Raw genomic sequence first — 144,179 nt, 5'->3', positions numbered from 1 at the left:
TCTACTATTTTTTTTTATTTGAATGACAAATATCAATTGTTATATTATTATCTTTAGTCGTCTCATAGGTTGTTAAAATAATACCTAGCATATTTATATATGACTCTTTCCTGAGTGTTTTGAACCGGCCAACATACATAAGAACATATCATTATAGTTAACTTTTTTTTTTTTGTATAATCAACAGTTAACAGTACATGCATTACAAATTTATTCTACCCAGTTAATCATGACCACAGAACCTTAAACTTCTTGACAACGAGTGTAATAGTGATGTGTTTCATCCTTAGAAGTTACGGTTAAAATAGGTCGTAGTTCAAAATGACCAAGAAGGGCAGTGTTTGAAGAGAGAAAATGATTGTAGATAATGGCGGTGGACAGTCAATTAATGACGAGATCAATGACACTGGTCTGTCACACTCATCAGTCATCACTATCACTTCCAAGCATTGTTCAAACTTTTTCCACCCAGAAAAGATTTTGTTCTCACATTTTCAAGGTCTATAGAAACATAAATACAAAAAGAATTAACAAATTCAGAGGGTACGTATATAAATATATGTCTCATTTAAAATCATTATAATATTTATTATTTTTCATAAAATATAGGAGTACTACTTTTATTAATATTATCAACTGTTATGATAAATGAAAAAGTACCTTAATTAATCAAAAGTACCTTATGGAAACAAATAACTGCAACTATACCCAACACATGAATGGAATTGAAAGCAACTTTGGTCCACCCAACTTGAGGAATTTCAACATGTGCTCTTTTGTACACAACCTTTTGGCCCTACTGCGTCCCCATGCATCACTAGCAACAGGATTTCAATCTTGTAGTCGGAATATATGTGGTCGTTCAATTAAGATTCGATGGTCTAGATCTCGATATATATTTATTAAATTTAAAGTTGATTTGAAAATTAGGATAGACCAATTTTAATCAATTAATTATTAATCCTTTTATTGCAGAAAAAGTAGTCTAATGGTTAGAATTTTAGAATTCACATTTTTCAAGGTAAATAAGTGGGGTGTTCGGGGTTCGAACCCCGACCCTTGCATATTATAATGCATGTCCGTGGCAACTGAGCTATGTTTACGGGAACGAAATGCATAAAGCTTTAATTATATACAATTTGGATTCCCTTATTGATATGTCACATATTCACTTTACTTTCTAAAGCTTTTGCTGTCAAAACATTTGAAGTTCAAATTCTATGAGTTACTTCAACTCATCTACATTAATGTAAGCTCCGTCCTTAAATATAGAAGTTCGTTGATTAAGTTATGCAACTCAAAAAATTGACAGTAGTGTTGAATTAATTGATAATCTATATTTATTTTTAATTTTACCATCTATGAGAGAAAATTAGTTTGGATTTTTTTCATGGCATTTATTATACATTGTAACAAGAAAATACAATGTAATTAGAAGTGTTAACAAATAATTAATACAGGTAAAAAATTTGAAATATGTCATAAAAATCTAAAGAGAATTATATTTTTTTTTGTATTGAAATAGAATTATATATATATATATATATATATATATATATATATATAGAGAGAGAGAGAGAGAGAGAGAGAGAGAGAGAGAGACGGTGGTAATAATAATAATAATAATAATATATTTTGAAATGGAATTGACATCCCCTCTATTTCATTTATTAAAAAAAATTATAATCAATTTCTAAAAATATAGAGGATTACATTATGAAAGAAATAGACACAAATGGAGATTAATAAGAGTCAAAATAAAAAACTGTATCTATTTATTTCATAAATGTTTTTTTTTAGAGGCTATAACATAAATGATGTCTCTTTCAAAAAAAAAAGCATAAATGATAACAATTTCAAAATAAGTGTCAAATTCATGGAAACCATCACAACTTATTATATATAAAGCCAGTTAAACCCATATCCACTCATCAACTCATAAACCAAACCATGGACACATATATGACTTGTTCCATTCCTACTAGTGGTATCAATGTCACCACAACTGATCAAAGCCCTAATAGTAGTAGTAATAAGATGTACAGAGGGGTGAGGAAGAGAAAATGGGGAAAATGGGTATCTGAAATTAGGCTTCCAAATAGCAGGGAGAGAATATGGTTAGGATCATATGACACACAAGAGAAAGCTGCTAGGGCATTTGATGCAGCCCTTTATTGTCTACGTGGTCCTCATGCAAGTTTCAATTTCCCTAACACACCTCTTACCATCAATGTAGCTGTGAATCATGGTGTTGGTCACCAATCTCTTACACCAGAAGAGATTCAAGAAGTTGCTGCTAAGTATGCAAATGAGTCACCAACAATTGAGCTCACTCAAGAAGAAGATCAACAAGTATCTTCAGAGTCACAAAATGATGCCAATTCCAATATTCATTCTTATTCATGCCAACTTAATGATAATGAAGGGATGGTGCAAGTAGATTATGGAGACTTGAGGAGAATGGATTGGAGATTTGAGGATATGTTTGATGACTTGAATGGGGTTGCTAATTGCTCTAATTTTTATGAGCTGCAAAATATGCAATACTCAACACAAGTTTTTGAAGAGGATAATGTGGACCAAATAGAATGTGAAGATACTTTTTCGGATCATTCAACCCTTTGGAATTGGAACTTTTGATTCACATGCATATATCATACGGGGACCAAACTGAAGCTCTCACTTGATGAGTTGGGATCCTTTGCCATACTAGAGACATATACAAATAAACAAAGTGGTGTATTGAATATCCAATACACCAATTTTTCATAATTTTATTTTTCCATCTCTAGATGGATCTCTCTATAGAAGCGGAGAGGATTCAAATTCCTCACCGGCCAATTACACTCAAACAACTTTACCTCTATTCAATAGTGATTATACTAATTACACCACCAAGAAAAAAACAGTGATTGTACTAGTTGAAATCTTGCATGTTTAAATTATTGAATTATTTTACTTTGAATTTCAGATTGGTCCATTACGCCCAATTAACTCTTACATTTTCTCCCTTCAAAAACTTTCATATTTTTTCTTTTTTTTTTTTTTTGTTCAATTTTTACTTTTAATTGTGAAAAGATTCTAAATACTAATAACAAAATGAAAAAACACTACTAAGATTCAAATATATTTTCATTTTTTCAAAAAAAAAAAATCTCATTCAATATTGAGAATATGAAGGATAATCAATTTTGTTTCTATTTTATTTGGAGGTCAAAGAGCAAGTAAATAGACTTTAATATTTTTTGTATTATTGATGACATGTCATCTTACGTTATTCTTAGCATCTTTTTCAGTAGGTTTTTCATCTAGAATATAGAAGTATTAGACCAATTGCTTATGATTTTGGTACATTTGTAATGTATTCTATATTTGAGTCATGTAATACTATTCTTTCCGAAACATAGCAATTTAGGGTGTTTTGATGTAATTCCCGAAGAAATCATGCAAATCGACAAAGCAAGATATCTGAAGACATGTGAAGACTTTGGGAAGATCAAGAATGAAGATTCAAGAGGCCTCATAAGATATTACAGGGGGAGGAATTGTGTTCCCAGGTCCAAAGACATCTTATATGGAAGCAAACACCCAAAAAGACAAAGAAACATACATTTCAGCACCGGACTACACTCACATGCGCCCCGAGCATGGCCATGCTCCTGGCGCATGATGTAGACGCCTGGAGGATGAAAATGCTCTCTCACATGCTCCATGAGCATGTGATGTGCACCTCGAGCATGGCTAAAAAGAGGCCAAAACTGATTTTTGCTACTTTTTAGTAGAAAAAGCCCGGTTTTTTAGCCCAACTTCAGGTGGAAAGGTCAGATAAAGGCACATTGTTGTTCCACTGAAAGCAGCACAATTATGAATTGTTGTAAATATCAGAGAATGACAAAAAATAACTGCAGCACATTAAATAATTTAAAAATTATTTTCATGAAGGAAATTCTCATAAAAATAATCATGTGATATGTTAGATTATTAAGAGTTTGATAGTTTAATAAAAAACTCTTTTAATGATATAATAACATAACATATAATCAAAATAATATGAGTACTTTTTTCTCTTTCAAATTTAATTAAATTACTAAATCCTTGAATCAGACATAACCAGTACCTTTCCTTAAAAAAAACAAAGAGAAATATGATAAGTGTATAACCTTAAATTTTCTACTTCTCAATATTTTCATTCTAAAACTTTATTAAATTAAAAAATCATAATTAAAGTTTAATGAAAATTTTCCTTTGTCTCTCAAATATAAAAAATTCTAAGTATAGGGTTTACATCTGACTCGCCGTTTGTTTAAGATCGTTGCTTCTTCATTTGTAACCTGACCCCCAAACACCGCCTAGTTGATCCCATACGCGAATTCACCAATCAATCATGGGAAAAATCATTAATTTTTCTAATATAAATTAACCCCTATAAAAAAATTCATAAATTTTTCAAATGTAAATCAACCCAGAAAAAATCAAAAAAATTTTAATTACCCGATGAGAACGAGTGGCGGAAGAAGGAGGAGTTGGAGAATCATTGATCTGAATTTCAAACCAAAAAGCAGATTTGTGGTTGATATGTGTGGAAAAATCATCACATAACATCACACTTAAATAATATTATACAAATAAGGAATCAATCAATTGAATTGAATTCGTAATCAATGGAAACAGATCTGACAACTCAAATAAGATAGCCTTTTCGACAACAGAGTCTCAAAGCCTCGTTCATATTCTCAAACTGATGATCAAATGAATAATTTTTATTGGTACGCTTGTTACCAATAAGATTCATTCCACCACTTCCATGACAAAGGAACCATCGACTCATCATGATATTTGCCATCAATGTAACCACAACAAGAACAACTAATTGAGCATCATGATTACTCTAGCCTGCAATACCAAAACATGGGGAAAATTAGCAGCACCCTGTGTTGCTCATTTTCCCCTGGGATTCCAGGCCAGAAGAATCATGGTGCTCAGTCTGTTGTTCTTTCTGGTGGTTATATTAATAACGCCGATCATGGTGAGTCAATGGTTCCTATTTGCTAGAAATTGGTGGAAGGGATCTTAGCGTTAGCAAGGGTAACAATAAAAAATTATCTCTTTGGTCAACAATTTGAGAAAATGAGTGAGGCTTTGGACTGGGGAAAAGGTTGTCTTGCTTGGGTTGTTAGGTTTCTTTCCATCGATTATGAATTCAACTCAATTGATTCATTCCTTATTTGTTTAGTTTCAAATTTCAATGTGATGTTATGTGGTAATATTTCCTCACCGGAATGTTCCTCTCCATATAGCTATATAACAAACTCAAATGTATGTCGCGGTAATGAAGAACAACAAAAGAGAGAAGTTTGGAAACCTGTTATTTCAATCTATTCTTTTAGTGGTTTTGTTCTGATAGAAAGATAGCGAAAGTTAAGGAGATTAAGAAAACATGGTTCTTTTGGCCAAACAACGCCGATCTTGATGGTGGTGGTGGAAGAAAAACTGGTGGCGGCGATTAAGGGGGAGGAGGATAGACTTCTAATTTTTAGGGTTTTAGAAGAATGTGAAATGAAAGTGAGAGAAGAAAGGTCGTTTTTAATGAGAGAAATTGGGCTTGACCCAATTGGTTTGTGTAAGGTGGTTTACGCCTAAAATGGTGGTGTGAATATCAATATAACCAAATTTGCATTTTTATTAAATTTAAAAACAATTTTTTGGTAGAATTTTTAAAAACAATTTCCAACATAAAGTTTATATGATTTAATTTTTAAAAGGCTTATTTATAGTCCCTATAAATATAGGTTGTTTGAATTTTGGTCCCTGAACTTGCTAATTATTTCAAACAGTCACTGCAATTATTAATCATTTAAAATTTAGTCTCTCAACCCATTTAATTACTGCCACGTCACTAATCTAATGAGGTGTCATTGTTGACTAGTGGCAGCCTAAGTTAGCGAATGTTGGTGTGAACGGACAAAAATACCCTGACTTCTCAGACACGCAAAAAGATGAAACTACCCCGTGTTTCAACACACTGGCCCATTTCTTATTCTTCTTCTTATCTCTCTACTACAGATCTATTCAACCTCTCCCTCTCTTTTTCAACAAACCTCATTTCATCTTTCTCTTTCACTTTCCTTCATTCTAACATAAAAAAACTACGATCCTGAACAAATTTCGAATCATAAATCAAATTCGCGATTCCAATCTCCACCACAACCACCACCACCACGCTGGTAGATTCATCGTTATATATCTATTATGTACCGTCTGCAGTCTCAGTGATTCGTCAACCACTGTCGAATCTCCGGCTAGCTCTTTCTTACAGATACAAGAATTTGAGCTTCAAATTTTAGTTTTCCTTCAGGATCAGATATAACAGAACTTTGATGCTTGATAAAACATTTGACAAACATGAAGCATATTCCAAAATGAGTTTCTTCTACATTGAAGATAACCAAGGAAGCAACTTGTTCTGCTACAGTGATTTTTTTCCTAAACAAAACATGAGATTTCTATTGAACAGCTTTAGGCTTATCGTTATTTTAAATTCTCATTTATGGGAAGAGCATTTTCGACATTGGCCACTTTGAAGCTTGAACAGTTTTTTCAAAACTTTAACCGATAATAGCTGGACTCTACAAGTTATTTACCTCCAAGGTTAGTGATGATTTCTATTCGTCCTTGCATTCCCAATTGAAATATTTTAATCCAGTATTTTAATCCAACATTTTTACTTCAAATCTACAAGTTATTTGACGATCAAGGCAGTGGACTTGATATGTGGATTTTTATTCGTCCGGGGGGCGAATTTACGGTGGCAGGTATTAAGGAGGTTACTGCCGACGAGATTGTTATCGGCGGCGAAGGTGTGTAAGGGAGACGGCGGGAAAAGGAGTGAAGGGATGAAGAAGGGCAAAAATGTAATTTCAGTGTTAGCTGATTTCTTTATGGGTAAAATTGTCCTTTCATGTCATTTTTGTTGAGCCAGCGTTGTCAGTACACGGTCAGCATGCGCCACATCAGCTAATCACATCCACATCATCGAGATTATTAGCCCAAAGACCAAAACTAGAATGATTAATAATTGCCTTGGTTGTTTGAAATAATTTTTTTTTTTTTGAGGGAATGGTTGTTTGAAATAATTAGTAAGTTGAGGAATCAAAATTCAAATGACTCTTATTTGCATGGACGAAAGGTTTTTTTTTTTTTTTTGGTTACGGACGAAAGGGATGGCAATGGGTACCCAATGGGTAGGGTACTATAGTACCCTTCCCCATACCCGCGTTTGCAAAAAATACCCGTACCCGAGCCCGTACCCTCGTGGGTAACAACTTTAGTGCCCTTCCCCATACCCTATGAACACCTAAGTGCCCATACCCGTACCCATTACCCGCACTTTAATTATAAAAAGACAATAAAGAACATCACAATTGAAATAAAACTATGATTAATTTTTTTTTTAAAGAAACTCATAAAATAGAAGAAATCGTGGTACTTAGCCAAATAAAAAAAACATCCAAAATATTCCTAAAAAATTAAAATAAAAACATTCAAAATACATATAAAAAAGTGCATGCTAAAATAAACATCAAATTGATTTAAATCATAAATTTATAGCTCGTGAGCTTATGAAGGCAAGGATGAAACGATTACCATATTAGTTTTTAGGTTTAGGTTTATGTTTAAATAGCTAAATAAAATAAATAATTGTACACCAAAAATAAATAAAATATTTATTATATTATATAAATATGTATATGCGGGTTGCGGGGCTGGGTAGTGTAGTGCCCTTACCCGCACCCATACCCATCTAAATTTACGGGTAATTACCCGGACCCAAGCCCATACCCATAAAAGCGGGGTTTTACCCTACCCATTGCGGGTATTTTTTGCGGGTGCCCATTGGATCTGGGTCCAATTGCCATCCCTACTATAGATAAGCCTTTTAAAAATACTCACACATTGAAATATATCTCACAAATTATTTTCTAATTCAAAATAATAAAAATATTTGAACACTGACATTTAAAAAAAATTGAACACTCCTTGTTATTGTTGAACTTGAATTTGTGTTTTAATTTTTAACTTAAACCTATATTATTCGGTTCGATGTTGGAGACAAACTTAAACCTGCCTTATGTGTCCCAATTCTATCTGATCGTATAGAAATGTAAATTTTAACATTAACATTGTTTTCCCATCTATTTATCTTACATATCACATTTCTTAATAGGTATATTTTTTTTCAAAGATAATAGGTATTATATGTGTGTATTAATTTTCTTAAAAAAAAAAATATTTATGTATGTCGGGGACTATATCTGAAAGCATCGCTTTAGTTATTACAATGTTGAGAAGTGATGTAAACACTCTCTTTCTAACACTATAAACACCCAAACTTCTATTGAGTGAAATCAATGTGGGTATCACACTTAGGAAATTGATCCCGCATAAAGTGGTGAGACACACATGGGTTTCATCCAATAGGAGAGTAAGAAATGTTTGGACACACACATAAAAAGATTGTCCTCAAAATATTCAATCATCTTTTTTATTAATTTCTCTGAAAAGATAGTGTTCCTATAGTTTCTCTTACAATATTATATTTTATTGCACAGGTATGAACAATGTATTTTCCTTAATATGGCTTAAGATTTGTTTCACATCTGGAGACCTCCTATGATAATTGTAGACATAAGTGTTTTCAGTTTTTGATAGACTTTTAACAAATGTGCTAAAATCATAAACTAATAACAAAATAATGATAAAATTTGGTAATGAATTTTTTGGGAAATATGATCGGATCCCTTGTTCTCACTATTGGGTAAATTTCACCAATTTGATAACGAAGTTTTAGGAAATATGATCGGGTCGTTCGAATCCCTTGTTTCACTGTTGGGTGAATTGCATCTATTCTCTATAAGTGTTCCTCTAATTCTACGACAAACTAACAAAATAGCTATGATCAATCTCTTGATCCAGAGACCTCTTTTACGGTTACAACCCTAATCTCTTACGTGAGCCCGTAATCGTCAAAGATTTTCCCTGAATGTTAATTTATGAGTCACAACCTAACAATCATTTATCTCTAAATTGATCCGTAAAATTGAACAGAATTTCTAGATCGAATTCAATAGCTAGGGCTAGTAGTCAGATGAGATTTAAATTCATTTTATATTTGATCAGGATACAAAAAACATTAAGCATAAGAAATTTTGAATAAAAAAATACAATTGCAATTGCATTGAATAGAGTTTATATATTCACATGGTTCCAACTGTTGGATACAAGTTCATCTAAGACCTAATCAATGGAAACTTAGATACTAATGTCAAACACACAAATAACTTGATTAAAAGAAAACAAAATTACATGAATTTGGGACTGACTATGAGTTGGATGGCAAACCACTACGAAATTTGTAATCCTTAACTCCAAATGTGTGTTCAATCTCCCAAAAATCATAACCATTTCTTCAAAAACGAGCTTGGTTTTTATAGTTCGGGTTCTGTAACTTTAAAATCGTGTCACGATGCCAAAAGTTGTATCATGATGCCTTCATTAAAATTTTCATTCATCACAGTTTAATGCAAAATTGTGTCATGGTAATTCATCACACTTTAGCGCTCACAAAATCGTGTCGCGTACTACAAACCGTGCCACGATTTGCTATGCAGTAGCAAATGCTCATTTAGACAAAAAAAATTGTGCAATAATGCTAAAAATCGTGTCACGATGCTGAATTATCATAACCAATGATTTTCTTCAACTCCAAGTTGTCTAAAATTGCACAAAAAAAAATCAACTAAAATGCATAAAAACTGACTAAAAACATCATATGACAACATGTCATTACAACCCCAAACTTGCATCATTCCTTGTTCTCAATGAATTCATTTGTAAATGACATTTGATAGTAAATTAACAACTTAACCCACCAATGGTAGTATCAAAAGTTCATCTTCTTAACTAGCAATTTGATGAGCTGGTTTGCTTGACCAAACATCCAATTACATGACTTATCATATAATATTGATAAGGATTCCCACAGTCGACGTGCAGGTCTGCCATATTACCATACATTTGAAAAAATTTTAACTTGTCAATTAAAGTCAATATTTGTACACACTTTTAAGAACTTTTCAGGTTATAATGGTGTTTAGATAAAGATGAATTGTTTTTGGAAAGTAGGTTTACTAGAACACAAATGGAGTAAAGCAAGTCCTACTGATTTAAGTAAGTGAAAACCCACAACCCATAAAGAAAATTATGATCACACTTAAAGGACTAGAGAATTAAATAATGATGCAGATCACTAATTAAACTTACAAACCTTTGTCTTAAACAATTTTTTTTCATCTTCTTCTGTTTTTTTTAAGCTGATATTTTTCATGGTTCATCATTTTAGTTCGTGTTCTCTAATTCAAACCGACTAAAAAACATCATATGACAGCGTGTCATCATTTCTCTATCAAAAAGACTTTGTAGATTCATGATATTAATTTGTAGCCAAAATCACTTCACTAATATGTTGATATTTATCTTAAGATCAAATACTTAGCCACTTGTACCAAATTGAATCATGTTGATAAACCTAAAATATTGTTTAAAAATTTGTAAGATAAGTTGCTGATCCATTTTTTGTGAAGGATGTGAATCTGCTATTACTTCCTGATGTTGCTCCTTACGAGAGAAAGTGTCAACTGATTTCTAATTATCAACATGATTCATATCAATTTTTTCTTCTTCAGATGGGTTTCTATTTTTTCGCTTCATATAGGTTTTGCTTATAAAATGTAAAAATATTTAATATAAACATTATATTAATGTTGATATTTTGAAAATAGTCCATGAGTTCTCAAAACTTTCTCATATCAGTACATAAAAAATTTGCATCCATAAATATAAGCACATAAAGTCTACAATGAGTACAGTGCAAATTTTTAATCGTGGTTTGCATATAAATTAAAATATATTTCATAGGAACATTACATTAATGTTAATACGTTGAAAATAATCCATGAATTTTCAAAACTTTCTCATATCGATGCATAAAAAAAAATCCGCAAATATAAGAACATAAAATCTGCAACAAGTGTGGTGCAAATATTTAACGATGTTTTGCATATAAAATGAAAAAACATTAAATAGAAACACTACATTAATGTTTATATTTTAAAATAATCATGAGTTTTCAAAACTTTATCATAACGACTTTCTCATATAGGTTGAAATATATAACGGTGTTTGCATATAAAATAACAAAATATTTAGGGTTATATATGTAAGAGAAGTTGTTTAAAATAACTTTTTGTTTTAGCCTCTCTAAAAAAATTATTTTGACTTTTAGTCCCCCAAAAGTTTCCTATCACCACTTTTGTTCCCTACTTTTAAGAAAACAAATGTCTAGTCTTTATATTTTTGAATGAAATTTTGCAAAATGTGTAGAATGTTATAACAATCTCTCCCAAAAGAAATTAGAATTTTTTAACAAAAACATGAATTAAATATGAATTTCTAAGCGCCAAAACCATAAAACTTCATATTTAGTTCATGTCTTGTCAAAAAATGCTAACTTTTTTTAGAAGATATTCTTATAATATTCTAAACATTCCTAAAAATTTCATTAAAAAATATGAAGGTTACACATTAGTTGACTTAAAAGTAGGGACCAAAATTGGTGGTGGAAAATTTTTGAAGGACTAAAAGTCGAAGAAAAATATTAGGGTGACTAAAACGAAAAATTGATATTTTATAGGGACTAAAAAAATGTATTTAACCAAAATATTTAATATAAACACTACATTAATGTTAAAATTTTGAAAACAATCATGAGTTTTTAAAATTTTACCATATCGACTTTCTCATATCAATACATTTTCTTTGACGCATCTCAGTACACAAAATTGCTTTCGCAAATAGAGACAAATAAAATCTACCACAAACGCGGTGTAAATATTTAACGGAACTTTGCATATAATTTTTTTATTAATAGAAACATTACATTAATATTTATAATTTTTATTTTCTATCTTTTAACATTTCACAATATTACTAAAGTAATTATTTTTTATATAATTACTGCAATGTTACGTGATCTTGGTCCGTACAAATACGCACTTTTGCTATTTTTTAAAAACAGAAATCTAAATTGGAGAGCAAGGTCCACACTGTTTTTGAAGTATGAAACCGACTTGTTTGTTGTTATTTTTGTGTGTGTGAAAGTGAAAGTACGAAGCTGAGTACTTTACTACTTAATTATTTCATGGTAAACAAGTACTAGATTTTTTTAGGGATATACAAGTACTAGATTTTTTCTTTTTTACAAGTACTAGATGGTATTATTTGTAAAAAATGAAGTACTAGATGCCTTTGAATATAACCTAAAGTGAATTTTATAGCTTTACTTGGCAAGACTGAAACATTCTATTGACGTGGTCATGGTATTTCCATTTTTGTTCTAATTTTATAATGTTTACTTTTAGTAGCCAGCATTTTTTTCAGCAACAAAAATATAAATAAACATAAGAGACAATTTTGCGATGAACATGTTTGTGAAAGCATATACCTTTTGAGTAAGAATAATATGTATGGTTCTGAATAAATTTGCAAAAATCTAGCATTGCAAAACTACACACATGCAAGATATTTTGAATGATTTTAGTTTGAACGTGTATGAGAGAGAAATGACACCACCCTTCACCCCGAATCTTTCTTCAGCAATTAACACACAATCAATCCGACCGTGAGGTGAGCCTCCATTGAAGAAAAGATGATGAATTAAGAACGAAGAAAGGTTCTAATCTAAAAATTTCAAATATGATTCAATAAACTACAAAGTAAACGTTTGTCAGAAATGAGTCGCAAAACTTTTCTGACAAAATAAGTACAAAACATAATGGTTGTCACAAATTTGACAGAATGATTAAGTGAATCTTTAGTATTACAGTAGATTTGCATTAGAATGAGTCATTGCGAATTTTGCAAAAACTACGAAGTGTAACATGCACCAACTGTTTCAGTTTGCTATTTTTTAGTGATTAGAAGTTTTAATTTTTCTCTTTAAAGCTTAACTAAACTTCTGGTTTTTTTCTCTGAAACCATAATGGATATTCACTTTAAGCATCAAAAACCAAGTTTATAAATTATGTCAAATTGCACTTCAAAATTGCATATAGAGCAAAAAAGTTATAGATACACGCTAAATCAGGCGCAATGCAGTCGTGACAATAAAATAACATAGACATCGGAGTCGCAGGTCTGTTTATAAACGTTTTATCAAAGCAATGATTAATGAAGATGAGAACCTGACCTTCTATAACATTTGTTCCGAGCTGGAAGATTGTTTGGCATTGAATCTAATTGGCATGGTGAATAGTTCTATCATGTAATTGAATTCTATCAGTTACATCTGAATAAAAAAAAAAGTAAAAATAAAGAACAACAAAAAAGGAATTTAACAAAATGAAAATTAGAGTACAAAATTAACAGAAGGAAAATGTTGACGTGGTGTTCCTGCTGACTATGCCTCATTGAGACCTTAATGGTACATTCTACTACAACCCTTCTCTTTGCTTCTAAATCTTTTCCATTTTTACCCTCTAAAGATTTTTTTTTCCATTTTTTTTTTCAGTTGGCCATTGCCATTTCTTCCCATATAATACAAGAATGACTACAACATCACTATGTTCATGGATTTTCACTGTCAAAAACTTGTATACGGTTTTCATATCATTGGCTCAATATAACACAACACGAATAAGGCCTGGCTGCGGTTCTGTGAAATCAAGACCCTCTTCTTCGAGTAGATAACGCTGTACAGCTATCGGAAGTCTCGCAGGAGTGCGGGAACCTCTGGTGTGATGACCGGTACCAACACAGATATAAACCTGCAAACGCTGCTCCGCAGCTCTGGCTGTGCTTCTTAGCACACCCAGTTCGTGTTTGAGCACGTGAATCGCTTCGCTTACATGGAGTCCATGCAAGTCTATCATTCTCTCATGTCCTCTTCCATTAACCATCTCTGGACCAACAGGATTCCTGAAAAATCAACACTCACAATGACTACAGCAGTATCCAACATAAGGTACCATTTGGCATGCAGACAGAAGGTAGCACAGGTAACATAAGGTAGCATTTGTCAATTCATAATATGCACCTGTTGAGATCTCACACTTGATGAGATATGCCCCAAAAATATATTTATAAGTGGGAGATATCTCTCACCTTAAAATCCAATTTTGTATTGTTCGGTTAAACCCAATCCAAATCTCACGAGCACCAAACATAAACAAAACGTGTGTCACATTTTAAGCCATTTTAACTCGCTTGTTAAATGTTACCTTCGAAAACCAACCTAAATAACAAATAAGCAAGTGTTTTTCAACTAAACATGCTTGGTTACATAGATCAATCGGCCATGAGCTAAAAATAGACCATTTACCCTTAAATTGTCGACCATTTACAACACTACGTTTACTTTCTCATGACTTTTTACCGCTGAACACCATACAACAATGGGTGTCTTATGTAAGTACGATAAAAAATTCCTTTAACCTAGGTTGGTATGTTTTATCGAGTTTTATTCCTCACTTTCATCCACCCTACTCAGATGTTGACGTATTTTATTTCCTAGTCACTCTGTGTGACAAACCCAAGGTCCTTAGAGCACCAACCTAGTAACAAGGGACTTCGGAACAATAACTATGCACATTCTAGCTCATACAACAATACCCTTACATGAAGCTGTTTGGCGACCTCTACAGGTGAGAAAAGGAAAAGCTACAGTATTTTGGGAAGTAGATTTTCTCAAATGTGTACTAGCACTCGAGTCACAAAAAAATACATGTGGGTACAGTATTGTCGATTTTGGATCCCAGAAAATAGCGATTTGATTAAATTCCACAACGCAATAGTGCTATATTTGACAATATTTTGTACTAAATAGCGCATGGCAGCGGTATGTTCAAATTCTGCTGTGTATAGTGCCACTATAGCCGCTATTTAACAACACTGAGTAGGAAGAACAAGTAAAACAAACAGTCTGACAGACTTAATGCATAATCGAGATAACTAAGTTGCTACAGTTCAATCTCGGCCATATTGATGGTCATGCCAGTATATGACCAATCAAAAACAATCTCACTCAAATTCTAGATGGACTAGCCGATTTGTCTGGTTGAGCAACCAACCATTATTGAAAAAATACTGTTTTTTCATATTTATATATGTTTTAAAATATTTTTTTATTTGATTTAAATTATTCACATGAAGTCATCCCAATCCGAGTATTCAACCAATCGGTTTAAATGGTCGAACTTCAACTGAAAGTTTTACCAGTTCATTTCTAATCTGGTTTTTAACAATGTTGGAAAATATACACAATTCTCATTGTAACCCCATACAGTTTTTTGTTTTGATCAAAAGTAACATTGATAGGAAGAGTGGATAGCAATGAGGAACAACAAACCTCTGGCGGTATATAGATTCTTGAGCTTTCCCATGAGCTTCTTTCATATGCATGTTATGCAGTTGCCCTTTAGCACTTAGCTCCTTTGCAAGGGCCTTATTACCAATAAGGTAGGCTTGTCGTGCCTGTTTGTAAATTATGAACAATTAAACAGAAGTTACAGAAATTAGGATAGGTCCTGCAAAACCCTCATGTTGCATTTCTTCTCAATCTAGTAGGTTGAGCTTCGTGATTGAAACTTAAGTTACAAAAACATAAGCTTCCGTTCCACTGGCAGTCTGGCACATGCAAAAATCTAAGATTGAAAAAATATAAAGGACTTGTTTGGATTGACTTATTTGAGGTTATCTAATGATTTAATTTTAACCACTTGTGAGACTGTTTGGAAGAGTTGATGAAAATAACTTATGACATGGCCATAAGCTATTTTCAGCTTTTTTCCATAAACTTTTCATGATAGCTTATATAAACAATTAATAGCTGATAAAATTCATTTTATCTTTTGTTAAGAAATAGTTTATATATAGGCATGTATGCTATGAGCGCTAATTAAGTTGCTTATCTGAACAGGACCATAGATGATGCATATTACGGACTAACTAGGAGAAAGAACATAACATATAGTCTAGAAATTTAGGGAAAACAGGTCGGTATGAGCCTGAGTCAACCATGATGTGTGTGGCAAATATCATCACACTATTCTCATTAAAATGCCCATTAACTTCTCGGCAGCATGAATCAGAGACCCACCTGCTCAAAATATGCATTACGTAAGCGTGCATGATCACGAGCCTCCTCCCGAAGTTCAGAATACATATTTGCTGCCATTCAGAATAGTTAAAGGGAACCGGTATAAAAGGGACTCATCTAAAAATGGAAACATATAAACATAAATATTTACCAACAGCGTCACCGGTTTCAAGCCAGACAGGCGCTGGCCGAGCAGATCCACGGTTTTGTAACCTATCACCAAAGTTATTTCTCCCCTGTCCGCCATTGTAGGCACTAGCTAGAACATTTAAATTCCTACTTGATCCAGTGGAAGCATCACCAGAACCATTTCTATCATACTTCCATATTCCAGAATCCTGAGAAGCTAATTTCCTGACAGCTGAAGCGAAGTCGGTAGCACCTCTAGATGGAATAGATGAGCTCGATTTGAACATGAGCAAGTCTTTGCCAGAGGGTAAGTAAGGACTGCCACTTTGTTGAACATTATCTGCAGCATATTTTGCAGTAGCAGTCTGGCCGTTTGTTGGAGCAAGTGCTGGAAAGTCCATTGGAGTCAGATTGGGAGATGACAGAGTCTTTGGGCTTGGGTTCTGGATGAAATTACTATCAACTTGAATCTACAAATGTGTAGGAAAAAGAAAACCAGTTAAGAAGTATGCACGAGAAATGAAAATATTCAGGAAAGGGACAATAACATCCATGGAATGAAAAAGAAAACCTTGAGACATGGTTAAATTACAATATTATATAAACAGGCAAAGATTATAAATTCAAATGAAATTTTAATAGTCCTGAACTCCTGATAAGTTCCTATCAGGTCCCTTGTGACTTGTGAGCATGACACAAAGGGTATAAGGATTCAGGAAACAGTGATTAGAGTCTGGAAGCTTCATTGCGTTGGAGTCATCTCACAACTTTATGGGATGCCGGAAACTTCCCTGCCAAAACAAGGCACAAGCATTGCTCTACACATTTAGCTTCCGTCTATTCAAATTTAATATTGTATCAAAACATATCGCAAGATGCGCATTTCCAACCAATAATTGCATCATGGCATGCTAGGAGAAAGATATAACTCATGAAAAGAGACTTTATTAAAAAAAACAAAATTTAACCGCAAATTAGTTGGTACGTGAAGATCAAACCACCTCTAACTGAGTGAGCATCTCAATGGTCAGATGTAAATCGCATCCATTGGCAAAGTACACTTCAGCAAGGCTTTCTGACGCAAAGCCAGGGAATAGAGAAGCTAAAAATTCCAAAGGGTTAAAATCAGTCTCATCCACAATAGCATTCTCGGTCAAAACATCATTTAAGAATCCATGCCTAGCATTGTCATCATAGGCAAGTGCCTCTTGACCACTGCCAACATGGAGGTTGTTATCGTTTAAGAATCCAAGCCTAGCATTGTCATCATAAGCAAGTGCCTCTTGACCACTGCTAATATGGAGGTTGTTATTCCCAACTGGTCTTTCCCAAGGCTTTGCTAATGAATTCAAAAAGCTTGCCGAAGATGGTTCCTCCCGGTATGTTGGATTGGAAAACCTTAACTTATCGGCAAATGTATTTCCATTAAGGTGATGCTGAGGTAATTCCTGCTGCTCGTTTAGTATATATCTGCTTCCCTTAGCAGAAGAAAACATTGATGATTCATTATCGTCGTTTATAGATAAGCCTGCAAATGAGAGGTTGCTAAGACCTTGGGGTTCTTCTTCTTCAATGACCTTGAAATCAGGAGTGATATCATCCGGAAGTTGACAACGCCAGTAATTGTGGGCCTCGTCATCAGAGTTATTTGAAATGGATGATTCTGATCGATCTAAAACTGCTTTCCCGAGAGAACCAGCAGTTGTAAGCCTTGTTGTCGCATCTACCGAGCTAGTACTTCCAGACGGCAGTGATCTGAGTGAAAAGGGAATAAACTCTGCTGCATTCGGATTCAAAGAGGTTGCCTTGTTTGGTGAGCTCAGTTTTGTGTCTGTCGGGGATCCTCCTTTCTTGGATAAACTCATTATTAACTAAAATAAGTACGTACAAAACGACTAAAACATGGATGAACTTCAAAGACAGTAAAATCAAGTTCCAAACAGCTTCATCCGAACCCTGCAAAACAAATCAATTCAATCATAGTCATTAATCAAATAGTATTCCATTACATGTCACAAAATACATGCATATGAACAAAATAAACTCATCATTGAACTCCATCTAATCCACCACTTTGAATTGCCAAATTAAAAAGCAGTTAAACATATATGAAAGGTACATAACTAAGTTGATTACCCCTGCAAGCAACTATATGCGGCCAATTTTAATATTGTAACTTGGAAGTAAGTAAATTCTATAAGCTTAATTGAATAATGAATCGAGGAACTGTGTATAACTTGGAATTGAATTGTATAAGCTTAATTAAACAATGAATCAAGGAACTATGAATAATTTGGAAGTGAATTATATAAGCTTAATTGAAAAATGAATCAAGGAACAGTGTATGAGCTACAACACAACTTTAAGCGGATCTAATAAATACAAAAATTGTACTTTGGAACACTATCCAATTTCAGAACTAGTACAAAACTTCAAGATAAGGTTAAAACCCTAAAATTTTCAGAACCAAATAATTGAAAGTATTCAAAACAGTATCAAAGATGAACTTAACAATTGAAATTATAGCTGAATAGTAACTACATAAAAAGCCAATTAACACCTAAACAAAATTTTCATAAAAACAACAAAAAAAAAGTAAAATCAAATAAAAAACAACAACAAGAAATGAAAATTAACAAGTCAAAGCATCCTTTAATTAAGAAAGCCACAAAATTTCCTAGATCTTAAGCAATTCAACACCTCAGAAAAAAACCCAAAAAGTCAAATTAACCAAATTGAACAAAATTAAATCAAAAACACAAGATTTAACAAGATGGGTCAGTGAAAGATCTAAAATTTATACAAAATTACAAATAAAAATTATACCTTTACGAATCAAATCAAAGGGATCCATAAGAAAAAATTGCATGAAATGAAGAAGTGAATAAAAAGATTAAATTTTTATATCTGGGAATTGGAACTAGCTTGTTCAGTATTGTTATCTGAGTTATCAAGTTTTTTTTTTTTTTCCTCTTTCTCTCTCTGTTGTTGTTTTTTGTTTGAAAATGAAAAAACCCTTTTAGGGTAATACTACTAACACCAGCACCACAAAAATTCTAAAGAAGACACCCAACCTTTCGCCACTAGATTTGACCTCTCTCTCTTTCTCTGTCTACAAACTTTCTCTCTCTATCTCTATTGTGTGTACTTATTAAATTAATTTAATTTGTATGATTGGGATTTGGGTCACTAACTTTTTTTTTTTACAATTTTAGTGCATTCAATTCAATAGTTTACTCTATGACTATGTTTCTGATTGGAATTAGTTTAGCAGAATTTTATTTTTATTTTTTATCATAATAATCATTTGGGTTTATGAATAAGTAACATGTAGCAATGATAATTTCTCAATATCAAAATTTTAAAATAACATTTGATTATATACTAAGTTATTTAAAATAGTCATGATGTAAGTTAACGACTTAATCTTGAAGGGAAGAGTAGCAAATTTCACCTTCAACCACTTGTAAGTTAACGACTTAATCTTGTCCACTACCTGCAAAATTGAGCATTCTTTTGCATTAAAAATTATGTTATTTCTTTCTTTCCATATTTCCCACATTGTTGCAAACCAAATAACCTGTAATATTGATCGCCTCGACTTAGCAGCACCACCAAAAAAATTGAATTGGTTAAAATGACCTGCTACATCAAAAGGCAAAACCGTAGAAACACCAAGCCATTGCAAAATGTGGATCCAAACAGAGCTAAAAAAATTAAAATGTAAAAATAAATGAGCTGATGTTTCGATCAACCCGCACCCTCCAACATAAATTTGAGCATCATCATCAAGGACACGACGACGATGAAGATTATCCTTGGTAGGAAACCGATCACGAAACAAGCGTCATGCAAACAGCACCACCTTCAAATAAACATCCTTATGCCAAGGAGAAGACACAGACACCGCATGATCTAGAGGAACCTGAACATTCAAGAAGTTGTATGCACTACGGACTGAATAAATGTTAGAAGGTTCCAAACTCCAAATCCATCTATCCTCCCTGAGAACCTGCAAAGTAACATTTTGAAGTAAGAACTTAAGTTCCCCTAACACCTCATCCTCCCATGCAAAAATATACATTTTAATTCCATTCAATTAATGATGTATATTGTCCGTATAATAGACCACATACATCATTTAATGAATAAATTTAAATTGTTGATTTTTGCTTATAATAATGACTGGAGCGTATATATTGAATGAGAAATATGACAATTTTAACAAAATATTTTAACATAAAAACTATTTTGACTAACATAATACATAATCAGAGACTATTTTAAAATTTTAATATATTAAAAACTATTGTGGTTATTCGTTACACGTTCAATAAGGATAATGACTATATCCAATTTATTTTAAATATAAACTTAAATGAACGAACAATGCTTCGGTACAGTATATCATAAAAATGTAAGTTATTCGAGGACTAAAAATTAAAATTAAATAACTTAAAGATCTAAGCGTTACGAAAATACTTAAAGGACTAACTTGTTACATTTAAATAACTTAAAAGATGTAAGTAGTATCGAAAAAACTTAAAAAAAACTAATTTGTTACAATTAAATAATTTTAAAAACTTATGGTGTAATTTAGGCTAAATTTAACGTCATTTGTTTTATCACTAGATTAAATCCTTAAAGTTTTAGAAGTAATTTTTTAATAGAAAGTAGTATATTATTTTATTTTGTATAAGATTGGAGTTAATATTGTATTGTTAACTATGGTCTATGCAGTACAACAACACGTATTAGTATATGGAGTACAACAATAAAAGAGAGTTGGATTATTGTTGTGAGCTTAATTTTAGTAGGGATATGGCATATAATATGCAGGAGTTAGAGTTCGAAGTTCAAACATCTTACTTTTCCATATTTAAAACATGCGAGCTCTAACCGCTGAATTATTTGACAAAAAAAATGGAGTGTGATTGGTTACGGTCAAGGAAAATGTGTGTGTCATGTAGTCGTGTAATAAATAATTGTTCCACTCAGATCAAACAGTCCTAAAAAAGTGTATTTTAATTTATTATAAATTTAAATTAAGGACTTTAAATTTTGAACCGTGTGATCTCAATCAAGGTCACAAATAAGTGATAGTGTGATTGCTTGTAATATGTTACTACATCGAAATGTGATCCCATATGAAAAAAATTTATATATTTTTCTTGGCTAAGGGCATGTAAGCCTACTTACGCCTTCAGTTATCATGACTGGTTGCGCCGTGGCGGCACCCTTTACCGTGTATGGGTGTTTTGCTGTAGCTTGGTTTTGGTTTTGTCTTTCTTCCGAAGTGCTCTTTTATTACACCAAACTTTTAGCTGTATCTTTTGGTGGATGGTTCTCTTTTGCACACCTTGTGCGAGATGAATCACCTTTGACGATCTAATATATTCCATTTTGGTTTGTTAAAAAAAAAAACAATTGTTTGGGAATTTGGATGGGAGGGTTTTGGGGTGGAAAATTTTGGAAAAAATAATAAATTTTTCATATTTTTTAAAGAATGGATTTAGAGAACAATAGATTAATGTTTAAGATTAATATATTTTTAATTTTAAGAATAATATAGAAACATAGATTAAATTTAAAAAATTCATATAACCCTCAAAAACACTTCTCCAATACAATTTTTGAGTTTTCAAAATTAGTATAATTATGTATAATGTATTCAGTGGCGGAGCCAGAAATTTTAGATTGTGGGGGCAATATAAAAATACTAGTTTACCAACAATATATAAATGAAAGAGTCCATAAATCCTATCTCAATTGACAAAAAAATATTAATGAACAAAAAAATTACTCTTATCAATGACCCCTTAATTTTTTTACTCTTATCAAATATTAATGTATTTACATTTCCATATATACAAAGTGGAAGTTATAGACTTAAGAATAATGTAAGTATTAGTGTACAATAAAAAAAAAGTAATTAAGATTGCATTGAAAGTTGAAAAGATCATTTTTTTTACACATCATTTTTTTTACACAAAAGATCATTTTATTTGGAACAAAATTTTATTACAAATGAACCACTCATTACACAAAAGAAATATATATTATGATTAATTGATCAACTTATCAATAAATAAGATATTAAATATATAATTAGACTAATTTTACTTTGGTAAAATGAATATGTTTTTACTAAGTATTGGGGGTATGTTGTTGGCAATTGGCCTAACACTATATATTAATATACTAGAATGAAAATAGTAGTGAAGGCACATGCCCACACAACTATATAAGTAGCTCCGCCACTAAATGTATTATGAAGAAAAAATATTCAACAAAGTCCTCCTCTATTTCTTCCGATTGCTCATTCTTTTTTCTAAAGTCTCTCCTATGTTTTTCTTCAAACTTGCATACCAAGGCTAAGTATATATTTTCATAAAAAAATGTAACTGTATATATTAGTGTAAAAACAAATCAATAATTGATGAATTCAAAAATTAAATTTAAATTCATTAAAGTGGTTTGATTTTTGTATGTTCGAGTTGAAACCGAACCAAACAAAATAAAATCGCATTTAAGTATTTCAGATCGATTCCATAATTTAAAATCAAACACCTGAGATTCATTTAACTTTTCACATTAAATTAATTATATTTTTTTTTTGTCAAGTAGTCTAGTAGTTAGAAATTCATCTTTTTAAGATGAATAAGTGAAGCATCCAGCGTTCGAACTCCGACATCTACATATATTGCGCAATGTCTCTATCAACTGAGTTACACTTACCAGAACATATATATTATCATCTTAAATGTACTAGTATATTCTAATTATATATTTTTCAATCATTATAAGTTATTTTAGCTTAGATACTAGCTTTAGTAGCATAAAAAATTATAATGTTGATTTTTTTATATTTTAGAAAATAAGTTTTTGATTTTTTTCATAATTTTATGCAGACATCTTTAAGACGTTAAAACATGGCTTTTCACGTAAAACTAGAATTTTTTGACAAGGGACAGATTAATTGAGAAATTTTAATGCACCAGAATTTTTTTTTTTGACCGAAACAAAATTAACTATTATCATTAATCAACCAATGTTCAATACAAGAAGGATAAGAATCAAAAATACGGTGACTAGCCCAAGAACAGGCCGCCCTAGCTAAAGTATGAGCAACCATGTTCGCTTGTCTCCTAATAAACTTCACCTCGAAGTTGGAATGTAAAGCTAATTGATAAATAATACTAGAAACAATAGAACAGAATTCTGAATCACCATGACCCTGAGACGATAAAGCATGCACTAGAGTAGATGAGTCGGACTCGAAGACAACCCGGTCCCATCTGTTTGCATCAGCAAAGTAAAGGGCCTCGAGTAAGGCTATTGCCTCCCCCTCCAAAACTGTCATATTTGCCCGCTGCCATTTCGTTTGAGCCCGAATAAATTGCCCGCGAGAGTCTCTAACACAACATGCAAAAGTTGTAATATGGTTACGATCATGGAACGCGACATCCACATTGCAACTCAGTTTGGGAGAAACCGAGCGAAATGCACCAGAAATTTAAAAAACAAAACAACTGAAATCCAATCTAAAAATCTTTAATGCACCAGAAATTTTAAAAACAAAACAACTGAAACCCAATCTAGAAATCAAACTTTGAGTTCGTTATTTTTTTTGCATAAACCTCTATAAAACGAACTCAATTTTGAGTTCATTTTTTGTTCATATATAAAATATTTTGAGAAATTATATACGAACATCTATTTTGCAACAATTATTTTGACAACCCTATCTATACAAGGGTACTTTCATAAAAGCAAAAGAAAAAACGGTTCAAAACACGATGATTTAACGGAAATACCCCTATATACATAGGATTGCCAAAATAGTTGTTGTAAAATAGATGTTTATATATCATTTCTCAAAATACATGGAGAGTATCTGCAAAGCATGGTAGCATTCCAACTGTTCCTCGATTTATTTTGATTTTTCAACCATAACGTGCAAAATTGCATTTTTGCTCTGAGTAAGCATATGTTCACGGGTCAAATTTTTTTCCCTAATTTTTCTAACATGTTTTTAACATCATAAGAACCTCCACTACTAAATTTTGAAGTTTTTAACGAGTGATGAATTACTTATCAATTATGATTCTCTATAATTATTAATTATTAACAAATAATTATTAATTTGTATTTCGTTTAAAAACTCTAAAATTTTGTGTGAAGGTTTTTATGATGTTATAACTATGCCTATAAAATTAGGGAACAAAATTTGATCCCAAAGTATATGCTTACTCGAAACAAAATTGCAACTTTGCATTTTTTGTTGAAAAATCAAAATAAATTGAGACGTAGTAGGAATGCTACGAAACTTTGCAGATCCTCTTTGTGTATTTTTATGCAAATGCCTACAAAAAAACCAGCTCAAAATTTGATTTCTAACTCAAAATTTCTTTTGTTTTGTTTTTTTAGTTTTTTGTGCTTTAAAAATTCACAATTAACCAGTCTCTTGTCGGAAAATTTAAATTTTATTGGAAAGTCATAGTTTAATGTACTAAACATGTCTACAAAAAATCATGAAAATATTCAACATCTAGATAATTTTTCTAGACTTTGTGTTTATAGGAAAAAATAAGAAGAATATCATATTACAAAGGTAGAATCTATTTTTTTATTACGCGATAATTTTTCAAACTCCATGTGTATTACAAGGGAAATGCTTGTTACACCAACAACAAACTTCCCGAATTCTTCACGACCGTTCAAAAATACCTTCTTAAATTTTGGTAACCGACAAGTGTGATAAATGTAGCCTTTTTTTTTTGTTATCACTGAAACTTGCATTCGGGATACATTCAAGATAGATTTTCTCGCTTGAAGTAGCTCTTTTTTTCCATATTACAAAGTCAATTTAAATGATTAACACTTTTTTTCCAATAATGATATTTGAACACCATTAATTCTTTGACACTCATTCAACAATATAATTCCTTTTTTCTCCATCTCTTTTATTACACATCCCTGGAGTACCACCTCCTAAAAAAAAACTAATGTATTACATAACTCTTTCTATTTCTTTATCTTTTCCTAAGGTGTTAAGTAAGTATATGGAACTAAAGAAATATGTTGTGACCGAAAAAAGAACTAAAGCAATGTTATGAATAACAATGTTGCTAGATGTCCATTATTGATCTTCCACATTCTTATAACTTTCATTAGTGAATGGATTGTTAGTGATGTTTAATTACATTTGATCATTCACTCACTATTTGTATCCTATAAATAAAGTTTTAGTGTAAAGATACACTTGAGAAGTAATACAATATACTCTCTTATTCTATATTTATCCCTTTCTCTCTACTCTTCTATGTTGTACAATATCTTGCAATACTTTTGATCAATTTCATAACACATTATGAGCACGAAGTTCCAACGAACTGAGGTAATATTGATTCTACATTGTATTTGATTTTGTTATTTCTTTAAGATACAAATTGTATGCCTGATACAAATTGTTTACCAACTAAGGTAATATTGATTCTCCATTGTATTTGATATTGTTGTTTTTTTAACGAGACATATTGTGACACAAAATGATGTTATACTCTTTTTCCTTCACAAGAATTTTTTTCATCGGGTTTTTCTCTAGCAAGGTTTTAATGAGGCATGTTATCGATGGACATCCAAATGGGAGTGTTAAAAATATTAGTGGATGTCCATCCTTGATCTTCCACATTCTTATAACACCCATTAATGAATGGATTGTTAGTGATGTTTAAGTACATTTGATCATTCACTTACTATTTGTATCCTATAGATAAAACTCAAATTTTAGTGTAAAGATCACTTGAGAAGTAATACAATATACTCTCTTGTTCTCTCTTTATCCTTTTCTACTCTTCTATGTTGTACAATATCTTGCAATACTTTGGATCAATTTCATAACAAGAAATATGTTTTGTATATGAACTTAAATCATAAGTTTTAATTATTGCTCATACTTATAGAATTTATTTGAGACACTAAAAAGTACTTTAGATCTTCCAAAGAAACTTAGAATCCAAAAAAGACTACATCATACATTTATTATTATTATTATTATTATTATTATTATTATTATTATTATTATTATTATTATTATTATTATATTATTATTATTATTATTATTATTTTACAAAATAAAATATATTTATTCATTCAAATTGAAAGAGTACATTGATATAATGCAAATTCGCTAAAAACAAAAAGGATGAATTTGTGAACAGGCTCACAACATCCATGTTAATAGCATAAAACGGCAAAGTACAAATGCCTATACATGTGACTATATTTAAATCTCCATAATAACTATGTTTCCGGATCTGCAATGTGGATGACGCCAAAGTCATTGATTGGATCTGCACTGGATCGAAGTTGATCTGACAATCTGAAGCGATCAAATACCTGAGAGAAACAAGAAAAACAACCAACGTCGCACAAAGACGACGAACAACCAACGTTGCACGAAGACGACAAAATCACAACATAAAACGAAATAGATGTAAAAATCACTTATTTCAATAAAAGGGAAATAGAAAAACGAGTTAGAGGGATGATTTTGGGTCAAAAATTGACCCTAAATCACCCCTCTTTGGTGGATGAAGAAGAAGAAACTAGGATTTTTGTGACGGCTCACAAGAGAGAAAGGAAAGAGAGAGAGCATTATCGGCACATTTATTATCGTTTTCTGTGTCTTTTGCAATAAACAAATGTATAACCACAAACAACGTAAGCCCTTCAATAATATTTTATATTTTTAATAATAATGAAGATAGTATTAAATTAGTCTCATATAAAAGATAATATTAGATTAATCTTTGATATTTTTATACTTGAACAAATTACTTCATTTGTTATAATGAGTCAATGACTAATTCGTCCTCTCTATAAAAATATTAGAGACTAATTTAGATTTTTTTATACGAGATTAAATTAAACTGCAAAAAATTGTGAGATATTTTTTTTTTGAATGGCAAAATATATTATATATAGTAGGGGATTAATCCCAAGTATTACACCAAAATGAAAATAAAAATACACCAAAACACCCATTGAAAAATCAACAACAATCGATTTTCAAACACCACCAACAGAGATCAAAAAAGCAGCTGACGAAGGTAAGATGCTTCAAACGATCAGATTCGACCACCACTCAACATCCGATAAGTCGGAGGAGACATCAACAAGCCTAAAGAAACCTGCAGAGTAGAAGCCACGAGGATGCAAACTTATTTGTCCCTATGTAAAAGTCCAACCACAGGTACTCAACAAAATTATAGAGTACCAAATAATTCCTCTTCTTTTTCCATTTGTTCATTGTCTTCTGAGATTTTATTCAAACAGTACTGGATATGAGTTTCCTTCATTCCTAATCAAACGTGAGACTAACCACTAACACTTGAATTCTAACAATCTTCATCTTTATTGTGAGTCGCCCACATCACTATCTTGATCCACACTAGGATCTCATTCCCGCTTCCCACCAAGTTGAATCATGAGTTTGATACCACTAGTTGAGAGTTTGAGGAGCGGAGCAAAAATTGGCTAAATTTAAAAGACCTCTAAGAGACCTTGAAATCACATTTCTGAGGAGCGGAGCAAAAATTGGCTAAATTTAAAAGACCTCTAAGAGACCTTGAAATCACATTTTTACCCAAAATCTTAAGATATTAAATATATATGTTTTATCACTTATATATCAAATGTTTTTTCCATTATTAGTCGATGTGGGACTAACCACTCACATTTGAATTTCAATAATTTCTCTCTCAAATGTGTCTCATCCACATCACTAGCTTGATCCACATTAGGATCTCACTCTCACTCCCTCAACGAGCCGAACCATGGCTCTGATACCATTTGTTTGGGAGTCTAGAGAGTGGCGCAATTGACTAAATGTTCAAGACCATTAATTAAGTGACATTGACACTACATCTTTACCTAAAACCTTAAGACATCAGTTATATAAGACATCACTCTTATATATCTAATATTTTCTCCATTTTTAGTCGGCGCGTAACTAATCACTGACACTTGAATTCTAACAAGTTAGATGTCCAATTCCTTACTTTGTAATTTTAAGATGAAGTAAATATATCATATTACTCTCTTTTTTTATTGAAATTGAGGTAGATATTGCAATTCCAAATGAATATAAAATTGAGTAAAAAAATGCAAATTCCAATCCAAATTCGAATCAAATGAGCAGCTTGATAAGATGTGGTTCCTCTTGCAAGAATATACATGTGTGTCATCATATTAGTCTGGTCTTTTATCGACTTCAAACTTTCAAAAGTTTATACTTATAAGTTAAGTTAAGTACCTCTATACTACTCAAGAATTATGATTCTAAACTCATATATGATACTATAACAGTTGGTTTTGAATATAATTTAAAGACAATATTATTGAGATGCAATTATTTTGTCCATTGAATAGCAAACCATAGGCCATAGCACAAGAGCTTTGACTTCTTTTAGCTCTAAAAATGTATCTTACTAATTTTTCCTTAGAAGGATATGCTGTAGTGTGTAATTTACATATGTCTATTAGCAAATGGAATAGACCATCAATTTTTTTTTTTAACTTATCACACACACTTCAATTTAATCCTTGAATTATATAAATACATTAAGTAGTCACTAAGACTTTGTTTGCGAGTTTGGAGGGAAAAGAAGGAGAGGGTTTTGGAAGAAAAAAAAGGAAGGAGCAAGGGAAGAAATAGAGGAAATTGAGAGGGGATGGATTTGGGGGTTTATTTTATTTTTCATAATATACAATCTTTCTGATTTGGGGTACTCAAAAATTGTATTGAAGGAGGATTTTTAGGGTTATAATATACAATCTTTCTGATTTGGGGTACTCAAAAATTGTATTGAAGGAGGATTTTTAGGGTTTTAGAGGGTTTATATAAATTATTCAAATTTAATGTATGTTACTATAATATTCTTAAAATAAAAAATATATTAATCATAAGCTTTAATTTATCATCATCTAAAAATGTGAAAGATTTCTCCATTTTTTTTTCTATATTTCACATTTCCTAAAGTCCTCCCTTCCCTTCCTCTTCAAACTTCCAAACAAAACTAAAGTGTATAAAATATGTCAATTTAATCTATGCCTTTAAGATATTAAAGACTAAAACAACAAATTTTCATATATTTTAATAATTAAATTGACGAGTTCTATATAATTTAGAAACTGCCTATTTTTTTGTTTGGGTATCGACTGACCTTTATTTTTTTAAATTATACAGCGACCGTTTGTTTTTTGGGGTGGCCTCTTTAGTACACCTTATACTTTAGAGGAACCATCGTTGTTATATTTGTTTAGAAAAAACTGCCTATTATATTTATGTGGTTTAGAAATTAAACTCTAGTTTAGAGAATAAATTGAATTTGTTTTTTTACATGAGCGAGTAAATTGATTATTTACTCTCAGCAAATCCATCATTTATATATAATATATTGTACTTTTGCTAAAAATATATATACTAGGCTTTTTTTTTTTTTGAGTAAATATATACTAAACTTAATAATCATCATTTTCTAAATCCCTAAAAAAAAAAATCCTTTTCTAAAGAGGTTTTTTCCATTTGACTACAACTACATTATTATTGCCACGTATGGTTATTGTCGGCACCAATTGGCACCTGTATTAATGTTGATTGTTGTCACTACCATCATAAAATATTCATTGAATTCACATGCTTTATCTATTTTAAGTCCAGATATCATGCACATGCTCTGATATATATTTTTTAGGGTTAAATATATTTTTGGTCCCTATAAATATATCAACTTTTCGTTTTAGTCCCTATAAAATTTTCCTTCAACTTTTAGTCCCTATAAAATTTTCAATCTTCATTTTTGGTCCCTCTTTTAAAGTAAATTCATATGTAGAATTCATATTTTTTAATAAAATTTTCCAGAAAAATTCAAAATATTATAAGAATCACTCTCAAAAAAATTTAGAATTTTTTAACAAAACATGAATTTAATATGAATTTTTATATTTTTTTACGGTTAAAAATTCATATTTAATTTGTGTTTTGTTAAAAAATTCTAATTTTTTTTAGGAATTTTTTTAAGAATATTTTACACATTTCTGAACAATTTCATTAAAAAATACAAAAATTAAATTAAAAATAGAGACCAAAAGTAGTGATTGAAAATTTTATAGGGGCTAAAAGTTGAAGGGAAATTTTAGAGGGACTAAAACGAAAAGTTGACATATTTATAGGGACCAAAAACATATTTAACCCTATTTTTTATGTAAAAATAATAATATCAATCTTAACAAAACAGAAAACAAACGCACCATTATTAACCAGACAAAGAGAAAACACCATTATTAGCACTTGTTTTATTTATTTAAGATCATACATTATTTTTATTGCTCCACCAAGTACTACGATTCATTTTATTTTATTATATATTAAAATGAAAATAAAATCCATGTTTGACTTTTCCCATTTCATTTTTATTATTTTCTCGTTATGTAACTATATTGTTATTCTTATGTGATCCTACATGTAAGACCATGTACAATGGCAAAACAAATTCAATAACCTTCAACACCCACTTTTTCAATTCCCAACACTCCACATCATTTTCTCTCTCTTAATTCAACACCCATTCAATTTTTATCACTCCAATGGTTTTCATTCAACACCCTACCCCACCACTTTTTATTTCTTATTCTTATTCTTATTTAATTTTTGGTTTGAAAATTGATTTGGGTGTTGATAATTGTTGTGATTTTGATAGCTAAATGAGTAATCAAAAGAATTTTGGGTGTTGAATTGATTATTATTGGGATCCATTTCACTAAATAAAGACTAAAACTTCAAAAAAAAGCTAATAATAAGATTAAGATAGTGAAAAACTTAGTTTTTTTTCTGTGTCCAAATCAAATGATCCAAGTCTCTATTTGTAGAGAAAAAAAAATCACGAATTTTAGTAAAAAAATAAAAAAATAAAAAAATTATTTGCAATGAAATAATTGAGTAAAAAGCATTAAGAAAATTAAAATCGAAACAGCCAATCAAATTGAAACATGTGTCCCAGCTTCCCACAGCTTTTTTCTCTCTCTCTGTGTTGTCTGACATTAACGCCCCCTGTCTGCGCGTGTAACGCACGCGCCATTTTTGAAGCAATGAAAACGTAACGCGTGGCACAGTGGGACCGCTTTAAACATGTTGAACGAGTTAATCAGCTCTCTCCTCCACCTCATCTTCAATAAGCACACTCCAATGGTTTCAATAGATGAAAATTGTCATTAAATAGGCCATTGGAGATGGTCTAAGAGACCTACATGCTTTTCCTTTGTAAACTTGGAGCTTTATAGTGAAAGTAAAATTCATAAAAAATTATAATGATCATAATATAGTGAATTTGTTGTTGAGAGTGGATGGAAGAAGTGACAGAGGTGTGAATTAATTTCCTTTCCACTTTTGATGGCTTTCCATAAATAGCAGAGAATGGCATAGGCCATGCGAAAGGTTGGTGGATCAAAGATCAATGGAAAAATGGCGGCGAAAAAGCGGCATCGAGAAGATCACAACCAGACTCTGATATCATATTAAGATTTTGAGCATAAGAAGAGAAAAGAGATAAAAAGCTTTATAGCTCAAGGGAAAGTAAGATTCGTAGAAAGTTATATTGATCAAAAGATAGTGAATGAGTACATGAGATGCTCTGTGTATAGAGCACTTGTGAGACATAAACAAACAAACTAGCCTAATAAGAAACTCTAACTAACTAACTAAATTTTAACTTGCTCTGATATATTTAATAATGTCCCATATCGAATGAAAAAGTAAATGTTGAACATTTTATAAGTGAGAGAACTCATTAACCTAATGTGTTAAGGTTTTGGGTAAAAGTGTGTTGTTTTTTCACTTGTATGATTGTTCAAAGCCCGATAGTGGCCTCAAAGTCGAGGTTTCGGCAAAGGTTCAACCAACTCCTCCTTATGTTGAAAGTCTTCGTGACTAAGAGAGTTCAGGTGGCGTGTCGCGTTGAAGAATGTAAGGATAAATTTAAGAATTTTGAAGAAATAATAGGTAAATTGGAGAGTTTGAGAAATCAAATTGATTTGATAAATGATGTTCTAACAACTTGATGGGGTTCAAATTGGGAGGAAAAATGCACTAAAAAATAGTTGTGGAAATGGATCAATATGAAGGAGCAATATTGGTGAAATCTCCCAAAAATCGATTAAGAAGCAAGTGGTTTGTTACTTCAAAAATGTATATTGGGAAAACAATTGGTGTGCTTTAAATTGCTAGATGGAAACATACCCAAGATTCCCGGACAACAATCGTGTCTAGAAAAATCACCTTCTAACGATGAAACCAAATTAGCAATGTGGCTGTGTTATCCTTCAAAAGCACCAGGATGGATAACACAAAGACATCAGTATACCGAAATAGAATTTAAATACAACCAATCCGACCAAATATTTGATTAGATTCCTAACTAATTACACATGATTGTATAACTTACGACACAAAGGCATCAACGACTTGATCTACAAGCCTCAAATATTTGCACCTTGTATAAGAATTATTATTTATCTCTCTATCTCTCTCTCTCTCTCACCTTCCAAACAATAGAATTCCTCGAAATCATGAGGTTGAAACTCTCTAATTATAGAGTTAGCAAAGAGTGAACCTTTACCGGGTGAGTGAGTCGTTTGTTGGGCGAGTGGACGTTATGTTTTAATCAACGTGTCCCCGACAACTCCATTTAAAATGGAAAGAGGGTTATGATAAGGAGACCCTTTGTCACCTTTATCACTTGAAATTTGCGGAAAACACACTTGTTTGCTTCCCAGTGAAGATGAAATGGTTAAACAACTTGCAGAGAATTCTAGACTGTTTTCAACTCTTATCAAAGCTAAAAATTAATTTTTCTAAATCTGGCCTAATTGTATTAGATAGGATGCATATCTATTGTTGAAGATTGTGAACAAACTGCATAATATGCTGACTTTATTAGCAATGGGGAAGCAAATTTTGTTGCGGATACATTAGCAAAGGAAGGACCAATTATGGAGGGTAGATGGATGGCTTGGTTATGAAGAGATAAATATAGTTGGATTGCACAACTAAGAGTAAAATGGATATCCTACTGTGATGTTGTTTTTGGTTAGTAACTTAGTATTTTTTTTCTTGCAAACTTGTTGTTTTATTTATGATTTTAATAAAACGTGCTTGCTATACAAGACTTAAAGCACTCAAACAACGGACTAACGGTCTTTGAAATAATTAAGGAACCCATAATTGAAGGACAATTTTTTTTTTGCTCAGTTTAATCACTTTAAGAAAAGAGAATTATTGTTGAGAGTCAGTAGCCAATGCCTCTACTAACTTTCAAGCTTAAAGAAATTTCGTTAGAAAGAGTAGTAAAAAATTAAAGAAATTTCCGTCATTTTTTTACGGGGGTGTGAGATTAGATGCGGAGTATAAACAAATCTTCCAAGTTGGTTTAGGCCCATTTAAAAAGCCCAATTATTTTCCGAGACTCAATCCCAATCTCTCAAATCCCAGAACACTTTGCTGTAGAAACTATTTTGTTTCTTCTCTTCTTCAAGCGTCACACCCCCACAAACAAACATTAGCATTCATTTCTTTCTTATCTTTTTTGCAGGTTTCACATGTTTTTCTTTTTCTTTTTTTTAATATAACTTTTACCACATTATATATCAACTCCTTCCTACTAGAGATTTATTATATGTAGATTTGAGTAGTCAAATGATGCTAGCAAAAAATTGCTAAAATAAAGTTATAAGCTTTTGATGATAGAACTGAATCCATCTTAGCAAGGGTTACTTTTACTCTTTTTTTTTTTTTTCTTTTTCTTTCCTTCTTTCTTTTTAAGTAGTCTAGCGGTTAGACTCACATATTATAAGCAAATTGATAATATTACTTTAACTGTGTAGTCAAATTGAGTGTCTATGAAAGGCAAATTGAGTAGTCATTATGTTTATACATCTTTCTTTTCAGTGTCTATGAAACTACCAACCGAACTACACTTACATAATTGTGTTACTTTAACTCTATGTCGAAGAAAATTGATATTGATTTAGTTTTGTCAAATTAATTTTAGTTATCAATGCAAATTTAAGGTGAAATATTTTATCATATTTACATAAGTTTGTATGAAAGCAGGTCAATGTAAATTATATTTTGAGGCAAAAACTTCACATTATAGTAAGTTAGAATCAATTTAAATAAATAAAAAAATTAATTAAAAACTTTAAGTTTGTTCTGACTTTTTGGGCAGGCTGCATCGCTTGTTTATGTACCCTGCATCTTTTTAAGCTTATCTTTCAGGATGAGAGATTCCATGTTAGAAGGAGGCAGTCCTAGTAAGCAGAGTATCTTGAATGTAATTCCTCTTTCGCCATAAAATTTGTACATATGTTTTGTTCTCTAAAAACATGTACCAATGTAGTGTTATCATTTCCATGTAAAATGTCTCTAATATGAAGGATGTCAAGGGTGGCAGCCCAGGGCACCGTTATTTTAGGGGCACCAAAATTATTATTTTTACTTAGTAGTTAATACTATATTGAGAATATATTTTTAGAAACCTTTGATTATAAATGAATCTTTTGCAACAAAAATTGTAAGAAAAACTATTGGAATAATTAAAAGGGCACAATTTTATTGTCTCGCCCAGGGCACCAAAAATCTTAGGACAGGCTCGGGTCAGTGACATAAGTATGCAAGGTATGATCACGACCAGCAACAAACAACCCAATCGCTTTCAAGCAACCACTCTCACAAATAATGTTGGAATTTTGCTCTCCACCCAGCACTTTTCGCTCGCGCCCTGCAACCATTCCGAAAATACCCCTGCGCTAGTTAACTAGCGCAAGTGTAAAAAAAAAAGACTTACTACAGGACTTAAATTTTACACTTGCGTGACTTAAGTCACGCTGCATGAGTTAACTCATGCAGAAATTAACACTTACGCGAGTTAACTCACGCAGAAATTAACACTTACGTGAGTTAACTCACGTAGGTATTGTTTTTCATAAAAATTATTGCCTTCTTCTCTATTCCTCTTCTCAGTTCCTCTTTTTCTTCTCAAGTACAACACACCATAAAAACAACAACACAACACAATCCATAGAGAAGAAGGCAATAATTTTTATGGTATGAGCTTTAGAGTTTAGACCTCATCATGACAGCTCCATAAACACTATTTCTTACGCACAATAAAAATATTCAAAACATAACAGTTGAAATTAGAGCCCTTCAAATATCCAGTAGCTGTTCTTCACTAAACAAACTCTTTTCAGAACAATCCATATTATTTTCAACAACCAACCCATTTCACTTCAATTTGAAAGAGTAAAGGCAAAGATAACAAGATAAACTAGATTCAAGAAAACATCCAGTGAAAGGTAAAGGTTGCACTTGAGATAACAAGATAAACCAGATTCAACACAATTTGAATTTGTGTTGTGTTGTTGTTTTTATGGTGTGTTGTACTTGAGAAGAAGATGAGGAACAGAGAAGAGGAATAGAGAAGAAGGCAATAATTTTTATGAAAAACAATACTTACGTGAGTTAACTCACGTAAGTGTTAATTTCTGCGTGAGTTAACTCATGCACCGTGACTTAAGTCACGCAAGTGTAAAATTTAAGTTCTGTAATAAGTCCTTTTTTTACACTTGCGCTCGTTAACTAGCGCAGGGGTATTTTCGGAATGGTTGCAAGACGCGAGCGAAAAGTGCTGGGTGGAGACCAAAATTCATAATGTTGTTATAGCCTTTGTTGCAACAAAAATCAAGATCCATCTGGATAGCACGCAACTCAGCCAACAACACATCACCTTCAACTTCAAAGAGAGAAAAACTAGCTATCCAATCTCCATCGTGGTCGGGAACACCAGCACCAGCACCAAAGCACCCAAAGCCTTCTAAAAAAACTACCATCAACATTAAGTTTAAGATACCTTTCCGAAGGGAGGCTCCAATGAGCTAAGAGACGTACATGATGAGTGTGGATCCATTCGAAGATTGATATAATAAGAAATATATTCAGACGTGATTAGTGTGGATCCATTCGAAGATTGAAATAATAGGAAATATATTCATCATGCAAAGAAAAGGCATTCCGCACACATCATGAATACGTCAATGTTGATCCTCAAAAATAGTATTATTTCTCCAACATCAAGCATACCATAAATAGATGAGATACCATATGTCATCCCATAAAGCCAAAGCTTGACATCAGTCTAGGAGAAAACGTTCCGGTAACACTCAATATACATACAAGTAGAGCCAAAGCTCCCTAAAATGCAGACAATCACGTAAACATGAAAGAATATCCTCTACGAATGAGGAACAATGGTGCAACTCTTTGCTTTGTTTGGGTATCTCCTATAAAGTTTGTCATCAAAACTGCCACAAAATATTCTTGAATTATTGTACCGACTCTTCAAATCAAAATTCAAGCTTATTGTATTATTGCATATATGAACTTGCACCGGCTGACTTCAATTTACTTGCTTCGTTACTAGATCTAGCTAGAGGTGGGTGCTTAGTAGGAGAAAATTGGGTTGAGATTTCAACCTTTGTGTTGTATTTTTAATAACTTTGTTTTTATATCTCTTTTAACTTAACTATCTCACTTGTCTAAATAATTTAGGTTAATCATAACATATCTATGAAATACACTAAAAACATCAAATAATAAAGGTAGAGAATCCTTAACAAAAAAATCATATATTAGATAATGCATATATGCATCGTTCCAATAATTGGCTATCCATCACTATCACCGTAAAAAAATCGAATTTGAACTCGTCACTTTTCCTCTTTTTTTTTGGACGGAAGTCACCTTTCCAATTATTTTGTGATATACTCCCTCCGGTCCTATTTACAAGAAACAATTTACTTTTTTGATACATTAAACAATTTATGCATCTAGACTAAAATTTAAACCAAATACATAATTTATCTCATGTATCTAAAAAGTCAATTGTTTCTTGTAAAAAGGACCGGAAGGAGTATAAGAAAAACCTATGACTATATGAGTGTTATGTTGGTCGCGTATAAAGTTATGAGAAATGATATTTTGAGTTTTGACAACCACTTTTTGACAACTTTCTCTCTCATATTCACATGATGTTGTTATCCTCTCTCTTCCTTTTTCTCTCTCCATTGTTTTTGACCAATAAGAAGTGAGAAAAACAAGGTTGTCAACAAAGTTGTCATCAAATGGATGTCAAAATATCATTACACTAAAGTTATATACAGCAGAAATCTTTATTATTTTATGCTTATTAGCGTATCTACAATAGAGATACTAATTTTTGGATACTTAACTGAGTACCATATGTACACGTTATTTATTTATAATTTTTTAATAGTAGTACTTAATAAGCATTCAATCCCTCAAACCCAACATCTCACATTTTTTAAATGGGAATAAACTATCAATAACTTTATATCATTATATTTCAATTTTTTAATATTAAAAAAGTGTGGGTTTCACTTAAGATTGATGGTCTTAAGTGAGACCTCGGGTCTTATAAGACCTGAAAAAGTTTCTCTCTAATGGGGTATCTAATTGGTATCGAGTCTTAAAAGTTTAAGACCCTCCCATTAAAAATGGTTTTAGATCTTTTTCGTCTATGTATAAGATCCTTTTATAAAATTTCATGTAAAATAACTTTTTATTGATTGATCAAAAGTTAGAATTTTAGTAGTCTTACCCTTTGGCCGATCATGTTTAACACAAAACGTTAACATTCGACAACCCATTAAAACTTTTTAACTTCGTTTTTTATTGATTTATTCTATTTCTTGCAAATAAATCTAACAGCTAGGTTGGTCTGGTAGTATTAACTTAAGACATGATAGTTTTCTCCTTTTCAAAGTCTCAGATTCGATTCTCCCTATCGCAGGCATCAAAACAGTTGAAATCAAATGGTGACAAATTCACGTTTAAATTCTAACCAAAACAATCACAAATCAGATTTTACTTAGCTCTAGATGAATTCCAAATTAACATTGGCATAGAAGAAGGCTAATACTACACGGTTTATGTATCCCTTATCAATTATCATCATACTCAAGCATCCTTATCACGAGGGTCTGGCACTTATCAACTTGTAGTTCTAGTGGGTCTTAGAAGTACGGTTCTTGTGATAATTCATTGTACGCAAATGGTCCCATTTTGTCATCTTTCATACCCTCAATAAAACTCAATTTTTCCATCACAAGCAATATGGACCCCCTTTCTTTTTGGTTTGTTAGAAAACAAATTATTTTACGGAGGACACACCTCATGCAGGATCAAAGAAAACCACAAATTTCGTTAAACATTCATAATAAAATTGACTTATAGCCTACCAAGAACATAATTTTATACTAAAACTGAAATTACATTCGGTGTGAGCAGAAGACGTAACCATATGTATCAATCCGCAATCGATAGCAATGGACCCCACTTCTTCTAGATATTTTTTTGGAACACCTGCCTTGTCAGCTATACCTCGTCAAAAAGATAAATTGTGTGGCTTAACATTTGTGAGCTTTATATATTGGGTCACACAATCTCCTCCAAAAAAATGTGCTCAGAAAACAACAAACTAGAAAACAGACTATGAAATTGACATGTTAACATGATTCATATCAACATAAATGTGACATTTTCATTTTGTTCTAGAATTTCGAATTCTAGTGTTTAATTCTAAATACTGGCTTAAAGGCTATAGTTTGGCATTATTAGCCATAGCTTTTGATTCTTCCATAAACAAGAGTTAACAAGCAACCTCATGATAGAGAATACTTGCCACTTAGCCTATGTTTGGACACACATTGCTAGTTTTTTTTTATCAGGCAAAAATAAATTCTAATAAATCAAGCAAATTCAAGATGTATAAAAGGTACAAGATGCACCATAAATAGGCAAATCTGCAAAATTACGCAGGTATCACGGTAACCAGCACCAGATCAATACTAATTCCTGCAATTTAACACGTTACGATATAATAACGAGAAGTATTAAGTCAAGAAATCTCTGTCGTTAGATGAAGATCAGATGTTGTATTTTGACTTTATTGCAACTGACAGAGGTTTTTAACTGTCTGCAGCTGTTTTAACGCAGAAACAGATTCTCTTCCGTTTCTGCAGTGGAAACTCAGCCAGCCGTCTATTCATACCGCATGCGGTCTGAGAAAACTCAAGGGTGGAGGTATCCAGTCGACACTCTCCAGTAAAAATCCCACTGGAGTGGATCTGTTTCTGTTTCAACTTTCAACACAATATGAATGACATAGTTATCCGATTTCAATCAAACAATTCGGATCAAACTATCGAAGGTAGAATGCAATGGTTTGTCTGCCAAACCAAACTAGACATTGTGTCCAAAACAAAAGCTTCAAATAAATTTCATAACCTGAATTTGGTCCAACCATATAAAAACTAAAATTCAATTGCTAGTAATCAAAATGAGATGGCAGCCAAGTGATTGAAGTCCGGGAAGGAAAACTTTTCTCCAACCATCATCCATTCAATCACTAACGCCAAAAAACAAAACATAAATCATCCATAATCTTCAAAACATAACAACCAAGACTAAAAACATAAACAAGAACACATGACACAACTAATTCTAAATAAACCTTGACACCACCAACCAACAATGCTTGCCTTGCAATAATCCAATGTTCACTTCATTCTTAATCACTCTGTATGTGTCTCTGTCGTCCTTGGCGGAGTTGTTTCCATTGTTGAGAAGCAACTATGAGATCTACCAAGAGGTCTGCACGCAGAATGTTCCTTACTCGGCTTGCTCCTAGGAGAATCCAAAGTCCTAAAAAGAATCTGTTTCACAGCAACTATGAAATCTTTGTTATGATCAGAAGCAGAAGATCTGAACTGCTGGCGAAATTTGGTGTGCCGCATTAAAGCTTCATCAATTGTGATCATCTTCTCATCACTCTCCGACCTCGCCCTTTCTTCCTTCACTGCCTCAGCACATAAACCGCATATCCATCTTCCACCGAATCTCTCCCTCACGCGCGCAATGTACGCGTGTGTGCACTCTTCCACCAACCCGCAACAGCTGCATTTTGCGGTCAAAACAGCTTCCATCTCTGTCGCTTCAGCTTCTTTCACAACATTCGCAGCCATATGCACACTTCTTTGATTCCTCTGAATTTAAGCACAAACAAGAAATTAATCACCGACATTTATAAAAAAACACAAACAATAATAAAACAACATCAATCATGCATCAAGGAAGAGAAAAAACCTCTAATAATAGGGCAATTATAGGTAACACAAATAATGACACAATATCAATGGCTATAATTACTTATATTTAACAAAGATCATAATGTAACTTCAATCATTAATTCAAAATTAAATGATCACTTTATAAGCCCTGCCACGGCATCAAATTATTTTGAAATTTCGCGCGTGTGACTATCATAATTCTAAATTGCGCCCTGCAACCACAATTTCAACCACGATGCAAACAGCTGTAGTTTTTTGTTTTTGCAACCTCATCGGATGCATGCATCAACATCGCCATGACAATTTAGAACCATATAACTACTCCTCCGTCTCTAATTATAATAAAAAAAAAAACAGATAAAAAAAGTTGATGTATTTGATCCAAATTTTAGACCAAATACCTATTTTTTTTTTTCTTCTTATAACCAGGGACGAAGAGAGTAATAATGTGGCACAATTAATATCAACTGAATCTAACTATGATTCTATGTTATATCAACAATTGCAATGTTAACACGATTGCGATTCAAAATATTAATAACAAGTTAACAACAACTTAAATTAAGCATATATTATTTATATTGACGATGAATTCAGCAAAATCATGGTGTCATCGTGATTTTACCGCGAAGCTCCAAAAGGCAGCTTTGAACAAAATCAATACGGTTCATCATGATTCTGTGAATCTTATCGTCAATCTAAACATAAATACATTAAATTAATTTTGCAAGGTTTGAAGTGAAAATTGAGAAGTAAAGTATATTATATTGGTTTTTTTACCGTATGTATTATCGTTCGTTCTTCTCCCACTGGATCTCTTGAATTTGAAGTATTTGGCCGCCAAAAAGTAAAAGTAAAGCAAATGACATTACAGAGCCGAATTGGCTCTACGATGGATGATTCTCTTTCTGTGTGTTGTTGAATTGAAGTGATACGATGATGAATGCGAAAACAGAGGCAGATAGATAGATATATAAACTAACCAACCTATACGCACGCAGCCACGATATAGATGCGGATCTTTGTTTCTTCCTTTTATCTATTCAACTCTTTTGGGGGTAAATCAATTATTTTGTTGACTCAATGTAACACATTAGTACAAAATAGTCTCGGAACGTCGTTTAGTCAAAATAGTCTCTGATATAAAAATATTTCCTTTTAACCCTATTACTTTGGAAGCATGGTTGGTTAAGTCGTGAGGGTTAAAACGGAGAGTAGGAGCGTTGTTCTTGACTGAAACTATTTTGATTTACATAGTGTATAATTTAAAACTATTTTGTGATTTTGTTGCAGTGAAGGACTATTGTGACAGGTCGTTACACATTAAAAAATACAAATGGTTGTTTGTCCATTTTTCAGTAGATAAACGAACTCACATAAATAAAGTAATCGGGGTTTAAATCGCGGTCACGGAATCTAATCTAGTAATTTCGACATTTTTGTTAATCAAGTTAAAACTTGTGGAAACCCACTTAGGTTGTCCTGGTGGTATTGGGTTGGGACCTGGAAGTGTGCTCCTCCTTGAGGTCCCAGGTTTGATTCTCTCCGGTGTCAATTTAAGTGGGCTAATTTAGCTTCTTCAAAAAAAAAAGTTAAAACTTGTGGACTTTATTTATTCTTTTTTTATTTATTCTATTTTATACGATACCAAATAAGAACAAAAACTGATGATCAAAATCGATGAATGTGGATCAAATTTTGGACCACATACATCTACTTTACCGATGCTTTTTTTAGGGTCTTACCGATGTATTTTTTTAGAGAGATAAACAATATATAAATGGAATATAAACTTTCTCTGTGATTTTTTTTCTTCCTTTTTCAGTATTACCTTTTATATTAATTAATTTTTTTACTATTTAACTATTTTTATTTAATTTCCTAAATAAAATATTTTTTATTTAATAAAATAAGAAAAAATTAAACTTTTTTTTTTAAAGAAGAAAAAATTAAACATTTTTTTTAAAGAAGAAAAAATTAAGCATTTTTTTTTACAAGAAGAAAAAATTAAACATGTATACCTTTATATATAATTTACTAAGTTTTGATGTAATTTTCTCTTTTAATTTTACACTTTTTTTTTTTACAATTTTATCCATCTTTACCAATCAAATAATTTAATTTTTCTACCATAAAAAATATAGCATAATTTTTAAATAATAGAGTTGTAGTTTAATTTTTTTTATTACTTTTAATGATAAAAGTGGAAAAGACGCACACATCCAATGCTAGATTCGAATCCTAGACTTCTAATTAAACGGGAAAAATTCTCTTACCATCTCATCAAAGTATTTTTGAAGTATCTTGACACTGGGTCTGATATAAATGGTAGCTAACATACTGTCAATGTTCAAATATAATACAAAAGAAAGCTGATAAAATTATTCCAATAGATTATTCCAATTTCATAGGCAAAAAAGAAAACCAAGTGAAATTCACATAAAGGTAGAAACATGAATGTTTGTAGAGCTTAAAGTATTAAAGTTAACCGTTAATTGTTTGCTTTTAATATCTTTTGAGTCAAAGATAAGAAAAAATATATAAACTTTCAAGTTCATGAGGTATTTTGCACATAAATGTAAAATTTCAGGAGGATAATTTTTTTTACCGCATGTGATGTGGCAGTGCCACGTAAATAGTCAAATGTCACGTCATGTTGACTAACAGAGAAATTTGACAGAGGAGGTAAATTGATAACTGATTAACGTTATGTAATTTCGGGGGTAATTGAAGTTTTGTTGATTTCAATGGAGCTTATTGATAGAACTTACAATTTCGAAAGGTGGAGTAATTGCCTATTTACTCGGTAGAAAAATACTCCCTCAAAATAATTTATTCTTTATGATACTCCTATATAAATGAAACTAGTATGGACACCCGTGCCAAGCACGGGCTAGAATTTCGTCATCCTCAATGTAGAGAATATTGTGGTGCATCAAGTGTCAGTTAAATCTCAACATTGGATAAAATATTGGAGGTTGAAGAACATATAAGTAAAAAATAAATCATATACTTAAGTCTTAAAATTTTGGATGAAGATGTAACATCATTTTCACTTGTGTGATTGCTTTTTCTACATTGTGTCGATTCACACAAGTGTTGGCTCCCCATAAGTCCCAATGGTGATATCATATCCGTTTCAACATTTTTTGGGAGCGAAAGTGGTTCGTGGTGGTGGATCGCAGACACGGAGAGTCTCATACTTAACGGAGAGATGCTAATGTGTCAAGTGTGAGTTAAAATAACACATTGAATGCAATAGTAGATGTTGAGAAACATATAAATGAGATGACTCGTATATCTAATGTCTTAAGATTTTGGGTGAAGTTGTGATGTCAATCTTACTTGTGTGCTTGCTTTTAACCTAATGTTATGATACAACCGAATAAAGGTTCCCACGAAAGTCTCAACATTATGATGATTTGTTTTGTTAGCTTTTGGTGTCATTTGTTTAATTTTTTTATCTTAAATTTTGGTTTTGGGATGTCATTCACTTTCAAGCAATTTTTTATTTAACCACTATTGTATTTAATTCCTTCACTTTTGGTCTTTGGTGCGATTTGACAATGAAAAAATGTAGACGTGTTCTGCTATGTTAATAAAATACATGCTTATTATGGTAGCATAATTACCCAATAATTTCCAACTCCTTCAACAAATTCATAAAATTACCAGCAAATCATTTATCTCTTGCACAAATTCTTTTTTCATCTTATTTCTTTTTCTAATTTACTTTCTCTTTTCTATTAAAAAAAAGTAAAAAAGACACCCCTCTATGAATTCGCCACCAACCATATTTTTTTTTACCTTGTTGTGCCTTTATGCTTATTTGATTATCTCATCATATCAGAAATATAAATAGTCTCACACTTGAGGGAAAGACGTTAATGTGTCATGTTTGATTTAAACTTCATGATTATATGAAAGAGTAGATATTGAGCAACATATAAGTGAGAAGACTAATATACGCAAAATCTTAAGGTTTTGAGTTTAGATGTTGTGTGAATTTCACGTGTGGGGTTTCTCTTGGTCAAATATGATCATTAAACTCATTGTAGGCACTCTAAGAACTCTGGACATCGTGATGAATTGTTTTGTTAGTTTTTGGATTTCGTTTGCTTAATTTTTTTTATATTAAATATACGTTATTGGAAGTCATTCACTATTATTTAAAATACATTCACTTTCGCTTTTTGTGAGATCTAACAATGAAAAAAATGCATGTGTTTTGCTGAGCTGATAAAGTGATATTTTAAAATTATGTGACATTTTCTTATTGAGTTTATTTATTTTTGGGTAGAACAATCACTCGTAAATCTCAAACTCCTGCAACTAAACCATAAAATTACCAATAACTCGATCTATTTTCAATACTTCCACGGATGAAACACTCACTATTTTTTTCCTATCATTTCTCTGATTTTCAAATTACTTTTTCATATTCTTTCTTTTTCTAATTTCATTTCTCTCTTTTCGTGAAAGTTAGAATTATAAACCTCTCTCCATGAAATCACCATCAATCCACCTGTTTAACCACGTTATGCCTCCTTCTGACCTTATTTGGTTATGTTACCAGATCAGAGACGCAAACAGTCTCACACTTAAGGAAGATATGTTAAAAAGTCAATTGTGATTTAAAGTTCCACAATAGATACAATAGTAGATGTTGAGACACATATAAATGAAATGACCAATGTAAGAGTATAAGTTTAATTTTATATTAAATTTAAATTTTTTGTTTTTCATTTTTATGCATTTTTTTTATTAATCCCTATTATTTTGAATTTCTTCACTTTGTGTCTTTGGTGAGATTTAACCATAGAAAAACTCTAATGTATTATGCTGAATTAACAGAATATGTGCCTAATTATTAGAATTTCTTAAATGTTATTGTGTTTTTTTTATTAAGTCTAATTTTTGGGAAGTTAATTACTCAAAAATCTCCAACTCATTTGACTCACTTTATTCTTTATAACCTCAGGGACAAAACACATTTTTTTTACCGGTGTCATTTATCTCAATCTCAAATTTCTCTTGCATCATCTTTCATTTTCTAATTTTCTTTCTCTTTTCTCATGAAAGAAAGGAACATAAATATCTCTTCATTAAATCACCACCAACCCACTTTTTTTATCTGTTGTGCCTCCGTTTGACCTTATTTGACTATGTCATATAATTACGGACATAGAGAACCGCACACTTGGGGGATAGATGTTAATATGTCAAGTACTCCCTCCGGTCCTAAATATAAGCAAATTTAACTTTTTAGGTTCATTCAATTAATGATGTATGTGGTTCATATTATGTGGTTCATATTATGTGGTTCATATAAGCAAATTTAAAGTTCTAGAATTGATGGAATAGTATATGTTGAATAACATATATGTGAGATGACTCATATATACGTGCCTAGATATTTTGAAAGAAGATGTAATGTTTCTCATATAGTCTAATACGATGATACAACCCAATGTAAGCTCCATGAGAATTGCCAACATTATAATGATTTATTTTGTTATTTTTTGGATGTTATTTGTTTAACTTTTTTTTATCTTAAATTTTATATTTTTGATTTCATTCACTTTCGTGCAATTTTTTTTATCAAGACTATTTTTTTAACATCTATTATTTCAAATTTCTTCGCCTTTTTTAGAGTATGGCCAAAGAAGAAAGTTAGTTATCAAGTTCCAATCTAGTTGAGACGTCATGCCTTTCTCTTTTATGCTTTACATTCTATTCATTTATTAAAAAAATCTTCACCTTTGGTCTTTTGCGGGATCTCACAAAAGAAAAACGTAGATGTGTTATACTAAGTTAACAAAATACATTTGCTAAAAAAAAAAGTTAACAAAATACATGTTTATTATATATTTAAAATTGATATGGAGTTTTTTTAATAAGTGTAATATTTTGGTAGTATAGTTACCGACTAATCTCCAACTCCTTCAACAAACCCATAACACTAACAGCAAGTTATTATTTTCCCTTATTATTTCTCTATGTTCAAATTCCTTTTTCATCTTATTTCTTTTTCTAATTTACTTTCTCTCTTTTCATAAAAGAAATAAAAAAACATCCCTCTTTAAAACCACTACCAACCCACCTAAGATTCACACCTTTCATTTTAACTTGATTTAATGAATTAAATTATATCATTAACAACTCTTATATTTGTCCTTCAAAAAAAAAAAAAACTCTTATATTTGAACACCAATTATTTTCAAATACTCATTCAACACCTCATTTAATTTTCTCTCTCTATTTATCTCTTCCTCCCAATATTTTTCGTACTATTTATTATATTCTTCTTCCCAATGTTTTTCGTACTATTTCTTATTATGTGCTTGTTTGACACTTCAATAACTGAAAATGAAGACAAACATGTGCACTAACGAATACACAGCGACAATAGATGTCTAGTAAAAACAGATGCTTAGAGCATCGCCAACGATGAGGTCCTCACCATTTAAGATACGGTAACTAATAGGTATCCCATGAGAAATTTTTTTTGAGGGTCTTCTAATACCGAGAGTCTCACTTAAGACCCCCAATTCTTAATTGGACCCGACAATACTTTTTATTAAAATAATATGTTAGTGTTGAAATGTAAATGATGAAGAGTTATTGCTGGGAACCATTTAGACTTTTTGTTAGAGGATCTCCATTGGATTACTTATTATGTACTTTTATTAAAAAATTATAAATGAATGATATGTACATGGGAGACTCGTTTAAAAACTCAAAATTGGGGGTCTCCATTAGGGATGCTCTTACAGTTTGATACATCAAAAACAAACAAAAGACGAACAACGAAACTCTAAGATTAATGATTTTGGGCCCACTGAAAAAATGAGAGTAGTAAGTTTTTTTTTTTTTTTACAAATAGTGAGTATTGTTGAAAACTCAAAAATACAATAAAATGGAAAATAATTTTGAATTCTTTGGTTCAATATCAGAATTGTGTGAAGAATGGTGGAATTAGAATCAATATCTATAGAAAAAAATTCAAGAAAATCACTAAATTAACGTATGGATCCAAAATTTGCTGCAAAATTAATTAATAATATATTTTATAAAAAAATTACATCATGTGAAAATGAAAAAAAAGTATTAAGTTGTTTTTAAAAACATATGAGTAGATAAAAAAAGTATGAGTAATTTATTTTTTTCTCATCACAAATGTTTTTATTTTTTTCATAAATAATATGAACTTAAATAATGTTTTTTATGTACCATTAATTCAATCATTCCTTATATATAAATAAAAAAAAAACTTTTTTCTTTGACCCTTCTTATCACCCTTGTTTTTTATTTTCTTGCTTCTACAAATAATATGAACTTTTTTATGGAAAGAAATAATATGAACTTAATCAATGTTTTTTATACACCACCAAATCATTCTTTATAGAGAAAAACAAAAAAGTCTTGCTTTGAATGATGTTTCTTATGTGGAACATAGACACCGATTCTACTAATTTTTGCTCCCTTATTAAATTATAGCTGCTATGTTGGTACATGTTATCCTTCAAAAAAAATGTTGGTACATGTTATATATTTGTTTTTTTTTATCTCTTATTTGCATATCTTGTGCCTAGTTTAGATTCTATCAATATTTTTTAATTTTTTATTTATTTTATAGAGAGAAAAAAACCTTAATTTTCGCACATAAATTTTTCAAATCACATGAAAAAAATACACCCCAAAATTTTATATCAATTCTCATGATGTAAAACAAAAAATATGTAAGCTATAATTATTGCATACATATAAATTTTCATGGCAAATTAATTTCATTTCATGTCCATTCTCCTACATTTTTGCGCGTAAAAAGTTAATTTGATTAAATGTCAAAATATCTTTAAATGAAATTTAAGGTGACAGTAAAGATAATTGGGACAAAGACAATCACTGAAATTAATGGAAAAGATTATGTTGCCTCTTTCTTTGAATTCGGTTTATGTCCATAATTGTTTATTTGGCTAGGTTTATGTCCTTTAGTTTTTTATTTGTCATTTTTTTCTTAATAAATTTTTAGCCTAAAAAGCTTGTTAAAAAATATGCTTAAAATATCTATAATTTGCTATTTTAAATACGAAAACTATCTTGAATATTATTTACAAATGAAAGATATAATATTTTATTCATTATCATAGTTGAAAAGTGATATCTTTAATATATTGAATTGATAAAAAAAAGAACATCATTAAATGTAATATCATTAAAAAATAAATTAATGTTTTTGTAATGATAAATGTTAGTAATTAGTTGCAAAAGGAAGCCATTAATTACATTAACTGGAACATTCATTTAGAGTTAGAAGTCGTGATTATGCGTCTCGAGAAATGGGTCATGATTCAATTCGATTGGATGATAAAAAAACATTAAATAAGATGAAGAATGTGAAGATGCCACATGTACTCTTGATTTAAAGGAAGGCAAATGTTTATAATAAAGATAAAGATTGGTTTATATTCGAACAATCATAACTCGTCATACGTGTTATTAGTTAGACACTTGCAACAATATCAATATTTACTGCTAGCATTTTTACAATCTCAATGCAGATAAAACTACTTAAAATTCATATAACATCAGACACTTGAATCAAATTTTTAATATATACAACTCTAAAAATATAAAGCTTGATTAAAATATACAACTCAATGTAAAAATTTTTTACAACTTTTATTAGTTTTGTAAAATATTCAACTCTACAAATCCTTTCTATTGTTGAGAGGAACTCAACAAATCCATGTAGTCAAACTTCACTTATTGCAGCCTTGCACTTCATCTTTGATTGAATCCACATAACTGGAAAAATAAGAAATTAATAAAATCCAGTTAAAACCAAAGAACAATTGGTCGAAGAGCAACCCATATATATTTCAACTGTTGCTAAAGAAGAAAAGTTGATCAATTTTTTTGGCAAAAAGACTATAAAAATATAGAGATAGAAAGAGGATTAAAAAATAAAATAATAGGTTTAAATAAATTGCAAACTGAGAGTAGTCAAGAACCATAAACAAATATGTGATATTTAGAGAATAAGGATGAGACACTATTTATAAGCACTATGAAGAAAAATAATACAAATATTTTTTATAAAATAATGGATACAAATTATAAATGAACAAACATGATTGTTTTGAAATAATTTTGAATTCTATAACTGAATGTTGAAATGATGCGAGGAATGGTTATGGTTGAAGTAATATTTATAACAAATCTCTATTAAATAGTGGTTAAAACTTTCTGTACACAAATACTAATGCAAGAACGATCAGCACGCATTTATGAACATTTACACAAATACGGGTTTCAAACCAATACTAACACGTTGACACCGTCAATAATCTAAGAAAATAAAATATTTAAATCCACTTACCTTGTTACACTTGAGACTATGATTTTCATCTAATTGATTTTTACTATATATCATATCTTTGTGATTGAAAATATGATCGTGATTTAAAATATGCTCCCTAACAACCTGAAGAGAAAAAAAGAATGGTGTTAAAGCTTGGGAGGAACATATGGAAAAGAAGAAGATAAAAAAATATGTTCATTTTTTCAGGTTTAACTATGAAACAAATTAAAAAAATGCAATGAAAGTTAATTAATAGCATTTACACGCCATTAAATCATTCATTTTTTAGTCACCATTTACTTTTTTAATCACAAAAAAATAAGAAGAAATATTTACTTTTTTAATCACAAAAAAATAAGAAGAAATATTCTTTGATGAGAGAGATATTCTGTCATAAAAGAATTAAATGAATAATTGCATTTGCAAGTGCCACGTGTACTTTTCAAAAAAAATTAAGGCAAATATATATAATAGAGATTCTCTATTCATTGAATAGTACACCTCCCGTCTTAAAATATAAAAGAAAATAGGTAAAAGTATATTTATTAGATTTTTTTTAATACATCAATTTTATTTGACCAATTTTTGATTATACTTTAGGTGACGATATATACTAACTGTTTTTTTAAAAAAAAATTGTATAACAAATTAGAGTGGTGAAAATGAAAATAGTAATTATTAATTTTTTTAATCACTTTTTTAGGGAATTTTTTTTAACCACTTACCTGCGGACCTAAAAAACAATATATTTTTGGGAAAATACTCTAATTAGAGGCAAGATTTGCTTCTGGATCTGTGGATCTATAAAAGAGATTTCTAGATAGATACAAAAATCTTTTGTACCATGCCCACGTTATATGTTGCCGGAAATAATAAGTAATTAAGTCATGCAAGTTCCCCCAAAAAAAAGTCTCGTAAGTTACTCCATTTCCTCTCATAAAAAGCGTTTTATATGCATTTTTTTTTTAAAAATAATTGTTTTTAAGAAGCTAAAATGAGATTATATTACCAATAACCCGAGTCCCCCAAACACAAGGCGCGTCAAGAAGAAGGGGTTAAAATAAAAAGTTTAGGAAGTCAAGAACTTAAATAAAACAAACGCAAATAAAGAAATGTACAAACTAAGTTATAGCACCCAAACACATAATATGATAAAGCTAACAAGAGTGGTAATCAAAAGGAAAAGTAATAAACTTCGCTTTCAACCACCAATACGTTAGTAATTTGATTTTATCGAGCAATTGAGTCATAGTATGTTCCTTGTGCTTTAAAATTCTTTCATTGATTTCATTTCAGATCACCCAAACAAAAGCAAGTCATAAGAGATTCATTGTCGATCAATGACGCTTTGAAGTTCCTCCTAAATGTCCAAATTGAAGCAAGTGGTTGAAAATGTGAGAAGGATTAACCATGATGTAACCTAATCAATGAGAACTCAAAGACCAAATTGATCCAAAAATACATTGTGATTCTCAGAAAATACATTGTGAGAAGAATCTTTTGATGTAATGTGTTTCAAGGCTGTCAAAAAGTGGTATGTTGAGTTGACTGTATATATATCTGAGATGAGTGTATGTGCCATTGCCACCTGTCATCCGTTTCAACCTGTAGCACAATGTTATTCAACAACGCACTACACTCCCCTACATGCCCATCCTCATACGCTAACAAACGTCCACGCCACTTCCAAGCCTCCCCATCCCTCCACCCTCATCCCAAAAGACTCATTTCTAAAACTAATACCAATTTGTTCCCAGATAACTTAAAAAGACGTCTGAATATGTCCTTTAGAACTCCCCCTCCAACCAAGGGAGTAGAGAACTCATCGCATATGAAACGTCCTAAATTATCCAAAAACCAATTCCCAACGCCTAAACCTGCCCCTTCACAAATATTGGATAAATTTCGCCAACAAAACTGAACCTACCACCATCTTTAATCCTACCTTCTTCCTCCCCATAACGAACCGTTAAAACACTAAACCATAACCTCTCTCTATCCTCCCTAAATTTCCAACACCATTTTTTTAGAGGAACCACATATATTCCTTAATTATCTGAACTCCTTATTCAAGCAAACAATGTCCCATTTGATCCAAGTTATTTTTCTGAAATCCTCACTTCCGCCACCTACGAGAGCCTTGAAGAAAGAAAGAAAATAGACCGGGAGAGAGGACATGACAGACTTTGTAACGCCCTCCTTTTTATTCAATTATTTTAATTAGTTTTAGAATATATTTATATGATTGGTATGATTTACATGATTTATGTGATATGTTGGTATTTACTAGCATAATATATTTGTTATTTGGTGTAGAAATACATTTGTTATTTGTTATAGATATATTTATTATTTGGTGTAGAAATATATTTGTTATTTGTTATAGATATATTTGTTATTTGGTGTAGAAATATATTTGTTATTTGTTAGAGATATATTTGTTATTGGTGTATTATTATTATTAAGTGGGGGAGAGATATATTTAATTTAGAAATAAATAAGATTATGAGGAATAGAGTAGTTTTGAGGTGTAAGAGAAATAAGAAGGGGGTTAGAATAGAAAGAAGAATAAGTTGTTGGGCCAAAATAGATTTAGGAAGAGCGTTTAGTATTATAAATAGAGAAGCTTAGGTTAGAAAGAGTTTTACGTTAAACTGCTTTTTGGGAAAGATGAGAACTCAGAGAGAGAGAACTCTAGGAACGAAGAACGCTGCTTTTGATTTCAGAAAAACAATCTAAGGTGAGGGTGAGACTATTTTGGTTTAATATTAAGTTGTTAAATCATTAGATTACATCTAACAAGTTGGGGAGAGTTTGTGAGAATTTGAGAATTAGGGTTTTGAGAGAGATTTGATGATTAGATGATGAAAACTTGCTGAATTGATATAGAAATTGTGTACAGACCTTAGATAATCCATAGGATGATTATTGGAAGTAGTTTTGAGGTTAGAACCATGAGATTAGGTGAAACTTGGAGAAAATCTGCATTTTGCCCGAATTTTGATATTAAAACTGGTATTGATCGGTGCGGAATTGGTCTTAGGTGTAAACACGGAAGTTGTAGGTATGGATGTTAGCTTTCTAATGCCGTTGGTCTCACGTCAAAACGATTTATAGAACTTGAGTTATGGTCAAATTACTGCACGTAGGTCACAGTGAATTTTTATGGACTTTCAGCACAACTTTTCTAAAATTTAAAATGAAAACTAGTATTGATCGGTACAGAATTGGTCTTAGGAGTAAACATGAAAGTTTTATATAATTTTATTAGCTTTCTAGTGGCTTTGGTTTGACGTGAAAATGATGTTTGGTCTTTGAGTTATGATGAAAATACTACAGGGAGGTCTTAGCAAAATTGTACGGAGACAACATTCTCTGTTTCATGTTTTTGCGTTTTGTTCATATGTTTCTGTTTTGAATTGATCTTTGTTGTAAACATGAAAGTTGTTGATATTTGTGATATCTTTCCAGTAGCTTTGGTTTGACATGAAAATATGTTGTGGATAATTTATTATGTTTTTACAAAGATACATAGTGAATTATTGTTGATGTTTAAATACGATGTTATATGATGTTGTCTATGATTGATGAATTATTGTATGATTGTTTATGATTGATGAATATGATGTTATATGATGTTGTTGATGATTGATGAATAATGGTATTATCATGCGAAGATGTTGTTGTCGTCAATGAAGTCGAAGTTGTTTAAGTTGAAAGTTGTCATGAAGCCGAAGTTGTTAAGTTGTAAGTTGTTACGAAGTTGGAGTTGTTAAGTTGTTGAGTCCATTGCATACTCATATAAGTTGGTTGAGGGCTTGATGCCCTGGAATGCTTAGTAATTCACACGATGGATGAGGGCTTGATGCCCTGGAGCTTTTGCTCACTATGTTGGGGGCTTGATGCCCCGAAGAGCCTATTTACGCTCATATAAGTTGGTTGGGAGCTTGATGCTCTGTATTGGTACCAAATGCATTTGCATATCAAGAGGTTTTAAAGATGATTTAAGATGTGAAGTTGTCGAGGTGTCAAGTTGTTAAGTTGTTAAGATGCTAAGATGATTTGAGATGTTAAGAGTTACATAGTCGAGTTAAGTCACATTGTCGAGTTAAGTGAGGTTTGATTATGAAGTTTGATTGTGATTCGATGATTACGATTTAATGATGATGAATTTGATTATGAAGTTGTTTTCGATAATGCTATGTTTTGATAATGATACTTATGTGAATTACATGATGATGCTTATGATTATATTTGATGTTAGATGTTAATGCTTATGATTATTATTGATGTTAGATGTTATGTGATTTATGATAAGATGTTATGTGATTTATGATAAGGTGTTTGTGACTATTATTTGATGACATGTGATGATGTTTTATGATTAATAATTGAGGTTATTTGACTAATGTAGGAAGAATAATGACACTAGTTAAGGAAGTTTAAGTTGTTAGATATGATTAATGAATTATAAGATGTTTAAGTTGTTGAATGTACTTCATATGATTTATATGTTTAATATTATTGTTTGAGAAATCTCACCCCTCTGCTTGGAAATGTTGCTCTTCGTATGGGTAACTTGCAGGTAATTAAGATTAGAGGCGTCGTGAGTGGACTCCTCACATGTGTGTCTAGGTGCTCTGATACGTAACGGGATGGGACTTGACTTTACTTCTATTCCTTACGTATTGTTTATGAACTTTTATGAATAAATATTGAACTAAGACTTATGAGATTTTCTGATGAGGCCTGCGTGCCAAAGACTTTTTATGTTGAATGAACTAATTCCGCTGCGAAGTTTTGAATTACTTATGTTCAATGATTTTGAAGAATAAATTGTTATTTATTCAGTTTATGAATTTTTAAGAAGTGTAGCATTCCGTTTAAAGTTGAATTACTCTGATTTTTAATTATGAAATTTTTACGTTGGGAAAACGGGGTGTTACAATGGTTACCGTGTTGGCACTCATGATGGTGTCTCTCTTTCTCATCTTCAATTTGCAGATGACACTTTGATTCTTGGTGTGAAAAGTTGGGCTAATGTGAGGTACATGCGGGCAGTTCTGATCCTTTTTGAACAAGTGTCCGGTTTGAAGGTTAATTTCCACAAAAGCATGCTCACGGGGATTAATATTACTACTTCATGGTTAACAGAAGCCGCATATGTGTTGAATTATCGTGTGGGAACACTTCCCTTTGTGTACTTGGGGCTGACGATTGGGGTGATGCTCGTCGATTGGAGTTTTGGCAACCTCTGTTGAACCGTATTAGTACTTGATTGTCATCTTGGAACAGCAAATTCCTGACCATCGGTAAATTCCCGCTCCGTCACTGCCCCATTTTTAGCGGGTTTGGCGGAACGATCACCATACTCGTGGCTGGTTCAAATCTCAACCCACCGCGTTAAAATAGACGGGTTAAACGAATCAATCGGACAGGTCCAACCCATTTTGACATCCCTACAAACACAAGATGGGTGAGTCTTTCTCAAGTCCACCAAGGATTGCGCAGGTCATGGAGGTATCAAAAGCAGTTAAAGGCACGTGGAACAATACAATTCAGCATTTTACTCGTGCTCCATATTTATAGCGCCACCAACTGAAACATAAATCGATGACTATGCTTCATTTATTAGTCCTTTAACGTCTTTTTTATCGACTATATACTCCAATTTCAATAATTGAAGCTGATTAAAACACAAGAGAGATGATATAACACAAATATTGATAATATATCAATTATGAATAAATTTTATTTCTTAAAACTTCACAAAACTCAACTTTGATAAATAACTATTGTTTAACTTTTATTTTCTTCGTTGCTGTTTCATTAAATATAAGTAAAAATTATTACGAATTTATTTATTTATTGATCAAATTTAATATATTAGTTTTTAAATATATTTTATTTCTTCTTTATACTCGACCCCATCGTAAAAATTGTGCTAGCTTCACCGCTACCTAGAGACATTGTTCTAAAACTCATCTTGATTCAACGTCTCCTATCAGCCCCTCATCAATGATATCAAGGTGATAAAATTGAATTTTTAGACTCGTATCATAGTTTTAGATCATGCGTTTCTTCTCAGTTTAATATATAATAAACGTCTTTGTAATCTTTTATCATATGAACTTACGAAATGTTTCCCATAAAAAAAAAACTTACAATATGTTTCTTAGCTTAACTTTTTTTTTTTTTGGTAAAACTTAGCTTGCATTTTATTTCTATCAAAATCAAAAAATGGACCACCAGGAAGAATCTATCATGTATGTGTAGGAAATAAAAAGGGTATCCAGCTGTGATGACATAAACCTTTTGCTTTGCTGGTTGCCAAACGTGCAATTAGCATGTGTTTCATTCAAAGGTTTAGAATGTGTCTATGTTCTTCAACTCGTAAAACCATTCGCGTGTGTGAGCACATAACTTCGGATGGGACACTTTGCATACAAAGAAATTAACTGATGAATAGTAACTCTAAAAATACTAACAATAACCAAATGACCGATTTGACCAGGACACAACTTAAAAAGCCGTCAAGGATTGTCACCATCTGATCTCATATTTGTAAGAGCATCAACACAACGATTTGCTTCACGATAGGAGTGACAAATCTTCCGAATCCTTTAGAAACACAAAAAATTCAGTTATGGAGTTATCTTCAGTTTATGTATTTATGGAGCCAAACAAAGCAACGCTTCCACGAGGAAGCTAAAACTTCATTGGCCTCATAATTGTTCAGGCCCTCACATGCTCTTATTATTTTAAGGGTCATGTTAACGAGTGCCCCGGGGCACTGGTTAAGGAAGCCAAAAGTGGAAATTTTAAGTCAAAAAGAACACTTTTTAAGCTTTTAATGCAATGACAACACAACTTTCAATGCAAGATACTACTATATTTAACTCCTTAACCAGTGCCCCGGGGGCACTGGTTAACATTTCCCTTATTTTAATTAAGGGTCATCTTAACTTAAGTGTATGCCTCAAGGGCACATGATAAACAACCTAAATGAAAAAACTTTCTCTTAAATATTGTGTATTCAATTAAGAGATTAATTGGAATAGACTGTCAGTGTAAAACAAGTTTACACTGTCAACCAATTAAAATCATCCAATTAAACACCTCACCATTAGTGCTAAAAAAAGAAAAAATCATGTAAAATCTTCATAATAAATGCATATCTCACATTTATTTTCTGGGCTTACTATTCTGATTTTGGCATTTGATTTAGCAGTTTACAATCTGCATTGCACGATTCTGCATCTTGTTTCACCATTCCAAACCTAGTTTTCATAGAGGCTGAGATAATGATAAGTTGAAGAAGAAAAAAAGAAAATCTTTAGCATCTCTATTGCCTCCAGCACCACCCCTTCCAAGGCTGGTCCCTACATGCTACATAAGGTAGATTTATGCGATGACCCCAAATTTTTATATGGAAAATTAATTTTTCTGTTTACATTGTTTTTTTTATATTGCTCTTATTTATGCAATGACGGCTATGAATGGTATGAGAATTGTTATCAAATAGCGGTAGGCAATATAAGATAATCCTGGTATGTTGAATATCAGTAGTTATTTTTTATCATAGTAGTAGTTCAGGAGTAGTGGCTCATTATCTATCATAGAAGTCATTCATGGAAAAGTAATATAGATTTCTCTGTAATGACTATAAGTAGTTCATTTTTATCGTAGGAGTAGTTCATGGATAGGTAATATGAAAACAATATTATTTGTACAATCCTTTGTTTCTAGCATTTTAAATGGTATTATGATTGTGTCATTATGACAGATTAAAGATGACAAATGTGGATGAAGATTCCACCATGGCTTGTTCTGATGATGTACCTGAAACTGCTGCTCTTGACATGGATCCTATAAATAACAGACTACCATTAGAGTCCCCCTTAGAGCCCTTTGAAGGAATGGAGTTCACATCCATCGAAGAGGCAAGGAATCACTACAAAAGGTACGCTAAGAACAAAGGTTTTACCTTTCGCATGGGCCGTGTTACTAAATCAAGAACAGACGGAATGATAATTGGTAAAGAGTTTCTTTGTTCAAAGGAAGGGTTTCGGGCAAAAAAATATGCAAAGAAAGAAAATAGCAGTCGTGTCAGACATGATGAAACTAGGGTAGGATGCAAGGCATTGTTATATTTAAAAAAAAGTGAAGATGGATGGGTTGTTTCAAGATTTTTAAGAGACCATAATCATGTACTATTTTCTCCTAAAAGTTGTCAATTTCTTCGAGTACATAGACAGAAAACAAAAGTGCAAAAAAAACTTATTGATGTGCTGCATGATTCTGGTTTAGGTCCTAGCAAAATAACATCTGTCTTATGTACGGAAAGTGGTGGTGTTGATAACATTGGATTTAGTCAACAAGATGTTATTAATTACTTATCTGAAAAGAGACAAAAGCAATTAGAAAAAGGAGATGCTCAAATAATGTTATCCTACTTTAAAAATTGTCAATTGAAGAATCCTGGGTTTTTCTATGCATTTCAAATGGATGCTGAAGGAAAATTAGCAAATTGCTTTTGGGTTGATTCAAGGTCTAAAATGGCATACAAATATTTTGGTGATGTGGTGACTTTTGATCCGACATACTTGACAAATGATAACACGCAAAATACATTGTCTAAATAGTTTAATTTTTATTTATTTTGGGGTCGTTTATTGTGTTTTGCATGTCTTCTGCCTATTATTTTGTTGTGTTTCAGGTGACAAGGGTGTCAAAAGTAAAAGAATCAAAAGGAGGTGAAAAGAGAAAATTGAGCTACTACGGTCAGCCCATCCACAGCTAATGACATCATGCTGATGTCACACCCAATTGAGATCAGCAAGAAAGAAAATCACGTTCCAGACTTCCTAGTTTCGGGCAAAAGAAATCAGCTTTTATTCCAATCTTTTCCCACATCTTGGGGAGCAAGTTTGAGTAATCCAGTTGCAAATTCAATGCTATAAAAGAGGCTCTGCTGATCAGAAATGGGGGACGTTTTTTAGCATCAATTTTTAAGCTTTTAGTTTTACGATTTCAGAAGAAGAAAAACAGCTTTTGCACTTTAACTTAATTTAGATTTTCTCTCGTTTTTAAATTCAGTTTCGAATAAGAATTAGATGTGCAGATTTGTTATTGATTTTCGATTTCAATTTGCGTCAATTATTTGTTTGGAATTCACGCTTGCACACCACCTTGAGAACTCTTTTTACAATTTTTTAATCAATTCCAATTCTTGTTAGTTATCATTGCAGTGTTATTTTCATTCCTTTATTTTCTATATTGATGCGTGGCTAGTTAGTCCTTGTCCCATAGTTTCATTAGCTGCTGCTTTTATTACTATTGTTGATTTCCAATTCAGCTAGTTTGTTGTGTACCGTATTCCATATATATAAATATTGTTGCTGCGTGGCTTTCTCTTTCAATTCCAATCGCTTTGAATTGCTACTGCCGTGGCTGTCTCTTTAACAAAGTTTCCAACTTATTACAGTTATTATTCGTTTAGTCCATTGTTTTGCAGCACAGTTTCTACATTTACGGTCTGCATCGAATCGTTCGAGGGAATTATACTCAATTAAAGTGGCCAGATTTTTACAGGTATAGTTCATTTCTTTTTAGCATGAATCAATTAACAGTTTGTATGCTTAATATAATTATGTGCGAGTAGTCTCATTTGAGTCCAAAACGAGGTTCCGTCGAACCGACGGAACTCATGTAAATTACGCGCCTCTTTTAGTGTAACGAGAATTTAAACAATTGTTTTGAAAAATTCTGTTTTGTAACTGTTAAAAATCTACTACGAAAGTAGAGATACCGAGATATCGTTTACGCATCGAAAGAGCGAAAACGATATCCGACTTAGAAAAATATCAAATTTTTAATTGAAAAGGTTAAAGCGAAAGCATTTCTTTTCTTTTAATTAAGAGTTTATTAAATTTAGAAAAAGGAATTTTTAGGCCTGTAATTATATGCTACGAAAGTAGGTGTTTTACGCGTCTAAAAATTCCGACAACGTGTTGCGAAAGCAAACGTTGTCTCTTGTTCGATAAATTCTACAAGAAGTTTTAATTCTCTCGTTACCATTTAATTGGCGCAACAATTTGCTTGAGTGACGGAAGTTGACGGTAACCGTCGTTTTGGCCTCTACTCGTTTATTAATTAATTAAAACTCATTTCATTCAGCGCAAATTCCAAAATATTTTGATTTCGCCTTAGATAAACATAGTAACAACGAACTTCGGTACTTGTTAAATTGGTCTCTGTGGATACGACATCCCTTTTTATACTAAAACGAAACAGTCGTGCACTTGCGGCCCTGTCAAGTTTTTGGCGCCGTTGCCGGGGACCAATTTTTGGCAATATCGCACTCCGTTGTTACACCGTTTAGATTAAGGCCTTTTATTTTATTTAAAAAAAAAACAAAAAAAACTTGCATGCGAAAAACCCGAAGTGCTGGAAATCTAGTCAGCTACGTTGACGAAATTGAGCGCTACTTTCGAGCTAGGCGCCGATTGTTATTCGATACCCCGTCGCAATCTGAGACTCAATCAGAAATGGGCGACAACAACAACGATAACCGGCCACTGAAGGATTTCGCTGTGCCCTCTGAGGAAGAGCCTCATACGAGCATTGTTCGCCCTGCCATTGCGGCGAATAACTTCGAGCTCAAACCCTCTTTAGTGCAGATAATTCAGCAAAATCAGTTCTCCGGAAACCCAACGGAGGACCCGAACTTGCACCTTGCTACCTTTGTGCGGTTCGCTGAGACGCTGAAAGTGAATGGCGTCGACCCTGAAGCCATTCGTTTACGTTTATTCCCTTTCTCCCTCAGGGACAGAGCCAGTGCATGGCTTAATTCCCTGCCGTCAAATTCCATAACGACATGGAATGAATTAAAAAAGGCGTTCCTCGCTAGGTATTTCCCGCCGAGCAAAACGGCACAATTGAGGAACCTAATTACTTGCTTTAGGCAGAAAGACGGAGAATCGCTCTTTGAAGCGTGGGAGAGATACAAGGATCTTTTGAGAGCTTGCCCGCATCATGGGTTGGAAAAGTGGCTGATCATCCATACCTTTTACAATGGTCTCCTGTATAACACAAGGATGACTATCGATGCCGCTGCGGGAGGAGCTCTAATGAACAAGCCGTTTGCTGAGGCTTGGGGCCTGGTCGAGGATATGGCCCAGAATCATTACCAATGGGGGAGCGAACGCGCTCTAGCTGAAAAAGGCCAGCCCAAGGCAGGGATGTACGAGGTTAGCAGTTTTGATCATCTGAGCGCTAAAGTTGATGCGCTATATAAAAAGATAGATAGTCTAACCATCACTCCGCCTGCCCCCGTGGCCGCTGTGGCCCCTAACTGTGATATTTGCGGGACGCCTGGACACACCCCTACTGAGTGTCATCTGTTAGTCGGTACGGACCAAGCAAACTACGCGCATGGGAACCCATACGGGCAAAGAAATTCTAATTTCCCATATAAAAATAACAGTCCCACCTATGCGCAGAATCCTGCACCCATTGCACCCCCTGGTTTCCAAGGTCAAAGAGGAGCCCTTGTTGCTCCTCAAAAGTCTAACCTAGAACTAATGATGGAAAATTTTGTCATGGCACAGTCCCAACAGAACAAGGAGTTCCTGAATCAAAACATTCACACGAATGAGATGATTAAGCAGCTTGCATCTAAGGTTGACACGTTGGCCACCCATAACAAAATGCTAGAAACGCAAATTGCACAAGTGGCCCAACAACGAGTAGCTGCACCTTCAGGAACTTTCCCTGCGCAACCTCAACCAAACCCAAAAGGGGAGCTAAATGCTGTTACCTTGCGTAGTGGAAAAGATTTAGGGAACCCTAGTGAGAGGGAAGACGCTGTGAAGGAGTCGGTGCCTACTGAAAGTGAGAAAATCTTAGAGAGAAATGAGGGAGTGGAGGAAGAAAAAGAGAAACCCTATGTACCTCCACCCCCCTACAAACCTCCGATCCCATTCCCTCAGAGACTTGCTAAGTCAAAAAGTGAGGGTCAGTTTAAGAAATTCATGGAGCTCTTGAAGAAGCTCCAAGTAAATATCCCTTTCACAGAGGCAATTACTCAAATGCCGTCTTATGCTAAGTTTCTAAAAGAAATTTTGACAAATAAGAGAAAAATTGATGACGATGATACAGTAGCACTCACCGAAGAGTGTAGCGCTATCATCCAGAATAAGATGCCACCCAAATTAAAAGATCCAGGGAGTTTTTCAATTCCTTGTGTTATTGGCAACTACGTCATCGATAAAGCGCTCTGTGATTTGGGTGCTAGTGTGAGTCTTATGCCCCTTTCCATCTGCGAGAGACTCAACCTTGGAGAGCTAAAACCGACCAGGATGTCTCTACAACTGGCTGATCGATCTATTAAGTACCCGGTAGGAATACTGGAAGATGTACCGTTGAGAATCGGCCAGTTGTACATTCCCACCGACTTTGTGGTAATGGACATCACTGAAGACTCGTCTATCCCAATCCTCTTAGGTAGACCTTTCCTAGCTACGGCTGGTGCCATCATAGATGTAAAGAAAGGAAAACTTACCTTTGAGGTCGGGGATGAAAAGATTGAGTTCATCTTGTCTAAATTCATGAAAAACCCCTCCATTAACGACACGGCTTGCTTAGTTGATATAATTGATGAATGCATTAAGGAGCATGCGTCAGGACCACCTCCCACTGACGGAATGGACGTGTCCTTGACTGAAACTGAGGTAGAAGAGGCAAGTCCCCATCAAGAAGAATTGGATGTAAATCCGGTTTATCAAAATGAATGCCTCACCCTTCTTCCCGCTCCGACTCAAGAGCAGCCAAAAGTCGAAATGAAGGAGTTACCTAAAAACCTTAGGTATGAATTTCTAGGACCTAACCGACCAGTCATTGTGAGTGCCGACTTAGGAGGGACTGAAACTGAGAAATTACTTGCTGTATTAAGAAAATACCCGGAAGCTATAGGGTACTCGATTGATGACCTCGAAGGTATTAGCCCTTCAATTTGTATGCATAAAATTTTACTTGAAGAGGACTACATACCCTCTAGAGAACATCAAAGAAGGCTGAACCCGAACATGAGTGAGGTTGTTAAAAAAGAAGTACTGAAGCTTCTGGATGCAGGGGTGATATACCCCATCTCTGACAGCAAGTGGGTGAGTCCAGTTCATGTAGTACCAAAGAAAGGAGGGATGACAGTGGTGAAGAATGAGAAAGGAGAGTCTGTGGCCACACGTACAACCACTGGATGGCGTATGTGTATAGACTACAGGAAATTGAACAAGGCCACAAGGAAAGACCACTTCCCCCTCCCGTTCATAGACCAAATGCTTGAGCGCCTAGCTAAGCATTCCCATTTTTGCTATCTTGATGGTTACTCGGGATTCTTTCAGATCCCTATCCACCCGAGTGACCAAGAAAAGACGACCTTCACATGCCCTTATGGAACATTTGCCTATCGGCGAATGCCTTTTGGGCTATGCAATGCGCCTGCCACCTTTCAGAGATGCATGATGGCAATCTTTGGAGATTTCCTAGAGGACATTATGGAAGTCTTCATGGATGACTTTTCAGTATGCGGGCCAAGCTTTGAGGGTTGTCTGAGTAATTTGGACAAAGTTCTAGAAAGATGTGTAAAAGTCAACCTAGTGCTGAACTGGGAAAAATGCCATTTCATGGTAAAGGAAGGCATAGTCCTCGGACACGTAGTGTCAGAACGAGGAATAGAGGTTGACAGAGCAAAGATCGAAGTGATTGAGAGGCTAACGCCCCCCACCACAGTGAAAGAAGTCCGAAGCTTTCTGGGTCACGCTGGTTTTTACCGGCGTTTCATTAAGGATTTCTCTAAGATAACTAAGCCTCTTACAGGCTTGCTCATGAAGGATGCAGAGTTCATCTTTGATGAACAATGCCTTGAGTCTTTCCACAAGCTCAAGCAAGCACTAATCTGCGCACCTATAATGCAACCTCCAGATTGGAGTCTTCCCTTTGAGATTATGTGCGATGCAAGCGACTATGCAGTTGGTGCTGTCCTGGGACAGCGAAAAGATAAAAAGATGCATGCTATCTATTACGCCAGCAGAACCTTAGATGAAGCTCAAATAAATTATGCTACTACTGAGAAAGAGCTTCTGGCCATTGTCTATGCTATTGACAAATTTCGATCTTACTTGGTAGGTTCAAAAATTATTGTCTACACTGACCATGCCGCCATAAGGTATCTGCTGAGTAAGAAAGACGCAAAGCCCAGGTTGATTAGATGGATTCTGCTACTACAAGAGTTTGATCTTGAGATTCGTGATAAAAAAGGAACAGAGAATGTGGTAGCAGACCATTTGTCTAGATTGAGTGACCTCAAGCGAGAGGAGTTACCTTTGGATGACTCTTTCCCTGATGATAGGCTGATAGCGTCCGTAAAGACTGTGGCACCTTGGTATGCTGACTTCGTCAACTACCTTGCCGCTGGGGTCCTACCCCCAGACATGGACTTTCAACGGAAGAAAAAGTTCTTCAATGATCTAAAGCAATATTACTGGGATGAGCCCCTCCTTTTCAAGCGAGGCGCAGACGGTATCTTCCGTCGTTGCATTCCAGAGGAAGAGGTCGAGAGTGTCCTTACCCATTGTCATGCGTCCCCCTATGGTGGGCACGCCAGCACGTCCAAAACGGCCTACAAGATCCTCCAAGCAGGACTCTACTGGCCTAATATCTTTAAGGATGTCCACGCGTTCGTTGCGAGATGTGATCAGTGCCAGCGCACAGGTAACATCTCCAAAAGGCATGAGATGCCACTTAAGAACATCCTTGAGGTCGAAATCTTCGATGTGTGGGGCATTGACTTCATGGGACCCTTCCCGTCCTCCATGGGAAACCAATACATACTCGTCGCAGTGGACTATGTGTCAAAATGGATCGAGGCCATCGCCTCTCCTACCAATGATACACGAGTTGTGATTAAAATGTTTAAGAAAATAATCTTCCCTAGATTCGGAGTCCCAAGGCTGGTCATAAGTGATGGTGGATCTCACTTCATCTCGAGGCAATTTGAAAATTTGCTTCAGAAGTATGGAGTGAAGCACAGAGTCGCAACCCCGTATCATCCACAAACAAGCGGCCAAGTGGAAGTCTCTAACCGAGAAATTAAGTCCATCCTTGAGAAAACTGTCTCAACTTCTAGGAAGGATTGGGCCGCCAAGCTTGATGATGCACTCTGGGCTTATAGAACTGCCTACAAGACGCCTATTGGGACTACACCTTTCAAACTAGTCTATGGGAAGTCTTGCCATCTTCCGGTGGAACTTGAGCATAAAGCCTATTGGGCTATTAAAGCCCTTAACATGGATTACAAAGCCGCCGGGGGAAAAAGGGTATTAGAGTTGAATGAGTTAGAAGAGCTGAGATTAGACGCCTACGAGAATGCCAAGATTTACAAAGAAAGAACAAAAAAATGGCATGATAGGCGTATAATCAGGAGAGAATTTAAGGAGGGGGAGCTTGTATTACTGTTTAACTCCAGGTTGAAATTATTCCCTGGGAAGCTCCGTTCTCGTTGGTCCGGGCCATTTCAAGTGAAAAAAGTTATACCGTCTGGTGCAGTCGAAGTGTGGAGTGAATCCACCGGCCCATTTACTGTGAATGGCCAGAGGTTAAAACATTACACCTCTGGAGAGGATGTTGAGAAAGGCGTTCGTTACGCCTTAACAAAACCCTGAAAGCTGAGTAAGGCGTCGAGCTACTGACGTTAAATGAAGCGCTGCGTGGGAGGCAACCCACAGTTTTTATTTATTGACTTTATTTTTATGTTTATATTTTTTTTTTAAGAAATAAAAAGATCAGTCAGAGTTGGCAAGGATAGGTGGCATGTCCAAAAGGCAAGAAAGAAAAATTTGCAAGGATATATGGATGATTCAGCATCATGGGATACCCCCAGATGACCCAGACGACGATTGATCTGCTAGGTAGTGTCTTTCCTTTTCTTTTATTTTTGTTTTTATTTATTTCCATTGAGGTCAATGTCAGTTTTAAGTGTGGGGGAGGAATTTCCCACCTTAACAGTCTAAGTCTTAATTATCGAGTCGAAAATAAAATGTGTAGTTTTTGCTTTGTTGTCTATTTCTCCCGTTTTATGAACCAATAAAATTTCAAAAATAAAAAAAAAGTAATAATAAAAATAAATTTAAGGCTGAGTTCAATGATGACTTTATGCATGTAAACACCCTTTCCCTTTTTAAGTTTCACTAAACTCATATCATGTTTCAATGTGAAAATTCTCTTTTTGAGAAAAGCACAAAGTTGCAGTCTTTGAGTAATTGTGTAGGTTGGTATTTTAAGGAGCACGTTCTAACTTCAATGGTAACTTAGACCCTTAAAAGTCTTCAGAGTAAAAGTAGTATAAGTTTGTGTGGGAAATAATGTGCTTTATTGTTATAAATTGTTAAATTAAAATGGGGCGGGAGAATGGCACCAACATGTGGAGGAAAGGACACTCCCTCTCTGACTTCCTAAATGTGGTGGTGACTCCCTAAATTGAGCTTAAGTTCTATAAATCCCTCAAAAGAGGAAGTAATTCATCAACACATGGAGGAAAGGATACCCCCTCGCTGACTTCCTACGTGAAGATGATTAAAAATTGCAGCACTACTTAGGGTGATCATGGAATCTAGGAGGAAAGGATACCCCCTCGCGGACTTCCTATGAGAAAATGGTATCCCCTAAGCAATCTGCAAGCCCCCAAGTGCTTAAATTGTCAGTTTAATTCTAACTAATTCTCATCTCTCTTATACGAAATGAAGAAAGGACTTTTCTCGGTTACTTTACTGTTGAAGTTAGAACCTGTTTTCCTCATAATACCTCTTACACAGGCGCAATAAAAAGCTGGACTCCACACACACACACTCACTTGAAACTGTTGTAGGGTTGATGTGATCCTTGAAAAAGTGTTTAGGTTGTGATAAGTGCATCTTGAGAACAAAGCCTTGAACATAAAAAAATGCAATTGATTTTTGGTTCATTCTGTTTTTTTTTCTGAATTATGTTGTTGTCGTCCCTTGCATTTTGCTTGAGGACAAGCAATGGTTCAAGTGTGGGGGAGTTTGATAACACGCAAAATACATTGTCTAAATAGTTTAATTTTTATTTATTTTGGGGTCGTTTATTGTGTTTTGCATGTCTTCTGCCTATTATTTTGTTGTGTTTCAGGTGACAAGGGTGTCAAAAGTAAAAGAATCAAAAGGAGGTGAAAAGAGAAAATTGAGCTACTACGGTCAGCCCATCCACAGCTAATGACATCATGCTGATGTCACACCCAATTGAGATCAGCAAGAAAGAAAATCACGTTCCAGACTTCCTAGTTTCGGGCAAAAGAAATCAGCTTTTATTCCAATCTTTTCCCACATCTTGGGGAGCAAGTTTGAGTAATCCAGTTGCAAATTCAATGCTATAAAAGAGGCTCTGCTGATCAGAAATGGGGGACGTTTTTTAGCATCAATTTTTAAGCTTTTAGTTTTACGATTTCAGAAGAAGAAAAACAGCTTTTGCACTTTAACTTAATTTAGATTTTCTCTCGTTTTTAAATTCAGTTTCGAATAAGAATTAGATGTGCAGATTTGTTATTGATTTTCGATTTCAATTTGCGTCAATTATTTGTTTGGAATTCACGCTTGCACACCACCTTGAGAACTCTTTTTACAATTTTTTAATCAATTCCAATTCTTGTTAGTTATCATTGCAGTGTTATTTTCATTCCTTTATTTTCTATATTGATGCGTGGCTAGTTAGTCCTTGTCCCATAGTTTCATTAGCTGCTGCTTTTATTACTATTGTTGATTTCCAATTCAGCTAGTTTGTTGTGTACCGTATTCCATATATATAAATATTGTTGCTGCGTGGCTTTCTCTTTCAATTCCAATCGCTTTGAATTGCTACTGCCGTGGCTGTCTCTTTAACAAAGTTTCCAACTTATTACAGTTATTATTCGTTTAGTCCATTGTTTTGCAGCACAGTTTCTACATTTACGGTCTGCATCGAATCGTTCGAGGGAATTATACTCAATTAAAGTGGCCAGATTTTTACAGGTATAGTTCATTTCTTTTTAGCATGAATCAATTAACAGTTTGTATGCTTAATATAATTATGTGCGAGTAGTCTCATTTGAGTCCAAAACGAGGTTCCGTCGAACCGACGGAACTCATGTAAATTACGCGCCTCTTTTAGTGTAACGAGAATTTAAACAATTGTTTTGAAAAATTCTGTTTTGTAACTGTTAAAAATCTACTACGAAAGTAGAGATACCGAGATATCGTTTACGCATCGAAAGAGCGAAAACGATATCCGACTTAGAAAAATATCAAATTTTTAATTGAAAAGGTTAAAGCGAAAGCATTTCTTTTCTTTTAATTAAGAGTTTATTAAATTTAGAAAAAGGAATTTTTAGGCCTGTAATTATATGCTACGAAAGTAGGTGTTTTACGCGTCTAAAAATTCCGACAACGTGTTGCGAAAGCAAACGTTGTCTCTTGTTCGATAAATTCTACAAGAAGTTTTAATTCTCTCGTTACCATTTAATTGGCGCAACAATTTGCTTGAGTGACGGAAGTTGACGGTAACCGTCGTTTTGGCCTCTACTCGTTTATTAATTAATTAAAACTCATTTCATTCAGCGCAAATTCCAAAATATTTTGATTTCGCCTTAGATAAACATAGTAACAACGAACTTCGGTACTTGTTAAATTGGTCTCTGTGGATACGACATCCCTTTTTATACTAAAACGAAACAGTCGTGCACTTGCGGCCCTGTCAACAAATAAATACAAAATGTCGTTTGTTCCCTTCACTGGAGTTAATCATCATCAACAATCTATTCTTTTTGGTTGTGCTTTGTTATGGGATGAAACTAAAGAGAGTTTTGTTTGGTTGCTGCGTACTTGGTTAGAAGCAATGGATGGAGTTTGTCCTAAAACCATTATCACAGATCAAGATGGTTCTATCACGTATGCGGTCGCGAAGGTGTTTCCAAAGGTTAATCATCATTATTGTATGTGGCATATTCAGAAAAAAGTTCCAGAGTACTTGAATCATGTCTATCACGAACATAGTGAATTTAAAAATCAGTTTTACAAGTGTGTTCACCTATGTACGACCGTAGAAGAATTTGATTCTGAATGGGAAGCAATGATAGATACATATGGGTTGCAAGATAATCAATGGTTAAAGGCGATATACTCCATTCGAGCAAAATGGATTCCTGCTTATGTACGTCATGATTTTTGTGCTGGAATGTCTACCACCCAAAGAAGTGAAAGTATAAATAAATTTTTTAAGGACTTCTTGAATTCAAGTACTCCATTGAGCAAGTTTGTGACACAATATGATAAAGCCCTTGATGCCCGTTACAACAAGGAAAGAGAGAAGACTTTCAAGACAAGAAATTCAAAGCCACTTTTGCGAACTTTATATCCAATGGAAGAAGAAGCATCAAAGGTTTATACAAGGAAAATGTTTAGAATATTTCAGGATGAATTAGTTGGCTCTCAAATATTTGTCGCAGAAGAAGTTAAAGGTTCTAGTGAAGTGTCAACATACAAGGTTCATGAATTTTATAAAGAGAAGCCTAGCTACTATGTGACTTTTGATGTTACTTCAAACGAAGCAACTTGTAGTTGTCACAAGTTTGATTTTTTGGGTATTCTTTGTAGACATGTCTTAAGTGTATTCCTTAAGAAAAATGTTTATTCTCTCCCATCACAGTATGTTCTACAGAGATGGACCCTTAATGTTAAGAAAGAAAAAGTAAAAGGATTGATAATTGAAGAGTTACAGGAAGGAGGAAACAAAGCTTCAAGCACTTCATTGTTTAATAGCATTATGGCTCACTCACTTGAACTAGCTGAAAGAGGTTCGCTGTCCGAAAAACATCATGATATTGCGATTGAATGTCTGAACAGTGCAGTTGCAAAACTTGATTTATTGAGCCTTGAAGAATCTAATGAGGAGTTTGTTAGTTCAACATCTGAAGTTATGCCAAAAGCGTCTGACATCAGTATAACTTTGCATGACCCTCCACTTGCGGCAACTAAAGGGCGTCCACGAACTTTGCGAATGAAAAGCAGTTTGGAGTTGCGCAAAAAAGGTTCATCTACTTGTAGTTCCTGTAAGAATAAGGGTCATACCAAACATAAATGTCCAAATTTAAATCAAACAAGGTAGCTTAAAATATACATGTCCTATCTATCAATTTTATTTTTTCGATGTTAATTTGATTCTCTAACACCCTGCATTTTAGGTCTGATATTGTAAGCAATCAATTTTCAAACTCTAATTGCTGAAGCTTCTAGTTTGATTGACTAATAGGTAATAATTTTTCTTTTAATGTTACTAATAATAACCTTTTTAATTTTGATAATAAATTGTCTTCATATTCTAATTGCAGACCTTTGATCCAGTCTGACCTCTCTCAAGTCTTTTAAAGTTGCAAAACTCAGCAAGTTACTTTCTGGTTTTTAGCACAAAACACATGAATATCATTGAAGCGGTTATGGAGGTTGAAGATTTGGAGTCAATTTGTTTGGATGCATTTGCTTAAGAGGTTGCTGGTCTTGTGATGGATTGATATACATTGGTTAAGATTTCAAAAGCATTGTAGCTAACTAGCTAGCTTAATGTTCTGATTTTTACTTCCTTTATTCTTCTGTAGTTATGAACTATGTCAATGCATAATTTATTTGTATGAGTATTGAGAAAGGCTATGGTATTGACATTTATATGAATTTTCTGCACAATTGTTCTTGTTTAGCAGTGTTGCTTTTAGTGTCAAGAGGACCATGTTTTGGTTCATATGATTCCTTTTTATATTGGAGTGTTGTTTATTTTTATCATTTGTTTAGTGTACTGATCTTGAATTTATAAAGACCATATCCATAAGGCTTGTAAATTTTCTTCATTGTCTTTTCAAAAAATGTTTTAAGACACGTTGCTTGAAAAAAAGAACCATACTAATTTATTCACGACGAGTATATGCGAGAAGCAACAAACTCGCGGACAAAAGGGAAAAAAGATACACGGAGGTGCCGCAAATATAAGGAACACCCAAAAAAATCAACCCATAAATCCTTAAACCTATAAATCCTTAAACCACTCATACAGCTAAAGTAAAATAAATCCTTAAACCTATAAATGATGAATTCCTTATGCAAAACTCTCTAGGCGTGCCACTTGCACTAACTATGCTTGGATCCACTAGTTTTTTTACATATGAATACACATTCAGCAGCTTCAAATTTTAGAGTTTCCCTTCACTTCATATTTTAAGGGTTCCTTCCCTTGCAAGACAATGTCGAATGACTCTTGAAATTGGCATAATCATCCTTTGCAAGACCATTTTTGAATAATTCCTGAAATTGACATATTCATTCTCACGTCAGAAATTGAAAGAGTTAAGCTAATATTCCCAACTCATAATTGTCTATACATATAGTTTAAATCTAAATTCCATAGTTCCATAGTTCAAATCAACATTACAATACATAAGAGCAGTTTCTCATTGGTTCATTTTAGAGGCTTTTGCAGAATAAAAGAGGCCGAAAATCTAAATGGTGTGGCATTGAGCATTGAACAAAAACCCTATCACAACATGAACATTAGCAGATTTTTTATTTTTTTTTACTTTCACCATACAACTATACATTGGCTTTCACAACCACACATAACCCCTTTTGTTCCTGTCACTAATATTTACTACCTAAAAAGCATCACAACTACTCAAAATAAAAATAAAAAAAATAACATTTTTCAATCAAAAATTTGACTCATTTACAAAAAATTGAGAGCTTTTCCAACGGAAGACATGTAATCATAAAGAAAGAGAGAAATTGAAAAAAGAAGTTACCTGGGTTTAGAGGCAGTGAAAAGAGGAAGAATATTGATGATTGAGACGAGAAAGAATGTCGATTTCGTTTTCTCAACGTAACAGAAACAAAAAAGACAGATACAAAGGCGGGGAGAATGTTAGGTCGCGTGAAAGGATGCTGAAAGAAATGTGAGCAGGTTGTAAACCAGGAAATCAAATGTCAAAAATGAAATGTGGGTTGAGTGCATTTATTATAAAGATCTTCAAAGATTTTACATGATTTTTTCTTTTTTTAGCACTAATGGTGAGGTGTTTAATTGGATGATTTTAATTGGTTGACAGTGTAAACTTGTTTTACACTGACAGTCTATTCCAATTAATCTTAATTAAAAGTTAGAAAATTAAATTCAATGCACATATTTCGATAAAATATTTCTTCATTTGACTCATTAACTTGTGCCTTAAATTACACTTGATGTCATTTTGTTAAGTTTGCTCTTAAAATATCTACACGGTTACATCGGATTCGATGTATTATCACGGAGGTCACCCATTTATGATATTAAAGAGGACAACATTTCAACATTATTTGACAATGTTGCTGCATTTGAGACATCATTATTTTTTTCTTTAAATATTTAAAGTGGATGAAGTGGGAGTTGAAGAGGAGTTGATGTAGAAGATACAGAGAGATAAAGAGTTTCACAATGGAGAGATATAGAGAGATAAAAAGTGAGACAAAGAAGTAGAAACTTATATGGTACACCCTTCGGTCACTATTATAAGCAAAAATCAATATTTTAGATTCGTTCATTAAATGATGTATGTGGTCTATAATAAAGACTACATACATCATTAATTGAATGAATGTAAAATACAGTTTTTTGCTTATAATAGTTACCAGAGGGTGTACATCTCATTATAAACAACTGAGATAGTGACATGGTTGGTGACCATTTGTAAAAATAAATAAATAATGGAATACGTATCTCAAAACTCAACTCACTCATTTTTTTATTTGTTTTTTTCAAAGTGACATTGATCATATAACTGTCTCATTTATGAGAACAATAATAGTAACTATGAGCTTCTACTAATAAGGAGCAACATCAATATTCGTTGACATTTTAAGCAATTTTTAAGTTTTGATCTACTGATATACGTACTGTGTTATTTATCAAAGTGATCCACCGTAATAAATATCAACATTTATCATCTTATGAAATACATAATCTAAGTTATGATGAACCATGAATCACCTATAACTATAGAAGTGGTCCAGCAGAATAATTCTATGGTGCTACAATTTTGTTTTTGAATAAATGATGCTACAATTATAGATTTTTTTTAGTGATTTTTTTTTGTGATTAACTAAGTATAAAAAAAAACATTTAAAAAAAGTTAATAAAAATATTTTATATACTTAAAAAACCCACAAGAGGTTTTACGGAGTAATCGAAGTATTTCGTGTACCAGTCAAAGAACCACATGAAATGTTTTAACCATTGTGCAATCCCTTACATAACCTTGAAACTTTGAATTAATCTAACTGTAACACAGGCCAGATACATCAACTAAAAAAAAGGCAAAATCGTAATTATCCATAGATCCAGCAGGGCATTTCGTAAATTTCGATCGTAACAACGTAACAATTCACCTAACGTCGTAACTCCGAAAAAACAGACACATACATATAACATACGCCAACCTTTTCCTTCATCCTAAACAAACACCTTGCAGAAACACACACAAAAAACAAAAACCTTGAAATTTTCAAAACAACCTTGTTCGTTTTTCCGACATAGATCGGAAAATTTCAAAACCTTAATTTTTCCGAAGATGATGCACATGACATTATATTGGGGAAAAAACGTGACACTCTTATTTGATTCATGGAAAACCAATTCATGGACGAGTTATCTACTGAGTTTAATTGCATGTTTCATGATTGCAACATTCTACCAATATTTGGAAAATATTCGGATTCGGTTGAAGTTTTTCTCTGGTGAGGGGAGGACGCAGTCGCCGGTGCCGGAGATTCGGACTCCTCTTCTTGGGTTGAATAAGGTTTCGAGGAACAAGGTTGTTGAATCGGTTTTATTTGGTGTGAATTCTGCTATTGGGTATTTGTTGATGTTGGCTATAATGTCGTTTAATGGTGGTGTTTTTGTGGCTATTGTGGTTGGTTTAACGTTTGGTTACTTCTTGTTTAGGAGTCAGAGTGAAGAAGAGGCTGCGGTTGTTGTTGATAATTCCTGTGCATGTGCTTAGTTTGTGTGCTTTTTGTGGTTGAAATTTATTTGTTGTAATATTATTTGGTTTATAATTATATTCTTCTCTTTTCTGGGATTTTTCTGTTGTATGTTCTATTCTGTATCATCAAAATGAAATAGTGGTAGTAATATGCGTTGGAGTTTTTGGTTCTTATTAAAGTAGCAATTCTCTTCTTTTTTGTTTTGTTTTGTCGTTTGATAGCAGTGTAACTAGCTCTATTGGCATTGGCAATGCTATAATCATAGGCGAAAAGGAATAACAGAAACGTGTACTTTAATTAGGGTGACTTGTGAGTGTTTTTCTTCACATGTGTGATGGATCGAAATTGAGATTAGTAAGATGTTTCATGGGACGGAATCCTTCCTGATTGGGAATAAGGTTCTGCATGCATGAGTGTAATCTTTAATTGGAAGAAGGTTTTGCAATTAAATGTAATTAATTTTGAATCCTTCCTAATTGTCCTTCCAAAGAAAAAAAAAACTGCAATTCTTTTTTTAAAAGCCAAAAAATATATTATTAAATAGAATGGTACCACAAGAAAGAAAAAAAAAAAGTGCAATTATGTATCATAAACAATTAAATGGCCAAGACAATTTTGTTTTAATAGGGCATAATTGGCCAGCACTGCCAGAAACAGGCAGGGGAAGGAGAAACCTTGCTTGTTGCATAGGGCATGTAACCCTAAAATCACATGGCAATGTTGTGGGAGATCAGAGACAGTCTCCCAAAATTAACGCCCTAGTGTTTTGAGGACCTCCCGAGTCCTATCCTTGTTTTCAGAGGCCTGCTTCAACTTAAGAAGAAATTCTTCAAGTTGAAGTGGGAATGAAAATGACACAAGGGTGAAAAACGAATAAAGAAAAACAATATGGACATACGTCTATTTCAGTGATGTATTTCTACCGTTGGCAATGAACCAAATTAATGCCTAAGTTGGGAAAGCTGTTTAGCGATTTGTAACAATCTGAAAGTAAACCTAACCTATAACATGAATACAATCAAGAAAACATTCTATTACAGAAATATAGATACAACAACATACGGTCAAGCTTGAGGTTAAGAGTTAAAATGAATCACGGCAAGCACTGCAGTCACATGGTCTTCAATTTGAGGATAATAACAGCATCCGATTCCAAAGACACGCCACACGCACAGGTCCATCATCTAATTAGTTCCGGAAGAATCCATGTCAGTGTAAAACTCATAGAATGAAAGTCATGATTCATGTAACTGAAGCATCAGAGCAACAAAAAACCCAGGATTGTTGCTGCCTGCAGATCCATTTTTGTCTATGAAACAGAGAAACTCCGTAAACATGAAAACTGCCAAAATGCGATAAACAGGACCCACATTATGTTCACACACTATCGTTGATCTTCAGTTTTGAACACGGAAAGTTCACTTTCCTGCGATAAGCTCTTGTACTTAAAATTGCTAGGGAGCCATCTGTTCAGTCTCTCGGGCCAGAACCTGACACCCAAGAAAGAAGCAAATTTCGTATATTTTAATTAAACGTGTTGGGGGAAAAAAACAGAGACAATTATACCAAAAGAAGTTAAATTTCAATAAATAATGAAAATCACATTTTATGAGATGAAAAAAGTAACAAGAACCAAATAAATTTTGGACCTACACCAAACTAACTCTAATTTAAGTGCTCGACCTCGTGAATCAACAAATAATTGCAAATGAACCATCAGTATATGGTGCACTCACACATTTTAGGAGCTATGGTTCAAAATTTAGCAAACTGGCTATAAGCAATAATTTTTTTTTTTTTTTTGTATGGCAAATGTTGGTATTTTAATTGTTAGGTTAGTATTTTTATCCCTTGCTAGGATTCGAACCGTGGACCTTTAACTCCTTAACTCCTTTAATCCCTTAGCTCAACCAAGTGAGCTACCCATCTCCATGGCTATAAGCAATAAATCAAGTTTCAAAGTACTTATTCGTCATGAATTGAGAGATCTTCCTTCTTCTCATGTTTTCCATCATTTAATGTAATGCAAACTGTGTAAGATAAGTTGTGAAGTAAAACACTTTCCAACAAGTATATAGCCATATTTTTTTGTTCTATTTCATACAGGTACTTTCCATAATTACTTTTTAATTCCTTTTGATGCCTTACTCTAGTATGCAGTGCAACATGTTTCATAATTATATGAGATGATGTTGCCAATGTGTTTTCTCATAAACTTTTTTTGTTTCATTAATATATAAAAAATTGTTTAATGGGAAAGTATGAGATGATGTCCTCACTGCTTCATGCTTTCTCACAGTATTTCTGAGCCAATTCCATTTTTTTAATTTCAATGTACATGTTCTTAATTCCCACCTATAGCGGGATACAACTTAATTGTGGATGTAAATTTCTATGTAGAATGGTTTTACAATCTTCCTGTTATGTTTTTTCATATTTCAACTAGCATTAAGTTTCAAAACACATACTCTAAAGAATAAATACTCCTACAATTGAACATTATATCAATGTATCAAAAATTGGGACTGCTTAACTGAAAAGTGTGAGTGAGGAATGCAGCAAATTTCAGCCCAAGAAATTAAGCATGATTCTAAATAGAAATGATAAAATTCACTTGAAAACCCTACAAAAATAGAATAGAATCAGGACTTACTTGTCCAGTCTTTCACAAATTGCCCGGCGAACAGAAGAATTGAGGCCATAAGCAATTGAGTTAAAGAGGCCCTGCAGTAAATAGACAAAAGTGAGAAACCATAGGAAGATGCCATAATAGTATTTTTCACGAGGCAGCAAATGATGTTCACTCTTAACCTGACATCAAATCTGAACCAAGGGATACCAGTTACATAAACTGAAAAAGCATAGAACAATTACACAAAATGGAAAGCAATTATCTACAGTGATGCCATGCAAATCCATTGTGTATACATTAAAAATATATTCAAGTGTTGGTGCAACCGGGGAAGTTTTAATGGTATTTACGAACTCACAATCTTGCTATGAATGAAGTGAGGCTGATGATTAAATGTTTTAAAATTGCCATATCCTCTTAAACAATTGTGATTTCACCCTTGTTTACTTCTGTTTAAATTGAAAGAATTGTCCTCCTAATGTTCATATGCAAAGAAAAAACACTGACCAACTATAACATGCTGTTTAAACTTTGAATTAAATTATATCCACCCACTACAAAACTTAGAGAAACTTAAACTGTTCCCACTTAAGCTAAACAAACACTGGAAAGTGCCCCTAATGAGCCAGCAAAATCAAAGTTGTACTCTAGCTAATATACCAGAAAGGCACACATTGTTTAAATTATTGTCATATTTTTTGTTAACTATGTTGGATAACAACGTTGAACAGGTTGTATACCCATATTTTCACACCGCAGTCACGTGTGTAAATATATACCAAATAGAAGATATTTCAAATGAACCTGGATTACAAATGAAAGCATTTTACTGTCATTAACATATTATCAGGGAAGAGGTGGATAAATAGTAACTACAACAATTTCTTTGTCCACAAGCCTGATTATTTGAGAAAGTGTAACTTTAACAGATGGGTCTTAAAAGATGAGTGGAACCGACAAAAGATTGTATTAAGATAAAGCAGAAAACAGTAGGGTTACTTGTAGATACCATAAGGGAAGCCGTTCCAATGTCAAGAAGTGAGAGCCAAAATATCTTGTTGTTAGGCTCAAAAAAATCATGAATCCGGTTAATAGTGCCAAAAGCCCATGATCCTATAAGAATTAGCGGATAGTATCCCCAGCGATTCAGAGCCTGCAAAGCAAAATCCATACTCAAGTATTGTTCAATGGCAACATAGATGCTACAGGTAACAACACTTCCATCATCTTAAGCAATTGGTTCAAGCATGCATATAAATATACAAAATATACTCATGAAAATCCAAACAAAAAATGTAAGAGTTGGACATCATTAAACAAGATTAAAAAACCACAGAAGAGCGTGTTAATGGTATTTTTATCAATTAAAAAAATGAGAGGAATTCTTTACGATGGAAGCATCTGCGAAAATTTCCCGTTTAATTCCAAAATAAACCTTTTCCAGAATGATCGTTAAGGCATTTGAACAAAAATAGCACATTACAGAGAACAAGCAACAAGACAAAACGTAACAGGTGAAATATAAAAGGCTAAAATGATGATTATATGAAAGCAGCCAACAATAGTATAAATACCCTCATGTTGTCTCTTGTATCTGAGACATAAGCTTGGCCTGAGATGCCACTTGCCATCTGAAATTTTACAAGAAACAAGGTTCAGAAAGTGACTGAACAATAATCAGAAAATAATCAGAAAATAAACTTGCTTAGTTTGAAAAATAATCAGAAAATTCAGATACATACACGGGTTGCATTATTCAGCATGCGTATTACTTGCCAGTATGTAAACCCATTATATAGAATTGCTCCCCAAAGTGGCAAGTAAAATGTAACAAAGTGAACTGCCTGCATAGAAAAAGAAATATGATGTTAGATGACAGGTAAAAGAAATATTACTAGAGTATTTTGATAAGCAAAATACATATACAAATGCAGTAGATATGCAATCCAAAGTTTCAGAAAATTTGGAGGTGTCTGTTGTTATTCTGCTTTATATTATTCATTAACATTGAAATCTTATTTTGGATAAAGCCATAAAGGGAAGCACTGTTGCGTACCAGAATTATTGCAACGTACAGAATATAGAAAACAAGAATTAAAATGCACAAATAGTGGAATAAATGTGTATTATTGCTGATGAAAAAAGACAATGCAGTTTGGAAGATCCCTAATTACCAAACATAGCACCGCTCCTTCAGAGAAAGGAATTTCTCTGCCCAAACCTTCTAAGGTCGTAACTAAAAAGTGATGATTGCCCCTTTCTTCCTATCCTATCCTTCATATAACTGTCATTCCCCTCTAACTAGCCATATCAGCAAATGCAACCAAATCCCCTATATAGTACATTAGTTGGGCTTAGGCCTAAACCCAGTATCTAACAGCACCCCTAAGCACTTAACAAAAATATGGATAGAATGCTGTTTAGAACTTTAAAATGTCAGAAAAATTTGCTCACGTGGATTTTTCACAGCTGTTAATTTTAGCTGCTTTGCATGTTGATCTACATATGTTATTTTGAATATTGAAGAATTGCAACGAGGAAAACAATCCTATCGTAGGTAAACAGGAGCTTACTTTCATTGCCAATCCTTTTTGCATTCATATGATATCAAATTACATAGATTTAGAGAGAGTGAGAGAGTTGACACTAAAGCATGCAATTTACCATTAAAGAAAGGGGATTCCCTACTTTACGTTTATTTTAATTTTTCTGAAAATCGTAATGTTTCATTTTTACTATAACAGCAGAGCTTAATATGAAGAACAAATTGTTGTTACAAATCACGCAGAGGCCAATAACACTTAACCCCTGCTAAAGTTATGAAACAAAATTTTCATGCTTTAGAAAAGTTAATTTACATTTAATTCTTATATTAAGCTCACACCTCTTCTATTGAATTAAAATCCCATCATATACCATATGTAAAACCAAAATAATGAGGTGGAAACTGAAATTAACAAAAAAATCTGGGAATTATAGGAAAACAACATGTGACCTGTGTTCCTATTACTACTTGCCTTCCCTGTAAGACCTGTTTGAGACAAACACCATGTACCAAAATGTCTATGGTCATTACCAAAGGAGCGCATAACTGTCATAACCAGCGAAGTACCTATCAAAAGTTTAGGGAAAAAAACATCAAATGGGCTCTCTTCCATGCAGGTTGATTATGGAATTGAACGAAATCAAGACTAGTTGAAAGTCCTACTCTTCAAGCATAATCAAATGTCATGGGATTGGGATATCACAGGACATGAAGATTATTGTAAAAATAGGTCGTTTCGCAAAGCTACAATATTAAAAAGTTGATTCGTAGATAGATGCATACCCCAGACGTATAAATGGAACATAGCCTCCAAATCTTCAACATCCGTTTTGTGTTTTACAACAGTGCGGTGAAGGGTAAAAGCAATTGTTGTAGTCCAAAGGAAAGATGCCACACAAAAAAAATGTGTACTATATCCCTGAGCATAACAAAATAAACTATTGGATGGGTCCCTGTATCAAAGTGAAACTTCTATCAATCACATGATGAACGGATTTAGTTGAGACATACAATTGAAGAAAATTGCACTTGATCTAGCAAGTATACCCTATTATGCTGAAGAAACTGCAAAGCATATCCTGCAACAGGCGAAAATTCATAAAAGAGCATTATGGCTTAGAAGAAGAGAGCATGGCAAAACCAACGCAATAGCTGATTATCTAATGCACATGAACAGACTATAATTCCTGCAGGACCTACTTCTCAATTGTAAAACAGCATTACAAATTCAAATTAAAGTGGCTAAGGGGTACAAATGACAAGAAAGATTACAAAAGTTGGTACCCTGACTCAAAAATTTACTAAAAACCAACAGTTTTCATCAACAACATGTAGGCTTTACAAATTAGCACTAACATTGAAGTCAATAACTAGCAGATAAGTAACAACAAGTGTTATCAACTGTGGATGGCGGACCATGGCAGGAAGTAAAAAAACTGTCATCATAAGCCATTTTATCTGCCATAAAACGCCATGGCACCTCAATCCTTCACAAACTGGCCGTGAAAGATGTTAAAAAACCGCCACCACAATCCGCCATGGCCTATATTTGACAACACTGGTAACAACTGATAAGTTTTACAAAGCATATATCAAATAGAGAAGCTTACTCTAATTACTAGCTTTGTAGCTCACTATACATAACTATCAGTAAGCATATTAAAAGATATTGGGACTCCTAATTATTACAATAAAAAAGTAGGTAAACAATGGAAATTAAGCTAAAAATGGAGGCAAAACAGTCTTGCTTAGGTTCTATCTTAGGATTAAGCAGTCCTCAAATAACTTTGGTGTAACTTAAGCCAATGTCCTTGACCAACTGCTAATAGTTCTAAATTTGTGGTCTGCAACCGCATTGCTGGTGCAATATAAATGTTTTAGAAGTCTCTGCAACAACTGTGTCCGCATTTTCCGAAATATCAAGGTTCGCAGTGTAACTACAACTGCAACTGTATCTGTGAAGAAAGAGGCGCATGTGAACTTCTTGTCTGACCCGCTAGATGGAAGATCGACACTTAAGCCCACGGATGTTATGGTGTACGGGTGAATAGGAAGAAAACATGCATGTGTGGACTTGACTGGGTTATACCGCTTGTGGGATTGGGGACCAGGCATTTACGGTAGAACAGGCAGCCCTCAAAGCCGCGTGAAGCAAAGTAGCCAAACATGAGAAAGCATGATCTGACAATCAACATGCTTTTATACCATTTGCGACATAGAGTTCAAAGGGTCGTGAGGTTCATAAATGGTGTGTTGTGTTTACGAGGATTGGTTTTGTCATCCAAAGAGGCTTAGCGGCGCAGCTTGTTGCTCGCTTGCTTTCTCCTCATGTGTAGTTTTTTAAATATAAACATATAGCTGGTCATACAGTAAACTGCAATGGTAATTGCAATTAAGAACCATACTCCTAACTAATTCTAGCTCTAGTCATGTTCGAATTACATTTGAAGATTTAGTGAATTTGCTTAAACCTATCTTCGGCATAGCAAAAACCTAACAGATAATCCGTTTCAAACTCTAATTAACTGATTACTTCATAAGCAAGAATTAGATGCTAAGTACAAAATTAAGTAACTAAATTAACAAAAACAAAAGCGCGGTTAATCATATAATTTGATTTCAAACTGTGCGAATAGTTTAAAGTAATAAATAAAAAATTCGAAGCAATTTTTTTAAAATACAAAAAGAAAACGCAGTGTTATAGATCTGAGAGAAGAAGAAAAGGAAGAATACCGAAAGTGCGAGATAGAAAACGAGCTTGAAGGAAAACTTGCGAAGCTCTTTGAAGAGAAGGTAGCATAGTACAATGAAGCTGGAACCAGCGAAAGAGAAACTCGACGCGCCGACGTTTACTGCGGTGAGAATCCCGCGATCGGAGGCGGTAAGTGTAGTGCTGATGGCGGCGGAGGTCGCCATTGCGGGAGGAGGAGTGAGTGATCGGCGATCAGTTTGGTTTGTTGAAGTTACAGTTGAGTGGTGAAGTGGTGAATATGGAAAGGTGAAATTGAAATTGTGTTTTTTTGGTTTTGAGAAACAAGAATAATTAGATTTTTGGTTGGATAAATTTTTTGGTGAAATAGTATTTATCTTATAACCTTTTTTTTTTTTTTTGAGAAGTGAACCCTTTTTTCAAACAAAGTTTTTTTAATTTTTTTTTTAGTCAAAACGACATTTAAAAAGAAATGGATGAAATATTTGATACTAGATTTGCTATTCAAGTAGACGATTAATTTATACAGTAGTGCGCATAAGATACATCGTTCATATGTTTCACCATTTTATATGAAATTTATTTTTAAAGTGTTAGACTCATGAGTTTCATCTAATATAAAATTACACAACATATTTTTTTAATATAAGAGTAAAAATTACAATTTATATTTAAGGACGGATGAGGTATTATTCCATACATTTAATTCATATACACTATGTAACCAAAAACAAATTCATATACATTTAAAGTGAGAGTCAATCATAATCGTCCGATTATAAAAATTGTTTGACTTTATTCATAACTATTTAAAATCATGCATATAAATAATTGTGATTTGTGTTAACGTTGTACCTTTTTTGCACGGTACATACAAATTAAACGTTTATTTCTTTTAAATGAAAAAGACATAAAAAAGGAATTTAATTTATATACACTGTCAGTAAATAGATTTTTATGGTGTCAATCAATTATGCACGTATATTATTAAAAATGTTTGAGTTTTATCATAGACATTTTTAAAGTACACTACCAAAAAAAACAGACATTTTTAAAGTTACACACATTATTGATCGTGATTTGATTTTTTTTTCACAATGTTTGAAAATAAATTCATAAAAAATTACCTTTTTTTTATTAAGTCCGAATTATTTTGTAGATTAAGCCACAAAATTACCTATCAAAAAACAAAGTCACAAAAATTACTTTTTTTTAAGGAAGTCACAAAAATTACTTGATCACGCCCTTTCAAGCTTTTCTATTTTTGATTCAACCCTTTCAAGTTCAACAATGATATATCGACCTTATCACAAAATAAAAAAATAAAAATAAAAATCAATGATATGACGACAGTATAAGCTCTACGAATATTCCCTAACTCGCCATTTTTATTGTCTTTTTAGGAAATCATTTTTTATTATTGAGCATACTCATGAGCTATTGTGCCAAGAAAATAATTCATTTTGAATTATAATCAGACTAATATGCGTGATGGGAAAAACAATAGTAACTATTCCTCCCCTAAAAAAAAACTATTCCCATTCATCAAGCTATGATTTGAAATCTAAAATTATAAACACAATCCAACAATAATTTTGTCAAATATATTATAATTTGACGAGTTTGTATATTCTAGACTAGAGTTTGAAGTCATCCAAACTATAATCCAAACATGAGTAATACTATTGATAATAACATCCGTACAAACACTTGCTTCAAGCCTTTGTACATCATCAATCCTTTACCACTTTTGAAAACTTGAGTTTCCATGTGGTAGTATAGTACTTATTCCATATGAAACATCTTGCTGCAGCTCTCTATTTTTTTTGGCTATGAGATACCAACATCGACTTGCTAACCACCGATCAAGATTTTTAAGTTATTGATTTGCCAAAATCACAATAAGAGTCGTATCGTATCATCTTTATCCAACGACTCAAATAGATAGACAAAGTGATTATACGAGTCACACACGTATAACTACTTACATCATGTTTCATGATTTTGAAAATCAAACTTGTCCCTTACAAAATGAAATATGTAACACATCACTTTTTTTTTTTCCTTTTTTTCTTTTCCCTTTTTCTGTATAAGCTATAGTATTTACCTAAGTTACTTAGCCGTACTATATTGTATCTTTGTCACCATTTTCATTTACAGCAACATAAACAAATGGTCCTATGAAAACATCATCAAAATCTTGAAGTGGTTCCAAAACCTTAACAACATCACTCATGAAGGGTCTTGGATTTGGGTGATGACTCAAACATTTAAAAGCCAACATAGCAACTTTCAAAGCTCCTTTGGTAGGATATTGACCTTCAAGTCTACGGTCTATGATACGGTGCAGCTTCTTTTGATCTCTCAACATAGGTCTTGCCCATTCCACCAAGTTTTTCCCTCTATTTGATTCTGAAGACTTATCCACTACCCTTCTTCCTGTAAGCAATTCTAAGAGAACCACTCCGTAGCTATAGACATCACTCTTTGTTGTGAGGTGACCTATATATATATATATAATCAATCATGCAAGAGTTAATTAGTTTCATATATTACATATGGTTCTGATAATCCGGAGTTAAGTAAAGTTTGACCAAAAATTTGTTCGAGCCAAATATTATAGGCCACTAACTTAAGTCATGCTCTATCTTATTATTATGAAGGAAAAAAAAAAAAGTATCATAGGGTTATGAAGAAGACTAAATTTGTGTAAGTGAAGTTACAAAATAATCAAAGTGTATTTTCTGATAAAAATTGAAGTGCTTTAGTTGAAAAGCTCAAGAAGTTCATGATTTTTTCATTGGTTATATACTAGTGCTGCTGCTGGTTATTTTTAAAACTTGTAGTTTTCATGAAGTTTTTTCGAAAAGTCCACAACCGCGATTTGATGTTTTTGTGATTGTGATTGAAGCTACATCATCTATCGCATTTAACGTTGGTCAGTTCACGATCCTTAATATTGCAGAGAATCGCAGACAAGTGTGGCTGATGTACGAGGAGCTAGGTTAACATTATGGTCAATACCTGTCATGATGTACTCAGGAGCTGCATAACCATGTGTTCCCATTACGCGCGTTGTTACATGCGTCTCTTCTCCTTCAGGACCATCCTTAGCTAGTCCAAAGTCTGATAATTTAGCTGTATAATCCTGCATTTGAAGGGAGATAAAAAAGTCCAAGTTAATTTAATTTCCTAATAAGGCCACATGGAAGATGATTTTGTAGATGCAAGGTGATCTTTGAAGTTTATGAGTAGAACAGAAAGGGAAGAGAAAAGAACATACTGAGTCTAGTAAGATATTTGAAGCTTTGAAATCTCGGTATATTACAGGTTTATCTGCTTCATGAAGAAATGCTAAACCTTTAGCAGCTCCCAATGCAATTTTCATCCTTGTTGACCATGGCATAGTAGCAGAGTATCCTGTTTGTATTATGTTAGAACATCAACCTCGTCTCAAAAGAAAAATGCAAACAAATAACACACGAGATTTGATTAGTGAGACGCCTACGGCTACCATTGCCGAGCGGATGCTATTCCTTTCTATAATTCAACCTCAGGATTTATAGTGTACAAATTGTGTTTACATACTATGGTCCAATTTACAAGATTTTCCCTGAACCAATCCGCCCACTTATCAATAAACTATGAATCATATCCAGCATATTTGAATAAAGAAGCAAACCTTAATTATTGTGTTAGTGTGAGTTTCTAATCAGACTCAACAAAACTAATAGATTTTAAAAAAATTGTGTGTTTAATAATATAGAACATTAGATCAAAATTATTTGGCCATTAGATCTTGTAATTGATCAGGTTTGACTGAGTGAGTTTATGTACCAAAAATGAGAAAATAAGTGGGAGATAGAAAAGAAACATACTTCTGAATAGTTGATTCTCCAAGCTACCTCTTGGCATGTATTCATACACCAAAAGCCTGTGTTCATCTTCACAACAATATCCAATTAACTTCACAAGATGTGGATGGCTTAGTTGTCCAAGAAATATAATCTCTGCCTAGAAAATAAAAATAATCTTAAAAAGTAATCTTAAAATTATTTTGTGACTAACAAGACAATTTTGGTATTCTTAAATCTTAGCGTATGTTTGGTCCGACAATGAAATTCACGAAGTCCCGATGATCCACCGTGATTTTGGCGAAAACTATACTTTGGAGCTTCAACAAAATCACAGTGAGACCGTGATCTTGCTCAATCAATCGCCAATCCAAACATACGCTTAGTAAACTAAAAGGGTGCATCAGAAAGCTAACCAGCCACTCTCTATGACCTTGCAAGCCATCCAAGTCCAAACATTTAACAGCTATAGTTTGAGCCTTTAAACCCTGCCTAAGTTTATCATCAACAAAACCCTTATAAACAGGTCCAAATCCACCTTCACCTAACATATTACTCCATGAGAAATTATGTGTTGCTTCTTTTAGCTCCTCAAGTGTGAATGCATGAAGTTTAGAACCAGCAAAAGAAACTGAAAGATCTTCAATAGCTTGACTTGAACTTGAATTGCTTATATCTGATAAACATAGTCTTTGCAAAGAACCTTGTTTTAGAACTTGTTTTTCTGATTCCTCCAAAGGGTATTTACTCTTGTAACAATTTAGGATCAAGATCATAGACTTCCATGTTACTTTTTTAGTAGTAGTCATCTAGAATTTGTATAGTGTATGTGCAATAACTTTGTAATGTACCTTAAGCTTCTACTTTTCAATCTAAAAAAAATGAGAAAAACGACATAAAAATGTTAATGATTGATACTTTAGGGGAAAAAATAAATGAAAGATGAGAAATTTATAGTACGTATACTTTCACCTACTACCTTATTAGAGAAATTGTGTGAGATTCCTTGACTTCTAGACCACTTGAATGTGGATGGTAATATAGAGTTGTACGATATATGCATGAATATTGATTTTTATTTTATTTATATAGTGAACACTCAAATTCTTTGTAAGCCACCGTAAAGTTCATCTCTTAAATTAGTTCATCTTTTATATTAAGAAACATAAAATAAAAAATTGACTAAGTGCCTCTAAAATTGTAAATTATTGATTATTTTAATAAAAATGTTAGTTATTGTTGGCAAGTTTTTTAAATTAATCTTTAAAATTTAGCTTCATAAACTTGAAATGAATAGTAGTCTCTAAAAATTACTTGTGAATGTCAAATGAGTCTTCATGTTTGTTGGCTAAAACTCAAAAATACTACCAAAATTTTACTATACATAATTTTTTTTTTGAAAAAAAAAATGATAAAGGTGAAGTTATTATTGATTAAATTTTCAACCTACAAAAAAAATGAATAACATGCTCATTGAAATTTCAGTTTGTTTTCTTTCATAAAGTCTAACCGCGAAACTCACACACTCAAAGTGTAAAGAAGAGGTATTGTGAGTCTGAACTCGCGCTCCAACATATCAGTTGTCTCTATAACTTTTTATCATTTGAGTCGTACTTATCAAAATTTGTTGTTTTCTTTGTAACTTTGATTATTGTCATATATCTTCAATTAATTAATTATTGGTCAAGTAACTTGCCTACCTGTTGACTTCAATGTTAAACCAAACTTTCCTTCCCTAACCTTCTCTTCAAATATGTATATCTCCAACTAGCATTCCCTTGCCGTCCATATATTTTGTGTTTTGCAATTCATGCACATTCTCCGGAATGTTAGCAAAATGGAAAGGTCTAACATAATTCCATTAGTGCTAAACAACTATTAGATTATCAAATATGTTGTTGCACACATCAAAGCATTTTTTTAATCGTTCAAAGTGATGCATATTGTAGATACATGCCTAATATTAACAATAGAAAAGTTCTTAGTGGATTGCTAAATATTTTTGGCCTAATTTGATATTTCCCAATGTTCGGTAGGTAAAGCTCTATAGGATTATTGTTGTTAGGATGTCATGATCACACGTTAGCAAATAGACAATGACACGTTGCTTTTAAATTCTAAATGTGACTCAACAAAGGGTACAGCTTCTAGAATATAGAACTTCAAGCAAGGCATGTTCATATATAATAGGATTTGATCTTGGAATATATTAATTTTATTTAATTTTTATAATGGATTTGATGATATTTGTTCATAGAGTCGTATAAATGCAATCAAATACGCCTACCTCAATACAGCCAAGGACTTTAGAAGGGTTTTAGGTATTATATTTTGAATCTAGTGTAAGAAAAATAATTTTAAAAAGTGAAAAAAAGAGTGTAATATGATTGGAAGGTCAAAGAAAAAGTTTAAAGTGGTGAACAAATTAATCTAATCCACAACCACTTCCATCGCTCATGGAAAATGGATTATACAACGGCTTATAGGGGCAATCGTTTTATTAATTCGTGTTTCACAATTGCATGCATGCCCTTTCAAGTTTCAAAATGATTGTGTTAGCCAATATAGTCTAAAGCTTCAAAATGATTTTACACAAAAAAGAAAGAAAGAAAGAGTTTTAGACTTAAATTAATACAAACTTTTAAGAGGTATCTAAAGCTTTTAGATGACATAATTTAAATCTCTTTCCTCAACCAATATAGTCTCGAGTTTAAATGCAAGAAGTACAACACCAACAAAACTTTTGAGGGTCCTCTATATAATTTTATTCATGCTTAAAATTAGCATTAATAATTATTATATTATATAGAAATATAAATAAATTTTAACAAGAGGTTATTACAATAATTATAAGGTCAAGATATTTTATATATTTTGCAATTTTTTTAAACCAATATTATATCTTCGTATGCAGTTGTGGAGGCTAATTTTTTGAGGTAATTGAAATTTAGTTAAGAGACTTAAGTTCTATGACTTGTACCACACCATATTCATATATGGTTATTTTATTATTGATTTTTTTTTTCAAGAAGAATTGTTGGCTGTAATTTTTAGAGCCAAATAACTCTTTTTTTAACTCTTATTAACAGCTGTTATTCTTTTTTTTTGCCCGAAGTAAGAACTTATTCTTGATCATCCTACTAGTATTAACTCCCAATGACATATATGTAGAAGCATGAGCAAGCACCTCATCAGGAAAATGCTTATCTAAAATCTTCATTCCCATCCCATGCTTATCCTAGCATCGGCAAGGAAGTTGGCTCACTCAACACGTTTTCTTATGGTAGCTCTTAAGTTTCAAATAGTACATTTTTTATACTTAAATATTGTAGTATATGAATACTTAAATCATTTCGAAAGATGCATAGGTTTTACTAAAATGTAATATATATCCTAAGCAGGGATTTTCCGGTGTATAAAACTATGCATTTAAGTTTTTTCTTATTCACGCCATAAGAATGAATATATATCTTCTATTTATCTAGGCCCCTCTTTTTTATATATAATTTTTTTTAACTAACCCCACCCCACCCCCTCTCTCCCACGTCTATGTAAAAGACATTTGTCAAGGTATGATTCATGAGGCCAATCAAAAAATCAAAACAGTGTTATGGATATTTTTAGCACTTAAATTAAGAAATCAATTACCAACTAATCACAAAAATTTAACCGGTGTTATTTATATGAAAAGATAAATAAATATAATATAAAATATTTATATATGCACATGCATATAGTGGATATTTTTTGTAATCTTCTTGAGGATGGGTCACTACATGGTAAAAGGTATGATCCCCGTCTCAAAATTATCATGTGACTTTCTCCCCCACTACGAGAGAAAATTTCTTGTCTATTGGCCCCTGAATGAGATATCCCCCTCGAGGATCTCTACTTATGAATGCAAATTGACATATTTAGGTTTTCACATCTATTTTCCACCTCAAAATTAAAATGGGCTAGAATATGTTCAACAAACCATTTTGGTCTCTAAGTGATGCTTAAGAATGTGTGATCAAGTGTAAGCAAGCAAACAGTGATGCTTAAGAATGTGCAATCATACCCGAGGTGAACTCTTTTAAATTCAACTGGTTTAGTGGATTACAAATTCGAATGGGAATATATTTAAGAATCATTGGTAAAAAAATCTCATTTCATAGGAGAAAACTTAGTTGATACCATTCCCAATCTAAATTAATTAAATTAAAAAACTAGCAGTTAAAAAATTTATTTTTTTTTTAATATTTAATATTATTTTATTATAGGTGGTGGTCAATGCCGGAGTTCATCGGTCAACGCCAGAGATCTGCCGCTGACCACCTTGAGCCACAGGAGGACCGCCGCTGACCGTCGGAATTTTGACCGGACCACCACCGCGCACTGCCGGTGAACCACTGTGGTCAACTCCGGCGGTGGCCAGTTGACCAATACTGACCACCCTGATATTTTAAATTACTTAATTAATAATTTTAATATTTCTGAATTATTAAATTATTTGGGTTTATGTCAAAAATTATCATTGGGCTAGAAAAAGAAACAATGTTGGGCCTGATGACATAAAATTTATTTGGATTGAATTTACTAAAAAAACTCTTTAATAAATAATAATACACCTCTTCAAAAAAATAATACACTTTGATTTGTGGATCAGATGGTTATCCAACCATTAAAATTTAATAATGAATGGATTGGATGGATATAATACTTAATGGATGGATTGGATGGTTTTTTTCAACAAAACAATATTTAACACAATATTGGATTTAATGAGATAATAAATTGTTTTGATAATTGCGGATGAAGTAGCTTAAAACTGGAGGTGATTCTCAGGTGTTGAAGTTTCGAGCACCGGTTATGAACTCCCCATGTGTGTTTTTTATTGAAGTAAAAGTGTACAACCTAATAATATAAATAAGGGAAATGTTAACGAGTGCCCCCGGAGCACTCTTTAAGCATTTTAAATAGTAAGTTTTATATGAAAAGTTATGTAATGAATGCATTGAAAATTGTAATAGTTGATTTTTAAAAATAATAATTTCCAAATTTGGGATGCTTAAAAAGTGTCCCGGAGACACTCGTTAACAAGACCCATATAATAAACATATTAATATTGACAATTTTTTTTGGTTACATATTAATATTGTCAATTGAGCTAAGTTTTGCGGATTATATTTTAGTTCTATTGTCCGGGTAAAATAAAACATAAAAATTAGACATTTATTTTCACCTAAACCGATCCAAATTCTTGTTTTAGTCCTCTAATAAATATAGATTTTTTCTAATGGCCTTTAAGGGACAAATTATAGTATATATGTAAAAATAGTACTAGTATATTTTTTAAGGGAATAGTACAAATATTTTTTTAAAATGTAAGAAAAAAGTCAATGATTAACTCCAATTTACTCACAAATTACAAAGGATTCACCCATCCCCTCCCAGTGTTTTTTTTTTTTTTCCCTTTCTTTACAAAAGCATCCCCTCCTGGTCCTAATACGCATAATGATAATAGTGTATATTATTTCAATATACAGAATTCTATCTTATAAACATTATGTACACTATACATGCAAGTAACAACTAGTTATCAGTTACCAAGCAAAGAATATCTGATGAATGAACAAAAGTACAATAAAGAAGAGTACAACATGATTAGAAAAATGAGATGCACTTGAGGCATAATAATAGTAATAGGGATATGGATAGTTTTGTGGTGGTCCACCAATTACTTTAGGTTGTCCTTGACCTGAACCCGAAGAAGGCGAAGATTTCAAAGGTGGTGGAGGAGTTTCCCCGGAAGAATGTGACGAAGGACTTGGTGGAGATGGTGGCGGTAGAGTCAACAATGGTGGTGGAAGACTTAGTGATGGGGGAGGATATGATTTTAGAAGTGAAGGAGGAGGAGGAGAATTTGATGATGTGAGTGGAAATGGGGGTGAATATGATGTTAATAGTGGAGGAGGTGGAGGATTTTGTGTTAGGAGTGGAGTAGATGGAGGGTGGGGTGTTATTAGTGGAAAAGGGGGTGCATTTGGTGTCAACAAAGGAGGAGGTGAAGGATTTTGTGTTGGGGGTGAAGGAGGAGGGTGATTTGAATTTGATGAAGCAAGTTTAGGAGGTGGTGGTGAACAAATTGTAGGACACGTGACACATTCACTAATGCATAATAAACCACTTGAAGGCTCTTCAACTTTGTTGTCCTCAATCTCCAATGTTCTCTTTGCAAACAAAACCAACAACATGAATACAATTTTTGTGGTCCATGCAAACCAACTTTTTGTTATGAATCCTAGATTCTTGTTATGACCCATTTGAATTAAGGAGGTATATAGATTGTGTTTGGAGAAAGGTGTGTTCATATGGCAAGGTGAATTGTCAGATAGATAGTTAGTTTTGGCTTAGTGATTATATAGATTGAAATAATGTGGGAGAATATGGTGGCATTTCTTTATAGCTTGCATTTGGCATTTCTTTATAGTTTATATTCTTTGATGCTTGCTTAGTGATGTAGTCTTGTGCGTGGAGGAAAAGTATTAATTCCCCTACTTTATTTTGGCCCTTAAAAAAATTACTTTAATTAAACTAGAGGTGTTTAAACTTTAAACTCACCACAAAAAAAAAAAAAGAGGTCTTTAAACTGTTTCAAGAATTTTAAATAAGTAGTATTTCAACTAAAAGAGTTTGTAATCCAGTCTCTCAATTTTTCAATAAATAATAATCAATTGAACTATACATTTTTTTTATTGGAAAATCTTTGAACTTTTAGATTCATTTTAATTAGATTTCTATATTCAGCAAATTCATATATCCAATATTATTTTTTTTAATACATATATCTATGTGTATATGTGTATGTGTGTATGAGAAAGCTTATTAATAATTTTTCCACGTAAGTACTCGTAGCGTAGAGACTAGAGAGTGAGATTGATAGAGAGATCCTTAATTATTGAGAAAAACACTCAATCCTATTATATAGCGGATGTTTTGTATTATACTCAGCGGCGAAGCTAGCGATAATTCTATGAGGTGGCCACATATAATTTTTTTTTGAACTAATCTAATGCAGTAGGCAAAAAAATTCACAATAACTATTACTTATATAAAATGTTCTTAATAAAATATACACTTGATTCAACAAGAACGGATTATACCAAAAGATGCGGCAATAAACTATTTTGTACCAAAAAAGCCACATTAGAATAGCGTATTGTACCAAAAAAGCTACAACAAAAGAAATAAAGACTAATAGTAGCTATTTATGAAAATTGAACTCGACGGCCCTTCAAAGACTCAAATTCATCCATAATTGTATCATTTGTATCAATTCTTTTAAAGAAGTTGTCAATAGTTTTCATTTTACTCATACCTAAAATAATAGATCAAATAAACATAAGAATTTTTGTTGTTTAAATCAAATATCACAACAACAAAAAAAAAACATAAGAACCAGAAGTAAAATTATACAGTATAACACAAATTGTTTTAACCTAATTTGTTTTTCCTAACCTAAAACATAAAAAGTTATAAAAAAACTAACTATAGAAACATAGTAACCATAAAAACTAACTAAATTTTAGCGGCTTGTGTTGCTATCGCTAAATTCCAAAGCAAAACATAAAAAATTGATTTCAAACTAAATGAGATTATTGTGAAATGTGAATTGAGATCATACCTGATAACCTGGGTGAATTGAGAATCTAATTAATGTTGCTTGTTGTTAACCTGTTACTTTTAGGTCACCATGGCACCGCACAGATTGTTTGTTTGTCTCTCTCGTGTGTACTGTGTAATTGTGTTGCGTGGGGATCCCGTGTTGTGTGTTGTGTTGTGATCTGAAGAGTTAAAAAGCCAATTTACCTTGTTTTTTAATTAATAATAATTGTGTGGTGGACTGTGGGTATGTGCCCACTTTTGTATTATTTTACTGTTAGATAAACTATAAAGATTATTATTATTTATCTCTTTTGGTGTTAATCTTCCGGTTCCTATACGAGACGATTAAATAATTTGAAGTTCAAAAGTTAAATAAAGATAGAAAAAAATTAGTTCACTTAAAATAAAACTTGGGGTAGCTAAATATATATTATTAGGGGTAGCTAAATATAAAAATATACCTACTCACTCAAAAAAAAAAATTTTTTTGGGGTAGCAAGGGCTACCCCTCCCTTATACTACCATTCGCCCCTGATTATACTGGTGTTTTTTTAATTAGATTAATTTTGAACTTGTGCAAAACAGCTTATACAAATAAATGAGTTTTTTTTTTCTTTTTTGAAGGAACAAATAAATGAGTTATTATGTTAATTTATAAGTTCTTATTAACGAAAATTATTTTTTATAAACTGTTTTTTCATTAACTACACTAACGTTTAGACGGACACTCCTGTGACCTTCTATCTGCTTTTTCTATTGCGCTAACATACGCATATACTTGACTATGTTTTTTTGTATAAATTCGTGCACAAATGTAATTTATTTAAGAAATAAAGCTTATGATATAGAAGAGTAATATACAAAGCTTATGATATAAGAAATAAAAACCTAAAGAATAGAAATCTTGTGTAGCCCATCCGCCCGCTATTTTTTGTTTTGGTAGTACGTTATCATATGTATACACTATCCTTTGTATCCGTTTTTTTTTTATTGCGCTAACACATGTATCATAAACATATAAGTGATAGGTAGAAAAAAGAAAATATTACTTTTGAGTAGTAGATATTCCTTAAATAAAGAGATATAGTATAATTGTTCTACTAAATAAAATTATAAAATTGAAGAAAAGTTTAGAGTAATTTTTTCTACTATATATATCGTTCTTTTTAATAAAAGCATCCAGTACGGGTCTGCTACTGCAGATCAATGTCGAAGTAACTAATTATGATCAAATACATGCCAAATAACTAAAGCATAATCTTGTAAATCAAAGAAATATATGCAAAGGAAATCGAAAGAAATTGTAGAAATGTCACATTGGTAACAATAGGAGTTTGTCTCTTGAATGCTTCCAGTCTAATATGGAGAGTTCCAATCCGTTTGGGTCTTTCCCATTGATCTTCCCTAGTCTATTTGCTCCAAAACTAACCCCTACAATTCAAGAGTCTTATCAAAAAGCATCATAAGCAGTAACGAATGACCATTTGACATAAAAAGAAACATAGATACAAATTCAAGTTTCAAAGAATAAAATGATAAGAAAAGATAAGCCTGAAATACAATATTCAACCTATAAATCATCCACATATGAGATGGCAATAGGATATTCAAGCTATGAGTACGACATTGGACACGTCATTTGACATATCAATATCGGTAAAAATATTTAAAAATAAATTAATTGAATGTAATTATATGTGTTGGTGTCAAACACCAAAGATACCTTCCATTAATTAGAAATGTCGGTGCTACAAATTATTCAAGATCCAAAAGCATAATAATATATACACTCTGACAGGGCCGGCCCATAGCCCGTCGAGGCCGGGCTATGGCACTGGGCCTCGATTTTTTTGGGGCCCAAAAACATTTTTTTTAAATTGTAAGGCACTTAATTAATATTTATATAGATATAATGCGAAAACATTTCAAGTAGAACGAAGTGCTTCAGTGGCGTGGGCATTTATGATGGAGTCTGATGATGTGGGTTCAACTCCCACCAGAGATTTTTTTTATTAAAAAAATTCTTTATAGTGTTTTATTTAGTTTTTTCGGGCCCAAAATTTAATTTTTTTTTTCACCCCTTCAAATCTAAACCAGGGCCAACAAATTTGTTAAGACGGCCCTGCACTCTGAATTAAGAGGAATCCAAAATTTAAATTTGAACCTGCAAGTATCGTCTACATAACATAATGACTTAGCTCAATTGTTGGAGGATAAATTGAGGCCGGATTGAGTCCATACACATAGAAAGATGGCCTCAATTTTATACAGAATTTGGCAAATCATGGAATAACAATATGTCTTCTATTAAAATTTGAACGAATTATTACATTTTCAATTTTCATGAAAAAAATAAATAAGAAAACCACAAAAACCAAAATGTCCAATGTGACATGGAGAATTTTGGAAGGCAATTAAGGGATATCTCAATTACATCATTCACTTGTTATAAATTAACCTTTCATTGTGTATCCTATAGATAAAAACTACTGAATAGATTGACTTTTTATTTTGTGAATCCTATACTATACCAATAATTTGTGTATTCAATATTTATAATTTAATTTATAATAAGATAATAATTCATCGTAAAAATGAATAATGTAAGAGAAAAATTAACTTTTCCATTCGAACAGAGACTTGGTCAAAATAGTTTTTTTTTTTTCTTAGAAGAGATCAAATTAGCTAAAAATTGAAGGAAAAAATAGAGGGTGACATTGAATCCTTATTTGTGTCCCTAGGTTTGAATTCTCCCCATGAGAGGTTGCTTGGCTGGTTCCATTTGCATCTTCAAACCGCAAGAGGAGACGAAAAAGGAATCAACCAAGCTTCATCCTCCCTCTCACGGCGGAGGAGAAGAGGTGGTGGTGGCCGACAACTATTGGTGGTAGTGGCCGTTGCAACCAACGTTGGAAAAAAGGTTACGGTCGCGATTGCATTTGATTGTAATTTCTAATTTCAAAGAATTATATGCGATCGTGACCGTGATCACGACTTCAAATTAACATTGGTGGCAAAAATCATATGCAGAATAATGTCTTTCGGTGGTATCCATAAACCACATATAAACCTCGTCATGGTGGCTGTTGGCAAACACAAGAATAGTGGTCATGCCTTTCGTTGGACAACAAATAATATTGATAATCCTATCATCATTGCAGTCCATGTTAAACATAAAGGCACTCCTCATCGTAGGTACCTTCTAATATTTATACAATATATTTTCATGATCAATTATCAATTATATGTTACACTTAATTATGTTCGTCATTGAATAAAAATTTTGGGCTTGGTATTTTTTTGATGTCACATTGTGATATACAATATCATTGTTTTAATACTTCTTTATCTTATCTTATCTTATTTTAATGATAGTTATGTCATGTTTGCAGAGGGCACCAATGTTTTCCCTCCCGACGAAAAAGATATAGCCAATGTTTTCAGTCCCTTGCGACAAATGTGTAATGAAAAAGTCGTAAGTAATTGAAATTTTTATTGAACTTAATGTACACATTTTTTTAGTTAAATATATTTTTAGTGATATTAGTGATAGTTGAAACATTGAAGGTATTAACATCAATTCAGGTAAAGCTGAAGGAAGCCATAATTATTGATACTGATATTTCTAGAGGAATTCTGGACTATGCAAAGAGGAATCACATCCAAACTATCATTGTTGGTGCTCCCACTGGCTACAAAAAGAATGTTCTGTCAAGGTCTCTAAACATGAGGACTATAAGCAAGTTAAGTTTTGAAACATGACATCCTTAAACAACATTCCATTTTAATCGTAATATGTAAAAATGTTAGCAATATACTCTTTGGTTGAAATTCTAACGAGTTCCACCAAATTTATGTGAAACTAGGCCACATAAATGTGAAATTGTCTACGGACACAATCTCACGTATTTATGCCGTTAGTACATCGGTGATCATTAGATTGAGATTGAATGATCTATATTTCAATCTTGGTATTTTAGATTTAAAAATGAATCAAATTATACTTGATTTCTGGATAGTCCGATGTCGATCCTGTGATTGCAAATGTATGTGCTAACTATGTAAATGTGTGAGATTGTGATTGCAAGCAATACGAATCCATTTTCAAAAAGAGCGAAACCTATTTGAAATTTAACCAATCGAGTTAAATGTATTGAGAATAGCAACGCTAGAGAGTGTATTGTTAGTACTTCTGCATTTGTATTTATGTTTCCTTTGATTTTGACTAATTTATTAACAACTATGTTAAATTTTTTTAATTTTGTGACTATCTCAGAAAATTTAGAGGCCAAGATGATGTAGCAACAGCCATAATGAAATCAGCTCCAGATTATAGTTCAGTTTACGTAATTTCAAAAGATAAGGTAGTGGAATCTCGACCAGCAATAGTCCCATTGGGAACTGTGGTTGCACAATCACATGGAATAACACCTTGTAAATCAGAAAATGACAAATGGTATTTTCTCCGTTCCTTTTTAAGTGTTTTTTTTAGAGATATTTTTTTATTTAACTATTACTTTCAAAATTCAATGCAACATTAAATGTTATTTTACTAATATTTTGATTTGATTATAAATGGTACAGGTCAAGCTTATATAGAAGAGGAAGCACTAATAGTAGATCAGGAAGATCATCTATACATGAATTTATAAAGAGTTTTTCATCTAATAATAATCATAATAATCAATCATCGGAGAGTATTGATTTATCCAGTCGTAGCCAAAGGACACCACCACTTAGCCACAATTCAAGCTTAAATGAAAATGGTTCATCTGGGTCAAATAAATTTGGTTCATTGAATGTAGCAAAATTAGAGAGAAATTCAAGTTTACAATCAGATTCTCAATTAGTAGTAAGTATACAAATAAATTAAATAGAAGCTTCTAAATACATACTAATATGTGACTAAATAAATATTGTAATGAACAATCTAATTTTTTTTTAATGTTTTAATTTTATTGATTATAGGGAGAAATGGAAGCAGAGATGAAAGAATTGAGACTCAAACTTAGGCAAACAATGACCATGTACAAATCAGCTTGCAAAGAAGCAATTTCAGCCCAAAATAAGGTGATGTAAATTATACTATCACTTACCAACATGTGGTTGGTCTTAGTGGTAAAGGGGGTATACTTAAAATAAGTGTTGTGTAATATGAAAAATGAGATTAAAAGGTTTCAATTATTGACAGGCTAACGAGATTACTCAATGGAAAATGGAGGAGGAACGTATGGTAGAGGAAGTTATAATGTCAAAAGAAGCAGCATTGGCATTAGCAGAAAAGGAGAAAGCTAAAGCACAAGCTGCAATTAAAGCAGCTGATGAAGCTATGAGAATAGCAGAAAAAGAAGCACAAAGAAGAATGCAAGTCGAGCAGACGGCTAAGAAAGATATAGAAGAGAGAGATCAAGCACTAAATGTGTTGGCTCGTAAAGATATTCGATATAGACAATACACCTTAGACGAAATTGAAAAGGCTACTCAAAATTTCTCATTATCAATGAAAATAGGTGAAGGTGGATATGGACCTGTTTTTAAAGGTCAACTTGATCATACAAATGTTGCAATCAAAATTTTAAGGCCTGATGCTAACCAGGGTAGAAAACAGTTCCTACAAGAGGTATGATACATGTACATTCTTTTTAAATTTTGATATTTAAAAATATGAATTTTAAATCAACTTGCAAGAATATGTTCAAGACGATTTGTAGGGTTTGGATTGACTGAGGTTACAATCCCACATAGTCATATGCAGCGATAGTGTTTCTAGGTTTTGGAAGAGATTTTGATTTTTTTCAAATTCTAAAATACCAAACTTGAAATCTGTATTGTCTAATCTTGATCGAACGACCATTGATGTGTTGATTGCGTGAATGTGTGAGATTGTTGACTGTAGCCAATTGAAACTCCAATTTGTGTGACCTAAAACATAAAATTTTCGATCTACCATATAATAGGTACTTGGAATTTTGCATATGTGGTGGTTTCATATGACAATTGTGACTAAATATGTTCCATATGTATGTAGGTTGAGGTATTATGCAACATAAGACATCCCAATATGGTCCTTCTCCTTGGTGCATGTCAAGAATATGGATGCTTGGTATATGAATACTTGGACAATGGTAGCTTAGAAGACAGATTATTAAGAAAACGAAACACCCCTCCAATTCCATGGCGAAAGCGTTTCGAAATAGCTTATGAAATTGCAACAGCACTTCTTTTCCTTCACCAAACAAAACCAGAAGCAATTGTTCATAGAGACCTTAAACCAGCCAACATTCTCTTAGACAAAAATTTTGTTAGCAAAATAAGTGATGTTGGTTTAGCAAGATTAGTACCACCTTCTGTAGCTGATTCTGTCACACAATATCACATGACTGAAGCAGCTGGAACTTTATGTTACATTGATCCGGAGTATCAAAATACAGGAAAATTAACAACAAAATCAGATATTTATTCTTTAGGGATAATGTTTCTTCAAATTATCACAGCTAAGCCTCCAATGGGACTTTCTCATCATGTTAAAAGGGCGATTGAAAATGGAAATTTTTTCGATATGCTTGATCCTGATGTTACTGATTGGCCTGTTGACGAAGCTTTGGTGTTTGCTAAACTTGCTTTGAGATGTGCTGAGCTTAGTAAAAAAGATAGACCGGATCTTGCGTTAGAAGTTATTCCAGAGCTTAATCGACTAAAAGATTTTGAATGTGACTTACAGAACTATCAACAGAATCAAAGTCATCCATCGCGTCCTCTTACGCCTCCTCAAAGTCCACTTTGAAAAACATATATAAAACAGATTATTGTTTTTTAGTATATGTATTTGATTGTGTTACGAATGTTTGTTACAACACATTTTGTAATGAACTTCTTTGCAATACACATTTTGGAATGGAAGACTTGCTCTTGTCCCAAATCCTTACTTGCATAACATGTACCAAGTGATGCTTCATATTAGTACATTAGATTTCATTTGCACATGATTCAGATTTTGCAGCAATATGTAGTTAAATTTCAACAATGGATTGAGTAATTATCAATGCTTAATTAAGCCTTCAAAATTTTCATAATCATTGTTGTACTAAATGCCAAAATCAACATTACCTTTCAAGCATCTTATTACTCTTTGACTACACCAAAGTGTGTTACACATGGTTGATGCATAAAACATCAAATCTAGACTGGTAGGGTTGGAGTTAAGTAAAAAATGCAGCCAATTGAACATCTTAACTAAGCTACAGCTATCTTTGGATCACATCGATATTTTAGCAAATCACTAACAGATTTTGTCTATGAAAGAAATATTTTTTGTCGTTTAATTTTGTTGTTTTTTCTTTAGATTTTGGCCCTCTTTTGTACAAAACAAAAAAAAAAAAACACATAATACCTTGAAGGGTTAATTATGTTTCTAGTCCCTATAAAATAGCGACCTTGTAAGTTTAGTCCTTACTTAATTTTAATAGCATTTTTAGTCCCTATAAAAAAAATTTACTTATAATTTTAGTCCCTGCTAAAACAAAGTTTGATTAATTATCCTTAAACTCTTAAATTTTTGAACGATTTTTTTGAGACAAGATTAGAACACTATGAAAGGTTCGTTTACTAAAATTTAGAATTTTCTGACATGAAATGAATTAAATATGAATTTTTTAAAACGACAAAAGTTAAAGATAAAAAGTAATAAAATCTGGATGTAGAAATCAAATTTTGCGATAATTTTTTGCAGAGGAACTTTTAGTAATGTTCTAAACATGTCTGCAAAAAATTGTTCAAAAATTTAAGAGTTTAAGCATAAATTAAACAAATTTGAATTGAGTAGGGACTAATACTCAGTGCAGAAAAACAAAATTAGGGACTAAAAATGCTATTAAAATTAAGTAAGGACTAAACTTATAAGGTCTCTATTTTATAGGGACTAGAAACATAATTAACCCTACCTTGAATAATGAGATACTAAAAACATTGACTTTGACTTTGACTTTGAGTAGCATGAGAGGTTACATTCCCACAACGTAAACCTAATTTGAATCTTAGCTGAATCACAACGTAAACATTTTCCTTTTTTCTTTTATGATTTTATCATCTTAGTACGACGTTATTTTGTTCACCGTATTATTGTGGAATTTTTTAATTTCTTTTTTCTTGTCGTGTTTGTTTGATTCAAATCGACAAATCAACTTAGATCATTTGCAAATTCAATAGATAACCTACATCATTAACATTATAAATTTGGATGCATAAATATTCTGGTCACTTTAACTTTGTCACAATATTTTTAGGCATTTTGTCATTTTATAATAATAACTTAAATATTGTAATTTATTTGCATATTCATCCTTTTTCATTTGTAGCGGTGTCAAATTTGTGTTTGTTTACGATGTAATTTATCAATTTGGATGAATATCCTTCAGGAAAAACACTTTACACACCGAATGTAAAAAGCATGTCTAAATGTTACAAAATCCTCATGTCAACAACACACTCTTTGAGATATGTTAGGCTGGCTTATTATTGCTTGAGCTATATCTCCAAAGAGTTTGTGTGTGAACAGAACTGAGACAGGAGATGCAAGGTCAATAGAGAGAAAAAGTGATGAGAATGGAATTTAGGATTTGGCGTGATTAACGTATAATAGTATATATCTCACATGTGTTGCTTTTTAGAGAATTTTTCTATCTTTATTGAATTTTTAGAATAATTATATTGATCAGTACCATAAGCTATAAAGTCAAAAAAAAAAATTATTATTTTTAAGTTGAGCTGAACCTTGAATTTGAATGTACAATTGCACATGATAAAAATTACATAAGAAGAAAAATCGTTCGAAATAAAATGAAACAAAAAACTCAAATGAGTTAAATTTAAAATTAACACTTGGTATCTAAATAGGGAACCCTATTTTAGATACATAAAATCTAACGATATGTTTTTTTGGTATCTAAATGAATTGACAAGCACCATCTGAAATTACAAGATTTTAAGTTTGAACTCAGATGAAGGTGTGCATCTTAACAATTACAACATTGGCAATTAAATTTGACCTCAGAGACATTCAGAAAAAATGTGTATTTTAATATTGAGAAGTGTAGAAAAGTAACTATTGTGTACTTTGAAGAAAACTAACCATCGCGACTATAGAATGTTATGTTGATATTTTAGAGAAATGATATTTGTACAATTATTTTGTGACAATTTTTTGACAACCCTATCTTTCATACTCATATTATGTACTATTCTCTATCTTCCTTTTTTTTTCTATTGTTTTTTAACAATAAAAAGAAGAAGAAAAGAAAGTTATCACAAATAGTTGTTCAAATATCACTGCTCGATTTTTTATTCATCAATCATTCAACTGCTTTCATGCTTGACCACCCAAAATTCAAACACCTCTTTTGTGTTTAGAACGAGGGTTATGATGAGACTTCTTTTTTGTTTGTGTATGTATCATTTTACAAGTTTTTTTTTCTACATATGCATGCACATTATATTCTTTGCTCTATTACAATACACACTTTCGGCCGCTCACACTTTTACAAACATTGGCTTATTTGTTACACTATCTATTGTTGGAGAGACAAAAGGTCAAAAGCTGCGTATATTGTTGAATTATGTCTAAGGCAATTTTGAAGTTTGAACAGAACATGCATGCTCTCAATGTCAAAGTGTCCTATGTTCACGTCTCAATTTTTGGATAGAAAATACTACCGGATCATAATATCTTATTATAAGTTTCAATTTGTCCAGATAAATAAAGTCAGGTAAAAAATTATTCTATCCAAAAATCGAATTTAAGTTCTTCTTAACAATGATAATATTTTATTTTTTAAAACGACAATATTTTCTCTGTTTATGCATCTAACATAACTCGTTGGAGTAAACAAAATTTATAGTTGGTCATAGAAGTTCTAATGTTTGATGTCAAGGTCGGGTTTTGATGATGTCTTTTTTGCTATGTTTGGAGCATGTGGAAAAGGAGAAACATCGAGTTTTGGGAAGGCAACAACGAAATTTCACTCTCTAACGAAATTTGGTACCCCTTTTTAAAATTCATTTTTTGGTCCCTCACTCTGATTTTAAATTAGTTCGTCCATTTGAAATATGGTCCAACCCCATATAAGAAAGAGAAGTCTCACAATGGGTTTAAGTCATGGAGATATTGTAAGGTGTCTAATTAGAATCAAAGATCCTAAAATTACGGTGGGTTTGTATTTTCTTTTGTTACTTGAAAAAAAAATCAAACAATTAAATTAGATGGTACTTATTGTTAAAACTAAATCAAAACACATTGTATCATATACGGTTTGCTTGCTGGTTGGAGTTAAAGTATTAAGCCGTCGAGTAATAAGGAAGGGATGATTCAACCTCCCTCAATTGTTTCTCATAGGCAAGAATTTAGCTTATCTTCCATAAGAATTTAGCTTCTTTTATGGTTGTGAAATTTATTCATGCGAATGTTGGGGTTATAATATATGTAGATTTCCATGTTGTTACAAAGTTAGAATATGTATTCTCATGATTAAAACATTTCAAGGAATAAAACAACAACCAATGTTATCATGTTTTTATTTGCAAGTAGGTGGAAAGAAATGTTATCATATATTGGGAATAAAATTGATATAACTACCTACATCCTAAGGGTGAGAATATATCAAATCGACATAGAATTTACGATCTAACTTACGTAAATTTCAAACTAAAAAATAAAATCATAGCTTTGAAATTTGAAATCCCTCATGTCTTTGTCAAACGATTATTAGTTAGGTCCCTCTGTTTGTATCCCTTATGTGACGAAGCATAAAGATATGGACCTAAACAATGAACATTTAACATAGACAAGGACTCAAATGAAACATTAATAGACTAATTTGATAGTGAATTACATGGACAAAAGAGATAAATTTAGTGGTTTACTCAATAAAATTTGTTTTAGCATTATGTCGCATGTTTGTCACCCCCACATTTTTAGCATGTGTTAGATCTCCACAATATTCTGTTCACATTCCATACGCCCACAAACATTCCTCTTGGTTAGGCTATACTAACATCATGGTTGAATTCCATATTATCAACCATTCTCTTAGGAACGGAGGGTTAACAAAAAAAATGGTATTGTAATCCCAAAGATTTTTAACACTACATCGAGAGAAAAATATATTGATAGAAGACCATCTCTAAGTGGAAATTCCTCTTGGCGGGACTCCAACATTTTTTATATTAAAACATTGAAATGTAATTATATAAAGGGTAATATTAGCTCCTTAAAAAAAAAGAGTGATATTAGCAACATTCATTTAGATATATTATTCTAACATTAACAAAGAGTAATATTAGCAACATTCTAGATATATTTTTCTAACATTAACAAAGAGTAATATTAGCAACATTCATTTAGATATATTTTTCTAACATTAACTATTTTGTTGGATGAAATGCATGTTAGTGACATCACTTTAAAAATGGATCTCACATAAAGTGACGAGACTCGTGTATTTTATTAATAAATAAAAGAATGAATGTTAAAAATAATGTGATAAAATAAACGTTGTTAGCATTATTTACACAGACTCAAGTTCTCTTGAGGTAATGGTCCGTTTCCTTAGTGGCTTGGACTTAGACTCAATCTTGAACAAACACCAAATAATACATTAGAAAACTCTTGTTATAGAGACTAGTGGATTATTAATTGTACAAACACCCTTTGAATATAAACACTTTTTCAAATCTTAGGGAGATCTACTTCTTCCGTTTCAAAATGAATGTCGTTTTAGCCAATTACACACAGATTAATGAATGGAATGAAATAATCATTAGACATAACACTTTTACTAAACTGCACTTACTTTATAAAAAAAAGACAAACTTAAAGTTGCATTGAAAATTGTGTGAGAGAAAAGTTGGAGTATTTATTGAGGGTAAAGTTGGTAGAAAAAAAATTAAAGATTTATTGAAAATGTAAAGTGACATTCATTTTGAAACAATTTCTTTATTAAAGCGACACTCATTTTAAAATCGAGGGAGTATCAAGTATCAAGGATTCAACTAACTATAATATTTACTTATTTATTTGTTTATATTTATGTGTAAAAAAACGGTTTAATTGAATGCAAAATTAAGCAAGAATCAGAACACAAGTTGGGATTAATTGATTCTAAATATGCGTCCGTCCCGTACCTGACATGCTGACAATGACAGAGGCAAATGAAGAAATCTAAAAATAAATGCGAATCCAAAACTGTGTTCACACTACCACCATTCGTTCCTTCACTGTCTTATCCCACCATCCTACTCCTACCTACGTCATCTGCTCCCTCTTTTTTGACCAAATCTTTTATACCACGTCAGATCTAAATATAGCTCTTTCTCTTCTAAATTACGGTTATTAAAACAGCGAAAATAACTTATGAATAGAAGTTGATATGTTTGGTTAAGAAATTGAATCAGATACGTTAATTTTTATCGACCAATATATTTTTTTGTGTAAATAGAATCGGATAAAGTATTTGATAAGACATAATTTTGAGTTTATAACTTATGTTTAATAAGTTCATTCGATTAGATTTTATTGAGTAAAATATTTTTTGATATATTTTGGAAACAAACATAATAAAGTGGGATTATAGTGTGGTTTGATTGAATGCAGATATAAAACAATTTTAGACAATTAGTGTTGGGGACATTTATGGGTATAAATTGACCCACAAATTGTATCACCTAAACAAACTAATCCTGCATTTTAATTGAATCTATTTACGATTGTGTCCAATTCAAACCAACTAATACAAACCTCAAATTTGTTTGGCTCGAGTATTGGATTTGAGCTTTTAAACGCAAGGACCGATTCCGTTTACATGACACATACACACATTTAGATAATATGTATTTGCTATTAGATAGTATTAGATTTGATTCAAATTATTGATTACATTTAAAATGTTGAATGGTGTGTCTTTATTCTATTTAAGAACCATAATTTTTATTTTTGAATATTCAAGTACTACAAGTGTGTTCATTAAATTCCAATTTTTTTAGAATTAAAAACTATGTTTTCTACATGACCTTGCAAATCCAACCCAACTCTTTCGTAAATGTGTTGGTTTGGTTCAATTATGGTATGGTGCTAAAACACGTTGTTCACTCTTTCAAGCTACAAGATTCATAGTATTGAGTTTTTGTCGAATTGGACTAGAACCAACTCGCAAACACTCTTTATCGGTGCATATAAATTAAAGTTGAAAAATGCTAACCGATGTTTCAAAAACATTGATTAAGAAATCAAATATAATAATACTCCTTCCGTTTTTAAATATAAACAAAAGTCACATTTTAAGTTCATTCATTTAATGATGTATGCGGTTTATAACATAGACCACATACATCATTAAATGAATGAATCTAAAAAGTGACTTTTGCTTATATTTAAAAACGGAGGGAGTAATTACATTGAAAGTTGTCGAAAGTTTATAAAGTGTCTTTTATAACTTAAAATTTCTTCTGTTAGTTTTCTTAACCAATGTCTCGGTGCACTGGTTAGCGTAAACCATTAAAATTTTTATATGTAATGTTGGTAATACTTAACTCAAATTTTAGCATGTCATATTATTAGGTTGGACAGGTTCGAATTCATAATATCACAATTTTATACGTGAGTTTTAGATGTTATTTACCACTCCGTTTATAAAAATAAATTCTTATGTCCGGTGACAATCAATAATTTGTTTGCTTTTATATCCAGACTCAATTTCACATCATTTTCTTTCCTCAACATTAATGGTTTTTTTACAGTTGACACGTCCTTAACCCTATTGTTTTTTTTGGACAAGATCCTTCACATTATTGTTGATAATAATGATTAAACGTGCACATTCAAGGAAAGGACATTCAAATGGAAGATTAATTAGTCCTACTACCTCCGTTTTTTTTATAATTTTTTGGTGAACTCCACTTTTTTGTTTTTTTATAATTGTCGTTTTAAATTTATTTACATACATATAAAATAAAAACAAAATTGTACAAAAAAAATGAATAAAGCTTGTTATTTTTAATGAAATTATTTCTTGTAATAATTTTAACTAATTATTATCTTATTTATTATATTTCTCTCTATACAATTTATAGTTAAAAAGGAAAATTAAAATGATTAACAAATTTCTGAATGGAAAAAAAACGACACTTAAATATGAAAACATTAAAATTAACACCAAAATACCATTTTATTTTTTAATAATATAATCTAAAATATCATTGAAAAATGATAAAAAAATTACTACTTATTATATTAAACTCGTAATTGTACAAACTAAATAGCATGTTATAATTATTGGTCAACTATGTAGACTACTAAAAAGATTAAAAAGGTACATAAAATATTAACTTAATCAACCTCCCATTTGTATTTATAAACACCATTTGAAGAAACTGTCCTTAAATATACCCTCCCGTTCAAACTAGTAGATGCATGTATTACTGTTTTTTTCATATATATTCTAAATTAGTATAATTTTTTTTTTTTTTAAATATGAAAAGTCAATATCAAAACAAAATATTCTATAACAAAGTTGATATACCTGCTTTAAATTTGAGACTAAATGTTGGTGATTTCTAAAATAATGGAATCACTTTAAAATCAAAAGTTGTAACTCTTCACCAAAAGTTGTAACTCTTCATGGAAACCATTCATATACATTGAAACATTATTATTTACTAATAGATAATGAACCATAGCATTGATTCAAATGTATATGATCATAACCTTTGGCAAATAGGTGCTTAATGAACCATTGCATTGATTCAAGTAAAAAATCTTATGTATATGATTATAACCTTTGACAAAAGGGTGTTTTCTTTCATGTGAAGGGTCACATAATGCACTATAAATGTTTGACATTTAGGCATCAGTTTAAAAACAAATTTTGTTACATTAACAACATAATTCTCCCTCATTCACTTACTCTAAATCATCCATCAAGGAACTCATCAAAGAATTGTTAAGAGATACGCTTGGTGTGATTGTGCAACACACATCAAAGAACTCATAGTATCCTGAAGGGGATTCGCTGGTCATTCCTATTGCATCCAATATACGATTATTGGTGGGGGCGAATCAAACCTAAAGGTTAGTGTGGCAACCCTATACACTTTAAATTTTACGTGCATAACTATTAAATTTTTCAGATTTTAAGTCTAGCAGCATCTTTCCAACAATCAAGTTATTTAACACTAAATACACCAATTTTATTTAATCGGTGTTTGAGAATGAATGAATTTTTTTTAATACTCCTTTTTATGTGTTAAAATTCATCAATACCACTAAATTTCAATGATAAAATGAGTGAAGAAGAAAAAACCAGTATATTGAATTCTATATTTTTTAATGAAAAAAGAATCATTAGCCATGACAGTCTTGTATGATCTGTCAATTAAACAAGAGAAAGAAAATACAAAACCAAAGGTCCAAACTCCAAATCCCTTTCACATACACTGAATTTACGTAATTAAATTAATTGAAGACTTTGTTTTCACAATATTTATTTCATGCCGCATCTCATTTTTATTTTATTATTTTCCTCAAATTTTCAATCTACGCGTTCACACCACATCTTTGTGTTCACACACATATATCTTACCTTAAAAAACATCTTCAAAACTCAACGACAAAGCAAAAAAAAAAAGACACAACCAAATTTTGTGTTCTTTTTTTATGTCTTTCTGAATTTCTCTTGTTTCTTCAACAAAATCAGCTTTAGTAGCAATTTCAAAGCTTTAGCAACACTTTCAAAGATTTAGTAACAGTTTTAGTTTCAAAGATTTTCTAGTATTTATGAAACTCCCAACTTTTGCAGACCCAGAATCACTTTCATACGTTTATACCTTACTTCAAAATTCATTTGACCAGATGAACAATCCAAACAACACTGCTACTTCAACAAATATCAGAAAAAGACGCAGAAAAAATGAAGATGGTGGTGATGATGATGAAGATCATGATGGTTCAATCAATGAAGGAGGTGGCAAAAACAAGAAGAACAAGAAGGAAGAAATAAAGGGTATTCTCACATCAATTCTCTTGCTTGATGAACAAGAGAAACAAGAGATTGAAGATAGCAAGAAAGTCTCAGAGGATGAGAAATTCTCTTTAGAGACAAATCATAAGAAGAAAACAAAAGCTATGGTTGATTATTACTCCAATCTTGAAGATGGTTATAGCCAAGTTGAAGAATCAGAGAAAGTTAGAAGGAGAAAAACAAGAAACATGTCAAATTCTGTAGCTATTGCTGCTACATGTAGTGAAAATTTTGAAGCAAATAGTGAAGGTGTTAATGTTAATGATGTTAACAGTGGTAAATCTAATGGTGGTGGTTCACAGAGAAGGCTTTGGGTGAAGGATCGTTCAGGAGCATGGTGGGATGAATGTAACAAAGAAGATTTTCCTGAACATGAGTTTAAGAAAGCATTTAGCATGGGAAAATTAACTTTTGATTTGATTTGTGAAGAATTGAATTCAGCAATTGTGAAAGAAGATACAACTTTGAGAACTGCAATTCCAGTGAGACAAAGAGTAGCTGTTTGTCTTTGGAGATTAGCAACAGGTGATCCTCTTAGAATTGTTTCAAAAAGGTTTGGTTTAGGTATATCAACTTGTCATAAACTTGTTCTTGAAGTTTGCACTGCTATTAAAACTGTTCTTATGCCTAAGTATCTTCAATGGCCTAATGATGCTTCTTTGAGAAAAATTAAAAATGAGTTTGAGGGTATGTCAGGTATTCCAAATGTTGTAGGGTCCATGTATACATCACATGTTCCAATTATAGCTCCTAAGATTAGTGTTGCTGCTTATTTTAACAAGAGACATACTGAGAGGAATCAAAAAACTTCATATTCAATAACTGTTCAAGGTGTTGTTGATACAAATGGTGTTTTCACTGATGTTTGTATTGGTTGGCCTGGTTCAATGCCTGATGATCAAGTGTTAGAAAAATCAGCACTTTTTCAAAGGGCTAATAATGGAGGACTTCTCAAAGGTGTTTGGATTGTTGGTAGTTCAGGGTATCCTTTAATGGATTGGGTTTTAGTACCTTATACTCAACAAAATCTTACTTGGACACAACATGGTTTCAATGAGAAGATTGGTGAGATACAAAAAGTTGCTAAAGATGCATTTGCTAGATTGAAAGGTAGGTGGTCTTGTTTGCAGAAAAGGACTGAAGTTAAGCTACAAGATTTGCCTGTTGTACTTGGTGCTTGTTGTGTTTTGCATAACATTTGTGAGATGAAAGGTGAGAAAATGGATCCTGAACTTATGGTTGATATTGTTGATGATGAAATGGTTCCAGAAGTTAGTTTGAGATCAGTTAATTCATTGAAGGCTAGAGATGCTATTGCTCATAATCTTTTGCATCATGGTTTAGCAGGCACTTCTTTTCTTTAATCTGATAAGATTAAGAACTTTGTGTAATTTGTTGTATTTTGATCATTGTTTTATGCATCTCTGAGAACATGATTTTATTTTTTGCTGTTTATTTACATAATGTTGAAGTTTTATTCATCATTATTTGTTGCAGTGGCTTTGTATAAGATAAGATGTATTAGCCTCTCTGACAAATATGTATGATAAAATTTACATATGGTTAGATTCAGAGTTGTAACTCAATTATATACATTTTCATAGCCAAATAAGAGATCAATTAATAAAATTGCAACATTCTTTTGTTTCATGGATTATTTTGTATCATTCCTAGTTTACAATTTATCAGAAGATCAATTTATATAGTTCAGTTACATCAGTATTTTAAAAGCACACTTCTTATGATGCAACCATAAACCTAATTTTATTGTAGATATGATTCTGTTACAAGATAGTGAATTTGAAATAGTAAAATGCACTGTTTACTAAATCAAAACAAAATCATCTCAAACTGATTTCTTATGTAATTAAAGTCATCTGTGTTCAAATACTGACTAGTATCTAGACATGGTGAACATGTGAAGTCTAAGAAAATGCTTTTTTAGGCAGTGTGAGAAAATGATAAAATAACAGTTTTTGGTTAAATCAAATGAATGGGTCATAATCATTCATTTTAACACACTACTTCTGGCTATTCAATTTCCAGTAATGGTTATGCATGTGTTTCAAGTTCTACTCAATCAAACACCAGAAAGACCTAAAATTTTAAATGAAAAGTTTAGGGTCCGTTTGGATTGGCTTTTGCAAAGCCAAAAGCAATTCTATAGAGTTCCAAAAACAATTCTACAATATTCCAACATGTTTGGTTTGGCTTTTCAGAATTACTTTTATCCTCTAAAAACAATTCTCCATGAAGCTACAAATCCTAGCTTCTAGCTTTTCTAGAATCAATTCTCCAATAAATTTTATATTTTATTATTACAACCTATTATTTTCCTTTATTGCCCTTTATCAATTCTCCTTCTTTATCAATTCTCCATTAGCTATGTCTATTTTAGTAATTATACATTCAAAAGCAATTTTAATCAAAATCATCCAAACAACATTATGTTTATTTAATCAATTCTACACAATTGTATCCAAACATAAATCAATTCTCTCAGAATCAATTCTGTCAGAATCAATTCTATCAGAATCAATTCTGTCAGAATCAATTATATTCAAAGCTGAACCAAACACACACTTACTCGATAAAAGTCTTTTATAACATATAAATTGAAGTATAAAGTCTTGAAACTGAACCAAAATTCAAATACAGTTCAGTATCCTTTTACAAAAAAAGGAAAAGTTAAACATACAATTGAGGAACCCTAACTTTAGACAGTGTGATCCATCTTGGAGTTGACTTCAAAACAGCCTATACCTGAAAAGGTATCACATAGTGGGATGAAATATTACGATCTCGGTAATTTCCCAAATTTTGGATAAAACAAAATATGTCACGTGAAAATGCAATACTTTTACTTCATTATGAAACTACCCTTGATGTTCATCCGAACTATAATTCTTATCAATCATCGAAAACTTTAACTAACTAACTAACGTGAGCACACTTCTTTGTGTCCACAAAATCACTTGAATGTAGGTTAATCAATGGAGAAATGATATTTTGACAACCACGTTTTGACAACTTTTGGACAATTTTCTCTCTCATACTCACATGATGTTGTTATCCTCTCTCTTCCTTTTTCTCTCTCCATTGTTTTTGACCAATAAAAAGTAAGAAAAACAAAGTTGTCAACAAAGTTGTCATCAAATGGATGTCAAAATATCATTACTCTGATCAATGCGACCTGTATTACTGATATAATACGCTATAACAAAGCTTTGCAAGTGACGTCCCACTTCCTGCCTACATCTTAACTGACAACTATGACTTTCCTATGTACTTGAAGGATTAACAGTTCCCGGCGCTAGGAATAGGGGAAAAAGATGTTTTCTCTTACTTGTGTTGTTGAACGAGGAATTTATATATTTCTATAAGCTTTCAATGAGGTACACTGTCACTGTAATGGGTACCATCAAATAGATTGTGTTTGATTTAAAGCCTCGGAAAGTTTAGAGACACTTTCTTCCATTGCATGCAAATTGCTATTTGGTCAAGAAAACTAATAATGTAGATTTTCAATGGGGTTTTAAATCGATCACAATCTCAATGATGTTATCTATACTTTCTTGTTGAGTTGAGAAAATTGGATCGTGAACTTGGTTTGAAATCAGTCAATTCCTTGAAGGCTAGAGATGTTATTTAAACTAACGAGAACTTTGTATAACTGTTGTGTTTTGATCGTTATTTTATGCTTTTACCGAATTAGTGAAATGACGAGCACTCATGCCTGTCTATAAAAAACTCAACAAACTATCTTTATTTATTTTCTTAAAAAAAACTATGTTTATTTATTACAATGACACCAACAATTTAGTAAATATAATATAATTTCTTATATTTTTTAACAACAAGAATAAACATTATTATAGGATAATTTATTTAAGTGTATAATTGAGATAATGAAAAGTCAGCTCAAAATCCCATATTCCCTATATATATATATATATATATATATATATATATATATAGGGGTTTGCTAGAACACACCCACTAATTTTTATGTGGGAGTGTTTTAGCAAAGCTACACCTTAGGGTGTAATTAACCACTTTTTAGTTATTTACTTGCTAAAACACTCCCACATAAAAACTAGTGGGTGTGTTCTAGCAAATGCATATAGGATTTGCTAGAACACACCCACTTGTTATTGTTAGAAGGTGTGTTATAGCAACATACACCTTAGAGTGTATTTAACCACTTTTTAGTTATTTACTTGCTAAAACACTCCCACATAAAAACTAGTGGGTGTGTTCTAGCAAACCCATATATATATATATATATATATATATATATATATATATATATATATATATATATAGAATCTATAGATATCTATTGGCCACATTCTCATCTAGAAATTTATTCTTTTGAACCTCTCACCCTTGAAACCCACATACAACGATTACCTGGAATACTCTACAAATTAAACTTGGTAGCATACTCTACCACACTCATGCCGCATTGCTACGGCTTCACAAACTCTAGCGCGTTTCGGTTACAAATGTCTTTTGGGAAATACTTAATCAACCACACGATTTCAATCGCTTGTCCCTTTAATTCGTAGGGGAAATTAGCTCTGCTAATCTGAAATTTAGTCAGAAGGTAAGTAAAACTTATCAAATATTATTCAAATTAGTGATCAAACTTAGATACTCATAATCAATAATTTGATTTAAACTTAATCTAAAATTGATAATTTTACTTTTAATTTAGAAATTTAAGTGTTATTTAATTAAAGAAACTATGAAAACACGATTAATACATTAGTAAAATTAAATTAAAAATAAATTTTAAATATTATGTAAATCATACTTTTTTTTAAAGATATCTAAATCATATATTGTTGATTCTCCATTATTATCTTGTATTAAATATAACTCTTGGAGTCACACATTTTGATCACATAACACCACCAACTAAAACTAGTAAAACAAAACATTCTCTCTTAATTTTCATGTATTAAATATTACTCTTGATATCATGGGTGTCATGTGATAATTAATATTAAATATGACTCTCATTTTTCTTCTTCTTATTCTTTTGTATTTTTCTCTTTTTCTTTTTTGTTTTTGAACATATTCATAAAAATAAATGGCAATCATGTGAATGTATGATTGTCTTACTAGTTCTAAAATAAAAATTAGTACCCATTTAACTACTAAAATATATTGTTAAGAATATACTGTATGTATATCTACTATACATCTTATAACAAAAATTGGATATATGTGCCATTGGCCGATCACCAAATCCTGACAATGTTCAGAGGCCAGAGCTGCATGTATATCGTTTATTTTTTTATTTAGAAATATTAAACATTATTTCTACGAATGTTTGAGGTGTGGTTTCTTTCATAAAATTATAACAATGTTGGCTCATAGACCCAACAAGCATTAAACATAAAAGTTTAAAGTTTTTTCTTACAAAATAAAAGTTTATAGTTGTTAAGCCATATTCTTAAAAAAAAAAAAACAACTTAAGGCTATAAATTTAAAATGTTTAGTAAAGTTATAACTCTTATTACATTTTATCGTAAAATATTTACTTTAATTAAATTTAATGTAATTTTTAGACTATTAAATTGATATTTGAAAAAGAAAAGATTAAATTGTTAAATTTCTTGATAACGCGTCTAGGGTCCTCAACTGTACTTAAACACAGAGCCTTGAATAAACACATTTACTTATTATACACATAAATGTTAGAAAAAATGGCTTTTTCGTTATGGCTTTACCATAACCTTCCATTAAAAACTTGTTTTTAGGTTTGCTTTTTTATGTCAATAACGATTTTGCTTCCTTTCTTAAATGCACGCCTTGATAGAAACTAACCCTTCTTGCCGTTTAAAAAGCTTGTGTTAGATTATTCTTCTTGTACCAGATGCAACTCGTGTCAGATTTTTCATTTTGAGCCAAGTCAGCTCATGTCAGATTTTTCATTTTTTTTTAACAAGTAAAAATAGAATATATTTCCTTCAAAAAAAGTAAAAATAGAATATATTAGAAACACAAAATGTTACTCAAGCACAAGGTGTGCTCAAGAATTCTCAAAAGTACAAAGTACACATTACAGAGTTCAAAAAATGAGTACACAAAAATAGGCTAACCAATGCCCAAGCAAACAAAAGGGCTCGAACACCACATATGAAAATTAGGCCGAATGGAAATATTAGTAGCCTTCATCCACCAGAGAAAGAATGTAATTTGACTTTCTCTACCAACTGATGGATGGTGCTCTCCTTATTTTTGAAGAGCCGACTTTTTCTTTCATTCCAGATAACCCACACACAACACATCCAAATAAGCTGCATATAAAAACGAGAAGGACGCAATCCACCTGCTGAATAAACAAACTGATAAAAATGAACTGACACACCAAGCGGCTCGGCTGTAGATACGCCCAACCAGTACCGAATCTTGCCCCACAAAGCTGCAAAAAATGGAGAGGAAAGTAACAAATGTTGGGCAGACTCGTTATCAGCACACCCCACCACACAATGTTGATTGGCGTGAGATTTTTCATCTTTGAGTCAAGGCACATGCCTTCTGATTAGTGAACACACATTCAATATGTTGTTGTTCACACGAATGAGACATTTGTAATCGCATATAACAAAACAATCATAAGATTTCTTTTTCTTTATATTATGTGTTAGTTTCAATATTAATCTAAAGAGTAATCACTATAAAAATTTGGTTTGTCCTGAACGTGACATAAACTATGTCATAGTCCCTATCGTTTGATATAAATTGTTCACATTCGTAACAACAAGTAAATCTAATAATTTAAACCTTAAAATATTTTAGACCTCCAACTTATTTTTTGACTTAATTAACAATATTAATTTTATAAGTATTGCCTTTATTAGGTTTCATAATATAAACTTCATTCGCTAATTTAGCTTCTAATTAATTCATTAAAAAATTAATCAATCATGTGAATTGATCGTACCAGATCAGAAGGTGACTATCGGTGCGGTCTCTTACGGTGATTGTGAGCGGTTGCTTCGACTAGAACGGTTGGGGTGTACCTGCTGACACTCTGATGCTCAAGCCAGTATTGAGTTTTAGAATGGGGATAGGAGAGTAAAGAGAATCCAACCTTGAGGAATGTTGAGAGTCCCATTTATATTACGTGGAGGTGCAGGTATCGTTGTAAGGCACATGTAAGGCTCAACGGTTACAAATCCGTAAGATTCATGATCGTCGAGCGAGATTTGCGAGAGTCATGGAGGGAGACGTTATAGTTCAATTTAAACGAGTCTCCATTGGGCCTATGAGATGGGTCTGGTAGCATTTGCTCGGTCCAGAACATGAATATATTTTATATTAATAATATTGTAAAAAAACAATTAGTTTTTTTTTACAAGGCAAAGAAAAATTTATTAAACCAAATAAACACTCATGAGGCAAAAAGTCACATGCATCTTTATTAACATAACAAGCCACTAAAAAAATGCTGACAAATGCTTCTCGAATACGTGTTAAATGATCAAATATAGTAAAATTACTTTAAAATTTGTGTAATCAACCTTTAAAAAGTGTAAAAATATGTTTTTTTAAATATAAAACTTACTTTATTTTATATATGTAACTAGTGTGTCACGGACATTGATTAGTATGACGTAAGAAAAAAAATTCCAAAAAATTTCAAGTCCTTCTTTATTATTTTTAATCAATTTTATTAAATTATAATTTAATAAATTAGTAGGTGAACAAAGGTCTTTGCACCTATATTAGTACATTGTGAAAGTGACAGCATATTTTTCTTTTAAGAAAAAGTTTCTACATTTGATTCCTTAACTTATGCTTCAAGGGCACAAGTTAACATTTCTCTTTCTTTAAATGGCTTAGGCATCAATATTAGTAGATTCATAGGTACGCATTATTATATTTATTTTTAATAGTGCTAGTGCGATATTGTTGGAGATGTTAAGTGAAGGTTTATATTTACCCACATCTGATGTTCACTAGACATCTAATGTTAGTGGTTGTTATAACTTATAAGGTAAATGTTGATGCAACTTGTGTGATAGAGGGTGGTAAATGAGGTATTTGTATTGTTGTGAGAAATAACTAAGGTGCTATCGTTGTTGCTAGTTGTAGAAGTCTTTTAATTACTAGATTTGGAGGTAGCATAAGTTTTAGCTATGCGGAAGAGGTTGAAATTTGCAAAGGACATGTTTTTTCTGAATCTTATGTCAGAATCATATGCTTTTAATGTGGTTCAAGCGTTGAACGCTCATCCACAATATCTCAACTATGTAGGATATATTATCGGAGATTGTATTAATTTTAATGTCTGTTTTCATAGTTTAAGTTTCTTGCATATTACGCGTGAGGCTAGCCAAAGTGTCCTTTATTTAGCTCAGTACTCGCTTCATAATCTGTATTGTATATGGATTGAAGAGACTTCAACTTATATTCATGTAATTTTGACTTTTGATTTATTCATCGATTTTCGTTAATGAAATTATCTTTAAAGTAAAACAAAACAAACGCAGACCCCACACCACTTCAACTCAAAACGGCTGCTGCATCACACTAATCTAACCAATTGAACAATATTAACATCTATACTATCAGTATTAAGTTAGCGACAACGTTCAAAACTTCAAACACCCTAGATTCCTAGACAGACTCTAGGATTCAAATACCAATAGAAATATTAGCATTTATACTATTTGATTTGATTCAGTTCATAAAGCACCTTTTCACGGACTCCTCCTATTCAGCCATATATCTTTATTTTTGAACTGTGTCTCATTCCTTGATTTCCAAATGCTCCAAATACATGGAAACCATACTATGCTAACTCTATTCTTGATTACTCTTTTGAAGTTGACCTAAGTGTGACCATCCCTCCTTTTGAAATGTATAAGAGACATCAAGCTGATTACTAGTAGAGTATTAAATACCTGCAAACATTTATAGACCAACCTCACTTTTGCAACATAATTGAAGGGAGCTATGACCGACTGCACCTCTCCTAATCCACACTAAACACAACTTTTGACAAAATCGATTTATGTCAAGCCTTTGACTATAATAATAGATCTGACAAGCTAACTATTCCCATCATAAGCTTCTTATAAGCCTCTTTTACCAAATAATTTGGAACCTCCTGAACACACATATCCGATTGAGAGATATCATTCCACCAAGAAGAGCTTCATCTACTACCTTCTCTAATAACCCCACCTCTCACACCATACATATTTACCAGCACTAATAATTAGTCTTAATAGAAGTCAAATTTTGTTTAGTTTTTACAGCACCTTGTCTCAATGTCGCTTTAGGCCTCTAGATTTGTTGTGCCGGCTTTGAATTAATAATGGTCATTGATACATCTACCACAAACAAACATTTATAGACCAAACCTCACTTTTGCAACATAATTGAAAGGGAGATGGATGGTTAACATACAAACATGTGACAGTGAAATACAAAATTGAAAACCACTTACAAATTAGTTACATCTTTATAAACACACTGGCTAAAATAATATTCAAGTAAATGCCTCACAGAGCCTTTGTACTCGGAGGCATAATAATGAATACAATATGCTAAAAAATGTCAATAGTCGCCTATCATTCCTAGAATAAGCAACTAAATTTACATAGCTTCAAATCCAATGCACTACAGTGAAGGAGACTCTTAATTAGTTGAGTCCTATGTAAGATGTATTATAGTACAGAGGATGAATGCCCTGGTGAAAAATTAATGGGCAAAAAACTATTCGATTATATTATGCTTCTATAGTACAATAGTAATCTTCAAACAACCTTGAAATCATCATGTTTTGTTCTTATACTTTCGTTGAGGTTTCAGATCCACAACAATCACAGTGATGTTGTCTTTGCTTCCTTTCTGGAGAGCGCGATTCGATAGCAACTCTGCTGCTGCTTGTGCTGCAGGATCACTACCCTCTCCCCTTTCCGAGGGTAGTTCCATGCCGTTTTTCTTGTACCAAAGAAGTATACGTTTTCGAGCCAGATCACACACCTCTTCGTTTGTCATCACATCCCATAGACCATCACTAGCCAAAATGAGACATTCATCCTCTTTCGCACGAGGAATGAATTGAACTTCTGGATCCGGAATAATTGACGGTTTCAAATATCTGTCTCCTGAAAATCACATCAAGGGTAAGGAGAAATAGTTATATCCTTTATAAACACAACACAATTACTGTGGGACTCACAATCAAATACACAAGCAAGTTGGTCATCATTGTTTTGAATTAGAAAATAAAATAAAATTGTAGCACAGACAAAATCAATGCCTATTTTGTGCATTTTCCATTCAAATAAAAAAATTAAACTTTACTTGATTCTCTTAGAACTACGGTGTACTCAAGACCCAAATCTCAATGTTGTCCCGCAACTACGAGTAGAAGGTACTAAAACCACTAGCAAATTCAGAATGGTGACAATCCAATGACAAGTGTTCTTTTCCAAAAGACTCTCAACATTGTGCAAAGTTACCATCATCAGAAATATTAAGATAGCAATTGTTTAACACAAATCTTCTTTTCATATGAATAGAACGAAAAATGTTTAACGCAGAAGGATACTGTATGAAAAGAGGGGGCACAAGGCATCGTACTAAATAATTTCCCTTAGCAGCCTTTGGACTGACTCCGAGGAATGATCAAACTAAATTGGACATCTAAATGCAAATTATTCATTTCAATTGCCTTCTGCAATGATCTTTGGTCTCAACTGAACAAAACATAACAGAAGCAGTATTCTAAAAACTAAAAATAAAGTGGAGATGATCTTATAGTTCAAGATTCGTCATTTATGTTCAACAGGATACATATTCAATAAACCGAGAAGAATGCAAAATAGGTTATCTTTCAAGCTCTAAAAAAATTAGGATCAAAATGGAAATATTTGTTTTCCCCATTCAAGGATGATTAATAAGCAGTAAATGGAAAAGACATTCCCACTGATTCAGAATTTCAGATGGGAACATAAAGTGATTTGCGGGGTGGCAATTCCCCTCACATTCACGAAATCCAATTAATTACATGGAAAAACATGAAAATACTCTCACCATTCATTTCTTAATAAAGTACACAACTATCCCTTAAATTAGTACACATGATTGATATAAACTGGACCAGAAGTTGAGTAATCAACAACTCTCACTAGAATCCCTAAAACAAGAAAAACAACTCTCACTAGAAGACTTCCGAAATTAGTACACAGGATTGATATAAACTGGACCAGATTATAGAAGATACCTCTAATCTCAAAATCCCTCTTTAGAACTAAAGATACCGCTCTAATCTCTCCTTTGAATCATTTACAGTGTGTCATCTCACACCCTCTAAATAACTGACTAAAAGAATACCAAACAAAGACACAAACACCTCTAGGAGATTAGGCGTGTCTCTGTGTCCGACACACGTTTGGTGTCCGACACCCGTAGGACACATGTCTTTATCTGAGTTGAGTGTCTAAAAAGTGAAATTAAACCTAAATTTTATCTTAAAAATGTGTTTTGTTCATGTAATTTTTGACAATTCTATTAAAAAAAAAAAAAAATCATTGTAGTTTATGTCCTTATTTTAATAGTATAAAAATCTATAATGTTCGAATAAAAGTTACTTTTTATGTTTATTTTTAATCTAAACCAAACCAATGTTTCTTCATCGATTTGGTTTAATCCGAATTTTGTGAGGAAAAATTATAAAAACCAAACCAATTATTTTGTACTGGTTTATTTTCTCCTCAAAACCGAACCAAACCAACCTCTTACACCTATAATTTATGGAATAAACTTACAAATAAAAGAGACAATCAAAGATCAAACTATAACAAAAGATTCATTCAGTGATCATGCTAACTAAGACTTGGTTTGGTTGTAAGAAGAAAGTGAGAAGAGAGAAAAGGGTCCAACTTTTTCTCTCTCTTTGTTTCGACACACCTTAAACACTTTTTGGACATTGAGGGGTTAAAGACAAAAATTGATTACAACATTTTACTCAATTTTGATGCAAGCACATTTTATAAATAATATTCATATTTAATTTAATCATAATAAATAAGCATGTATCGGTGTCAGCATCCTAGATTTTCACATTAGCAGGGTCAACGTGTCCGTGTTGGAGTTTGTAATTTTATACTAGAATCCAAATGAAGTAAAATTTATCATTTCAAAGAACATACCAATAGATCTTGACATTGCAAGAACACCAAATACACGATGGCCATTCCACTGTATCACTTTTCCTCCGGCTGCTTCAATTCTTGCATATTCATCTTCTCGGTTCGGCTAGCATATATAAAAAAATTCAAACAACAATTAGTAGATAAATTCTTTTAAAGAAGATTCAAACGAATATCTAGAAGCAACTTACTTTATGGTCCACTGATAACGCCATTGGTTCTTTGCCACGACAAAGAACGGCTCTCGAATCACCACAGTTTGCAACTATAATATGAGATGAAGATATAAGAGCAACAACAGCAGTGGAGCCAACAGTTTCTGGCGCAACAACTTCATCATTAGTCGTTCCTCCAACTTCTGCATCAACCTTTAAGAAACAATTGGTGAAAACTTTTTTCCACTGATCTTGGCAACCATCTTTGAGACCTCCATCGATTAGACTTTCCTTGACAAGTTTTATTTCCTCGGTCAATGCAATATGGATGCGTTCGCGACAATAATTTGCAACCTAAATGAGAAAAATTAAGCTCTAAGTGAGAGTTTATTCAGACAAGGCTAAAATCAACGGACATGTAATAACTAAAGTTTACCTGAGAGCCACCATGGCCATCATAGACTCCAAAGAAATGGGTCATTTGCGGCCTAAAACACCGGTTTATTCCATCAGGTACTCGATCACCAATTAGCATCTGAATGGGAATTTCTAAAAACCGAGGAACAGTTGCAACTGCGTCTTCCATTTCTGGTCTTCGTCCACATAGTGATATGAATCCCCATAATGGGGTATAATCCAATTCAAAAACACTCCGGACAACTGTTACACTCGTTCCCTCTTCCTGAGGCAGCTGATGAGCAACTGTAGAAGGCTTTAGGTCTGATTCAACTCCAATCTCTGGGTCAAGATTCACTGCCACAGCAAGGGGTTCATTCATAATATCTGTGTCAACATTTGACTCCCCCAAATCAGCGGTGTGAGCAACAATATTGACAGAACTGACGATCTTCTCTATGTCTATCGAACATGGTGTCCCAACTTCTGAAGTATTATCAGAAGCAATGAACTCTTCTCCACCTATACTACTGTTTTCACTGACAACTGATAGAGAACATGAGCTATCAATAAATTGTTCACCTTCCAATGATAATGAATCATCATCCTCACTTTCTGGGGCTAATCGTACATCACTAGCAACTAAAACACTTTTATTTTGGGATATCATATCCATCAAAGGACTTTCTCCTTCCTTTACCAATACCGGTTGAGTGACTTTTGTAATACCGATTTCAACATCCAAATTGCCACCCTTATTATGACAATCGTCCGAACCTACAACAGTTTCGTTGGAAACCTTAGCTACAGAATTGGACAATGACCCTGCATCTGCCATCAGCTTAAATCTGGATACATCCATGTGTGTAGCTATGATTGAGTTATCGCAGACTAAGTTACCTACTCTTATTGACACCGTAACCACATACAACAACACCTCCATTGAAATCCCTAGCTAGACAAGACAAAAAGTTAACCTCCCACCCCTTTGGTATCACAAAACCTTTCATGTTTCAACTAATTGATCACCTGCTTTTCTGATTGAAAAGGATCTTAAAATAAGAAGGGTAACATTTTCCATTCCTAAGGAGACCCTATAGGACAAAAGAAGCAAAATTCAAGCAATACAAAGCATGAATTAACTAAAACATTGCTGAAACAGAAATGAAGTAATCAGATCTGCTCAACAATAACGGATCCAAACTTCAATTTCAATAAATATCAATCATAAAAATAGCTATTTGCCACAAGCATAACCAACTTCTTCTCACAACTCTCCTTTGTCTACCTTTATCAACTATAGAGACAACAATTGGAAACAGCCTGAAAACATATAAAAATACAAACTTTATATGCATGAAAACATGTTCCACTCAAGAAAATTAAAACCCCACCAATTAAAAAGAGACAAATTTAAAAAAGGGTAAGAAAACAACAACACCCCTTATCTACAAACACAAGAAAGAACAAACAAGTCATGAGAAAGAAACCCAGAAAAAGTGCAAAGTCTTAATAATCACAAGAAAAACCAAAAAAGATAACAACCCTTTTTCACATAGAGTTGCCTGGATCTGAGGCAACACATCACAAGCTTTTAGTCTCTATAGTCATAATTATTACTACAAAATCAATCAATGAATGAATGAAAAAAAAGTGAGAAAACTCAAAAACAAAACAAAAAAAGTGTCACTACTCACTACCTAATTTTGTTTGTCAACGGTGTAGGGTCTGGTTGGTTCCTTCACTTCCAACTATATTTAGTCTCTCTCATGTTGCTTCTCACATTGACACCTGAAACCCATGGATTGGGAAAAAGCAAACATAGCATCATTAACATTAACCTTATAAATAAAATAAAATAGACATAAGTGTTTGTTTTTTCCCTTACTTAATAATCTTGACCCATTAAATGAAAACAGCTCAGTTATGTTCTTTTCTTTTATTGTATATTTTTCTAATATATGATGTTATATGCATACCTGAGTGATGTCTTGATGGGTAAGTGGGTGTTTAGAATTGGAAGCAAGGAGAAATGGATGAGAAAGATGACCAACAAAATTGTATTTAATTAACTAAATAAATAATGAGTTTAATGGTGGTGGATTGCCGGTTCAAAACAGTTTTACTTGTATAATAAATCAAAATATTTAGAATCGTCATATCAATTAATATTTTTAATTGATGTAACAATTCAAAATATTTTAATTGGTTGTGTGTGTAAAGTTATTTTGGATCGTCAATCCATGACTATTAAACTCATAAACAATGTGAAACTATTACTTTATTTTAAGATTAATTTATATACACTGACGGTGTAAGATTTTTTTACAAATATACTCAATCAAGATAAGAAGATATATGTAGTGATATTTTATAAATTATCTTCAAAAAATAGACATATGTAGATGATATGATTGAATGTATGTGTAAAACAATGTGTATAAATCAAATTGATTTATTTATGGAAAATGTTAACGAGTGCCCTCGAGACACTCTTTAAGACTTTTATATGGTAATTTTTTTTAAAATTTATATAATCAATGCATCAGAAATTGAAATATTTGACTTTTTTATGAAATAATTTCTTCTTTTAAAATCCTTAAAGAGTGCCCCGAGACACTCGTTAACAAGACCCTTTATTTATAAGCAAGAATAAGAAAATACTTTTAAGAGAGAAAGGGACAACAATAAAAAGGAAAGTATTTTTTTGGGTGAATGTAGAGTGGAGTGTATAGTGAGAGAGAAGGAAGAGAGTGGACAGGTGTCAAATCTTGAAGAGTATGTGAAGAGCATATTAAAGCTTCTCCACTCATCCATGGACCATTACATTGTGATGTGTTGGCTTTCATCCTTCCATCCCTAGTTTCATATATTGTGTGCTTTAAAAGGAATCATGCGATTGCCATGTAATCTAACCATGGCTCTTTATTGTTGGAACAAATTGCTTAGTCTCTTTTCTCATACTAATCACTGTTAATATAATTTTTCTTTTTAGGTTCATTAAAATACTTTGCAATTATTTAATTTTTCATAAATACCAAATCTTTAGAAAAAGTTGGTCTATTTATAAAGATTTGACTCATGTTTATAAAAGTAAGTTTAAATTTTGTTGTCGATGTAAAAACTTTATAGTTGGTATGCAACTATCACCTCCTTTGGTGAGGCTATCTTTTTTATTCATCTCAATGTATGGGTTCAATTTTAATTATATCAAAGAGTTTATGATACAACAAGTGTGAGAGTAGCTAGGCAATACCATTGACATTTTTCTTCAATAGGACCCCAATAGCAACGCTTGTCTTGACACACGTACACACAGATTTGGAAACGACTGCATAAGGTGAAGAAGCAAGAAGACGAGTAGAGTGCTCTTATTTTTCATTATGAGAAATTTGGTACTTTATGCTTCTTTCTTGGGATAGCAGGCATTTGCAAAGATTTTGTGACAGGGGACAAGAACTTTGAGTAGAGTTTCATCATATGATGTACAACTCTAGTTCATGATGTCGAAGAAACATAACATATATATTTTTTTGGTGAGTTGTGAAGACAAACAATAAATGACCACAATAACGATTCAAATAGACAACTAAGTAACAATCATGATGTAAATGTTGAGATGTCGATTTATGTTCATCGACTCAATAATGCAACAATCGTTAGGTCAGTTATCCCTTATAATGGAGGCACAATCAACCTTAATATAATCACTCAATCATGAAGATGTGTGCAAACAAAGTCAGCGCAATTCATATTAATATTTTGTCATCGATGACAATTCATGAAGACATCCATCGGGGGGGGGGGGGGGGAGGGAGAGAGAGTGATTGAGTTTTTTTTTTTTTTTTTAAACTTTGAGAACTATAGTGTATTTTGATTTGAGAATGATAAACGAAGGAGCAAACATAAATTATTTCGATCAGAGAGTATGATTGATTAGAAAAAGATAGAAACAAAGTTACCAATATCACAAAAACTCAAAGTCTCCCGAGTGAAATCCGAGAAGTGATATTTGTACAACTATTTTGTGACAACCTTTTGACAATTTTCTCTCTCATATTCACATGATGTTCTTATCATCTCTCTTTCTTTTTTTCTCTCCATTATTTTCGATCAATAAGAAGAGAGAAAAATAAAGTTGTCGCCAAAGTTGTCATTTGATAGATATACAAATATCATTACTATATTGTATATCTCAAATTAAACTTAAGTTTTGTCTAACATAAACAAGCAACTTACTCACCCTACCTAATTAGAAGAGTAAAAACATTTAAACATAAAAAAGTGTAAAAACCAATATCAAGTTTACATGACCCTCCAACAATATATGGTCAAATGTTCAATACCAAGATGAGACATTGATGCTATAGTTCCATATAAAGTCTTAAGGCAATGAAAAGAAGAGTTACTTTATTTTATATATCATTTATTTTGTTCATTCATAGTTTATACGAGATTAACCATTTACACTTAAATATAAACTTTGTTAGTATTCATCAACTCATCATTTTGTTCGATCTAGCAAAGCTCTGGTAGTACTGGTTGTGGATTCCGAAAAACGCTAGAAATAACAGAAAGAATAGGTCACGAAAATAATATGACACCACCAAAATCTAAGTTTCGAGAATATATGTGACATTTCTTCTATATCCTCCATTAAATTCATGGATATGAATCTAACCACTCACTCACATTTGAAAACCGACCCGTAATGACTTGAAAACGTTATGCCCAAGTTAACATGGACCTCTTGCATTATTTTTTTTCCTTCTTATGGAACCTCTTGCAAAACCTATAACATACATCAAATATGTCTTCGATCTTTTCTATTCAAGAAATAAATAAACCCCCCTTAAAAAATTAAGGCAAAATTACACAATTAGTCCCTCCCTTAACTTAATTTTAGGTAACACTTTCGCCCTTTATTTTTTTTTTTTGTCATGGTTTAGTCCTTTATGTTATAAAATGACAATGCATATTTTCTATTGGCATGCGAGATGTTACCTGTAAGTTATAAATTGACCAATTTTTTCCCACTAAAAGCAAGTCCCTTGCAATAATATGGAGAATGAACACAGGAGAATGTGGCAATGATAAGCTTGACCAATTATATATTTTGCGACAGAATAAAACCACCAAAAAGTGAAATTATACAATACCGGGTGGGATTCAGCAAGCCCATACAATCTAAGACCATCTGTAGAATCATCAAGAAACTATGACAAGAAACCATGTACAAGTAATCAACTGTTTTCTTCTATAGATAAACACTTTACATGTGTTTTGTTGAGCATTGGACAACAATCATCATGAATCTAGAGTTCTCCCGTGGTAACTTTTAGAAGCTCTTGTCTAATGTGATGTGTCAAGAGGTGACCCACTAGAGGAGCAAAAATAAATTCCTACCAGAACAAAGACATAACACATGCCTGTAAAAGAGAAGTAAGGGATTCAAAAAATAAGGCCATGACAGAATCAATAAGGAATTGTCTGAGCACAAAAAAGATTGCAAGACTTATAAGAAGGACTTCCCCAAAATCACATATTCTAGTAAATCTACAACTCATCCCTTATTATAAATCTAAATATTATTTAGGCTTAATTGCAGTTTTAGCCCCTTAACTTTACCAAAGTTGCGATTTTGGCCCCTTAAAAAAAAACTACAAAACCGCCTCCTAAGTTTTGCAACTGTAGCAGTTTTGGCAGATGAGGTTCAACAGATCTACCATTTGTCAATTTGCACTAAAATAATGCATTGGACATTTCATATCTTAATCATTTTACTTCAAATTCAGTTGCAATAAAATTATTCATTCAAAATTATGTTTATCAAATGCAAAACCCTCCTAAAATTAACTTCAAAATCTATTTTAATACTTTAGGTTAATCCAAATACAAACTTCAAACGGCATCTCATTACAAAAGAACACAGTCTCTTGCAAACATGGGTTTACGGAAAGAGGACCTATAAATACTGTATTATCTTTATAGATGAGTATTATAAAAAAGGAGAAATAATTTTAAAAAATTCAATATCCTCTAAAGTCATCCATCAATTGATTTTTTAAATCACACTAAAGTTATATTATTAGCCACATGAGGTAAAATGAACTAACATATATCATCATTCCTTCTCATATTATGTCTTATAAGATTATACAAATGTTAATAAAACTATATACTACTTTTATTTACTAATTCGTATATGAATTAAACAAAAAAATCCTAATTCAATTCACTTATTGAAAGCTCAAATTATAAAACTCATCTTGATCAACTCAATTCACGTAGGTGTAGGTGAATTGAGTTTACTCACCTACGTAAATTAAATTTCTGAACGAAGAAAAAAAAATGTGCATCGAGTACATCTACAATTGATACGCGTAGAAACATCAAAAAGAAAAACACATAATCATTTAAAAGTTCAATTATCTTTGCAATAGAATAGTAATGAAAGATTTTGCATTCCAATTTTAATATTTCATAGGTTTTAAATAACGGTCGTGGTCACGGTTGCATTAAGGTTTTCACGATTTCGACTGTTACAGATGTTGCATTACAGATTACGGTCGTCACAATATGAATTAATCAAAACGTTGCACAATTACCCTCACCACTTCCTCTCACTCACCTCACATTATTCTTTATAGGTTCATCTTTCTCATTTCTTTTCCAATGTCATAGTACTTTTTCCAATCTCAAAGTACTGAAGCATGGAACCACCAATTTATAAACATCAAAAATCTCATCTCTAAAGTCCAAATTAACACAACCATATTCACATGAAGACAATTTTTCTCTCTCTAAATCTCATTTTATCTATGTTACACACTTACATAACAACACCAAAATTAAGAGAGTCGGCGCAGAGGAGGAGAGATCTAGGAATTGAAGGAGTAATGAACTATAAATAATGAAGAGGTGATGACCAAAATTGTGTTCTTTTTTCACAGCTGTAACGATCGGTCGCAGCCGTAACGTCGTATTGCGGCTGTAACATCGTTACGTCACAACATTTTCGTGTGATTTTCCTTCCCACCTATCAGATAAAAACAATATCGTCGCTTGCCTATACCGTTTTATAACGGCAGTTATCGTGGTAACACCCCGTTTTCTAAAACGTTCATGTTTGTTCATTTTTCAATGGATGTTAGTGAGAGAGATGGAAGAAAAGTGAAATTGGAGATGAAAAATACAATTTATAAATTTAATAGAGAATCAAGGACTATTTTCATTTTTTTTTTTGGTGTGGGGGGCTATTTTGATTTTGATATTATGATAAAATATTAAACCAAATTTGATTAGATATAATTGAAAAGGTGTTAAAAGTACATAATACAAATTATTTTCACAATATTAACTTTGTCTTGAGTTGAGTGAATCACCAATCTTACCGGCGGAAGGAACCAAACAATGGCTGCAAAGCATAACTAACAAGAAGTCAATTTAACCACTCCACCTTCTCAAATCTCACCAACCACTTTTTTTCTTCTTCTCCATTTCCACACAATATTCCTTTTTCTCTTCTTTGGTAAGTAACTCCATTTCCAATCACCCTTTTCCTTTCCTTTGTTGCTTTCAAATCAATCTTACAATCCTCTCGATTTTAAAACATTCTAAATCCTGTCTTTTTTTTTTTTATCTATCATAGGAACCACATGACATGATAACCATGTTGTTTTGCTGTCTTTTATGTTTTGAATACCATGTTTTTAACTGATCTTGTTATTCAGTGACACTGCTATACGATGAAGTGAATGAATTTATTAGGGTATTGTTTCAATTTTCAATTCAAACATGATGATGAAACCAAACTTTGAGTCTGAAAATAAAGATGTTGGTGAAACTGAAACTGATTCAAATATTGGTCATGAACAATTACTTCGTGACATTGAAGAATTAAGCAAAGCTCTTTACTTGGACAATACCCCTTTTAAGCCTTCTACCATCTCTGCTGAAAAAGACCGTTTGTCAAAATCTCAACTTAACTCAAACCCGAGATTTGTAAGTGAGGATCTGTTGATAGGGGACAAGAAATTGTCTTCAAAATGGAATTGGAAGAAGCCCTTGAAAGTTTTAACAAATATTGGTTCACAAAAGTTTGTTTGTTGCTTTAATCTTCATGTTCATTCGATTGAGGGACTTCCTTTGAGTTTCAATGGTGTTAGGTTAAGTGTGCATTGGAAAAGGAAAAACAGCATTTTGCAGACTTGCCCATCAAGGGTATTGGACGGTTCTGCGGAGTTTGATGAAACTTTGGTACATAGATGTTCGGTTTATGGTGGTCGCGTCGTGTCTGGTCGTTCTGTTAAGTATGAATCCAAGCGATTCTTGATTTATGCTTCTGTTGTTGGGGAACCTGAACATGACATTGGGAAACATCAGGTTGATCTCACTAGGCTTTTGCCACTGAGTTTAGAAGAGTTATGGGGTGATAAAAGTTCAGGGAAATGGAGTACAAGTTTTAGGTTGGTTGGAAAAGCTTTAGGAGCTAGATTAAATGTTAGTTTTGGTTATCAAGTAATGAAGGATGATTTAATGAGATTTGGTGCTAGTAATGGGAATGTTGTTAACCTTATTAACTTGAAGACAGATTCAAGCATCCCCGACAATGTTGCTTGTTTTAGTTCTAACAATAGGGATGTCGTAAAGCTTCGGCCGACTCAGAATGACGTGGTGTTATCGAATGAAGCAGTGATGAATTCTGGCTCAGGTTTTTCTAAATCAATCACTTTCCTATATCAAAAGCTTGATGAGGGGAACTTCAATAATTCAGCACGGGCAGACTCGGAGTCATCTCAAGGATCAAATCTATATGTGTCTGATGACACTGAATTTTCCATCAGTGAACAAGGGGTAGAAACATCTGAAGAGGATTCGTTCGAATTTGATCAAACAGGAATTCAAATAATTGACATGTCCACAGTTGAAATCATTAATGTGGATGAGATTATTAAGGATGATGACACGTTTGCTGACAATAACGCAAGATGTGATTCACTGGATACCGTATGTTCTAGGAATGTGAATGTGGATATGGCAGATAACAGCAAACATCGATTCAGTATTTCATGTGTCGATCTACCATCCATGAAGATTGAGGATTCAGTTTCCGAGACGTCAGAGTTTCTTGACCAAGAAGAACACTACTTAAGTGTTAAATCAAATTATAAAGCACATAAAAAGCCACATAGCTTGGATGATGTCATCGACTCTGTCGCGAGTGATTTCTTAAAGACGCTGGCATTGGAGAGTGATTCATTTCGCTCAAGCTGTGACGGTGATCCCATGTCTCCTAGAGAGAAGCTTTTAAGACAGTTTGAAAATGAGGCTCTAGCTTCAGGCAACTTCGCTTTTGATTTTAATGCGAATGAGGAGGGATTGGGGCAATATACACTTGAACATAACTATGAGGATTATGACGTGGATTCTGATTTATCTTTAATTATTGGTGCCGCGGAAGAGGAGTATGAAAGGGAAAATCAATCATTAATGCAGAGAAGGAAGGCCAAAATTCTTGAAGATCTTGAGACTGATAAATTAATGCAACAATGGGGTTTAGATGAGAGGGACTTTGAAAATTCTCCAAGAACCTGGTCTGGTGGATTTGGAAGTCCAATTGAAATATCCGATGAAGAACCGTCCATATTACCTTCGATTGGTGAAGGGCTTGGTTCGTTTGTTCAAACTATGAGCGGAGGCTTTTTGAGGTCCATGTGTCCTTCCCTCTTCAGAAATGCTAAGAATTGTGCGAGCCTCATCATTCAGGCTTCTAATCCAGTCGTTCTACCTGCAAAAATAGGTAACGATATATTGGATATACTTCTGTACATGGCATCTGCTAGAGTTGAAGAGCTGTGCAATTATATCTCTAAATCGATGCCTTTGCTAGATATCACTGGAAAATCCATTAAGCATATTGTGTCGGATGCTAAGACTAACAAGGAAGCTTCTGGAAGGTAAGCACTAAGCACGTGTATTTGCGACATAATTACTAGTGAAAAATTGTGTTTTCACTTTTATCAATGTTACATTCTTTTCCTTTTTTATTCCAAGCATTTGATTTATTTCTGTTTCTGAATTTCCATGAATAATTCTGTTTCAGGAAGGGATCATGGCAGCATGATTTGTTTGAAGAATTTCCATGTAGTTATTTAACAGATAAAGACAAATGCTTGGACTCTTTGTCTCTAGAAGCTATAGCTCCTATGACTATTAACAAGATTGAATCTCTTTTAATAGAAGGGTTGAGAATTCAGTCTAGCATGTCAAATGAAGAGGCACCATCATGCATTCGTGGAGAAATCAACGACGATCTTGATGGTTTGATGGATCTGTCAGTAACGTTGGATCAATGGTTGAGACTTGATTCTGGCATCATCCAAGGAGAACATAATTTGGAACAAATTTTGAAGATTCTTAAAGCACACAATTCTAAAATCACAGAATTATATAATGATGGGTTGGGAAATGGCACTGATAAGGTGAAAATAGATGGCAGAAAGCGCAGTTATTTGGGAGAGCACATAACAGTGGCTTTTATGATCCAGCACAGAGATCCTCTAAGAAATTATGAACCAGTTGGAGTTCCAATACTGGTTTTAGCTCAGGCAGAAAGAGTTGACATACATGAAATGGAGAAAGACTGCGACAATTTTGTTGAGAATGAAGATATAGATAAAGAACCACCTCAATCTAGATTCAAAATCAAGGAGATTCATATTGCAGGTGTCCTTACCAAAAATGGTGGTAACCGACAAGTTTGGGGAACTGCGTCTCAGCAACAATCCGGGTTGCGTTGGTTGCTTTCCAGTGGCATGTGTAATATTGTCAAACACTCTTCTTCAAAATCAAAGTCGATTGTTGTTAGATCATCTTCACTGTTTACCAACAAATTGTTGAATCAAGATATCTTGTGGAGCATCTCTTGTGTTGATAGTAACATAGAGACTAATGCACACATTAGGAATCCTGATATCATGTTCCCAAAGTGAACAATGTCAGAGCATTTTTCACTTGCTGTTTTAGCCAATTTAGGAAATCTATCCATGTAAAAGTAAAACTGTAAATAGTTACGAGTTAGCTAGCACAGATATTTTGACATGTATTGTATTTTATGGCCTATTGGACATGATCTTTTCTTTTCTGAATCACCCTTCCCGATTCTGTAGATTTGTACTCCAATTTAAGGAATAAAGTGAAATTATTAGGTAGTTAATTGTTATGAACTATACAGAGTCTGGTGGAATTGTTGTTATACAATTGAGAACAATGTTTGTCTTATATATTGGGTTGGACCTGAATCAACTTCACATAATCGGTTTGTAAGGTGAGGATTACACTCGTTTATAAACAATTGTTCAAATGTTGTCTGATCTAATGTGAGACTCTTACAACATCTCCTATCTCATTCAATGTGGAACTCTTGACACAACTCCCGAAGTGTGTCGTGAATGGCATAGCGGTTACTTGTAGCAAGTGGTCTAAAAGATATTAGATAGACTTTGATATTAACTTATAATTTGGGTTGAGGCTAATTCAACTCTACAAAACTAATTTGTAAGGTGAAAATTGTTGTGAACAATTGTTAAAATCTTTCATCAAATGTGGTAGTACTATTAATAGCTTGGAATCAATATAATGAAATGATAGGGGCGTTTAGGTAAATCGGACCTAAACCAGAAGAAAATTCAATATGTTGCTTTTGACAGGTCCAAGTCCAACCCGACCCACACTGTCTAAGTTCAAAGGTGTTTGATTTGGAAAAAAGGATTTGAAATTGAATTTTGCTCTCCACCCAGCAACTTTTACTCGCACCCTGCACTGCTTCCAAATATACCCTTGCGTTAGTTAAGTCACGCAGCGTGACTTAACTAACGCACGTTGTAAGCAATGCGTGACTTAAGTCACGCAAGTTGTAAGCAATGCGTGACTTAAGTCACACACCACTGGCCTATGCGCGAGTTAACTCACGCACGTTGGTCGGTGGTCAGAACTGAAGAACAAACGTTTTTTTTGTCTGTGGTCAATGTTTCAACATTCAATCCACACGTTTTCTACCAAATTTTACACGTTTTTTGACCACATTAATGGTATTTACCACCTATACTACCATTCCCACCTATAAATACCCCTCCATACTTCCCTAATTCCTCACACCATACTACTTTCTCCCCCTCATCACTCTCTCCCTCTATTTCTCTTCTTTCTTTTTTTTTCTTTTCAATATTCTCTTTGGGGTAAAAGGTGATCAATTTTCGTCGGGGTAAAGTAGTGAGTAGCCGACTTGGGGAAATGATCGACCCTTGGGATAATTTTAAACCTGTTTTTTTAACTGCATAAACTTTTTACCGTGGGTAAAAAGAACTTCGTGTGGTAAAAAAAAACAGTTTTAAATTTAGCCCAAAAAGGGTTGATGATGTATTTTCCCCAAGAAGGCTGCTCACTATTTTACCCCACGAAGATTGATTACTTTTTACCCCAAGGAGAAAATAAGTAGATTTAGTGAATAAGTAGATTACTTTTTATCATATGAATTATTGTAATGTAATTTATGAATTATTAATAAAATGAGAGATTATTTATGCCTCAATTTTGTTCCTTTGTTTTATATTTGTTGTATTTAACTTTATTTATATTTGTATTGTATTTACCTTTATTTATATTTGTATTAATTTAAAGAATAATATCGAATTAATAATTTAGAATAAAATTAAGAAAATAATTTAGATTAATGTAAACAAAATAATTTCAAAATAAAGTTAATAAAATAATTTTGAATAAAGTTAAGAAAAAAACATAATTTGAATAAAGTTAATATAAACAAAATAATTTTGAATAAGTTAATAAAAATAATTTGAAAAAGTATCGTTGCGCCACTTAACTTGCGCCACGTGAGTTAACTTGCGCAGTAACTTACACTTGCGCAAGTTAACTAGTGCATGAGTATTTTCGGCATGGTTGCAGGGTGCGAGTAAAAGTTGCTGGGTGGAAAGCAAATCTCTTTGAAATTTCAAATTCGTGGACCTGTTATTTGATACATAATTTAACTTTAAGAAAATTCATTATTCACATGGTATTAGCCTATTATGGCCTAAATTAATAATAACATCACATCTAAGATATTGATCCCTGAATTAATAAGTATAAGAAAATTCAGTTTTATCAGACACATATAATAAGAAAATTCATTATTCACATGGTATTAGCCTATTATGGCCTAAATTAATAAGTCATTTTGGTCCCTGAATATGCAACGAGTAGTCATAATAATCTCTCAATATATTCAAAATAGTCCATGATTGTGCAATATTTTAGTCAAAATAGTCTTTTACGTTAGAATGTTTTGTTAATATTCTCATATTGATCCCTCAATGTATATTTACTTATTGTAATATCAGTCGTTCATATCAGTCCCTATTAAAAAAGAGTTAATGCCGAAGTTGGGGGACTATCGAAGTGCATATTTAAGACTATTTTAAAATTTCGATACTCGAATATTATTGTGATTGCTCCTTAAACATTTAATATTAATATGACTATTGTCCCACTACAATTTTGTATTCTATTTCACGACTCATGGACCCCACTTGAACAAATTTGTTGGAATGAAGAAATTTAGATTTGAAAATAATAACATAAATCCGTTTTAACCAAACCTGAAAATTTGTTGATCGTTGGGAGTAAAAAATTTATTCAAAACTCCATCAAACCAAAACGTAAGTTTTTATGTTTGCAACAATGACATAGAAGTAGAAGATATTTGACCACCTCACGACACAAAGTCAAAGATTGATACTATGGTTACACTCTTCAAAGAAGATCAGACTCATAAGGTAATAGTTTTTTACCTTGTGAGTTACCTTATTGATACTAAGGTAATATTGGGCTAAAAAGTTCACACCAAAAGATTTTATCTTTTTTTACCTTTTAGTTGTTTTTTTTTTTAACTTTTGTTCGTTCTTTTTCTTACATTTTATTCCCTTTGGTCACTATTATAGATTCTTTTTTTCATTTTTATTGAATAACTTATGCATGATTATATTATATATAAACCAAAACATTAATTATTCAATTTATCTGGAATAGTTGATTTTGTTTGAACCCTTGTTTCCATGTTGAAGTTAGATTTTTTTTTGAAGGAATGTTGAAGTTAGATTTGTTGTTTGTCTCATGGAGTTTGTTTTCTATTTCAGTTAGTGAGTATATATGTTGGCTCTCTCATACAATATGCTTATGCATATGAATTGATGGTGTTAGTATAGATGTGTGTTGATTTGTCTTATTAAGAGATAACTGTTTTGATTATTGTCCCCTTTTAGTTTTGTTTATTTAAATTTAATTATTTTTGGGACTGAATAATTTTGTGTAGGACGTATTTTCTGTTTTATTTTTTAAAACAAGCTAAAAGGATTGAATTAAACAAGATGTGTCATGAATATATAGAAGAGAAATGAATGTATGATTACAAAGAGGAAAACCAAAAAACACCCAAACAATACAAGGTGGCTAAACAAATCAAATAGAATCACTAATGCAGTACAAAGGGTTAAGTCATCAATGATTTAAATCATAACAAAAGCTAGCACTCTTGGGACTTGTTGATTAATGATATTATTTTACCTTTAATTATCAATGTGGTCCTAACAATTGGTACACAACATTAATTCATGCTTCATATAAGCACATATATGATTTGATATATATGTTAATTACGTCAAACAAATAGTAAAGCATATTACACTAATGCATGTATATATAAAGTAAAGTTTTTTTTTTTGTGTCTCTCACATTAACTCTCTCAACATTATTTATTCAATAATGTTTAATAACGCGAATAGACATGACCACGTGAACATCACAAGTAAGCTACATCGAGCTACATTGTTGAAGGCTTACAAATCTCTTTAAATGAAGGAAATGGAGAAGGTCCTAAATGGAGAGAATTCTAACTCATTCCCCCATTACTTGTTGTGTTTTAAGCCAAAAAGCGAGATTTATTTGGTCCATAGTCGTGAATCGTTGCAGTAAATATCCAATGTTTATTTATTTCATTTTCAAATTTATAAAAGATAATTTAATAGCCTTTTTGAAAAAATATCATAACAAACTACACACATCTACTTTGATTCTATCTACATATCTATTTATTACACTTTTTTCTTAATTTTTATTTTAACCTAATTTTTCAATATGATATGAATAATATTTTTCATTTTCAAATTTTAAAAAGATAAATTAATTTTTAAAAGAAAATACTTCAAATTTTATTTCATTTAAAAAATCTAGCTACATATTCAACTATATATATTTTGAAGGAAATCTTTTGTTTACTCTCTTTCAAAATTGAGGACGGAAAAATTTAGCGAGACCATTATTAGATGAAAAATCTCAGAGGGATAAAAAGTGAATGTTGAGATATATATAGATGGATCGACAATATATTTAACCTTGTAGGTAAATCCAAGGGTTTGATCTAGTGGTAAAAGGACAAGTCTTGAATGTTTCAAGTTCGAGCACCATTAGTGTCTTTTGGAGGAAGGTAAATATAAAGACATTTGTCGGTGTTCTTTGAACGTGAAGGTTTTCCTTGTCTTGGACTAGGGGCACCATCCATTCACCCTAAGTTTTTTGCAATACAAAAAATGTATCATTATGTTTATGAGAAGTCAGCTCAGCCGTAAGTGCTTGAATTATTTAATTTCAACTAATAAAGTTCAAATTTCATATGAAATTGTTGTAAAATGATAACCAGTGTCACCGTTCTTTTTATGAAATTAGTGTCAAAGTTGTTAATAATGATTTTTCTTCTCTATTTTTTGTTTAAAACAAGGTGTAGAATGCTTCAATATACTGCATCCGTAATAATACTTGTATACCTTGTTGCAGAAAGTAGAGGTAAAAGTTATTGATATATCTTATTCTGATTTTAAGGTGTCTATATAACTGAATCTAGATGGTCTAAACCCTAACTTGCAGAAAGCAGAGGTAAATGATAATTGAATCTAGATGAATAGTAATCATGTATAACCATTTGCTGACTAGGCTTTGCAGTTTGCATATATATGCTTCTTCAAAGTTCAAAACCCTTTTTAAGGTAAATTGTACATGAGCAGTTGAAAACTCAAACTTGTTGGGAATTTGAATACTTTCATGTAGGAATACTAGTAACATTGTAAGAGCATGCAGCAAAACTTTTTCACATAATGTTTGAGCTAGCAAGAACTTGGGTGGGTGTGCATGCCCTCATAGGTTGTTATCACATAACTCGAATCATTATTATCTCTCTCAACTCTTTTTTTTACAGGACACCCCTCAACTGAACACCTATAATAATTCCTGCAATCACACATATACATATAATATACTCATAATGATACATATATAAACTATATGTAATAAATTAATTTCATGGTATTCCAATATATATACCTTGGATTAGGGCTGTTCTTAACCATTTTCTTTCCATACTTCCTCCATCTGTACCCATCATCAAGTATTTCAATCAGTGACTTTGTTTTGAATGCAACTCTCTCCTTAATTTCCTTCTTCCAATTATCGTTTCTACTCATATTCATATTATTAGTATCTCCTAAAACATGACAACAGTAACACCAATAATTATAAGTTAAAGACAATATACATAATTTTTTTAAACGGCAAAATTTATTAGTGATCAAGTCTTTGCACAAGACGAACAAAGACCGGTAAGATAAAAATTGGCTTACTGATTGAACTAGAAGACCCTTCAATGTAGCTGCCACCTGCTACTTCGTTGGCTTGAAAAACTAAAGACTCAGTGGTTGGATTGTTTTGTAGCCATTCATTGTCATCGAAACTCAAGTAGTCAGAGAGTTCAAATGGCCACTGCTGGTTGCTAAAATCACTTTCAGGTGATGATGAATTTGCTGTTCTTGGATTTTTCTCTGTCATTTTGGTGCAACTCATATGGAAAAAATATTACATCAGTTCATACAATATATAGAACACTCAGCAGCCATAGTTTTAGTGACCTAGCTAGGCAGCTTCATGGAGACTTTCCTACATATGAATCATAATAGGAAGTTTCAAAGTATATATTGAGACGTAGATGAATAAATGCCACGTTACCAACATCACTTTAAAGGAATATCATTAGTTTTTTTTTTTTTTTTGACAAAAAAGGAATATCATTAGTTAATAAATGTATGATTGGTGAATTAATTGTAGATGACAAATAAGCAAGTGGACCAATATTTTGTTGATCCTAGTAGAACTGGACTCGAATATTTTAAATAAGTTTTTACATTCAAGAATTGCGATGGAAAATTTGTGGTTGAAAGAGAAGAAATAGTTTATTAAAGTGTAAGTTACGTTCTTAGTCATTAACAATTTTTTTAAGGAAGTAATTAGCAAAGTTGGTGAATACTTCACACCAATGTCACGGTTACAAGAAAAATCTGAGAGGAGGACGACATGGTGCGTCACCACTAATAGATAATCGGATTTCTTAAGCATGTGGTTAAATGTGTCAAGGTTATAAGAGGTTCATTGATAAACACATTGAGTTTTAAACAACCACGCACGACACATCTTAATTTGAAATCTTAATGCATTAAATATATAAATAATCTTAGAGATGGATCCGTTCCCAATTTGATTTTAGTGTATGAAAGAACATTGATTGAAGAGATTAATTAGTCCTTTTACTACACCCCTCTTTTTATAATCAATGACACATTTGTTAAAAAAAAAGGTCGAACACTCTAGTACTTTGGTACCCATCATCCAATCATTTAGTGTCATATCGTTTTTTATATTAAATTATTTTAAAGAAAATTTAAATTTTGAATTAATTATGCTCACACAACACCAATCAATATCGAGCAAAATATCAAAAAATCTCCAAAAAAAAAAATTGTTTCAAAATGATGGTAATTTTCCATATTTCAATGTAGTAGTAATTATTTTTTCTTAATTACACTCTAACAATAGTATGTGTATCACCCTCAAGTTATTGAGTTAGGATCCTCTCCATTTCTCAAAAGAAATGGAAGTGTCTTAAGTATATTTTTTTTTTTGAAATAGGAAGTTTCAAGTTAATGTTTCTAGTTTAATTTATGAAGTTATAATAATGAGAACCAACCCAAGATTTGATAAGGTTAATTTGTTAAAAATATCATTCACATTTCTACATTTATAACTCCTCCTTAACTTGTATGAAATGATCTGATATGACAATTTTTTGGGCAAATGAGAGGATATATGTAAATCTCAATAAACTCCATAGAATAGTCTTCTTTTTTCAGCTGAGGACACATGCTTAATTAAAAAAATAAATAAATAGCGGGGCATACCAAGGATGACTTGGGGAAGACTTTCAATTTCAAGTGCTATTATGTTAGCTGCTATTATTGGGGTTAGAACTGACCGACCTCTTCAAAACTGATGTGCAAGTCAAAAAGTGATAGTGATTTTTCTTGGTCTAATGGAAGTTTCAAGGAACCAAAGAGTTTATGTTAGCTGCTGGTATATTTGTATATCTGAATTATAGCCAACACAAATCATCTTTTTATTTGGCAAGTCTTCTAGAGTACTTGTAGTGGAAGTAATAATGAAAAGGTTTGAATTTTCCTCTTTATACAAGGAAAAGTATATATACTTGTAATAAAAACATATGATTATATCAATTTCTACTTGTTGGAAAATAATTAATTCTTAACCAAGCGATTGGACTCAAGTAGTTAAAGAACTATTCTTATGACTAATCTTTTAGAAGAACCGACTTCGACTCCTGATAAAAACAATTTTTACTTTACAGACTTTACTTATCTTCCGGTTGAACTCTAGATTACCATGACCCATTTTCCTAGAAACCAGACGGTTAACCAAAACTCTAGATTACTATGACCATTTTCCTATAAACCGGACGGTTAAAAAAAAATTAAGTGCTACACAAGTGGTCACATATTTCTTGTTGATATTTATCTTTAGTTGACTTTCAAATGAATATGACACAATAGATTTAAATCAGTAGTAATCAGGAGTGGAAGTGATGATGTTACACCATCTATAATTGTGTGTGATCCTGGAAACATTATCAAATTACAATTGTTAGGAAGTTCATATGTATCTTCTGCGAACTTTCATTTGAGGGATATGTTAGTGGTGTTCATCCCTCGTTGTAATTGATAAGTATAGGCTATAGTAAAAGTTGACATCATTTATATCGTCATTCAATATGTAACAATCAATTTTCTATTCATAATTAACTCTGATAATGAAACAATTCAATTGAACTCCGGTCATATTAAAACATCCACTCTTTTATACCAAAAAAAATCCACTCTCTTCTCTCTTGTTTATTTCTAGATCTGTAAAATAAGCCAAAAACGTTCCATTTACTAAACCTTTTAATTATTGGCCTTTATTGAGATGGAAAATGTTTCATAAACACCCTTTATTCCCATACACCCTTGCACTAGGAAGAGAGAAGAGGGGAGGAAAGAGAAAGTGTGCTTGTGCAGGGTCCACGTAGTTACGTGTCAGATTTTTGTGTGGGTGTTAAATGGTGTATTGCCACCTAAGGATGTCTATGTATCATTACTCTATTGAGATAATGTTTTTTTTTTCTCCAACTCATTATGTCATTTTCTTTCTGTGGGATGAGGTTGGGTGCTTTGTTTCAGAATTTTTTTTCTCTTTTATAATAAAGATCATTTTGGTCATTTTTAAGTTTTGTTTAGGATTTTTTTAAAAAAAAAAAATCACTTTTGACTCTAAAGTGAAAAGCTATTAGGATTAGTTTTTTGTTTAACTCTATTTTTTTCCAAAAATAAGGAGGTAACACATACACTATTAAATATTCTTTTTTAAATGATTTTATGGGTAGTAAACAACATAAATAATTTCAGATTTTTTAAAAATCTCTAGATCTTTTTAATACAAAAACTCTTTTTTCAAGCCTAAACAAACCTACCCAAAGAGGCTTCAAAAACCATTTTTTGGTAAATTGTTTTTTCCCTATCCATTTTCATGAAAAAAAATAATTCGGAAAAAATAAAAAGTCGAAAAACGAACCCTCTAGAAATTATATTTTGTTGACTTTCTTTTTATTTATCTTTCTATGAAGAAAAAGCTAAATAAAAATGAATTTCTTTTTAGTCCATATGCCCTAACTCAACTTACAAAAATATCAAAAATGTTAGGCTGGATTTCATGACCGGGGTTCGATCCCGACACTTCCACTTGTGTGAATGACTTTGTCATTTTATCTATCTAAAAAAATAAAAACTGGAGTGCGTGGATCAACTTAATTATGAAGGCTGTTTTTTTTGGTAGTATGAACTATATGAAGGCCTTTTTATTTAAAACTTAAGTGGAACTATTTAGAATTGAGAATTTTATGACCTCAAATATGCGGATTGAAGCCAATTTTTTTTTAATGCGGTGGCCATGGCTCCCCTGTCGATCAAAGGTATTTATAGTCGAGAAAATTCAACTGACCTTGTCTTATTTCATATTCCATCAGTTCAAGAACTTATAAAAGTTATACAAAATATTGATAGTTTATTACATTAAATTTCAGCAAAAGAAAAATTAGCTACTTAAATTTATGGTAGCGTGATACGCATGTATCAGAGGAATTGGACTGCAACATTGGACCTTCTGCTGCTGAAGTGATATACAGGCCTAAAAGAACTATTAAGGCTCGTACACATCATAAATATTACATTTAAAATAAATAAATGTATTAGTTATTTTAAATTAGGCGGTTTCTATTAAGCAGTTAGTCACTTTGTAATCGTATTTGTATTTGTATTCTAGCGTGTAATGAAAACAAGGCAAGTAATTATTCAGAAAAATTCCAGCCTTCCCATCTTTCTAAGGAGACTCATCCCTTCTCAAATTGGGATATGAAGATGAAATTTGGATACAAGGTGATTCCTCGAGCTTATATCGAGTTGATCAGTTTGCTTACTGATTTTGCTTTATTTTTTACTTTTAAATTCTCTATAAATTGCTTCGTTATTTGGTGATCACGTAACACTTTGCCCACAACCCAGTTTTCTTCATTTCTTTGATTCAATCTCTTCAAGTGATACCCATCATAATTCATAATATCTCCAACCTATAATCACTAGAATAGATGTAAAAGTACCTATATTCATAAAAAAAAAAAACCTAATTTCTAAATATTTACGTTAAATCGGGGATTATTAGATGTTTTCTATTCATTTCAAGCTAATAAAGGCCTAAAAGTTCTATTGAAAAACACTTAGCAAATACAATTAAAATGGTGAATTGTCTGGTTCCATGCGCCTTTGACCGCTTTTAAGCCTCCAATGACCTACACAATCCCTAGTGCGCTTGAGAAAGACTTGCCTATCTTTGTATTTGACTATCTTGAATTTAACTATCCTTCCTTCGGCTAAAGGAAAAAAAGGGAATTAAGTTGATCCTAAACTCATTTATTTGTTGTTTTCGGCTAACAACTTAATTATTTTCAGGTGTGACTAATATTTATATTTTTTTTCCTAAACAACATTTATATTTAATATTTGTTATTCTTTTGCATATTATGAAGCTAACATTTTATCGATCGGTCTTATGCTTTAAACTCTTAGGGAAATAAACATTGATAATCTAAAATTTATTTGGAGGTAAGTAAAATCTATTAAGTATTGTTCAAATTAGATATCAAATTTTAACACTCTTAATAAATAATTTAACTTTAAACTTAATCTAAAATTGATAATTTGATATTTAATACAGAAATTTAAGTGTTACGAATATTCATTAAAGAAAATTTAAAAGCCCCACTTAGGCTGACATGGTGGTGTTCGCTTCAGTTCTTGAAGTGTGCTTCTTCTAAGGTCTCATGTCCTAATGTCAATTAAGGTGGACTAATTTGGCTTCATAAAATAAAATAA

General features: G+C 32.4%; 14 protein-coding genes, 1 long non-coding RNA gene, 1 other non-coding gene and 1 pseudogene across 26 annotated transcripts; 9 read left to right on the top strand and 8 right to left on the bottom strand.

Moving 5' to 3' along the window:
* The first annotated feature begins 1,950 nt into the window (after window positions 1-1,950).
* On the top strand, window positions 1,951-2,640 carry LOC146952359 (ethylene-responsive transcription factor ERF018 pseudogene; annotated as a pseudogene).
* Window positions 2,641-6,060: 3,420 nt separating this feature from the next.
* On the top strand, window positions 6,061-6,964 carry LOC146952358 (uncharacterized). Its single transcript, XR_015021444.1, has 2 exons — window positions 6,061-6,648; window positions 6,740-6,964. It is a non-coding gene; the product is annotated as an uncharacterized LOC146952358 (long non-coding RNA).
* A 6,389-nt stretch (window positions 6,965-13,353) lies between these two features.
* On the bottom strand, window positions 13,354-19,329 carry CID7 (CTC-interacting domain 7). Its single transcript, XM_085701239.1, has 6 exons — window positions 19,166-19,329; window positions 17,341-18,295; window positions 16,362-16,809; window positions 16,211-16,281; window positions 15,461-15,585; window positions 13,354-14,031 (listed from the first exon to the last, which is right to left on the bottom strand). The coding sequence occupies exons 2-6, from the start codon at window positions 18,202-18,204 to the stop codon at window positions 13,731-13,733; spliced, it is 1,809 nt and encodes a 602-aa protein (XP_085557365.1). The 5' UTR covers window positions 18,205-18,295; window positions 19,166-19,329; the 3' UTR covers window positions 13,354-13,730.
* Window positions 19,330-39,726: 20,397 nt separating this feature from the next.
* Window positions 39,727-41,551, bottom strand: LOC146952356 (uncharacterized). The gene is made up of 2 exons (XM_085701178.1): window positions 41,387-41,551; window positions 39,727-40,522 (listed from the first exon to the last, which is right to left on the bottom strand). The coding sequence occupies exon 2, from the start codon at window positions 40,499-40,501 to the stop codon at window positions 40,052-40,054; it is 450 nt and encodes a 149-aa protein (XP_085557304.1). The 5' UTR covers window positions 40,502-40,522; window positions 41,387-41,551; the 3' UTR covers window positions 39,727-40,051.
* A 16,215-nt stretch (window positions 41,552-57,766) lies between these two features.
* LOC146952355 (protein FAR1-RELATED SEQUENCE 5-like) lies at window positions 57,767-58,776 on the top strand. The gene is made up of 2 exons (XM_085738622.1): window positions 57,767-58,558; window positions 58,693-58,776. Exons 1-2 carry the CDS (start codon window positions 57,767-57,769, stop codon window positions 58,774-58,776), a joined length of 876 nt encoding a protein of 291 aa, XP_085594748.1.
* Window positions 58,777-58,858: 82 nt separating this feature from the next.
* On the top strand, window positions 58,859-67,635 carry LOC146952353 (uncharacterized). The gene has a single exon (XM_085701112.1). It carries the CDS (start codon window positions 60,404-60,406, stop codon window positions 65,693-65,695), a length of 5,292 nt encoding a protein of 1,763 aa, XP_085557238.1. The 5' UTR covers window positions 58,859-60,403; the 3' UTR covers window positions 65,696-67,635.
* On the bottom strand, window positions 60,912-61,017 carry LOC146952354 (small nucleolar RNA R71). Its single transcript, XR_015025221.1, has one exon. It is a non-coding gene; the product is annotated as a small nucleolar RNA R71 (small nucleolar RNA).
* A 58-nt stretch (window positions 67,636-67,693) lies between the features above and the next one.
* Window positions 67,694-70,855, top strand: LOC146952352 (protein FAR1-RELATED SEQUENCE 5-like). The gene is made up of 3 exons (XM_085701132.1): window positions 67,694-70,183; window positions 70,264-70,331; window positions 70,411-70,855. The coding sequence occupies exons 1-2, from the start codon at window positions 68,796-68,798 to the stop codon at window positions 70,304-70,306; spliced, it is 1,431 nt and encodes a 476-aa protein (XP_085557258.1). The 5' UTR covers window positions 67,694-68,795; the 3' UTR covers window positions 70,307-70,331; window positions 70,411-70,855.
* Window positions 70,856-73,540: 2,685 nt separating this feature from the next.
* On the top strand, window positions 73,541-74,230 carry LOC146952351 (copper transporter 5.1-like). The gene has a single exon (XM_085701170.1). It carries the CDS (start codon window positions 73,666-73,668, stop codon window positions 74,095-74,097), a length of 432 nt encoding a protein of 143 aa, XP_085557296.1. The 5' UTR covers window positions 73,541-73,665; the 3' UTR covers window positions 74,098-74,230.
* A 724-nt stretch (window positions 74,231-74,954) lies between these two features.
* GCR1 (G-protein-coupled receptor 1) lies at window positions 74,955-82,266 on the bottom strand. Of its 2 annotated transcripts, none has more exons than XM_085701154.1 (9): window positions 81,991-82,266; window positions 80,269-80,336; window positions 80,041-80,176; window positions 79,726-79,824; window positions 78,455-78,552; window positions 78,287-78,343; window positions 77,722-77,865; window positions 76,734-76,804; window positions 74,955-75,570 (listed from the first exon to the last, which is right to left on the bottom strand). In XM_085701154.1, exons 1-9 carry the CDS (start codon window positions 82,055-82,057, stop codon window positions 75,465-75,467), a joined length of 846 nt encoding a protein of 281 aa, XP_085557280.1. In that variant the 5' UTR covers window positions 82,058-82,266; the 3' UTR covers window positions 74,955-75,464. The 2 variants fall into 2 exon arrangements, with proteins under 2 accessions (XP_085557280.1, XP_085557274.1); XM_085701148.1 differs by having other exon boundaries at window positions 80,041-80,210; window positions 80,305-80,336.
* Window positions 82,267-83,549: 1,283 nt separating this feature from the next.
* Window positions 83,550-86,942, bottom strand: LOC146952349 (serine/threonine-protein kinase RIPK-like). Its single transcript, XM_085701139.1, has 6 exons — window positions 86,801-86,942; window positions 86,238-86,693; window positions 85,846-85,981; window positions 85,251-85,387; window positions 84,992-85,115; window positions 83,550-84,469 (listed from the first exon to the last, which is right to left on the bottom strand). The coding sequence occupies exons 2-6, from the start codon at window positions 86,628-86,630 to the stop codon at window positions 84,093-84,095; spliced, it is 1,167 nt and encodes a 388-aa protein (XP_085557265.1). The 5' UTR covers window positions 86,631-86,693; window positions 86,801-86,942; the 3' UTR covers window positions 83,550-84,092.
* Window positions 86,943-91,128: 4,186 nt separating this feature from the next.
* LOC146952348 (uncharacterized) lies at window positions 91,129-92,256 on the bottom strand. The gene has a single exon (XM_085701162.1). The coding sequence runs from the start codon at window positions 92,172-92,174 to the stop codon at window positions 91,407-91,409; it is 768 nt and encodes a 255-aa protein (XP_085557288.1). The 5' UTR covers window positions 92,175-92,256; the 3' UTR covers window positions 91,129-91,406.
* A 3,968-nt stretch (window positions 92,257-96,224) lies between these two features.
* Window positions 96,225-100,368, top strand: LOC146952347 (U-box domain-containing protein 52-like). 2 transcript variants are annotated; one of them, XM_085701128.1, is made up of 8 exons: window positions 96,225-96,663; window positions 96,861-96,943; window positions 97,054-97,211; window positions 97,745-97,924; window positions 98,053-98,320; window positions 98,437-98,538; window positions 98,660-99,088; window positions 99,497-100,368. In XM_085701128.1, exons 1-8 carry the CDS (start codon window positions 96,579-96,581, stop codon window positions 100,250-100,252), a joined length of 2,061 nt encoding a protein of 686 aa, XP_085557254.1. In that variant the 5' UTR covers window positions 96,225-96,578; the 3' UTR covers window positions 100,253-100,368. The 2 variants fall into 2 exon arrangements, with proteins under 2 accessions (XP_085557254.1, XP_085557248.1); XM_085701122.1 differs by having other exon boundaries at window positions 96,373-96,659.
* Window positions 100,369-108,909: 8,541 nt separating this feature from the next.
* On the top strand, window positions 108,910-111,182 carry LOC146952346 (nuclease). The gene has a single exon (XM_085701106.1). It carries the CDS (start codon window positions 109,289-109,291, stop codon window positions 110,894-110,896), a length of 1,608 nt encoding a protein of 535 aa, XP_085557232.1. The 5' UTR covers window positions 108,910-109,288; the 3' UTR covers window positions 110,897-111,182.
* A 7,773-nt stretch (window positions 111,183-118,955) lies between these two features.
* LOC146952345 (protein phosphatase 2C 50-like) lies at window positions 118,956-124,306 on the bottom strand. 7 transcript variants are annotated; one of them, XM_085701059.1, is made up of 6 exons: window positions 124,157-124,306; window positions 123,969-124,059; window positions 122,309-123,591; window positions 121,909-122,226; window positions 121,718-121,823; window positions 118,956-119,668 (listed from the first exon to the last, which is right to left on the bottom strand). In XM_085701059.1, exons 3-6 carry the CDS (start codon window positions 123,209-123,211, stop codon window positions 119,334-119,336), a joined length of 1,662 nt encoding a protein of 553 aa, XP_085557185.1. In that variant the 5' UTR covers window positions 123,212-123,591; window positions 123,969-124,059; window positions 124,157-124,306; the 3' UTR covers window positions 118,956-119,333. The 7 variants fall into 7 exon arrangements, with proteins under 7 accessions (XP_085557185.1, XP_085557203.1, XP_085557216.1 ...); XM_085701077.1 differs by having other exon boundaries at window positions 122,309-123,362; XM_085701090.1 differs by having other exon boundaries at window positions 122,309-123,045.
* Window positions 124,307-129,620: 5,314 nt separating this feature from the next.
* LOC146952344 (light-independent protochlorophyllide reductase subunit) lies at window positions 129,621-133,486 on the top strand. 3 transcript variants are annotated; one of them, XM_085701039.1, is made up of 3 exons: window positions 129,621-129,799; window positions 130,002-132,227; window positions 132,374-133,486. In XM_085701039.1, exons 2-3 carry the CDS (start codon window positions 130,066-130,068, stop codon window positions 133,260-133,262), a joined length of 3,051 nt encoding a protein of 1,016 aa, XP_085557165.1. In that variant the 5' UTR covers window positions 129,621-129,799; window positions 130,002-130,065; the 3' UTR covers window positions 133,263-133,486. The 3 variants fall into 3 exon arrangements, with proteins under 3 accessions (XP_085557165.1, XP_085557156.1, XP_085557152.1); XM_085701030.1 differs by having other exon boundaries at window positions 129,920-132,227; XM_085701026.1 differs by having other exon boundaries at window positions 129,621-132,227.
* A 4,789-nt stretch (window positions 133,487-138,275) lies between these two features.
* Window positions 138,276-139,252, bottom strand: LOC146952343 (putative WRKY transcription factor 51). Its single transcript, XM_085700943.1, has 3 exons — window positions 138,996-139,252; window positions 138,700-138,859; window positions 138,276-138,606 (listed from the first exon to the last, which is right to left on the bottom strand). Exons 1-3 carry the CDS (start codon window positions 139,213-139,215, stop codon window positions 138,483-138,485), a joined length of 504 nt encoding a protein of 167 aa, XP_085557069.1. The 5' UTR covers window positions 139,216-139,252; the 3' UTR covers window positions 138,276-138,482.
* Window positions 139,253-144,179: the final 4,927 nt, after the last annotated feature.

The sequence above is a fragment of the Medicago sativa genome, chromosome 1 (genome assembly GCF_051527215.1).
Source record: "Medicago sativa cultivar Bolivia chromosome 1, Bolivia_mono, whole genome shotgun sequence".
NCBI lineage: Eukaryota > Viridiplantae > Streptophyta > Magnoliopsida > Fabales > Fabaceae > Medicago > Medicago sativa.
Note: the sequence above shows the minus strand (reverse complement) of the source record. Positions and strands in the feature narration are given on the sequence as shown.

Coding starts and splice junctions, on each gene's coding strand:
- GCR1 (XM_085701148.1), bottom strand. CDS start 82,173: ATGGCGACCTCCGCCGCCATCAGCACTACACTTACCGCCTCCGATCGC. Junction 80,337..81,990: donor TTTTCTATCTCGCACTTTCG/GTATTCTTCCTT, acceptor CGCCTGTTGCAG/GATATGCTTTGCAGTTTCTT. Junction 77,866..78,286: donor ATACAAGAGACAACATGAGG/GTATTTATACTA, acceptor TTTGCTTTGCAG/GCTCTGAATCGCTGGGGATA.
- CID7 (XM_085701239.1), bottom strand. CDS start 18,204: ATGAGTTTATCCAAGAAAGGAGGATCCCCGACAGACACAAAACTGAGC. Junction 16,282..16,361: donor TGAAACCGGTGACGCTGTTG/GTAAATATTTAT, acceptor TCTGAATGGCAG/CAAATATGTATTCTGAACTT. Junction 15,586..16,210: donor GTAATGCATATTTTGAGCAG/GTGGGTCTCTGA, acceptor ATTTACAAACAG/GCACGACAAGCCTACCTTAT.
- LOC146952348 (XM_085701162.1), bottom strand. CDS start 92,174: ATGAACACACCTTTCTCCAAACACAATCTATATACCTCCTTAATTCAA.
- LOC146952353 (XM_085701112.1), top strand. CDS start 60,404: ATGCGAAAAACCCGAAGTGCTGGAAATCTAGTCAGCTACGTTGACGAA.
- LOC146952356 (XM_085701178.1), bottom strand. CDS start 40,501: ATGGCTGCGAATGTTGTGAAAGAAGCTGAAGCGACAGAGATGGAAGCT.
- LOC146952355 (XM_085738622.1), top strand. CDS start 57,767: ATGACAAATGTGGATGAAGATTCCACCATGGCTTGTTCTGATGATGTA. Junction 58,559..58,692: donor ACAAATATTTTGGTGATGTG/GTGACTTTTGAT, acceptor GTTGTGTTTCAG/GTGACAAGGGTGTCAAAAGT.
- LOC146952351 (XM_085701170.1), top strand. CDS start 73,666: ATGATGCACATGACATTATATTGGGGAAAAAACGTGACACTCTTATTT.
- LOC146952349 (XM_085701139.1), bottom strand. CDS start 86,630: ATGACTACTACTAAAAAAGTAACATGGAAGTCTATGATCTTGATCCTA. Junction 85,982..86,237: donor AAGGTCATAGAGAGTGGCTG/GTTAGCTTTCTG, acceptor TTTATTTTCTAG/GCAGAGATTATATTTCTTGG. Junction 85,388..85,845: donor GGAGAATCAACTATTCAGAA/GTATGTTTCTTT, acceptor TAATACAAACAG/GATACTCTGCTACTATGCCA.
- LOC146952345 (XM_085701059.1), bottom strand. CDS start 123,211: ATGGAGGTGTTGTTGTATGTGGTTACGGTGTCAATAAGAGTAGGTAAC. Junction 122,227..122,308: donor ATGGCCATGGTGGCTCTCAG/GTAAACTTTAGT, acceptor TTTCTCATTTAG/GTTGCAAATTATTGTCGCGA. Junction 119,669..121,717: donor TGCAATGTCAAGATCTATTG/GTATGTTCTTTG, acceptor TGTGATTTTCAG/GAGACAGATATTTGAAACCG.
- LOC146952352 (XM_085701132.1), top strand. CDS start 68,796: ATGTCGTTTGTTCCCTTCACTGGAGTTAATCATCATCAACAATCTATT. Junction 70,184..70,263: donor CCAAATTTAAATCAAACAAG/GTAGCTTAAAAT, acceptor CCTGCATTTTAG/GTCTGATATTGTAAGCAATC.
- LOC146952347 (XM_085701122.1), top strand. CDS start 96,503: ATGTCTTTCGGTGGTATCCATAAACCACATATAAACCTCGTCATGGTG. Junction 96,660..96,860: donor ACATAAAGGCACTCCTCATC/GTAGGTACCTTC, acceptor TCATGTTTGCAG/AGGGCACCAATGTTTTCCCT. Junction 99,089..99,496: donor GAAAACAGTTCCTACAAGAG/GTATGATACATG, acceptor ATATGTATGTAG/GTTGAGGTATTATGCAACAT.
- LOC146952346 (XM_085701106.1), top strand. CDS start 109,289: ATGAAACTCCCAACTTTTGCAGACCCAGAATCACTTTCATACGTTTAT.
- LOC146952344 (XM_085701039.1), top strand. CDS start 130,066: ATGATGATGAAACCAAACTTTGAGTCTGAAAATAAAGATGTTGGTGAA. Junction 132,228..132,373: donor AACAAGGAAGCTTCTGGAAG/GTAAGCACTAAG, acceptor ATTCTGTTTCAG/GAAGGGATCATGGCAGCATG.
- LOC146952343 (XM_085700943.1), bottom strand. CDS start 139,215: ATGAGTTGCACCAAAATGACAGAGAAAAATCCAAGAACAGCAAATTCA. Junction 138,860..138,995: donor AGGGTCTTCTAGTTCAATCA/GTAAGCCAATTT, acceptor GTCATGTTTTAG/GAGATACTAATAATATGAAT. Junction 138,607..138,699: donor AAGAACAGCCCTAATCCAAG/GTATATATATTG, acceptor GTGTGATTGCAG/GAATTATTATAGGTGTTCAG.